Source organism: Furipterus horrens, unplaced genomic scaffold, assembly GCF_987537825.1.
Source record: "Furipterus horrens unplaced genomic scaffold, mFurHor1.1.pri manual_scaffold_5, whole genome shotgun sequence".
In the NCBI taxonomy this organism is placed as follows: Eukaryota; Metazoa; Chordata; class Mammalia; order Chiroptera; family Furipteridae; genus Furipterus; species Furipterus horrens.
Window position 1 is genome coordinate 141,430,457 of NW_028327175.1, and position 140,747 is coordinate 141,571,203.

Genomic DNA, 140,747 nt, shown 5'->3' on the forward strand with positions numbered 1-140,747 from the left:
AGCACAGCTATTATCAAGTTACCAACTTGCCACAGATATGCAAAGTACCTTAAAGGCTGTACTATCTCCTTCCACCAGCTCCAAAACCATGAGCTGTGGGGACTTTGGGGACCCCTCCCCTGCTCTGTTATAATCCCAGTACCCCCCTTCCCTCCAGCAATCCCCCCCTTAGTTCATGTCCATGGGTCATGCATAAAAGTTATTTGACTTATCCATTTCCTTTATTATTCTTAACATCTCCAAGTCTATTTTGTTCCTACCAATTATGCTTATTAATCCCTGTACCTTTCCCCAACCCTCCCCTTTCCCCCTCCCAGCTGATAACCCTCTAAATGATCTCCATGTCTATGATTCTGTTCTTGTTCTGTTTGTTTGATTAGTTTGTTGTTTTTAGATTCGGTTGTTGATAGTTATAAATATGTTGCCTTTTTTAAAAAAGATTTTATTTATTTATTTATTTGAGAAAAGAGAGGAGAGACAGAAAGAGAGGGAGAGAAACATCAATGTGTGGTTGCTTCTCGCACACCCCCAGTGGGGGACCTGGCCCACAACCCTAGCATGTGCCTTGACTGGGACTTGAACTGGTGACCCTTTGGTTCTCAGGCCAGCACTCAATCCAGAGAGCCATACCAGCCAAAGCTGTTGCCTCTTTTTTTTCTTTAAGTATATTTTATTATGTTGTTACAGTAGTTCCAATTTTTTCCCCTTTGCTCCTCTCTGTCCAGCAACCCTCTTCCCTCCAGCAATCCCACCCCCCTTAGTTCATGTCCATGGGTCATGTACATAAGTTCTTTGGCTTCACCCTTTCCTATATTACTCTTAACATTCCCCTATTTTGTACCAACCAATTATGCTTCTTAGTCCCTGTACCATTTCCCCATTTCTCTCCCAACCCCCTCCCAGCTGATAAGCCTTCAAATGATCCCCATACTTATGATTCTGTTTCTATTCTGGTTTGCTTAGTTGGATTTTGTTTTTATTTTTTAGATTCAGTTGTTGATGGTTGTGAGTTTGTTGTCATTTTAGTGTTCATAGTTTTGGTCTTCTTTTTCTTAAGTATGTCCCTTTGACATTTTATATAATAATGGCTTGGTGATGATCTCCTAATTTAGCTTCACCTTGTCTGGGAAGCACTTCATCTGCCATTTCATTCCAAATGATAGCCTGGCTGGATAAAGTAATCTTGGTTGTAGGTTACTTTTCATCACATTGAATACTGCTTGCCAGTCCCTTCTTGCCTGCAAAGTTTCTTCTGAGGAATCCGCTGATAGTCCAATAGGAACCCCTTTGTAGGTACCTCTTTCCTTTTTTCTAGCTGCTTTAAAGATTCTGTCTTTATCTTTAACTCTTAGCATTTTAATTATGATGTGTCTTGGTGTGTTCTTCTTTGTGTCCAACTTGTTTGGAATGCTCTGTGCTACCTGGTCTTGTATGTCTATTTGCTTTGCCAAATTAGGGAAGTTTTCTTTCATTATTTTTTTCAAATAAGTTTTCAATTTCTTGCTTTCCCTCTTCTGTTTCTGACATCCTTATGATTTGGATGTTGGTATGTTTGGAGATGTCTCAGAGGTTCCTAAGCCTATCCTTTTTTTGTTTTTTTTAAACTTTTGTTTCTTCTTTTTGTTTTGGTTGAATGTTTATTTCTTCCTTATGTTCCAAATCGGTTTGAATCCTGGCTTCCTTCCCTTCTCTTTTGGCTTCCTATGGATTATTCTTTATTTCACTTACTGTAACCTTCATTTCTTCCTTTATTTTTTGGCCGCACTCAAGGAGTTCTCTGAATATCCTGATAGCCAGTGTTTTGAACTCTGCATCTGATTGGTTGGCCATGTCCACTTTACTTAGTTTTTTTTTTCCTGGGGGGTTGTTCTGTTCTTCAGTTGGGCCATATTTCTCTTTCTCCTCAATTTAGCAGCTTCCCTGTGTTGTTTCTTTGTATTAGGTAGAGCTGCTTTTACTACCTGTCTTAGTAGCCTGGCCCATGTAGAAAAAGCACCTGTAAATTGTGTGGGGCGGAGCCTTAGGTAATTGCCAGGATGGGGCGAACCATTTTCACCACTTTGTGGCTGTGTGGTGAAAGCTCAGAGAGGAGACAGTACCACCATCTGGCTTCTGACAGTTCACCCAGCACTCACGCCATTTCTAGTCACTTTATCACTTCCTCGTGTGTGTTTGACACTTTTCCAGCTGCTGCGCCAGTGGTGAATCCTGGAGTGGTTGGGTTCGCAGACATTCTAAGACTGTGGTGGCCCTTAAAGCAGCAAAAATCCAGCAGTTTCTTATGCCGCCCCATTCCCCACTGGTTTTTACAGCCAGAGGTAATGGGGGTCTATCTTCCCAGTTTTGGAACCCTGAGCTGTGCAGTCTGGCCTGGGGCTGGGATTGCTCCCTCCCAAGGTACCCCTCCTATCCATTCCTCCACTGCCACTGCTACCACCTCCTTTCCATGCCACACCCCCTCTCTGCCCATCTCCATGACTCCACCCCTCCTACCCACCCGGATGAATGTGGCTTCTTTAAATACTTGGTTGTTGGATTTCCATACAGCTCAATTTTCTGATGGTTCTGGGTGTTATTAGTTCTGAGGTCTGGATGTAATTCTTTCTATACTGTGCAAGGAGGTGAAGCATGTCTACGTACACCTCCATCTTGACCAGAAGTCCAAATTAATCTTTTAAAAGTGGTATATGGCATTAAGATTTGTTTTAAAAATAAACTGCCCCTCCAACTCTGCTTAGTTTTTGGATGCCAAACAAATTCTAAATACACTGGCATACAAACATGAAGATGCAGAGATTTTTAAACTCATTATATAATATTAATTATTGATGAGTTAATAGTCATGTTTTAATGTCACCTGCAAAGAGACTTTGGTCACAATAAGAGTTTTACATGTCAACTCCAGAGCAGTTAATTTCGATCACTCAAGTGATAGGTTGCAAAATTATGCTAAAAGTTTTTCCCAAAGCAAGGTTACCAAGTATGAGCAGTGGAAAATACATGTTTTGCTATTATTCTAATTTTTAAATTCTTAAATAAATGCTGAACCATGTTTAGGGAATATCAGCTAGGAAGGTGCCAAATTATTAGCCTGCTTTGAACTCTCAGAGGTTCTGACCTGGCACTGAATGAAGAGAGGGCTTGGAATAGATATGGCCTTTGATATTCTTCCAAACCTGAGCCTCTGTGGTTCTAATAATTAAGCATTGAGCCTGCCTTTTACAAAGCGCCACATGGGAATAAAAGGTTTTTACACTAAAAATAATTCATAACAGTGACAGCCCTGATAGATTAAGACTTTCATGTGCTTGGCACTCTGTGTACATAAGTAACCTTTAATCCTCCAGACAAAGAATGAGGTGGGGATGCCTATCTTCATTTTACAGGAGAAAAGACTGAGGCTTGGGGAGGTAAAGGAACATGCTCATGATCACCTACCTGAAATCAAGACACCTGAAATGACCTGAGGAAAATCAAAGCTTCTTTGAGTCCATTTGATCCAGATGTTTGCTTCCATTCCCCAAAAGGGATTGGGTAGAGAGGCAACATCTGACTGAATAAGTATCATTCATTGAAATTTCTTCATGCCCAGGCTCAAATTTTCACACTGGCTGGTCTGAGCTCCTAGCTCAAGTGCCTTCCTTCTTTGTTATTTGGTTAATATTAATATTCCTCCATCTGGCCTTTTCTCTTTTTACCTTCATCATCCTCCACCGCACTCTTCACAAGCACTGATGCAAGACTTGTACATACCAGAGTACCCATAAAACAACAAACAAAAGTCTGATTGGCTAAACTATTTGGTTAAAATAACATATATTTCATCTTATCCAGGAAAAAATACTGGAGTCTACAAAACAGTGACTTATCACTGTGAAGACCCATGCTGAAATTATTTTTGAGAAATAGAACAATTATTGATTTCTATATCAATTTTCTTTATTAGGATTTGACATAAATATTTTCTTTCTACTCAATAACTTGTCTCAGTTGTGATGTTACTTTTAAATTTTTATATTTCTTATGAAATCAGTTCATCTTGATTATTTTTTACTAATTTTTCAATTATTAAATTTTGGGAGAAAAGTTTTTGAAAAATACCTTTGATCATTTTGCTTGATTATAATTTATATTACAATTTAGAAGAACTTGTCTTTCAAATCCATTGGTAAAAATAAATTTTTTATTGAGTTATTTTTATTCCTGTTCAATTTTTTTTGTCTTTAGAAGTGATGTAGGACAAAGACAGTTTAAAAAAAAATAGAATCCTATTTTCTCAATAACTTAGTCCAGCACAATTACTTAAGTAATCATAGCATTTCAGGTGTCAGATGGCCTTAATTGAAAAAATGTTCATAATATAGATATTGTTTTTAAACTTTTAAAAAATTATTTTTTATTATCATTGACATATAATATTATATTTGTTTCAAGTGTAAAACATGGTGATTAGACAAATATAGCCCTTATGAAATGTAATACAGAGTATCTTTTTTTAAATAGTTTATTTTTAATTGTATTCTTTTCAATAATACAGAATATGTTAAAGTGTGGTGTAGGCCAAGATTCCTCAGAATAAGTTTGCTTAAAATTACTATGTGGGGATCCAGACCTTCAGAATCAGAATTTCTGGGAGTAGGGTCCCAGAATGCATTTACAAATATATATACCCAGATGATCCTTAAACACATATTTGAGAGCCACTCTCTTAAAAGTTATATTACTACCAGCATTAAAAACCATACCCATTTCTCAAAAAATTAAGACTAGACCTACCATACTATTCAGCAATCCTTCTTCTGGGTACAGTATCTCCATACTGCCTTCCACAGTGTTTGCACCAGTCTGCATTCCCACTAACAGTGCACTAGGGTGCCCTTTTCTCCACATCCTCGCCAGCACTCGCTGTTTGTTGATTTGTTAATGATGGCCCTTCTGACCTGTGTGATATCTATTGGCCATCTGTATATTTTCTTTGAAGACGTGTCTAGTCATCTTCTTTGCCATGAAATTTTAAATTGGATTTTTTGGGACTTTTTTTTTATGTTAAATTTTATAAGTTCTTTATAAATTTGAGATATGAAACCCGTATTGGATGTATCGACAAATGTGTTCTCCCATTCTGTGGGTTTTCTTTTCATTTTGTTGATGGCTTCCTTTGCTGTGCAAAAGCCTTTTAGTTTGATGTAGTCCCATATGATTTTTTTTTTCTTTTGTTTCCTTTGCTTGAGGCAATATATCAGATAAAATAACATTACGAGTAATGTCGGAGATTTTACTACCTATGTTTTCTTCTAGGATGTTTATGGTTTTGCAGCTAACATTTAAGTCTTTAATCAACTTGAATTTATTCTTGTGTGTGGCATCAGAAGTTGGTCAAGTTTCATTTTTCTGCACGTATCTCTCCAATTTTTCCAACACCATTTATTGATAAACTATCAATAGTATAGTATTGCATTGTATGCATTTGTTTCCTCTGTCAAATATTGACTTTAGTTGCATGGGTTTATTTCTGGGCTCTCTATGTTGTTCCCTTGATCTATGTGTCTGTTTTTATGCCAGTACCATGATGTTTTGATTAGTATGGCCTTAGAGTTTGATACTAGGTAGTTGGTTCCTCCAACATTGTTCTTTTTTCTCAGCATCACTGTTGCCATGTGGGGCCTTTTGTGGTTCCATGCAAATTTTTGAAGTATTTCTTCTGGGTCTGGGAAATACACCATTGGAATCTCGATGGGAATTACATTGAATCTATAGATTGCTTTGTGTAGCATGCACATTTCAATGATGTTATTTCTTCCTATCCATAACCATGATATATACTTCCACTTATTTGTATTTCCTTCAATTTGTTTCTTCAGTGTCTTATAGTTTTTCAAGTACTAGTACTTTATATCTTTGGTTAACTATATTCCTAGGTGTTTTATTTTTATTTTCTCGATTCAATCTTAAATGGGATGGTTTTCTCAGTTTCCCTTCCTGACAGTTCATTATTGGTGTGTAAACATGGAACTGATGTTTGGATATTAATGTTGTATCCTGCTACTTTGCTGAATTCTTCGATCAGTTTTATTTGTGTGTGGGTGGAATCTTTAGGCTCTCTTTACAGTATCATGTCCTCTGCAATTAATGACAATTTTACTTCTTAATTTCCAACATGGATGCCTTTAATTTCCTCTTCTTGTCTGATTGCTGCAGCTGGGGCTTCCATTACTGTGCTGGATAAGAGTGGTGAAAGCAGCATCCCTGTCTTTTCCCCGATCTGAAGGGAAAACGCTTGTACATTCTGCCCGTTGAGTATGATGTTGGCCGTAGGTTTGTCATAGGCGATGTTTATGGTGTGTAAGTGTGTTCCCTCTGTTCCCACTTTGCTGAGAGTGTTTATCATAAATGGGTGCTAGATTTCATCAAATGCTCTTTCTACGTCTATTGATATGATCAAATAATTTTTATCCTTCATTTTGTTTATGTGGTGTATTACGTTAATTGATTTGCAGATATCGTACCAAACTTGCCTCTCAGGCATAAATCCCACTTGGTCACAGTGTATGATCATTCTGATGTATTGTCGGGTTTGGTTTACCAGTATTTTGTTAAGAATTTTTGCATCAATGTTCACCAGGGATTTGGTTTATAATTGTCTTTCTTTGAAGTATCTTTACCTGGTTTTAGTATTAGGATAATGCTGGCCTGGTAAAAGGAGCTTGGGAGTCTTACCCCATGTGGATTTTTTGGAATAGTCCTGACTGCCTTCTGGCCCGGGAGTCACACAGAGCACAGTGTCTCTACCCCAAGATTATCTACACACTCACTAAAAGGGCTTTTTTTTCTTTTAACCTATGATCACTAATTATCTGGAATTTCCCTTTGAGATAATCAAAATGCTATTTCATATAAAAACAAACAAAATATGTAAGTGGACACAAAGAGGTACCTATTGTAAGATTCCATCGATAGGAAACTTCCAGACCAGGTCAAGGAACAGAGACAGAGAGCAGATCAAGGGTTGCCAGGGGCAGGAGGAGTGGGGAGTGAGTAGTTCTGGTGCAGGGTTTCCCTTCGGGGTGATGGAGCTCCTGCCACCAGATAGTGGTGGCGGCGCTTGCACAGCATCGTGAATGGACGTCATACTCAGGAATGGCACAGATTTAAAATACAAACAATAACTTTTCTATTTATTATTAAAACTTATTACGCCACGGGAAAAGGAAGACTAAGACAAGAAAAAGGAAATAAGTATAAGAAAAAAACCTAAAAGGACCCCAAGTATTAAACATAACAAAATAGAAATCCGATCACTCCACTCAGAACAGAAAAACAAGAAAAAGAAAGCAAATAAGAGAAATAGATCAAAGAAGGAAGGTAAAATAGGTGGCTCTAGAGCTGGCCCTGAGGCATCTCCCAGAGCCCATGCTGACTCTGTGGCAGGAACCACGCAGGTTTGGGGGAGGGCTCCTCATGCAAGGGCAATGGGGCCTCAGCCAGGCCAGGAGATGCTGCCCAAGCCAGCCCCAGCTCACGAGCTGCACCTGGAGCAGCCGCTAGATGTGGCACAACCACTGGATGGGGAACCCCTTCCTCCAGGTCTGCAGTGGCCTCCTGGTCTGCCCCTGCATGGAACTGCTCAGGATGCATGGCAGGTGACTCAGGAGCTGGCTCTGCCTCCTGGGCTGGTGCTGGAGTTACAAGACAAGCAAAGATCATCCACGTGTCTGCATTTCCACATGCCCCCCAGAGACAGAACACAGCCAGAGCCCAGAACCCAGCCCAGGATGCCCTCCCAGTGGGCAGTCCAGCACACAGGTCGTCTGAGGCAGGCCTTTGATCCTGGCCAGCTTCTGCAGGTTCTCCTTGTGTGTCTGGCACCAACCCCTCCCCATGAATTCACATGCGCCTCCACCTCTATGCCACCCCCATGCCCTCCACCTTCTCACTCTTGGGCTCTGCCTCCTTGGGCCCCAGCTCACCTGCCCCTGTGTGTTTACTGTGCGCACCACGCTCCGGGCTGTGGTCAGAAATGGTGAGTTGGCTGTGGAACCCAGGTGGCTTCGGGGGTGGTGTCCTTCTCCAGCCGTCCACCGGCCCTGGTTCCCCAGACCACCAGGTGTCCACAGTCACCTTGGGCCTGCTCTGGCCTTCGGCGACATGGCACATCTGGCCCTCACTGGTGGACATGGGGTGGGGTTCTTTGTAAACCACACTCCAAGTCCACCCAGCCATCCTTGACCTGGGGTGTGAACACGACCAGCCTACCACATTTCTGAACCCACCGCACAGCCTATTCCCGTGTGGGCAGATCCTCCCTCTGAGAACCCCCTTCCACACACACACATAGGGGGAGGGGACATAGGGCTGCTCAGGTGGGTATCAGAGGGGTACCCTGGCCCAAACCAAACTACCCTGGGCCACCCTGTGTTACTTCTGAGTCCCGCCATGAAAAGGGCCACAGCCGTCTGGGATGAGTGCAGACCCAGCGGTGGCCATGGCAGAAAATATTATCAGTGCTGCCTCTTTTGGGGACACGGCCTTGGGACACAGGCAGGCACATGAAAACATCTTGTACGGCGTCCAATTCTGCAACGAATGATCTGGGTAGGGGCAGTTTAAAATGCGGCTGCCTGGTTACCAGGGTTCCAAGTTCTGCTGGGCTCTGTCTTCAGAAAATGAGGACACTGCTCAGTGTAGCTCAGTGTAGTGGGGTCACCGCCTGGGTCCCCTACCCCAAGCATCTCCTCAGACAAGAGCAATGATTTTTTTTTTCACAGTATTTTTCTATTGTAGTTTTCATGATTATCATTCATTTCCCTAAACAGATCCCACCCCCCCACAGTCACCACCTGTTGTCCATGCCCATGAGTCCTTGTTCCTTTTTGCTCAATTGCTCTATCCCCTAACCCCCACCCCTACAGCTGTCCTCCTGCTCTCTGTCTGTGAGTCTGTCTATATTTTGCTTCTTTGTTCATTTTTTTCATTAGATTCCACATATGAATGAAATCATATGGTATTTGTCTTTCTCTGACTGGCTGATTTCACTTAGCATAATGTTCTCCAGGTCCATCCATGCTATCGCAAAGGGTAAACTTTTCTTCTCTTTTAAAGTCAAGTTCTATTCCATTGTGCAAAAGTCCCATCGTTGTTTTACCGCTCATCTACTGATGAACAGTTGGGCTCCTTCCATATCTTGGCAATTGTAAAAACTGCTGCAATGAACATAGGGGTGCTTATGTTCTTCTGAATTGGTGTTTTGATTTCCTTTGAATATATTCCCAGATGTGGTAACACTGGGTCAAAAGGAAAATCCATTTTTAATTTTTTGAGGTACAGGTATCTCCTATATAACATGGTACTTCTATAACATGGTTTTGCTCTAATACGGTTAGAGAATTGGGGAAACCCCCAGTGTAACTTGGTACTTTTATAACACTGTTTCTCTCTAACATGATATGACTGTAGAAGATATCCAAGAATTGCTGGTAGAAGAAGAAACTGATGAAGCAGTTTTGGTGGAAATGACATCTGGAATGTGCCAAGATAACTTAGGGGATGACAGCACTGATGAAAATGAAGAAGTTAAACAGCGTACTTTAAAAAGCATAAAGAAAGGCCTAGACTTAGCAGAATGCTTAGAGTCATATTTCCTAAATGAAGGTCCTTGCACTGAAAGGAGCACAAAGTTTAATAGAGAACTTCAAAGTGCTTTGCACCATATACTGAAATTTATAAAGATCTCTCAGCTAAAAGCAAGCAATCTAAAATAACAGAATTTTTTTTTTTTTTGCAAAAAATTGAGCATAGAAATGAAGATAATGTTGAAGAAAGTTCAGAGGATGAGGATATCTTGTCAAAAAGAAAACACATTCGGGGACTTACGGCCAAGATGGAAGCTTAGACGGACACGCTAGGTCTCCCTCTACAACTATAGAGGAATACAACTACTTCAAAACAAAGGATAACTAGAAATTCCAGAAAATAAAACTACACGGAAGTCCAACATATGAAGTTATAAACCAGCGGTGCCATTTGGGCAGGTAAGAGTTAAAGTGGGCAGTGCTGTTTGCGGTCGCACCCGGAGCGGCGGGCGGCGAGGAGTCCCGGTGGCCAAGCCCCTGGCGGTGCGCGACTCCGGAGCTGGGGAGAGCGGCTACGCAAGCCCCTGGCGGTGCGCGACCCCGGCGAGGAGTCCCAGTGGCCAAGCCCCTGGCGGTGCGCGACTCCGGAGCTGGGGAGAGCGGCCGCCGCATCGCCTTGAACAGTGAGGCCCAGGGGGGCGGGAGGACGGATCCCGGTCTCCTAGCTGAATAACTGTGTGAATCCATCTTGGACCCCCGCCCCCAAAGAAAGCACCACAGGGCTGCGAAATAGGTCGCGGACAAGCAGGCGCCGGTCGCTAATTTGTGACGCGTACACAGGCGCTGCCCCCGACAGCCAGCCCAAGAAAACAAAAAGCATCTGTCAAAATGAGGCAGGCAACTTTAGAAATACCGGTAACACAACTCACCAGGCAGCAGATAGAGAACCTGACAGATGAACAGATAAGAAACCTGTCAGAGGCTCAGTTCTGGGCCTTTGTTATCAGGTGGCTTACAGAATTCACAAAAGAGCAGGAAAAAGATATGAAAGAAGCGAAAAACTTTCATAACGAAAGGAACAAAACAGTATATGAGACAGAAGGAAAGGAAATAAAATCCAGAGTTCATTTCAACAAACTGGAATATGGAGAAGGAACAAGCAGTCAACCAATGCAGCGAGAGGTAATGGGAAGCAACAACGAAAGGATCAGAAACCTCTGGGACAGTTATAAAAGGCCCAACATAAGAATCATTGGTTTGCCAGAGAATGAGGAAGATGAACTAGAACTTGAAAAATTGAGTGAAAATATAATAAAGGAGAACTTCCCAGACTTGGGAAAGGGAATAGACCTGCAGGTCCAGGAAGCAAGGAGAGTTCCCAAGAAACTGGACCCAGGGAGAACCACTCCAAGACACATTATAATCAAAATGTCAAAAATTAAAGATAAAGAGAGAATCTTAAAAGCAGCAAGAGAGAAGAAAAGAATTATGTACAAAGGGGTCCCAATTAGACTATCAGCTGACTTCTCAAGGGAAACCCTACAGGCAAGAAGAGACTGGCAAGAAATATTCAAAGTAATGAAAATCCAAAACCTACAACCACGAATACTCTATCCAGCGAAATTGTCATTCAGAATAGAAGGACAGAGAAAGTGTTTCCAGGACAAAATAAAACTGAAAGAGTTCATTAGATCCAAACCACTGTTATATGAGATGTTAAAGGGACTGGTTTAAAAAAAAACAGAAGCTAGGGAGATGAAACAAAGGCAAACTAAATAGGCAACGAGAGGGGAAGAGGAACTGTGGGTACGGGAAGCATATTGGGGGGAGGTCAACAGGGAGGGGGAATGGGGAAAGGGAGGGAGATGATATAGGAATTGGGGATCAAGGTAGGAGGGAATGGAATAGACGGAGAGAGGTTGGGAGGAACTGTATGCACAACTAATGGACATGATCTAAAAGGGGGGGACAACTGGAGGGAGGGGGGCCACCGGGTGGAGGGGAGCAGAGGGAAGGGAAATTGGCACAAATGTAATAATTTAATCAATAAAACACATTAAATCTGAAAAAAAAAAAAAAAAAGAAAACACATTCAGTTAATGGAGCTTAGTAGTAATGATGAAGAAAAGATTACTTAATTCATATTAATATGTAATACTTCTGATGAAAATTGCTTAAAAAGATATTTCTCTTAATTATAAAAATATAATAGTATTTAAAAAAAATTTTGGAACCTACCCCCCCCCCCCTTTTTGTACTAGTTCTTTGTTTCATGTAACACAGATTTGCATAACACAGCATTTGTTAGGAACCTAACAGCAATGTTATATGGGGGTTACCTGTATCTAGCTGAAAAATATGAAAGCATTTATTCATAAAGATATGTACCCCTATGTTCATTGCAGCATTATTCACAGTAGCCAAGCAAGACATGGATGATTGGTTAAAGAAGATGTGGCACTTATATACAATGGAATAATACTCAGTTATATAAGACAGGATGAAATACTGCCATTTGAGACAACATGGATGGATCCTGAGAGTATCATGTGGAAAAAAAAAAGGACAAAACTACGTAATTTCACTCTTATGAGGGATATATAACAGCAACAAATGAGCAAACAATAACAAACAAACTCATAGACAGAGAGATAACACTGTGGTGGCTACAAGAGGGGAAAGAGGAATGAAGTGGGTATAGGGGTTCAAATATATGCTGACGGAAGGAGACTAGACTTGGGTGGTGGGCACACATGCAATATACAGCCGATGTATCATAGAATTGTTTGCTTAAAAGAAACCATACCCACACTTTAAAAAAACCTTCCTGATTCTCTGGTAGTCATACCCATTTTCAGGAAAGTTGCATTGTTTTATGATCAACTACTCATTAGACAAACTCTGTCTCTATGTTCAAAACAATGGCACCCCATAGAAGGCAATAAACCACGGCCACTGCAGGATGACTGGAACTCCTTCAAACGATAGACAGATGTGTCCCCGTATGTTGACTCTGGTTTTGCCAGTCCAGTTTTATCATCTAGTTTTCAGTTCCCGTTCCATTCCATGTTTTTCTAATACCTTCTTTGACATAAGAAAGGAATGTTCTGAGATTAGTTTGCATGGGAGAAGGAATCTCTTATCTGGGCAGTTAGTTACTCCACCTGAGAGTGTCTGAAGGTCGTCTTGGGTGAACCACTACCTCTCTCCAAGTATGGAAATGGCAAAAAATATCTTCCTAAGGTCAGCCTGCATGTACTTTTGCTGTCATCTCTGATTACTCAATCACTTTGCATTTTTTTAAGTGCTCTGCAAACACACTAACAACTTTAAGGACAATTTTCATGGAAACTTAAAGATTCCATTTCTGCCAAAAAACCATTATACTGAATGGCAGAGGCAGTGTTGTGGTAGAATTATTTTGGGCTGTGGGAAACAGCAATTGTACCTTACAATCATATAGTCCTTCATTGAGGGGTCTTCCAAATTTTCACCAACAACGGCAACAAAAATATATGACCAAAAAACACAGGACATGTTTATGAAGGTCTCCACGACAGAAGTTAAGCTAAACTTTGTTTATTAATCTTCACTCAAAAGCCTACTAAAATCTATAAGTATTTATTAATCACCTCGCATGAGCCTAGCACATTGTCTAGTCCCAAATCGCACCTCTGGTTTGCCAGAGCCCTCCCATTATCTTGAAAAGTGTCTTTCTATTTCCCTCAAATTTCAACATAAAAGTAATTGAAAGTCATTACTTCTGCCTCTCCTCCTCCACCTCCTTCCCCTCTTCCTTCCCTTCCACCCCTCCTTCTTCAAATAAGTAGTGTTCCCATGAATTAAGGCAAGGGGTTGTTTTAAATTCTTCAATTCTCTGGAATGTCAAAATTTCCAAATGACTGTAAATCACTTATTCACTTAGGTACATAAGTATTTTACCAAGCTCTATTAATTTCCAATACATCCTGAAAACATGTTACTTTGAAAAATGCAAATTATATTAAAGATTATTAAAATAAATATTTTCTTTCACTCTTACTATACAAATTGCTAAAATATTTCTTTCCAAGATTATTAAATTTATCTAGAAATAGAGACTTGTTTTTTCCCACTTAATGAGGTGATAATAAAGTGAAAACATGAAGAATAAAGCCCTACTTTTTTTTTTTTGCTCTGTATACACTATATTATTTTGAAAATATAAGATCATTTTGAAAACTTAAGCTACATGAATCATTTCACTGTAAAGATATATCTACATTTATATCTATATAGCTGTTTCATAGACTTATAATGTGTGTTCATAGATTGCTGTATCTTATCATTAATGAACAGCCATAGTATATTAAAAATTCTACTCAAAGTAAATTTTTATTAATTGTTACATTTCATATAATTATGACCTTCTAGAACTTCCTTGTAGCACTTAAACAGAGAGTCCATAGAGGGTATACAAAATCCCCAAATGATTTTCACATTTGAAACAATCACATCATGAGAGCCAAGACTCATTGTTTTTTAATGCAGCTGGTTATTCTAACAGCTGCCTACCCACCTAGCTCACAGAGCAGGAGTGTTTGTTAGGACTTTTGAGGCACATATTCTGCGTCCAGAATCAACATTGCAAACTTTCTCTCTCTCTCTCTCTTTTATTTGTTTGCACCCCCCATTATTTCATTTTCAATAACCCTCACTTTTCTGAAGGTACTCATATGAGGAATGGGGTAGAAGACAGATCACTTCCTTCAGAAAAAGTTAAAGTTGGTATTTTAATCAACCAAAGGCAGAGACTCGAAAGAACATTCTAATCATATGACCACACCACATTTTTCTGTTTAAATTAAGTCAGGACTATAATTGTGATTAATAGCACACATTGACTAAGAAAGTCAGCTGGTGTGATTATGAAGGGCAAACTCTTCAGGTTTCAGTGGAAAAGCAAAATAAGCATATAATTGACCTTTACATTCCATTCTACTTGAGAAGGGCTCTCTAACCATGAAAAAACTCTTTATACTTCTGTTACAAATCAAAGTTGGAATTACATGCTTTAAAAATGTGCTATTAACAAAATTTCATCTTGGCAGCTGGCTCAAATTTATTTTAGAATATGAAGCAGTTGTGGCACTCATAATTTAAGACATGGCAGGACTACAGGACCACGCTGCATTAACAGCCAAGGAGTCCATTTGGGTTTTCTTTAAATGTTGCTGCTTCGAAGTTTGAGGGGATATAACTTAACCTCTTTGACTCTGTCCTTCAGGAAGCACAAGGAAGGTGTGGAATGCTAACTCGGAAATAATGATTCTGAAGATGTGTTCAGCTGTTCAGGAGAGTGAATGTGAGGGGCCAGTACCCGCAGGATTCTTGCCTCCCACCCACTTCCAGCTCACTTATTTTGTCCTCTTGTTAGTATGTTTACTTCATTTTCTGGTTCTTTGGAGTCTTAGTGCTGGAACTAAGGCAATTCATTTTCCTTATCAGAGAACATTAAGAGAAGAATAAAAGAGTGTGTGGAGGGAAAATGCACGTTGACAGCATTTCTCTCTCCACTTCAGCTGTTAAAGTTCTTAAAGTCCTTATCTTGGTAGAATCTTACTGGGTTTAGTATGGTCTGGCTCATAGTAGGTACTCAGAAAATCTTTAACAAATGAATGTTTCCTCAAGTTAGACTTCCCCTGGTTTATTTGGACTCATTGGTAATTTTTATTTATTCCCTTATTTAGTCACTCTTTCAATCCATAGTTATTTTTTAAGAGCCTACTAAGTGCCCACTACAATGCTAAGAATTTGGTGAACATTTTACCCAGACACTGGATTTCTATCTACAAGATTTCATTATAAAAATAAAGCACTTAATTTTTTAAACATTATTTGTATTTGGTATTCAGTAGTTTTATCACAGCACAGAATACTTGTTTTGCTAATGAGGTCAAGAAACATCTAGATGTCTTCAGTCAGGTTAAGTCTGCTTAAATGTATGGTCTGTGATACAGCCATGAATGAGCATAGAAATCACTTGAGGTGTAATACAAATTCCCCGGCCCTATTTTCAAAGCTTTCAATTAGTTTGTTGGGAAAGGGGTTAGGCTGTCAGTATTTTTAACTCTCCCTAAATGTTTCTAATCAGATTTGTGAACCATTGGATTATGGGCAGCAAAGACTACTGCAGGTAAGCACTCATTATATTTCAGCATCAATAAACATTTAATATGAGCGTCTGGCTGCAGGACACTATGTGAGATGAAGGAAACTAGTGGAAGCTTTTCTGTTTAGAAGGATGATGTGATCGATGTTTAATTTTTAAACATAATTTAAATTATTTATTATTAAAAAATAATAAAAGTTACACAACCTCCTTGTAATAATTCAATAACACATAAATGAGAATCCCATGTTAATCCTTATTCTATAAGATTTTTTTAATTTTAAATTTTTATTGTACTTTTTAAATTTTTTTGTTAAAAATTGAGACACAAACACACACATTAGCTTAGGCCTACACAGGGTCAGGATCATTAGTATCACTGTCTTCCACTTCCATGTCTTGTCCTACTAGAAGGTCTGCAAGGACAGTAGGTGAGTAACATCCAGGAATTTCATTTCAGGATAGCCGAAGGGAAAGGGCATTAGATTTGATAAGACTAGGCAACATTGGCCCTCCTTTTTCTCCCAGTCAGATTTAGGTGCCCCCTCTCCTGGCTCCACTGTACTTTGTATATATCATCACTAGAGCATTGTATGATAGTTGTTAACAGATCTGTTCTTCATAGACTATGGGCAGTTTGTGGTCAAGAACAGTGTCTTTATTTTTGTATTTCCAAGATCTAGACAGTTTCTGGTACTCAGTAAATATTTGCTGTCTGATGAATGAATTTGCTGTCTGATGAATAAATGAAATGACTGCCAGAAAGTATCAAGACAGAAAAACATACCAGGTGGGAACAAGGAATGAGCATTGTATGTCGACATCTGAATCTAGACTCTGCTCACTCACTTCTGATCTGATTCACCAAGTCAGCCTTCCTGGATCTGGGCTCTGATTCAGTCAGGTCGCAGTCTCCCAAACCGCCACTCTTCACCATCACCTTACCCCAACTCTGGGTGACCAGGACTCCATACAATGCCCCTAGCTCTCAGTGTTACTGGTGCGTGGTGGGAGTTCTAGCTATTTGTCCAGTGTGTGCTAGCTGAGATCTGCCTTTCAGAATATTAATGCCTGGACCTCAGTGCTAGAACAGGCATCAGAGCGATGCACACCACTGTTCGGCGGGCTTGATGGCTGTGTATTTAAATTTAAGCTTAGGTTCTCCACACAGTGTGTTGGCTCCATCAGGCTCTAGCTATAATCACCTTTCCTAGGTGTCTTTCTGGCAAGGCCATCCTACCTGGGCCCCTATTGTGAAGAATGGTCCTCTCTTATCCAGTGGAGGAGAGTAGTTAGTGATCTTTTATCTCCCTTGTGCCACTTATCACGTTCTACCTTTTAATATTATTTGAATGTAAGACTCTTCACCATTGAATTGTAATTTTTAAGGATAGAAACTGGATTACCTATCTTCATATACTCATAGCAGCTAGAACACTGCCTGAGTCAAAAAGTAACAGGAAAAATATTGTTTATCATATGTTTCATGTAGATGTAGATATTATAAATTAATATTTATTATTTATTATGTTAAAATTTGTCTTAATGAGGAGACATTCACATAACATAAAGTTAATATTTTTTTGTCTTTTAAATTATATTTTATTGATTATGCTATTACAGTTGTCCCAATTTTTTCCCCTTTGCCACCCTCCACCCATCACCCCCCACTCCCTCAGGCAATCCCCACACCATTGTTCATGTCCATGGGTTGTGTGTATACGTTCTTTGGCTACTCCATTTCCTATATTGTACCTTACATTCCCATGGCTATTCTGTAACTACCTATTTGTATTTCTTAAGTCCCCCACCTCTTCTCCCATTCTCCTACATCCCCCTCCCATCTGGCAACCATCAAAACACTCTCTGTATTCATGATTCTGTCTCTGTTCTTATTTGCTTAGTTTGTTTCTTTAAATTCGATTGTTGACAGGTATATATTTATTACCATTTTATTGTTCATAGTTTCGATCTTCTTTTCTTAAATAAGTCCCTTTAACATTGCATATAATAATGATTTGGTGATGATAAACTCTTTTAGTTTTTTCTTGTCTGGGAAGCTCTTTATCTGCCCTTCATTCTAAATGGTACCTTTGCTGGGTAAAGCAATTTTGGCTGTAGGTCCCTGCTTTTCATGACTTTAGCTATTTCTTGCTAATCTTTTCCAGCTTACAAAGTTTTTTTTTTTTTTTTGAGAAATCAGCTGACAGTATTGTGGGAACTCCCCTGTGGGTAACTAACTTTTTTCTCTTGCTGCTTTTAAGATTCTCTCTTTATCTTTGACCTTGGCATTTTAATTATGATGTGTCTTGGAGTGGGCCTCTTTGCATCCATTTTGTTGGGAACTCTGTGTTTCCTTGACTTGCATGTCTATTTCCTTCACCAAATTAGGAAAGTTTTCTTTCATTACTTTTTCCAAAGAGATTTCCAATTTCTTGCTTTTCCTCTTCTCCTTCTGGCATCCCTATGATGCAAATGTTGGGCCTCTTGAAATTGTGGCAGAGGCTGCTGATCCTATCCTCATTTTTTAAAAATTCTTTTTTCTTCTTTTAGTCTGATTGGTTGCTTTTGCTTCCTTATGTTCCAAGTCATTGATTTGACTCTTGTATTCAACCACTCTGTTGTTTCCTTGTAAAATGTTCTTTATTTCAATTAGTAAGTTCTTTGATTGGATCTTTTTTATGCTATTTAAGCTCTCACTAAGTTCTTTAAGCATCCTTATAACCAGTATTCTGAACTCTGCATCTGATATGTTGTTTATCTCCATTTTGTTTACAATAGTCCCTCCCTATATCGCAGTTCACTTATCACGGCCTCACTGTATTACAGGATTTTTAAAAATATTATATTTAATTATTTATCGCAGATTTTTTGCTATACTGCAGGATTTTGTGGTATGGTACTGTATATATATATTGTTAAAGTTGCATAGGTTTAAGAGTGTAGAATATGTTTAAGAACATAAGTAGTGTTTATAAACGTGTGGAAAAGGTTAATAAGGGAGTGGGAAAGGTTAATAAGGGACTGGGCATGGTTTATAAGTGTGTGGGAAGGGTTTATAAAGCCTTAAAATATAAATAAATACTAAAATAAATGTAAAGTTCCTACTTCGCGGATTTTCACCTATTGTGGGGTGGTCTAGAATGTAATACCCGCGATAAGTGAGGGAATACTGTAGTTCTTTTTTCTGGAGTTTTGATCTGTTCTTTCATTTGGGCCATATTTCTTTGTCTCCTCATTTTGGCAGCCTCCCTGTGTTTGTTTCTATGTTTTAGGTAGAGCTGCTATGATTCCCTGTCTTGGTAGTGTGGCCTTATGTATTAGGTGTCCCATAGGGTCCAATGGCATAGTCTCCTTTATTACCCAAGCCGGGTACTCGAAGTACACCTTTTGCGTGGGCTGAGTATACCTTCCTCTTGTAGTTGAGAACTGATTGTTGTTGGCAGGTCAATGGGAAGGATTTACCCAAGCCAGTCAGCTGCAAAGACTGGCTGTGACCACTGACCACCAACCTCCACCTTCTGTGGGAGATTAGCTGTGCAGGGGCAGAGTGGTAGTGCTCTGATGTGGTCTGTAGTTGTCTACTGGGTGCACATGTTCTGGGGTTTTCTGGATGGTACAGGTCAGCCCCACCTGTGTTTTCCCCAGGGTCACAGCCTGCCTGAGCTATAAAGCAATCTGATGGTTGAACTTGTGTTGGGCTTGGAGATTCCCAGGTGAAGCCGCATTGTGAATCTAGTCTGGCTGCTGCAAGTGCCTGGCCTGGGGCCTCCTAGAAAGAGGTACAGCGGCTAGGAGCTCACTAAGCCTGGCTGTTGCTTGTTTGGGAGGATTTAGGACGTCATAAACCATGAGCCAAGACCAGCCATTAATATGGAAAAGCAGCTTGTGTGGTTCCATAAGTTGGGTGGGACAGAGTCTCTGGGGATCTCCAGAGTGAGGCAAACAGTGTTAGCCAGGTTGATGGAGCCTGTGAATCTGTGGGGGAGGGTTCAGAAAAGGGACAATGGCCTCTGCCTGCCTTTCTGTCTGGGAGAAAGCTGTCCCCCAGCTCTCACCTTGATGCCAGACACTTCATTTCCTTCCTATTTGCCACTGGTGCCTTTCAAGCTGCTGCTACCCCAGTGCTGGAGCTCAGAGAGAGTGAGTCTGAGTAGGAGAGTCAGTGTGTGGGTTCTTTAAGAGGAACTGCTGGTGCTCCAGCAGTTTCTTCCACCAACTCAGTATCCAGTGGTTTTTGCAGCCAGAAGTAATGGAGGTTTATCTCCTGGCACTGGAACCCTTGGCTCAGGGACCTGTTGTAAGTCTGGGACACCTCACTCCTGAGATGTTTCTCCCGAATTTTTATACACCGCACATGGATGTTGGACCAGCTTATTTTGCATCTCTGTTCCTCCTACCAGCCTGGGTGGTTGTGGTTTCTTTAATTCTGTGATTGTCAGACTTCCATTTAACTCTGTTTCTGAATCTTCTGAGTGATTGTTGTTCTATAATTTACTTATAATTTTGACATGGATGTGCAAGGAGGTGAGCCATGTTTATCTATGCCACCATCTTGACCAGCAGTCCTAAAGTTAACCATTTTAAAGCAAGCAATTCAGTGGTATATTCCCAACCTTGTGCAACAGCTATCTAGTTCCAAAACATTTACATCACCCCCCAAAATATTCCCTGCCTATTAAGCAGTGTCTCTCTAGTTTCCTCTTATCCAGCCCCTGGCAAGCACTAATGTGCTTCCTTTCTCTGTGGATTTACCTATTCTGGATATTTCATATCAATGGAATCATACAATTTGTGACCTTTTGTGGTTGACTTCTTTCACTTAGCATGTTTTTAAGAGTCATCAGTGATATAGCTTGTACCAGTATTTTATTCCTTTTTATGGCTGAATAATTATTTTATATATCTTATTTGCAATTAATTGTGGGTACATTTCATTGGCCTGATTTTACCACTAGATGGCATTACTTTCTTAGAAATTTCCTGGTCATCGTCCATAGTAATTAGCAAAATTAACTAAAGTGTGAAATTCTATCAGTTTGAGGACTACCTTCACTGCAAAACCAATTGATACACAATAAATTAACCATTATGTGTGCTTTTACACTACAGTATGCAATGTATCATGGACCTAGCCATTGTTACAGGCAATAGTGGCTTCTGGGAAAGTTGATAATACTTTTCAGATTATTTCAAAATAACTGTCTCATACTTGAAAGAATTACCTTAACATGAAAAATTTTATTACGCTGTCAATTAATAATAATATCCATGTCAAGACTGAAATAACAAAATAGTATAGGGGATTTTATAATGTCATTGGGAAATGTAAATGAGACTTGGTTTAGTTTAGAGACTGAATTCCATGTATTAGCTGAAGGACCATGGGCAAATTTCACTGGGTTTGCTTAATCTTCTAGAAAGAGATGACAGTAAATAACACCTTTCTTCTGGGGTTTTATGAATATAAAATGAAATGTTTGTGGAAATGCATTTTAATCTGGAAGCACTATGCTAATTCTTCCTAATTTTGAGGATTTAAAAATGTACACTCATAGATATTTATTTCATGCATTAAAATATTATTCTGTTTAAGGTAGTCAGTGTAATTAAGCTCAGAGGTTATCAATAATTTTAATAATTTCAAAAGCAATTCCATTTTGAACATCTCTCTGAGACTGTTACTGAAGAGAACGGTTTGAGAAGAGTCTGTGAAGAAAATACAGCAATTTTAAGTAAGAGACCTCTGTCTGGATAGTCCTAGTTTATTTAATTTAGTTAGATGAAGTAACTTTGGCTTGACTAAATATATATATTAGTATGAGAAACATTTGTCCTGTATGGTGTTAATAGTTCAGCGCTTCTTTGAACCTTTAGTGTACAACACAGTTTGACATATAATAAGTCTTAAGTATATAATGATAAACAAATACATGAGTTCCATTTCCTATATTTCTCCCTTATTTGACTAGGAGTTTCTTTAGGGTACTAATAGTTTCAGTGTTTACCTAACTCTCATTGTTTAATAATGGCTGGCCCTAAAAAACAAACAAGCAAACAAACCCAAGAAGTAATTATTGAATATATAAATTAATAAATTAATAGATAAATATGTCACTACTAAAAATGCAGAAAATATAGGTTTAGACACTTTGAGTTATGTTTTTACATTATTAATAGCCTAGTTCAAAAATATGCATTCTCCTCTAGTTGGCCTTGTTGTTTAAAGCTGCCCAAGCAGTTAATATCTGTAACCATCTTTTAACAGATAAAACCAAAACAAGGAGTTGGTGTTCAAAGGTAGGTTTACACATGATTCATGTGACCTAAATTTCTCAAAAGCAAACAATACCTTACATGTGTAGGCAGCCATGGGAACTTGAAAACAGAATGGGCAGAGGTCGGGGGACACATGAATTAAATGAGATGACTCGCACAAAGCATTCAATATAGTACCTGGCTCTCAGCACTCTTGCGCTAATCAGGTAAAAGCCTCTGTGGAAAGATGCAGCCCTGTAGGTCCACAATTTGGCAAACTGAATGAGGACTGGATATCTGTCCCCTAGCTCCCAAGGGCAGCAACCTTGCTTAATGAACAACCTGCAAAATTATTTTTGGAGAGCTGGGGGCTCCAAGACAGAGTAACCAGACTACCTCCCAGCCTACTAGTAACAGATCAATCTCTCTGTGCCCTGGTCCCTCTCTCATAAAATCAGATAATATTAATATTGATCTCACTGGTTGATGTGCAGATTAAATGAGCGAATGCATGTACGGCCCCAATGAAAGAATATATTAAAACTCCAGAAAAAGAACTAAACAAAATTAAGACAAGCAATCTACTAGATGCAGAGTTCAAATCACTGGTTATAAGGATCCTCAACGAAGTTAGGGGAAGAGTAGATGAATTCAGAGAGAACTTCAACTGCATTAAAAAAAAAAAAAAAAAAACCCCAGTCAGAAATGAGGGATACACTAATTTAAATAAAGAACAATTTACAGGGAGTCAACAGTAGAGTGGATAAAACAGAATCAAATCAGTGATTTGGAATATAAGGAAGAAAAAACACCAAATAAGAACAGCAAGAAGAAAAAAATTTAAAAAATGAGGATATTGCAAGGAGCCTCTGGGACAACTTCAGGCATTCCAACATTCACATCATGGGGCTGCCGGAAGAAGAAGAGGAAGAACAAGAAATTGAAAACCTATTTGAAAAAATAATGATGGAAAAGTTCCCTAACTTGGTGAAGGAAATAGACATACACATCCAGGAAGTGCAGAGAGTTCCAAACAAGATGAACCCAAAGATACCCACACCAAGACACATCATAATTAAAATGCCAAAGGTTAAATACAAAAAAAGTCTTAAAAACTGCAAGAGAAAAGCAGTTAATTAACTACAGGGAAGCTCCCATAAGACTGTCAACTGATTTCTGGGGAGAAACTTTGCAAGCTAGAAGGGATTGGCAAGAAATATCAAAGTGATGAAAACCAAGGGCCTCCAACCAAGATTACTTTACCCAGCAAAGCTATAATTTATAATTGAAGGACAAATAAAGAGTTTCCCAAACAAGAAAAAGCTGAAGGAGTTCATCACCACCAAACCAGTATTATGTGAAATGTTAAAGGGTCTTCTTTAAGAAGATAAAAAATATGAACAATAGAATGGCAATAAATACATATCTATCAATAATTGAATCTAAAAATAAAATAAACAAACAAGCAGAACAGAAACCAAGTCATAGATACAGAGAATGTTTTGATGGTTGCCAGATGGGAGTGGTGTCAGGGGGATGGGTGAAAAAGATAAAGGGATTAAGAAATACAAATTGCTTGTTACAGAAAAGTCATGGGGAGGTAAAGTACAGCATAGAGAATACAGTAGCCAAAGAACATATATGCACAACCCATGGACATGTACAATGGTGTGGGGACTACCTGAGGGATTGCGGTGGGTAGTGAGTAGAGGGGGCAAGGGGAGAAAATTGGGACACCTGTAATAACATAAACAATAAAATTAATTTAAATTAAAAATATCTTAGTCCGACCACTTTCCAGCTTCATGACCTTGTGTGAATTATTTATCTATATATTACCTGCCTATAATTTTTTTTAGAAGATTAAATGAGATAACACATGAGAAATGCTTACTGCTTGGGCATAGAGGGTTCTCAATAAATTAATATGTTAGTGTAATTATCTTGGGAGGCAGAGAATCAAGCTGAGTCCTTCTCAAAGCACTGTATTCTTGCCTCCAAAGTTTGAAATTCCATATGCACTTGAATGATTATATCACTGATGAGTATTTCATGACATTTTAGGATCTATGTGTGGTTTGCTCAATGATGCCCCCTAGCGCCTAGCAATATGCCTGGAGCATTTATGGGTTAACTTTCAGGGCTGCCAGCTAAGACAGGTGCTGTGAGCTCCAACACTAAACACAAGGGGGTAGTGTTCTGTCACCTATCCTCTTACTGGCTCCATTTAGAAATTTGATTTTCAGAAAAGTACAGTTTCAAAGCCTAATCTCAAACAAAGAAGTAAACTTTATTTCTTTAAGACTCAGGCTTACTGTTTTTGTTTCATTACTTCCCAGAATTTATACCTACCTTTCAGTAAAAATACAAATAAAATATAATATAAAAAGCTAACTGATTTATACCCAGGACATGTTAAACAACAAATTATTTAAACCATAATATTTTAAGCTGGTTATCCCTCCATATTAGGTAACATAAAATATAATGATATTGTAAGCAAGGTGATTCTGTGCCCTTTTAAACACTCATTTACTCTGTTAATCATTATGGACCCTTTCCAAAGGTAATTGCTAAGCCTTGAATACTTCATTCCACAAATATTTATTGAATGCCTTTATCTAAAATCCCTAGATGCTAGGGATTTTTCTGTGTGCAGAGGATTTAATTGAAGACAGACAAGGTTTGTATCTTTGTGTTTAGATGGTGATATTTTGTCAAGAGAGGGAGGAAATATCTGCTTGTGGAGGCTGAGCACCATTGAAATGTTGAGATTTATTAAGATGGAAGGGGATTTAGAGATTTCTTGTGAAAACTCAGGTGACCAACAGGGCCAGACAGATGATATAAATAAACAAACAGGGCCAGGTGGGGGGCTGCCATTAAGTAAAGAGCAGGTGACCAGTTAAGACTACTTGCTCGCAAACGGCTCAGGTAGACTTTTCTTCTCTCTCTCTTTTATTATACTTTATTTTGTTTAAAATACATTTTATTGATATGCTATTACAGTAGTCCCAATTTTTCTCCCTTTACCCCCCTCTGCCCTGTACCCCCATTATCTCCAGCAATCCCCCTTTAGTTCATGTCCCTGGGCCATGCATGTAAGTTCTTTGGCTTCTCTATTTCCATTATTATTCTTTAAAAAAATATATTTTATTGATTATGCTGTTACAGTTTCCCAATTTCTTTTCCCTCTTCTCCCTTCCACCCAGTGACCCTTCTCCCTTCAGTTGTCCCCCTGCCTTAGTCCATGCCCATTGGTTGTGCATATAGTTCTTTTCAACATCTTCCTGTCTACTCCACTCCCTCCTACTATGCTTCTTAATTCCTGCATCATCTCCCTCCCTTTCTGCCCTTTCCCCTACCCACTGACCTCCCTGCAAAATGATCCCCATACCTATCATTCTTTTTCCCACTCTCGTTGCCTACTTAGTTTACCTTTGTTTCAATTCCCTACCTTCTGTTGTTGGTTTTTGTATTACAGTTTCATTTTAATGTTCATAGTTTTGATCCTCCTTCTCCTAAGCAAGTCTCTTTAACATCTCATTGGATCCAATGAACTACTTCAGTTTTACTTTGTCCTGGAAGCATTTTCAGAATAGAATGGCATTCTATTTGGAATGACAGCTTCGCTGGATAGAGTAATCGTGGTTGTAGGTTTTTGCTTTTCATTACTTTGAATATTTCTTGCTAGTCCCGTCTTGCCTGCACAGTCTCTTTTGAGAAATCAGCTGATAGTCTAATTGGGACCCCTTTGTATGTAATTCTCTTCTTCTCTCTTGCTGCTTTTAAGATTCTCTCTTTAGCTTTAATTTTTGACACTTTGATTATAATGTGTCTTGGTGTGGTTCTCAGAACTGAGCCTCAGAAAGGTTATCTATCTGTTCATCAGTTAATTCATGTATTTGCTTTCTGGTCAGCTGCGTGATTGGGATCTCTATCATTATCCCTGCCACCCTGACAGGTTTGTTTACCTTTCCTTCTTGGGCAGGGCTGTCACACCTCCTGTGCTATAGGGGGCGGAGCTACTGGGCGACCCCTCTCACCACACTGTGACTCTTTGTGTGGGGGCGGGGGTCCAAGATGGATTCCTGCTGTTCACTCTCCGCTGAGAGACCGGGAGCCTCCTCCTCCGTCCCCACCCCCTCTGGGCCTCACAGTCTGAGGCAATGGGGGTCTGCCTTCCCTGGCATTGGAATCGTGAGCTGTTGGGTCTGGTCTGCAGCCAGGGGTGTTCCCCTGGTGCTTCTCGCCTCCCTTTAAATAGGGGTGTCTGTGTTTACCACCGTCCTGCTGCAGTCATCGCAGCTACTGTCTCCAGGACAGCTTGACCTCTCCACCCCAGCTTCGCCTCTCCTACCCATCCAGACGAGCACCACTTGTTTATAACTTCATATGTTGGACTTCCATGTAGCTTTATTTTCTGGAACTTCTGGTTATTTCTGGTTTTGCGGTAGTTGTATTCCTTCTTAGTTGTGGAGGGAGGTGGAGCCTGACAGTCTAGGCCTCCATCTTGGCTGGAAGTCTTCTTTATTATTGTTAATATCCCCCTGTCTATTTTGTACCAACTGATTATGCTTCTTAACCCCTGCACTTTTCCTCCAATTTTCTCCCTTCCCCATCCCAGCTGATCACTCTCCAAATGATCTCCATACCTGTGATTCTGTTCCTGTTCTGGTTATCTTCTTACGTTTTTAGATTCCGTTGCTGATAGTTGTAAATTTGTTGCCATAGTTTTGATCTTCTTTTTCTTAAATAAATCCCTTTAACATTTAATATAATAATAGCTTGGTGATGATGAACTCCTTTAGCTTTACCTTGTCTGGGAAGCACTTTATCTGCCCTTCCATTCTAAATGATAGCTTTGCTGGATAGAGTAATCTAGGTTGTAGGTCCTTGCTTTTCATCACTTTGAATACTTCTTGCCAGTCCCTTCTTGCCTGCAAAGTTTCTTTTGAGAAATCAGCTGATAGTCTTATGGGAACCCCTTTGTAGGTAATTCTCTGCTTTTCTCTCAGCTGCTTTTAAGACTCTCTCTTTATCTTCAACTTTTGGTATTTTAATTATCATGTGTCTTGGTATGGGCCTCCTTGGGTTCATCTTGTTTGAGACTTTCTGTGCTTCCTGAACTTGTATGTCTATTTTCTTCACCAAATCAGGGAAGTTTTCTTTCATTATTTTTTCAAATAAGTTTTTGGTTTCTTGCTCTTCTTCTTATACTTCTAGCATCCCTATGATTCAGATGTTGGTACATTTGGTGATGTCCCAGAGGCTCCTTATGCTATCCTTGTTTTGTTTGTTTGTTTTAATTCTTTTCTCATCTTGCTGTTCTGATTGAATGCTATTTCTTCCTTATGTTCCAAATAGTTGATTTGAATCTTGGCTTCATCTCCACCACTGTTGATTCCCTGTATATTTTTCTTTATTTCACCTAATGTAAACTTTATTCCTGGGTCTTTTTTATGCTGTTGCCATACTCATTGAGTTCTCTGAGCATCCTAATAACCAGTGTTTTGAACTCTGTGTCTGATAGGCTGGTTATCTCAATTTTGTTAGTTCTTTTTCTGGGGTTTTGTTCTGTTCTTTCATTTGGGCCATATTTCTTCATCTCCTCAATTTGGCAGCCTCTCTGCTTTCGTTTCTCTGTGTTAGGTAGAGCTGCTTTGATTCCCTTAGTAGTGTGGCCTATTGTAGAAAAGGCACCTGTAAATTGTGTGGGGTGGAGCCTTAGGTAATCACCAGGACAGGGCATCTGCTTCACTACTTTGTGGCTCTGTATTGGGGGAGGGCTCAGAGAGGAGACAATGCTGCAGCCAGGCTTCTGGAGGTTTGTCTGGCACTTGCCCTTTCTCTAGTCATTCTACTTACTTCCCATGTGAGACTGGTGCCCTTCCAGCTGTTTCCCTGGTGCTGAATCTTGGAGGCTATGAGTCTGCATAAGTCCTAAGTCTGTGCAGGCCCTTTATATGGAGTCTTCTGAAAATCTTGAAGTTTCTTCTGCTGCCCCAACCCCTACTGGTTTTTACAATCAGAAGTTATTAATATTTCTCTTTCTGGCACTGGAACCCTGGGCTGTGCAGTCTTGCCTGGGGCTGGGACCCCTTGCTCCCAAGGTATACCTCCAAATTTTTATTCACCACATGTGAATGTGGGACTGCCTGTTTTGCTGCCTCTCTGTGTCTCTTCAGCCGTCTCCATGTCTCCAACCCTCCTACCCATCAAGATGAATGTGGCTTCTTTGAATCCTTGGTTGTCAGACTTCCATACAGCTCGATTTTCTGATGGTTCTGGGTGTTATTTGTTTTGAGGTCAGGTTGTGATTTTTTTCTGTAGTCTTGCAAGGAAGCGAAGCATTTTTCTCTACACCTCTATCTTGACTGGAAGTTCTTCTTCTTTCCTTTTTTACAATCCAAAATATGACCCCCTCTCCTCAATACAAACACTCCTTCTCCTAAGTCACAAAACAGAAGGAGCTGCTCTAGGTGGATTCATAGAACCATGAGGTGTGAAGCGTCAAGATAAACTACCTTGTTCTCTACCTCACCCCCCTTAATTATTTTAAAGAAATAATCCTGTTCAACCCAAACCATGATAAATATTGAAGAATGCCAGAACTGTGACCAAAGACTATGGTAGAAGTGAGGTTGCTATTTTCCTCTTTCCTCAAATAATTTTCTAGACCCTTTAGAGAGTTTCCTTTCCTAAATCTGGTTCTTCTAAGTCTCTTTTTGGATCTCACCAGGAAAAGGGCACAGGGAATAACCACACTCAGGTGCTATCAGAAGAGAAATGGGTTAGTCACTTCCCTCCATGGTCATTTGTGAATGTGAGAAGAATGACTGGGAGTCTCTGAGACCAGATTTTTCAAGGGAATTCAGATTTTTATTTTTACAGAAAAGCCACAAATCTGGAGTTTTATGGGGGAACCTCCTGATTTTAGAAGCTTGCCAATGAATGAGAAGTTTTAAAGTGCCATGAGGGTCAATCCAAGCTCACCTGAGAGCTAAATTTGCCTCATTGCTCAGTAGCTTCACCTCTAACCTCACTTTATCCTCTAATTTTATGGACTAAATGACAGACTCAGAGAAGTTAATTACTTTCCCCCATTACCACATAATCCATATTCTCTCCATTTAGTCATAAAATAGCGTTTAAAGTGTGGAGAAAATGTCTGCCAACTGGTGAGGCAACTATTGTCAACTTTACAGTTAGGCTTGAAATGAGTCATGCTATTTGGCAATGTCAGTGCTGAGACAGAGTGATTCCTACTAACAATGAATGTGGTACCTAATGTGAAGAGTGATGATGATTGCCACAGGACTAGTGAGAAAACAAAGATGCGCTACTCTGGCTGCCATCAGTGACAAACAGGCCCCATGATGGTGCTGTGAAATGTGAGTAACTACAGACACAACAGTGTTTTGGAAAACAGCTGCAGGATAACATCTCAAGAGATTCCAGGCAAGTCAGACATTCTATTATTCCATAAATCTAATAATAGAAGTACATATGGATTTTACTATTAAATTAAGAAAAAGCGACTCAATATCACACAGGAAAACATAATAGACATGTAGGCATGGTGAAGGAGCTTAAATGAATGAGGGGATGAAGGAACATTCAAGGCAAGCAGTTGGGCCTTCAAATTCTGGGGCCATTTCAAATACAGCCAGTGGTCATTTCATGGAACTAAGGAATAAAAATATTTTGGCACCATGCAGGAAAGTGCTAGTTCTTTGTTGACTACATGGGCTAATTCCTGTGTCCAAGTGACATTCTGAGAGGAGAGCCAAGTGCTGATGTCACCATCTGATTTTGTTGTCTTTTTCACCTCCCATTTCCTCGCTCCAGATTCTGTTAGAGCAGAGTGTCTTAATTCTTCACTGTTATGTTCCCAGCTCAGTTCCTGGCACTCAGAAGGCCCTGAATATGTGTTTGTTTAGTTGGGCTGGAACTGAAGAATCAGAAGCAGTTGGAAGGACCTTAGAGCTAGTTTTCATCATCTGCACCCACTCCCACCCCTCAGAGGATGACAGTGCTTCCCGCTCTCACACATCCATTAGCGATAGGAAATCCAACATTGTGCCGTAGTTGGCAAGCAGGCAACATTCAGTAATACTGCCCCAACCTTCTCCAGATGAGATTGTCGTAATGTTCTTGGCCTAAAGCCTACATTGTAAATATGAGATTATATGAAATTAATATAATTTTAATATAGTCATAATAAGTATTCATAATACATACTGTATAATCAACTGACAGTCCCCCACAAAGAACTCAAACTCTTATGTCTTACCATGGTATCTTTGTACCTATGATAAACATTAATAAATTTCTTTTCAAAAGGGGCAAAACAATCTGTTAGCTTTATAGAATGTTCCCCAAAACCATGTGATCTGGTTTCACTGGGTTGGAAGAAAATGGGCTTGGGAATTTTAGGTCACCAGTCAAGAAAATAACTCTGGAATAGAATTTAATTTCAGAATGCACTCACTCTCACCTCACTCAAAATGGAAGTTTCTAACTTGTCTATATCAGGGACTTCCAGACCTCAATAACTTTGAACCATTTCATCCATTCATCCAATAATGAAATTCCAAATATACACCAGGTCCCATGCTAGGTACCACAATGGACACGGTTCCTATGTTCATTGAGCTTTTAGTTGAGTCAAACCAATAAAAGCAACAAAAAATACACATTGCAGTAAGTGTTATGAAGGAAACAAAGATGTGCTAAGACAGATAAAAACAGAGAGAGGGAAATTTAGTTTTTATTTTAAAGAAAAGATATCTTCATTTATTTTTAGAAAGAGGGGAAGGAAGGGAGAGAAACATCAATTGGTTGCCTTCAGTACATGACTGGTTGCCTTCAGCACACCCTCTGACTGGGGACTGAACCCTCCACAAAGGCATGTGCCCTAACCAGGAATTGAACCAGCAACCTTTAGGTTTGTGGGATGCCGCTCAATCAACTAAGCCACGCCAACTAGGATGGAAACTGAGTTTAAGTAGAATGGTCTTGAAACAACTTTGGCAAGTGACATCTTTGCAAAAAGAAGAGCAAATGCAAAGTCTTCTGCCTTCTTGGCTTGATGTGGAGAAAAAAATACTGGGGTGGCTAGAATTATACTGAGACTTGGAGAATGAGACATAAGATGATACAGAGAAAGGCAGGGGTGTGACACACTTATGATCCATGGGTAGAGGAGCCCCGACTTAGTTTTAATGCTTTGGAAACCATAGGAAGGTTTTAGGTTGTGTGGCAATGTGATCTAATTTAAGTTTTGAAAAAAACATTCTTGGTGTTCCAATGAATGGACTGGAGGAGGCTAAGAGCAGAAACACAGAGACAATTTACAAGGATGTTGCAGGAGTAGGTAAGAGAAGATGGCAGGGTGTTGACACTGCAGCTGGAAGAAAAGGAGGCAGATTTTTTTTTTTTATTTCATTTATTTATTTTTAGAGAGAGGGGAAGGGAGGGAGAAAGAGGGGAAAAGACACACCATGTGTAAGAGAAACAGCTGTTGATTGCCTCTCTCATGCCCCCAGCTGGGGACCTGGCCCGCAATACAGGAATGTTCTCTGACTGGGAATCGAACCAGCAACCTTTCAGCCCTCAGGCTGGTGTTCAGTCCACTGAGCCACACTAGCCAGGGCAGGAGGAAGATTTTGAGATATATTTTGATAAGGTTGACAGAATTTACTGGTGGATTGATGAAGGAGTTGAGGGATGAATCCCAGATTTCTAGTTTGATTGATGAATGGAAAGGATGAAAGCCCAATATTATAAAACCATAAAGAGAGAAAAGACAAAGGGAAGGGCTGGATTCTGTTCACCAGGGTGCCCTCTCAAATTTTAGGGTGCGGAGCCACTTGAAAAGCTTGTTAAAATACCAGCTGCTATACATAGTGTTACTGGAGCACAGCACTCAGAGCAGATGCAGACTAGAATGGTTAATACGGACATATCTGGTGACTAAGGACTTATGCTTCTTTTATAAACCCTTTTTTAAAATAAAAAGCAAGATAGCTTTTTATAGAACTGTATGCCTTTCTATTCTTCACACTCTACTGAAATAAAATATAACCAATGACTATTACTTATATTGCTAGAAACTCTTTGGTTCTTCCAGTGGTTGGGATGAATTATACTTTCTTAATGATGTTATCATAACATCATCCGTAACCATGAGAACTAGTTAATGTGAGTGTGTAACATGTGTTTCTGCTGTAAGAAGCCAAGACAACAGTACCCTGTATGTGTATCTGTATAGCACTTAAGATGTGCTTACAGCATAGACAGTAAAATGGGATCTGGCCATTCTTCATGTACCTTGGTTCTTCACTTACTTGTGCTGCCTTTCTCCTCATCAAATATTTCCTTCCATTTGCACTTTCTGAATTTATCAAAATGAATAAAGGTGAAGTGGAAGTGCACTAATTAAGCCATTAATATGAATACAGAGAATCAAAAAGAGTAAACCAGCCCCAAACAAAGCTGGTTGAGTTTTCTTTTTGCAAATAAGGTTAACCTTCACTGTGTTTCTGTTGTTGACAGGTGAGCTGTCCAGCCAGAGCCACGCATCCCTTCCAATGACTTATAGAAGCCATCTGGTCCTGCTGTGAGCCGTCCTGCTCATTATCATTCATTTTCTCTTGAAAGGGAATATTTCTGTCCCTCTGGTGTACACCTCTCTCCCTTCTCTGAATGGTTATCACACTTAAGTGACTCATGCGGCACTTGCTACATCCAGCTTGGCAGTCAGCTGTGCATATTTCTCTCTCTTACTGGACATCGTAGGCATTCCCAGAGGGCCAGTCCGTCCTGCTTCTTATTTCAACTCAGCTCTCTTGCACTGAAGATTTTCAAGCCACATTTCTACCTTTGACCTTTCCCCTTTGGCCTCTGACTTGACTTTCTAACAGCCTGCTGGGTATGTCATTCCCACCTCTAGATGCACGTGTCTGATAGTGAAGAGTTCGCCAGCTGCTACCTCTTTTTTTTTGTCTGTTTATGATCACCAACCTCCTGGCTGGAGACACACATGCTTCTCATGTCCCTTCTACTCCATATCTTATCAGTCACTTTGTCCTGTTGATTTGCTCTGTTCTCATCAACATGACTTATTTACTCACTGCCAAACACACCTTGCACTTTCTCAATGCTAACCTGTGGTTTTACCTACAAGAGAGCCTTCTTATCTGCTTATTGAAATGCTCTAAGAAGGAGTTCCAGCCCCACCTATAAAGTTAACCTTCATCTAGGCAGTTTCTCTGCCAAGCATTTTATTTTTCCTTTGTATTCTCCTAGCAGATGTTAACTTAATTTCCTTTATAAAAATGGCCATGCATATTTTGTTTTTGAAACATAGGTTGTGGTGGAATCTATTGAGCAAACTGAACTAACAGGGAAAATGGGAACAGACTCATAGATGGAGAGCAGGATGACAGCTAATATGGGAGGGGTGGGGGATGGAGGGACTGAGCAAAAAGGAAAAAGGACTCATGGGCATGGACAACAGTGTGGTGATTGCTGGGGGGAGGGGGTATAAGGGGACTAAATGGTAATGGAAAAAATACAATAAAGATTAAATTTTAAAAAGAAACAGGCTGTGGTGAAGGTGTTCTTAAAATATTTTATTTTTATTCAACTTCTCCTATTTACATGCCTATTTATTTTTCAATTAGATTATAAATTCCTTGAAGATAGGAACTGTGTCTTAAAATAGCATGACACTGTAGCATCGTACCTATATAGACAAGACACTAAAAAATACTGGTTGATTTGTTTGCATTGGATTTGTCCGATGATAGAAATGAAGGAGAGACTTGCATTATAGTTTGGTTTGCAATTTATTTGCTCATTATTTTGGATCATTAAACACAAATAATTTCTTTTCTCTTCTAATATCTTGCTCACAACATATTCTTCTCCTCTTGAGTAACTGAAAAGAATTCAATAGCATGATAAAAATTGGGGAAAAAAAGACTTTTGAAAGATGTGTTTGCAACAACTTTTCTCTTTATACTTATCATAAGGGAAGATCTGCAGGCATTGTGAATGTATATTAATTAACTCTTGCTTAAATAATGTCACGTGACAAACCACCACAATACCTCAATGGCTACAACAACAAAGCTTTATTTTTGTGCATGAGTGTGTGGGCTGACTGGTGGGTTCTGCTGATCTGTGCTGGTCTCAGTGGCCTCACTTGAGCACTGCTATGAGGATAGCTTGGTTGATCTTGGCTTGGTTCTCATTGTATCTGGGACCTTAATGGTGTGACTGAGCTACATGAGCTCTGCCCCACATGCTCTCTCATCTTCCAGCAGGCTACCCCAGGCTTGTTCTCAGGTAAGGTAGGATTCTGACACAAAGCCCCTGGAGGTCTAGACTTAGAATTGGCCCACAATTATTTTTCTTTTCACTGGATAATCGTTAGACTAGCCCTGATTTAAGAAGTCGTGAAAAGCCCCCACTTCTTGATGGAAGAAGCTACAAATTCACATTGCAGAGGATACGGAAACAGAGGGGGACAGAATCCTAGCTGCTATTGTAATCTACCCCAGAGTTAGACAGACCTTGCTTCATATGCTAGCACTGTTTTATAGATGAGCAATATCGGGCAATTCATTTAACCACTTTGAGCCACTTTCCCTCAAATGGAAAATAAGTACTGTACTAAGAATCGAATAAATATAGACACAGGGCCTGAGACATCACAGGAATTTAATGAATATCAACAAATTCCTTACAACTTTCTCTCCATCTGTTTAGAGATAGGAAAGAGGTATACACTAGCTCTTAACATTGTGGAAATTAAATAATTTTATTTAAATTTAATTTGGAGAAACAAAGTGCTAAAACCAAACACATACTTTAGAAAATAAGACATAAATGTTTGAACAATAATTTGAAATTTTTTAAATAAATTACCTGGGAAATGAAGTCCAGTATTATTAAAATCAGTGGGGCCTATGCACCAATCTGATGGAATCAAGAAAGGGCAGATCACGGAGTCTGTGGATCACTTAATGGGGAATTTATCCCCTCCTTTTTTCTATATTCCACATCTGGTTGGGTGACATAATCAGTAACTTTTCTCTCTTTCCCATTCTCCAGTTAACATGTACATCGATCACAGGGGTTTTCTGAGAAAGTGTTGGCTTGACCAGAGAATTCGCAAGCTGCAGAGCAGCTCTGACCTGGGAGACTGCTGATTTCAGGGATCACATATTGCATTAGATGTAGGGTTATCATGGTCCTTCCCAGGGTTGCTGACTTTGTTCAGAGTAAATGAGTCATAAATACAAAATGAATGAATGAATCTGAAGAGGAAGAACAACAGTGGTGAACAACAAAAGTCATGCAGAACTAACATTCACTCATTCTGCAAAACTATATTGAAGTTTCTACTCTGTCAGTATTGAGGGAATAGTATATGAGACAGAGAACTTTCCTGCTATCAAATATGTTGTCAAGAGAGGAGTGTTTGTATTTGATTTATTTTCAGCTAACATTTATGTGTGTGTGTGTGTGTGTGTGTGTGTGTGTGTGTATATATATATATATATATATATATATATATATATATATGTATATATATAATTTCCCTGGCTGGTTTGGCTCAGTGGATTGAGCGTCGGCCTGCGAGCTAAGTGTCGCTGGTTCGATCTTCCAGTCAGGGTACATCAGAGAAGGAAAACTCTGACTCCAAAAAACCTCCGCTGCCTTGTGGCATACCTCTTCAGGGGAAAGGCTAAGGGAGTAAACCCCGACAGAAAATCCGGAGCCGGAGTCCCTAAGGCGGTTTGACGTTGTAGTCAACACCGGCAACTCCTGCAGCGCACCTGAAGCCAAGCTGTATTGACTCCGTCTTTCCCTTGGACCCTTCAGCTGCGAAGAGAGGGGGGGTCTGCTGCATGGGCAACAGCAGACCCTCCATATCACCCTGCCCAGGCTCTGTAGCTTCAGCTTCACTGGAGAGGACACTCCAGCGTCATCGCAAGATGTCGATTCAACACGGGAGGAGACAGATACCGTGTCACTCCCGAGTCGGACTGCACAGCCATTCTCGGCGGTGCAGATAGACTCTTAAGAAGCTACACCATCGTCTCTCGAGACGGACGGCTGCCGACGACGAATGATATATATGTACATATATATAAATATATTACATTTTATTTATCCATTCACCTGTCCATGGATACTTAGGTAGTTTCCATATATTGGCTATTGACTAATTCTGCTAATATTTATTAAGTACTTACTACAAGTCAGCTACTATGCTAGGCACTTCAGAAGCATATGTCTTAGTTCACCTTCACAATGGTCCTACAAGGAAGGTGTTGTTATTAAGCTCATTTCACAAGTTAAGAAACTTAAGTTTTGAGTTATGTAATTTGCCCAAGGTTACCCAGCTAGCAAGAGGTGAAGACATTTTGGTAATTTCTGAAGACAATTGTGATTGTCATGACTCGAGGGTACCACTGGCGTCTCATGGATAAAGACTAGGGTTGCTGCTAAGCATTCCACAATGCACAGGACAGCCCCACCACAAAGAATTATCAGGTCCTAAATGTCGTTAAGTGTGGATGGTGAGAGTTTAACCTAATTAGCACAGAAGCTGGGATGAATACTATTGATCTTATTTATAGACGAGAAATGCAAGGTTTAGGAGGGTTAAGAATTTTCATTAGTTCATACTGCTAAAAAGTGGCAAAAGTGGGATTTTTACTGAGGTCTTCTAATTTCAAATTTCAATGCCTTTCACTTATACCATGACTCCATGAAGAAGAAAAATGGATTAAAATAATTCTATGGCTTTAATTCATATTAAACAAGAGAATTTTAGCACCAGAGACCAAGGCAGTGATATCAGAGAGGAGAAATTAGACAGTTTAGGAGGAGCTCAGAGCAGATTGTAATTATAACTTTAGTTCCTGAAATGTTAGCATTTAAACTGATGGGGTGAGAATTTCAGTGATGATATCCAGTGGGGGTCTGGTGACAAGAATTGAGTTCAGAGAGAGGTCAGAGCTGGAAATGCACTGCCTTTGACAGGCAGGTGTTAGCTACACACAGTCATGACAAACTAGGATCAGGATATGGGTTATCCAAGGAGAGTGAAGAAATAGTGGCTGCATTCTGCAAAAATGCTCATTAAAAAAAGTGAGGTGATAAAGAAAAAAAAGGGAACAAGAAAAACAATAAAGAAAGTGGAATCTGGAAGGTGCATACAGAATATGATCTTATTTTAAAAGTCAGAAGAGCAGAAGTTTGAGATTATTCAGATATCTATGTTTCTTGGTCTGTGGGGAAGAATTTCACTATTTGTGTATTGACAGCATAAAATACTTATATCATTTTAATGCTGTTTGTACAATAGTTATCCTTAGAATTTTTACTAAACTTTAGGTTTGATTTAGGTTCTATTTAGGTAAAAGCCTTAAGTTCCTGTCCCCAACCCTCAACATTCCAGTAGTTCCCAGTCTGACGTGGACACCCCAAATAGCGCTTACCTGAAGCCAATGTTCTTGTTTCTCTCTGCTGAGTCTACACATCCAAGTTTGACCAAATAATAGGAGCAAACAATTCCTTCCATAATAAATGTACCTTAAGGTGTCATGCTTCTGAGAACTGCCTCTGAAAATTGATTCCCCTGTACCATGGTGCAATGTGATTTTAATGAACCTGCTTATTTTTTATTGGATAGAAATGGTAGGGGTTTGACCAAGTAAGCTCTACCTCCAGGCTAGTGGAGGTAGTGCCCAGCTCTGAATGAGGAGAAGAGCTCAGGGCAAGAGATCAGAGCACAGCTATAAGTGGTTGTGGAGGTACCAGAGCAGCTGACCACACCAGCAAAAGGTTATTTCACTAATAATGATATACTATAGTGATATGTCCCCTAATTTTTTTAAATGTAAAATGACTATTAATTCTAATAATGCTGAGTTTTTTTTTGTGCATTTACTATGTGCATGGCATTGTATCCAGCACTTTCTATGGATTATCTCAGTTTGCCTCTCATAAGGACTGAATGGTCTAGGTTTAAGTATCAATTCCTCTACCTGCCTTAGGACAGGTGAGGCTCTGATGAGGATTTAGAAAAGCTGGAATATCTGGGCTCACCTTCTCATCAAAATTGTCGCCTCTAAGCATGGCTGTCTGATAGAACTTTCTGTGATGAAGGAAATGTTTTAAATGCTGTCTAGTATGGCAGATGCCAGCCACGTATTGGCATGGAGCCCTGGAAATGTGGTTAATTCAACAGACTGGCATTGAAAAACAAACAGAAACTGAATTTTAATTAAAATTTAAATGTAAATAGCCAATTTCATAGCCCTTTTGGATGTTGTAAATAGTTATTCTAAGGATAACTACAAAGAGCATTGTGAAGACAACATTTCCGCCTTTGTAGGAAATCTATTGGATAGCACTATTGAGGAGAAATTCTGCATTATTTTCCTCCCTGTTGAATTTTAGGGCAAGCAAAAGGGTTTTCTCCCCCCGCCCCCTTTTCAGCTTCTGACTTCAGAGGAGAAACACAAAAGGGTAAGTAGGCAGAAGTGACCCTTCTATATCAGGCATAGCCTATGAGCATTAGCTTCCTCCTCCTCCTCAACAATTCACAATTACTCAACTCTCAAAAGATGAGAAACATTCTGCCAGAGATGGAATCAGGCAAACTAAATCTGAACACTCTAGGAATAAAAAACAAACATACACAAAACCCAAACCCAGCATTTAATGAGATAAACAAAATATTCGCTTTGGGGCTTTGATAGAGCTCCTGTAAGTGGTGACTTGGAAGGAAGCCTGTGAAGTTTCTTTCTATTCTCCAAAATGTTTTAAACAAACTGGTTGTCCTACATTATTTAAGTGGAAAATGGGGCTGTTTTGCCACCCAAAACAATGTTTAACTAAGAGAAGTATTTTTCTGAGTCACCAAAGTATTCCAGCCTTTAACCTAAAGACCTTCACAGATGAGAACTCAGGGCTCAGCCTTGCCTCTACATTTATAATTCCATTTTCAGTGCTAATGAATTCTTTTACAAGCTGCATGTGCTAATTCTTTTGCATGTTTTAGACATAGATTCACTAATCATTTCTTGTATATAACCCAGAGGGTTTTTTTGCAAGTGCAAAATAGGACTTATATCCAGATTTATAAAGAGCAGGAAACTGAGCAGAAGGAAAAAGACAGAATAGCCAGAGGATAAAATGAGGAAAGACTGTACAAATCTATTTTTAAAATATCCTAAGGTACTGTGTGACCACTGCACAGTAACTTTCAGACCCGTTGTCAAATTTTCTAGAAAGTTGAACCCATTTTGACACTTCGATGGAAAACCAAATAAATCACTTAGGGATCCTTGGTAAAATGCAAATTATGATTTAGAGGTTCTAAGACTGGGCCTGAGATTTTGCATTTCTAGCAAGCTCCCAGATAATGATAATGCTGTTAAGGAGAAAGGATGTAGAAATTTACTGGAAGGTGAGCCTGGAACCTGCCTTCCATGGGGGTACCAATTGGCAGACTCAGGCAGCTCCTTTTTCAGGCCAGTGAGACAGCCGACTTTAGGCAACGTTTGGGTAGCGGGACCAACCTTAGCAAGATCAACAGTAGTACATTTTACAGGGGCGCGTTAATACCTGGTGTCTGTACCTCATTCATTGTGTCTTTTCAGCAACCACAGGAAGTGGACACTATTATTTTCTTTTTACAGGGGAAGAAACTGAAGCTCAGATACTTACGGAACTTGTCCAAGGTCCTAAAATATTCTTTTCTTTCCTTCCTTCTTCCCTTCCTTCCTTCCTTCTTTCAGAGAGAAGGGAAGGGAGGGAGAAAGAGAGGAAGAGAAACAGGGAAGAGAGGGAGAGGGAGAGGATGAGAGAGAGAGAGAGAGAGAGAGAAACGATTGACTGCCTTCCCTACCGCCTAGGGGGGAACCTGCAGCCCTGGCCTGTGTCCTGACTGGGAATCCAACAGCAACCTTTAGGTTTCCGAGACCTGGCCCAACCCTCTGAGCCACACCCGTGGGGGCGCGAGCTTTTCAGGGGAGTTGAATCCAGGTCCATGTAACTCCAAGAGACAATGCTTTTAACGAACACTTTGGGGCTTCAATTTCTTTTCCTGTGAAATGGGAAGGGCTGGCTGGGAGAGTCCAGACCCACATACTTCTAAGGAAGTCCTTAAATTCTTTCTGGAGACCTTGTTTTTTGACTCTGCAGGGAAAAGTTCTGAGAACAACGGCCCTCCTGCTTGCCTAGGTCAGGGTCACGGATGGCTGTTCCTTAGGAAGGGTCGGACAGTGCTGGAACAAGCTGGCTCGGGACACTAAGGGCTCATGCATTGCATAATCCCGAGGCGTCCCCTCCTTACTCCCTCCCCTACCCCGAGCTCCTTACCCCGGACCCCTCGCCAAGCTGGAACACTTAGAGAGGATCCCAGGGATAAATCCCATTCTCCCGCTCCGCACACAGTTCGAGGCGGAGCTGGGGGGCTGAGCACTGAGATTTCTCCCACCGCGCTCTCCTCCCCCAGCGCTGCCGCGGGGCCCAGGCCCCAGCCCCGCCGGCGCCTCCGCCCCTTGCGCTCCCCGCCCCTCGGAAGAGCTGGTCGCGGCGCCTGGGGCCCGGCTAGGGGCCACCGCCCAGGGACGCGGCACGGTGGGTACTCCTGGAGGCATGTCTGCGTGCCACCGCCGGGGCTGCAGCGGTCGACGCGAGGTGAGGACGCAGCGGGGCTAGGCGAAAAGCCTCGGGTTGGGAGGAAGGGGGAGAGGGGTGTGCGCGTTTTGGGAGGGCTGTGGGGCGCTAGTGTCTGGCCCACAAGTTGCCTCGGGCCAGTCTCCCGCGGACGACTCCAGCGCAGGGATCCACAACGCGCGGGCCAGTGAGCCGCCTTGTTTTACCCTCTTCCCGCTCCCTGGCTCGCCCGAGCCGAGTGCGCGTTGGCTCAAGTCACCCAGGCATCCCTCGTGGCAGGGCGGCGAGGTTCTAGGGCTGGGCTTGGTGGAGCTGGCGGAGGGCGCTCCTTTCGCTGCCCGCTGCCCCAGCGCCCAGCAACGCGCCAGGAGCCCCCCACCCCTACCCGGGTCCCCCGGAGCTCCTGCTGGGTCAGGGAGAGGCACGTGCCCACTCCGCCCGTTGGTTTGGGGTTAGCGTGACTGCAGTTTCTGGGCAGGTGGCTGGCGAAGGAGCGGCTTTGATCCCCTCCCGTGGTTTTCAAGTGCAGATTTCTCAGTGCAGTAGAAACCGCCTTTCTTCAGGATTCTGTATTTAGTGTAATTTAAAAAATCTCCCTTCTGCATCAAGTAGCAATGTTTATTTCTCGTGTGTGGTGTACTAAAAGCAGAGCAGCCTTTAAAACGTTCAATTGGCTCAACTTAATTTTTCAGTTGCTTCTTGTCCTCAAAGAAAAGCAATGATACCTATATTGCCGACTCGGGTGTGGGGGGGGGGGGGGCAGAGTTTGCCGCAGAATTGTACAATAAGACACGATTCAAGTCCTGCGACTATTTCGTTAGCCTGCTGTTTTCACAACTCAGCATTTTGAACCTCATAACTTTTTTTTTTTAACGGTGAGTTAGATGGGACCTGCCAGCAACACTGGTTAAACCCTTCCATTCTAAAGGGACTCTAATTAGTTCATCCTACTTATTTCTTTGCTGAGAGCTGGACCCCCTGCTGGCAGAGCCAGCTTAACCCAGGAGGAAAGTCTTCAGGCCTGCCAAATTTAGAAACTCAGGTTCTCCACAGGTATGCAAACTCACTAGCTTTTATTTTTTATTTTCTTTTTATTTTTTTAAGTATATTTTATTGATTATATTGTTACAATAGTTCCAATTTTTTCCCCTTTGCTCCCCTCCGCCCAGCACCCCCCTTCCCCAACAATCCCCTCTCCAAGTCCATGCCCATGGGTCGTACATACAAGCTCTCCTGCCTCACCCTTTCATATATTCTTCTTCTTCTTTTTTTAAAAATAATTAATTAATTAAATATTTTAACAATAAAAAATAACAATCCCTCCCTCTCAGACTTAAGACCCTTTACAATCTTATAAAGGACAATGGACGAAGGTCTCGAGCTCCTCTAGCTGCTTCAAGCTGGACATGGTCGTCGTCCTACCTACCCGTGGGTCAAGAAATCCCTAATAAGAGTGGGGGTGTGGGGGGGAGGGTGGCCTTCCCACAAGGGGAAGGATCATGCAGACTCCAGGTTGGTTGGCTGTCTCTGGACAACGGCATGCTTGGTTTAACAGGCTGGCATCCTTGTTGTATTCTGGGGGCAACAGGGTTAAAGGACATCATTCAATCCGTAACCACTAGATGACAAAAGACAGGTATTAATTTTTCAATGTCCCACATTAGGGAAAAGAAGGGCTTCTTTGGAGGAAGGTATGCCAGGTACATCTCACCTGTCCAAAACCCTTTTGCCCATTATACTTAGTTTGGACTGAGGGAAATATTTTAGGTTTCCCCCCTCTCAGGCCTCTGGGTTCTTTCTGTCCAAGCCATTAGGATAGAAAAGAGAAACCAGTTTTAAAGTGAAGCCCACAGACCACCCCGTTCTTCACCAACCCAGCCACTTAGTTCAGCCAAACTATTGAGTCTCAGGAGGCAGCGATGCAGACAGGATTAAGTGAGGCCTATACGTACAGACAATCACTCAGGTAATGAGATTGTAGGCTTATGCCCTTTGAAAACAGAAAACACATGTTAATTTATGTAACATAACCCACATACAAGTCTCTAAATCTGTAGGACTGTCTTATCGGAAAGACATCCAGTTGCAAGGCATTTGACATTCTTCTTGCCTGTAAATTAAACATCTTTGATAATGCCACAGACATAGTTTAACTTTCAAATGAAAACAAATTTTAAATGAAAAGAAACTTTAAAGACGGTTAGTTGCACTACTTTATAGTCTACCACTGGGCATTGTGATCTTCTTTGAATCGTGATTTTTCTCCCTAAGATTACCCTCCTTGTCATTAAAGGGACTGCATTAAGTCCATTTTTAATTTATCCTGTTCATTTGCATAAACACAACAAGAGCAGCAAACAATCACTTATGATCTTTAGTTCTGCTTTGCTGGAACTTACGCAAGGAACATTTAGGGTGACCTTCAGTCTGCCCTTCAGGGCACAGAAGCTGAGCCACATACCTGGCATTCAGCCTTGCCTGTAAACACCTGTCTTTTCCAGGTCCTCCTGGTTGTCCATTGTGCCTTAAGGTCCCTTCTAGCCATCTTTCAGGAAAACAACCTTCATTCCTTCCCTGGAAAGATTGCTATGGACCGCTCATCCATCCAAGGTACCAGGCCTTTTATCTCGTGGACTTTTATTACCTTTGAAAGTCAGTCCCAGTTGCTCAGGGCTTTTTGGTAACAACCAAAGCCCAAGCATGTCTCCCTTAGGCATGACATTCCATTCAAAGTCTTAGTTAAAAAAAAAAAACAAAAAAAAAAACCTCTATTAACAACTGGTCTTATTAGTTTTATGCAAAGAAACTTAGGTCATTACTTACTTCTTTAGAATGCCAAATTCTGGAGGGATCAGATAGGGAGAAAAATATACAGTGTGAAGGAAAATCCTTGTCTTTCTAATATTCACTGAACTTGCATTTCTATTCTTTATATTTTTATTTTTTCCCCCCACTAAAAATTTTTCTGTTTGTTTGTTTTTCCATTACAGTTGTCTCACTTTTTTCCCCCTCTTGCTTCCCTGCACCCTGCCCCCCCTTCTTCCACATTCAGTCTCCACCCAGTTGTCCATGTCCATGGGTCACTTATACATGTTCTTTGACTAGACCCTTCCCCTTCTTATCCCTTCTCTCCCTCCCATCTCCCCCTTTGTTACTGTTAGTTTATTCCTTGTTTACATACCTCTGGTTCAATTTTGCTCATTTGTTTGTGTTGTTCATTAGTTTCCTGTAACAGGTGATAGCATAAGGTAATTTTCTTTTGTTGCCTGGCTTATTTGGCTAAGCATAATTCTCTCTAGTTCCAATCATGTTGTTACAAATGGTAGAAGTTCCTTCTTTCTTTCAGTACTTATTCATTGTCATTTTCCCCCTTTGTACTCGTGTTCTTCTCTGTCTCTCTCTGTTTCTTCATCTTCTTAAAGCACACCCTTTAGCATCTCTTGCAATGCTGGTTTGGTGGAGATGTATTCTTTTAGCCTTCTTTTGTCTTGGAAACTCCTTATTTCACCTTCCATTTTGAATGAGAGTCTTGCTGGGTAGAGTATTCTTGGTTGTAGGCCTTTGTTTTTCATTGCTTGGAATATTTTTTGCCATTCCCTTCTGGCTTGTAGTGTTTCTGCTGAGAAATCTGATGATAGCCTTATTGGAGCTCCCTTGTATGTTATTAGTTGTTTCTCTCTTGCTGCTTTTAGGATTCTCTCTTTGTCTTTGAATGTTGGCATTTTAATTATGATGTGTCTTGAAGTGGGCCTGTTGGGGTTCATCTTCATTGGGACCCTCTGTGCTTCCTGGACTTGCATGATTCTTTCTCTCCTCATGTGAGGGAAGTTTTCTGTCATTAGTTTTTCAAAGAGGTTTTCTATCCCTTGCTCTTCTTCTTCTCCTTCTGGAATTCCTATGATACGGATATTATTATGTTTCATGTTGTCCTGCAGCTGTCTTAGAGCCTCTTCAGTCTTGTTCAGTCTTTTTTCATTTTGTTGCACTGTCTGTGAGTTTTTGTGTAGGTTGTCCTCCAGCTCGCTGATCCGATCTTCTGCTTCCTCTAGCCTGTTTTTAATTCCTTCTACTGTGTTCTTCAATTCAGAGATCGTATTCTTCATTTCCTCCTGGCTCTTATTGATAGCTTCTATATCCTTTTTGATGCTGGTATAATTCTCAGTAAGTTCTTTATAGTTCTTCTGGAGTTCACTGTAGTTTTTCTGGAGTTCTTTGTAGTTTCCGCTGAGCTCATTGAGCTTCTCCATAATCCATGCTTTCAATTCCATATCTGATAGTTCGCTCCCCTCTATTTCATTTAGCACTCTTTCTGGGGATTCTACCTTTCCTTTTGATGGGGGGTTGTTTCTCTGTCTCCCCATTTTTGTGACTCCTATTGTTTGTTGGTGCTTCTTAGAATGATCTGCACTTCCTGGATCTGCCCCTGGTGGCGTCAGATCCTGTACCAGTCTGGGCCTAGGCAGCCTGTTGGAGACTTCCAGGGATCTACTGCCTTTGTGTGGCTTCTTTAGTTGTTAATCTATTCAATCTGTGATTAGCTGTCAGGCTTAAGGACCGTGGGTGTGGCATCTTAATTCCTGTAGGCAGGGCCTTTGCTTCCCCTCAGGCTGACGCCACTTGGCCGGGAATGGTCTGCCTGCAGTGTGGGGATGAGTCAGCACTCGGACCCGGCCGGCCGCTTCCCCAGCTCTCCCCTCAAAGCCACCACACCAAACTCTCCCCAAGCATTTCCTGTCCTCTCTGTCTTCCCTCTGCTTGTGCCCAGGGTAAGTGGGGGCAGAATATTTTCATATGTGATCCGCTTAAGAGCTCTTTTTCTCCAGCTGTTTCTCTCTGGCTAGCAAGAAACCCTGTGGCTTTTCGCTTTTCTCAGCTGGATACTATTTTACTTTCCACTCTGTTGCTGTAGGCTGGGAAGCCCAGCTGGGGGTTAGACCCTGCCCTTCTCAGGGGGAATCCCCGGCTGCTGAGCTGTTTCTCAGTCCCTTCAGCTGCCACCCGTGTGAGCCCAGCCAGCCCTTCCGCGTCTCCGCACTCCCTACCGGTCACGTTGTGATATAGCGGCCTTTTCTGTCTCTCCGTGGTTATAAGACTTCTCTCCAGCTGGTGTTCGGTTGGTTATTCCAGATGATTTCTCCAAAATTGAGTTGTAAATCCAGACTAGTTCTGGGAGGAAGTTAGTGTAGCTTCCACTTACTCCTCCACCATCTTGTTTTTTCCTCACTAGCTTTTAAAATCATGAAGTGCTACTGCATAGTTTGTACCACCCCCTAAAATGTTATGCCAAAGTAGGCCAATTGGACCTGACCCTCCCAAGGTGCCCGCCATATGTCTGTTAAAAAAATAAAGGATGAAATTATGAGTAGTAATTAAGTGACTGGATTTTGTCACTTATAATCACAGGATCTTGAAAACTGAAAAGAATTTTAGAGATCATCTATTCAAATCTTCACCTTACAGCCCAGAAAGTTCAGATTCCAGTTGGCAAAGATTGGCTAAGTTCATACTATTAATTGGTGATGGAACCAACACCAGAATCAAGGCCTTCTTCCCATTTAGTTCTGTTTTCAAAGGATATTGCTGACAGGCATTTTGAACAAAAAAATTACATGACTAGAATCACTTAATCGTATCATTTTTCTGTTCTCATTAATCTTTTTTAAACTGGTGGGCTTCTGGAATAGATGAGAGAGGTTGATTTAGTCCAATCACCTTTGTAGTACAGTTTTTAAAAATAGAAACCCTTAATTTTAAATAATATTTCCATTCTTCTTTTTTCTTTTTAAAGATTTTATTTATTTTTAGAGGGAATGGAAGGGAGGGAGAAAGAGAGGGAGAGAAACATCAATATGTGGTTGCCTCTAATGTGTCCCCAACTGGGTACCTGGCCTGCAACCCAGGCATGTGCCCTGACTAGGAATCAAACTGCCGACCCTTTGGTTCTCAGGCTGGCACTCAATTCACTGAGCCACACCAGCCCAGGTTACATTCTTCTTATGTTCACATTGCTGACACATCTCAGGTGAACTTTCCAGAAAAAGAGAAGTAACCAAAACAGATGGACTAAATTTACTCCATTCTCTCTGTGGTCTGATTCTTAGCTCCCTATGGTGATGATTGGGTAGCCAAAGGTAAGATTTGACTTTGGAGATGATTTTATGAAAGCGATTTGTTTGAAGACCATTTGTGTGTCGCGATTAACACCATGAGCTATAACACAGCTGAGAAAGAAATTTTAAACAAACTTACTTAGCATTTTAGCATGCTATTGTTTCTCAATTTAGTTCAACTGAACAGATACTTAGTGAATGCCTACTATGTGCCTAGTGCTGTTCTAGACATTTGGGATATGTCAATAATCAAAATAAAGAACTTTGACCTTGTGGAGTTCAAGTTACAGTTCATTCATTAGAATTTTTCTAGGACTTTGTTAGGTAGAGAGAAGAGAATTTTAGTTTTGCCTAAAGCAGGGAGATAAACATAAATGTTCCAAATTATCTTCTTTTCAATCCAATGATTCTGCTGATTTTATAATCACTGAAGGCAAAAAAAGAAGCAAATTCAGATGAAGTTACTTTGATGTCTATGAACTGACATTCTACTATACAAGAATACAAATTCCCACACTTGGTTATTTTACGTATGTTCATTCAGAGTCCCTGAAATTACATTTCCTTTAGTGCAGGGACATCACTGTGGTGACATTAAACTTAATGAAGCATGGGTGGATTTGTTTTTTCAATAGTGTTAAAGCCCCCATGTTAGTGTTGCAGGCCGTAATTGTATTAGTTTGTAAGATGTAGTTTCTTATTTATTTATGAGGATGGTGTTGTGCTTTTATTTTGTTTCACCTGACATTTTGTCCCCCATTCTCCTCCATAATAAGTTGTGACTTACTGATAAATCCATTACCATAGAAGTTTTTCTTCTTAATCAGACTTTGAAGTTTTAAGCATTTTCTAATTTTCTCAATTGCTTTTTCTTCAGAATAGCATGGTTTGCAAGCTCAGGCATGTTTATTGTTTTTAACAAAGGCTTATCAAAATGAACTCTGCTGTTTTTCAGTAGAATACAGCCAAAAAAAGTATTTAGTGCAGCTTTTGAGATTGTTTATGCATTCCTTACCTACCCAATTGCTTTGCTTTTTAAAATTGCCTATTTGGAGGCTATGTTCCTTTGAGTACCTTTTTAGTATATCTAAAACCTCACTCATTAAAGTGGTGCAATTTAATTGAGAAAAAAACAAATCCGTGTTTTGAGATGTAGGGAGATTTTGAGTACAATGATTGTTTCTCTGTTTCTAATTTGTTCTACATCAAAGGTCATCAGGAATTGTCATTATCTTATTTGAAAGCAACCTCTGTTAAACCCTTGGAGGAGAGTCATGATTTCTGACGGCTGACAGGCACCCACAATAATTGATTGTCTTCATTTGCCCACCACTTTGCACTTTCAGATCTTTATCCTCCCTTCTTTTACTGCACGTTGATGAATGGAATGTTACTGTAGCCAGATAGGAAGTTATGCACCATTAATTAATTACTTAACTAAGGTGTTCGCTCATTATATACATAATAAATATTTATTGAATGTCTCCTTAATAAAGATTTGTGTAAAGATTGTGCTGTGAGCACGTCTTTTCCTGTGCTGGCGGCCGTAGGGGATATTAGGAAACAGAGTCTCCCTGTCAATCAGCTAACACCCTGGTATGGAAGAAAAGACATTTTGTGACTAGCAATAATACCAGTTATAACCACCATGAGATAGAAAAGTATGTTGGAAAGTAAAAGTAAGGAGAGAGAGCATATAGCCACTGTGAGGAGTCAAAGCTTAGGGAAGACTTTCTAGAGGACAAGCCTGAGCTATTCCTTTAAAGATGGGTAGGATGGTAAAGCTTTTACAGAAGCAGAAGGTACACCTATTTTTATGGGAACACATTTTGCTTCTTTTTGAAGATATATAGAAGACTTTCTTGTGGGGACCAGCTGAAGCTGTGTTGGGTTGTGTAATAGAAACTTATCACCTCTATACCCTCTACCTGCATACCCTTCCATCCTGGGTAATGGAGTACTGACCGCACTAAAACAACTCATTGGGTTCACCAACCCTTTCCTTTCTCTCCGAAACATGTACTGGTTTTCGCTTAGAGCACAGACTACTGTGGCAAATAACTATCATCATAATGAAGTGATGTACTCTTTTATCAGTTCAGGTGCACACTGATAGTGATGATTGGTCATAGTCCTGTTTATTCTAGTAGTACTTGCTATTGTAATTTAATTCAATACTGCATAAGCTGATGTAAGTGAATGGCAAACAGAGAATGCTATTTCTATGAAAACTTAAGTTGATTGCCATATAGGCTCATAAAAGTAAACCATGTTAAAAAACAATATCAACATATTCTACAACATAGAGAAACCATGAAAACATTATACTAAATGAGGGAAGTAAGACACAGAAAACCACATATTGTGTGATTCCATTTATATGAAATGTCCACAAAAGGCAAATCCATAGAGATGAAAAGTAGATTAGTGGTAGTCAGGGTACAGACCCTGGGAAGAAATGAGCGTGACTGTTACTGGGTACAGGATTTCTTTTTGGAGTGATAGCTATGTTCTAGAATTAGATAGTGGTGATGATATTACAGCATTGTGAAGGTTCTGAAAATCACTGAATTGTACCCTTTAAAATAATTAAAATAATGAATTTTAGCTCAATCATTAAAAGACTAAAGCTTAAAAAATAGCAACATCAACAAACAAGCTATTACTACTTAGGTATGGAACAGACAGCTGTAAAAGAATGGAAAACTACAGTAAAAAAATCTAGAAGGCTTTTGCACTCAGGTTTTTTTACAAGTGACTTTAAGTTATAAGTGCTTTTAATAACTGGAAGCAGAAGGCATGCCTGATCATGGCACAGGGGCAGCGCAAGTTCCCGGCGCCCAGGCGGGCCAGGAGCAAGCTGGTGGCTGCCAAGAGCCAGAGGACAGTGGCAACCTCAGAGCAGAAGTGGAAACGCCCGAGGAAGGAAGCTCGTGTTGTTTATCACCCCCAAGAAGGCAGGCGTGTGCAGCGGGGAGAGCTAAAGAAGTTATCTCTCGCAACCTGGTGGTCGGGATCTGAAAGATTGAACAGACTGTGGTGGTGAAACCCCGCAGCCTGCCCAAGAAGGTGGCGCTGCTGAAGGCCCCCACTGAGAAGACTGAGGCAGCCTCTTCCTCCTGCACCAAGACACCTTCCTAAGGATGCAGCTCCTGCCTCCATGCTCCAACCTCTGCAGGTGTTTGTTGAATGAAGGAAAGAATTTTCTGCAAAGAACATGTTGTGTTTTAGTGACTCAGTTACCATCACTCAAAGCATCGTCTCTATATAACACACCCTTCCGGGCTGTCTGCTTCATAGCACTTGCATTTCCTTCTAAAGATTTTACAGCTCTGTAAATTGTAAGCAGGTGGTAGCAATACCAAACCACTCATACCTGTAGACTTGCAAATTCCTGCCCTTCCAGCAGAGGTTCCATTGATAACACTCCCTCCTCCCCCACGCCCCACCCCATGGTAAAGCCAATATGCCTCCATATAACACACATCTGCCTGGGTCTCATGTGAGTTCAATAAAAATTTTTAACACACGTTCATTCTAAAACAAACAAATGAAAAAAGAAGTGGAAACAGGAAATTCAGGAGTGGTTCACCCAAGAAAGCCAACACAGAACTCCAGTCATGAGGTAAAGGTAGTGAATAATTTTACTTTATGTGACTAAAATTAAAATAAAATATTTGAACTATATCAACTTCTGGACTCTCACCCTTTACTGACTTCTGATTGCTTCAATTAAGAAAGCTTTTAATATTTCAGTTTCTTAGGATAATAAGTAAATCTTGAAAATAGCTCACCCCTCTGTATCTGGAGAGAAATTCCATGTTTATGAGTCTGTCTTATGGATGTAATATTATCACTTAAGACTATAGAAGAGACCTAAACCTAGTTTTCAAGTTCCAAATCACAGTAAAAATCACAAACTTTTCCCTCCAATCTGTCTATGGCTCCCTGATTCATGCATGTAAACAAAATTGTAACATAAAGTCTTAATGACACCAATACTTAAGTATTTGTTGACTTTATAATTTTTCAAAATATTTCTGAGAACAAGTAAACATTTTCTGGTTTATTTAATATATTACAGATTAAGGTTGTAATTTGGTATTTGGGGGACCAGTTGAAATTGTTTTGTAATTCTGCTTTTTTTTAAGGAAATACCGTCCATGGAAGTGAGCTCATATTTATCTGCTGAAAGCAGTTGTATTTCGTTTCTCTTCTTTTTTAAAAATAATTTATTTATTTATTTGTTTATTTATTTATATTTAGAGACAGAGGAAAGGAGAAAGGGAGAGAAACATCACTATGTGGTTGCCTTGCACTCGCGCCCCCAACTGGGGACGTGACGTGCAACCTAGTCATGTGCCCCTACTGGGAATCAAACCAGTAACACTTTGCTCATAGGCCGATGCTCAATCCACTGAGGCACAGCAGCCAGAGCCCAGTTGTATTTCTTGAAATAGCAATTTCAGGTCACTGAACCTATAACTTTGAAATGCCCCACTCATAGTTCATGAAGGAACCACCAATAAACAAATAAATAAATAAAAACAGCCTGAAACCCACTCACAACAAGTCAGATCTGTTTGAAGGAAGAATGGAGTGCTGCTTCTTCAGTTAGGTATGGATCAATCAGACAACTAGCAAAAAGCAACCTTAAACATCATTATTAACTAATCATGGTTCTTTTTTTTGTTGTTGTTTTTTGCAGGGGTGCGGGGGGTTGTTGAGCCCAAACTCACAGGCATCACTGCTGTCAAAAAGAAGTTGTTTGTCCAGGTTGATGTGTGACAACTGAGTGATCTATCACTAAGTTGATCCAAGTCTATACCAATGGTTCTCAACCCTGGCTACATATTTGTATCACCTTGGGAAGGAAAAAATATTGGTGCCAAAATTCAGTAGGTCTGGGATACATCAGGGCCTCAGTAGTTTTTAAAGCTCCCCTAAGTGCATCTCATGTGCAGACAGGGTTGTGAGCCACTGACTGATATAATACTTTAATCTTTTTATCTTGTTTTTTGCAACTTCTTCATACATTGTCCACTCAGTATATGAGAAGCTTTCTCAATAGTTGAATGAGTTTTTTACTGTTTTTCCCCCTATGAGATTCACTGAACTTATGGCTATATAATGTCAAAATAACCAACTCAACAAAACTGGTATCTTTACAATCAACCGACCAATCAATTAAGCAACTTGTATCATGTTTTTCATAATTACGGTGTCATACATATCTCTCTTGAGGACAATAATTTGGGTTTTTACTCTACAATCTGTTTTCTTTACAATGCTTACAGGTGCATTGAAGATAAAATCCTAAGATAGAGCTATTTCAGGTCAGGTGCCCTCTTCTGTACTCACATTAACCTAATACACGTTGGTCAATGAAGTTTCCTTTTTCATATATTAACTTGCTGTTTTCCCACATGTGCTGTGCGTAAGTGCCAAGAGTGCTGGAGCTTGAGTCTGTATGTTGTGGTGGAGGTGGGGGATAGGGTCAGAGCACAGGCCTTTGAAAACCCTACATCCTGCACAAAACTATAGGGCTCCTTCTACATGGGTATTTAGGCACAGAATGAGAAGAGAAATTTGAGTTTTTAGCTAGTGGATTCAGCAGTACAGAAAGCCCTTGTAGTAGTTTCGGCATAAAACGATTTGTTAAGAAGTACTGTGGTTCCTTGATTTTAAAATCCAGACATTTCTCCCAGGTTTTTGTTCGTTCTTTTGGAATTAGAGCAGCGACTGCTAAATTCTAGGTGTGGTCCCAATGAGGCCCAGGGGTAAGTACCATTCCATATGGGCCTGAAGCTTCATTTCATTTCATTTCATTGAGACAGACCTTCAGTGCTGGCCAGCTGTTTGGCAAATCTAGTTATAAGGCTCACCAGGCAACAGTGTAGTGACTTGATTTAAAAGCACATCAGAATTCTTAGAAAAAGTCTAAGTACCAGGGTAATGAATAAATACATCCTATAAATAAGACACTGTCAAAAATATTTTATTTAATTGAGTGTTTCAATGGTCATTGTATCAAAAATTAAGCCCCACACATTTTTTCTCTTCTTTTTATTTCTTTAGGTTGACTTCTTTGATTCTCTTACACATTCAGAGAAGATAAAATATAGGCAACCATATACTAATTTTATTAGTGATGAAGGTCTACTTAAACATTGAGTAGCTTATGTGGGAAAATCGTCACTGCAGAATCATCCTGGCACATTCTGCTTTCTTTATAAATTTTCACATAATATGCCTAATTGGCTGCAAATATGAGCTATGTTAAGGTAAAGTTTCCGTTTAGTGTTTTACAGTTTTAATAGTTTTAAGCTGGAGAAGAGATATTCGAATTATGTGAAAAAGAATTAATTACCTCTGAAGTCTCTAATACAAAATATTGTGATGAAATAATGTTAAAATAACTCAGCGAGTTTACTCCTGCATCAGGCTGTGGACTCGGCATGTGCCGGACACTGCCTGGTGCTGGAGGCCCACAGAGGACAGACAGGGCTCTGACTACAAGGCTGCAGTCCCCTAGGAGATAACAGGTGTGTGGACAATCACAGCCTTGTGACGAGTGCCACAAGTGACTGCTTTCTATAGGGGTTTAGAGCCAGAGGGAATCCACACTCTACATTGGTCAAACTATTAAAGAATCAAAAATTCATGAGGTGAACAACTCAGGGAGGTCTTTCTAGGCAGCAGGAGCAATAGGTACGAAGGTGCTGACGGGAAAATGCACTGTGGGTTGAAAGACCTGCTTGGGTCTTCAGGATGATTTGATGTGGCTGGCATGCAGGAGCTGGATCATTTAGGGTCCTGTGTATCACACTGAGATACAAGAAATTTTGATTTTGTTTCGGCTGCTGAGGGTGGTCCTTGAAGGCTTTTAAACAGAGAAGTTGGGCAGGAGTAGGCTTTGGTGACAAAATTAGCTTGTGTTTCAAACTGATGACCCTGAATGGGGCTTCAAGACGGTCCAGAAGGGTGATACACTAGGGGTTCGTTGAAGTGATTCAGATGGGAAATAAGGTTAATGCCTTATGGTAAGACTTCTGCTTTATTTATATTTATTATCCTTGGTGCTTGCTGCCCTATACGGAATGTGGTAGAGATGTCTGGTCAGCAATTTGATATTCTGTGCAAGCAATACAAAATTTGGGCATCACTGGCTAAGAGGCTCGGTTGAACTCACAAGATTAGATGTAATTACCTGGGGAGTGTGTGTAAAGTGAAGTGAAATGGGTCAAAAACTTGTGGAGAGTAACTAATATGTGTTCACATTCTACTCAGAGCACCCCTTGGCCTTTGTGTTATTGGACAGGGACCTGGGCCTGAGTGTGTCTGCCTAAAGGCCAGCTGTAGTGTGTGGGTTCTTGACTTCATGTAGGAAAGATTTTATAACATGAGTCCAAGTGACTATGAGGGTACGTTTATTAAAGCTGGGGACAGTGAAACAAGGAAGGGCTTAGCATAGAGGAAGCAACAGGACAGCCTAGTCTGGGCTGCCTAGCTCACTGAGAAGTCAGAGAAAAGGGGGATTTGGGGACAGGTTCAGGAATTTGCTGACAAGCTGCCAGCTGCCCATTGTCTTAGAGTTTAGGAGATGTGTGCTTGTGAAGAAATGAGTTGGGGGTGGGGAGTGGAGGAAGAAAAAGAAATGGCGCTGGCTGCTCCCCACAGGGAGAGCATGAACGCTGGGTCCTTTGTCTTGAGGCTTTTAGCTCTTTCTCCTAGGCAGGCAGGAATCTTAGGGAGGTCTCAGGGGAGGGTTTCAGCAGAATATTCATCAGCTCTCCAGGTGTGCCCTTTCAGGGTCATGGTCTCCACTGATTGGTCCGTGGCAGGACAGGGTGTCTTTAGTTATTGCAGTTGGCTCTGGCCTTGCCCACCTGGTTTTGCTGCTTTTCTGGGCCTGGAGCTGAAATACAACCGAAGCCTAGATGTTATCTCCAGGGAGGAAAGGCCAGGGGAGAAGAGGTTACCCTGGGGGTGAGGTCCTTGGTTTTCCAGTTTTGCTCCCTGCCAGGCACTGGGGCCTTCCAGCCTGGTGACCACCTGCCCCTGGCTGTAAATTGCTCAGCCATGGTGCTCAACCATCTGTCTCAGTTTCCCTATTCCACTCGTCAAGGAATTTTCCTAGCTTCTCACTCTCCTGCCTCATTTCTTCCTTCCTTTTTCCACTCTCATTCTCTAGCATGTGTTGATCTTTTTCACTAGGCCAATTGTTAGGGCAGGGACTGACTTCTGTTTACAGTGTCACTGCCATTGCACAACTTCAGAGGGCATCGTTTATTGTCTGAGTAGCTGTGTCTCCCTGTGAGTAGCGCCCTCTGGAGCTGTGTTTCAGCTGTCCCTGCTTAACTGGTCCCAGCAGCTGTCATGGTACCTGACGTATGGTAAGGATTCGGTATATTTATTGAGTGAATGAATAAATGACCCAATAAATAATGAGTGGTCAAAAGAAGAAGGATCTAGCAAATGAAGCAAGAAGCACAGGTTTGTGGGGGAGAAGGATAAACAGGAGAGACTCCTGTCATGGAAATTCCAGGAAGAAAGAGTTCAATAATGAAAGAGAGGTCAACAGTGCCAAATGTTCCAGAGAGCCCAGTTAAGAGTGGCAGAGTTCGGACTCATTGTGCATTATCAACAACAGCTTGAGCGGTATGTAAGGGAGGCAGGGGGCAAATTCCATTCCATTGAGGTGGGAATGAGAAAAGGGATGAGGAGAGAGAGTCAGTGGGCACAGGTCCTTAAGAGGCTGGCTTTGCAAGGGGAAGAAAGTAGTGGGTGGTATCTAGAGAGGTTGAAGGGGGTTTTTCTTCCCTTGTCTTTCCTTTTCCCTTCTTTTCTACCTCACTTTCTTCCTTCCTGCTTTCAAAATGACAGACCCTTGAGTAAATTTGAGTTTAAAGAGGATCAATGAAAAGGTATAGGTTCAAATTTTAGAAAAAGAGGAGAGGGGATATTTATTGGAGACATTAAATGTAAAGGGACATGTCTTTCTTTGTGAAAGGCCATAAAGAGATGAGGATGCCTACAGATATGAATAAACGGGAGCAATCGCTGAAGTAAAGAAAATGGAGGAAAGTCCATGTAACAGCCCATTCTCTCCACAAAATATTAATTAACATGTTTCGGACACTTTCTGTGTTGTAAGCATTGTTCCAATTAATTTTTTAACTCATGAATTTCTTGGAACAACCCTGGGAAGATGAAATTATTCTAATTTTACAGATGAAACGATGGAGGCACTGAGGGGTTAAGCATCTTGCCTGAAGTTATATAGTGAGTAAGAGGCAAAACCAGGATGCAGGTCTGTTTACCATCATGCTCTAATGCTGGAAATGATGGTTTCATAGAGCACTTAAAATTTTGAATAAACCATTGTGTGCATGAAACAGGTACACCATACAGTGCTGAGTCCCTCCAAAAATTTAGTCTGTTTGGAAATGATAATTATGTTGCATCATTGATTTGCAACGTTCAGAGATTGCCTCTAACAAAAACTTGTTTTACCAGTTATAGGAGTGGAAATGTTTAAACGTTTGCATTGATGGGGAATTGGGGACTGGTGACTTGGAAGGAGTGGGTGTGCCAGAGAAAGAGCAATTGATGTGATGGATCATGAATTCTAGCCTCTAAGGAGAAGGAAACGAGAGCAGGACAAGCTGATGGAATGGGAGAAAATGCAAGAGCAAGGAGCCTAAGGACCCAAGGAGTTTGTAGACAGGACACATTATTAGTTGGGGAGTTGGAGACTTGTGGAGGATAGAAAGTTGGGTTTAGAGAGAGATACTTAATTCTCTCAACAGCCCTAGATCTCAGAAGTGAAATTTGGCATCAGTGATGATAGGTTGATGGTGTGGATTTCGGAGTACATGACAAATGGATTGGAGGGGAATCTTATGGGACATGACAAGGCCAAGGTTGAGGCTGAGATTGCAGAGATGTTGGGTTGATGCTGCCTAGACTTTGTCTCTCATTGGGGGGTGGTGCCCAGAAGCCCTAAGGACTGGTCTGGACTTCAGATAGCTGCAACTCAAATACGTGATGGTCTTAGGGAAAGATCTGAAAGATAGGCTGACATCTGGTATATAATAAAAACCACTCATTGTCATTGTCAAAGAACAGTTGAATAGCTTATATTTTGTACTGTAGTTTTTGAATAAAAGAACTTGAAGAGTCAATTGGCAAAACAACATATTTCACAAGTAACTTTGGATGCCAAATGGTCATTATTGCCCTGGAAAGAAAAGACTATGCATTCTGATAAAATCTCTTCCTCTTCCTTCTCCCTCCTCTTTCTTTTCTCTGCATAGTACTATACACAATACAGCACTGTCTGGACAGAGAGAGAGGCAGCTGAAGATCATTAGGCTTCCGGATTAGAGTTTGTTGTCATTTGTAGGGGTGGGGGTCATGGGAGAGGAGTTGGAAACTTCAGTGGGAATCAGTGTGGTGTCTTTGCTTCCATAGTTAGCCATGTGATGGGAACCAGCAATATGTCTTTCCTTTGTACAGCTGTGCATACCAGTGTCTCCTTTTCTCTCCTGACTATTTAGGATTTCAGGAAATCAAAATTAGATCTGATGTAAGCTTAGAAAGCTGCATATGTGAATACATGGACTACTGGATAGGGATAGGATATGTGTCGGGGTCTGATACATAAGTGGCTTGTGTAGATAATGTACCAGTGGGGTTTAAGAAACAGAAACTCCAACCTGGACTGGCTTCAGTAGTTAGAAGAATTCCTTCATGTAGTAGAAAGTTCAGGAGAAGAATGTTTGGGTTGTGACTTTGCTTCTCTGTGACTGATTTTTTTGACTGTGTCTCTGCCATGAGTTAGTTTCATTCTCAATCTGATTCCCATCATGGTCCCAAGATAGCTGCAGTCGTTTGTAGGGTCACATCAAGATAGGAAACACCCAGTGGAAGGGGAGGAGCCATGTCTTCATGTCTCCTCAGCAGTGAGGAAACGTTTCCAGAATTTCCCAAAGACTTTTCCTCAAGTCACTGGCAAGGATTGGGTCACCGCCTTTTCTTAGTTCAGTCCATGACTGGCAGAGGGAACAGGATTGCTGTAATTCTTGATTAACCATTGGAGATGAATTGGATGTTTATTTCCAAGAGAAAGCTGAGGCCATTATTATGAGATTTCAGCCTTGTCAAAGGAAAGAGCCTCAGTTAGTGGTCAAGTCCCTGACCTCAGCATTGGCAGGCAGTATAAGCTTGGACAAATTGCCAGTTTCTGTGAGTCTCTGTTTTCTGTTAAAGGATCATTGTGGGACTTGAAAACACTTTATATAAACTTTAAGTAGCTATACAAATGCTAATTATTAATTATAATTATAATTATTAATAATAATAATAACAACTATAACAGTAACTTCCATTCACTGAATACTTACATGTTCCAGACACTTGCTATAGGCTTAAGTGCATACTCTTTATAGCTCACTAAACACGCATCAAGCACCCGTCATACTGAAGGCACTCTACTAAATGCTTTGTTTTCGACCTCAGGTAAGCTGAGATCTGGAACAGTAAAGCTCAAGGGTAGGGACAGAAAAGAGACATGTGCTATTTGTTGGCGGTGAAAACGACACCAGGTTAGACTGATGGAGTCAGACCGGACCTTGGTTCAGCAGCCTTGGTACTTGATTGAGTTCTGGCTAAGAAAGAGTTCTGAGCCAAGACTCAAACTATAAAAGAAAGTTTATTTAGAAAGTCATGGAGGTTGAAGAAGTGAGCTGTAGAGGAAAGGGGCTTAGGAAACAAGTTACAGAGGCAAAAGGAGGGCCTTTGGAGCTTAGGGGAAAGAGAGGCAAGGGCAGCGTGCCCTGGGGGAGAGGGCGGAGAAAGACTGGGTGATCTAGAGAGAGCCGCACTGTGTCCTCTCGCTTGAGGGTATTTATCTGGATGTCTCAGGGAAAGGTCCCAATATACTATTCATCAGGTTTCTGGGTGTGTCCTTTCAGGGTGGGGGTCTCTACTGATTGGTTGGTGTCAGGGCAGAGGTCATTAGTCAGTGCAGCTGGTCCTGATGTCAGCCACAGAATCCCTTGTCTGGTTCTGCTGCTTTTCTGGGACTGGAGCTGAAACATGACTGAGTCCTAGATGCGTTTGATGTGGGTCAGAACCTCATTGTCCTGGGGGCTTACTGCCCCCTCTAAGGGGATTTAACCCACATGACTAGCAACAGATCAGGGTAGGAAAGGTCAGGGGAGGGTATGAATTGCATGACCAGTGATATGCTAGGGGAGGAAATGTCACCCCAGGGGCGAGGTCCTTGTTTGCCCAGTTTTGCCATTGCTAGGCAACTGGGGCTTTCCACCCTGGTGACCTCTTGTACCTGACCTATTGTCCTTGCTGTGCTCAAGTCTGTCTAACTGCCTACCACAGTTTCACCCAGGGGTTCCATATTTTTTTTGGCCTGTGTGACCAAGTAGTGCCCTATGACAATCACCCTGTTATTTGCCACAGATTGTCTTTAGCTAACTAGTTCAGGGCTCACTTCACAAGGGATTTGCAAAACTCAAGTGTCTATGTACTTTTAGAACACTTGATGCTTTTCTTTCCACTATTCCTTTATTTCCCCAAATATAAGTTTTTTGCATACAGTGATCCCTCGCTTATCACAGGTACAGTATTCGTGCTTTTGAAATACTAGATGGATTTACAAATGTTTATTAGGTTCTTGTATGCCCTGGCTGGTTTGGCTCAGTGGATTGAGCGTCGGCCTGCGAGCTAAGTGTCACTGGTTCGATCTTCCAGTCAGGGCACATCAGAGAAGGAAAACTCTGACTCCAAAAAACCTCCGCTGCCTTGCGGCATACCTCTTCAGGGGAAAGGCTAAGGGAGTAAACCCCGACAGAAAATCCGGAGCCGGAGTCCCTAAGGCGGTTTGACATTGTAGTCAACACCGGCAACTCCTGCGGCGCACCTGAAGCCAAGCTGTATTGACTCCGTCTTTCCCTTGGACCCTTCAGCTGCGAAGAGAGGGGGGGTCTGCTGCATGGGCAACAGCAGACCCTCCATATCACCCTGCCCAGGCTCTGTAGCTTCAGCTTCGCTGGAGAGGACACTCCAGCGTCATCGCAAGATGTCGATTCAACACGGGAGGAGACAGATACCGTGTCACTCCCGAGTCGGACTACACAGCCATTCTCGGCGGTGCAGATAGACTCTTAAGAAGCTACACCATCGTCTCTCGAGACGGACGGCTGCCAACGATTAGGTTCTTGTATATATTGTTTTGTCTGCACTTCATGAATCAGTAACACTTCTACATTTCTTTCCCCCAAAGTAGGTTTAACAGTGTAGAAGTACATAATAACTATTTTTAAATTAAATATTAATCATTATATTTGTTATCAATTATTAATATATTACATGTCTAAGGCTAGATTTGTATTGCATTGAAGTTCAGTGGTCAAGAGTCCTATCAAGCAATGAAGTCAGTAAGTGGTGGGTTTTTGTTTTTTTTTATGATGTTATAAATTGCCCTGCTTTGAACATTGTTGTGAAGTGAACTTCTTCCATATTTTGCTTTGTATCCTTATGATAGTTTCCCTGAAGGAGAATAGCTAGATCGAAGGGTTTGAACTTTTTACACTTATTGGCTGGTTGGTTGATGGAAGGTTTTTGAATGGTGAAAATGACACACTTGTGTAACTGGAATGGGGAATTTTAACTCACCCATCATTCTTTTGACATTGTTTTTATAAGTGCAGACTCTGACTAATATGTAGCTTGTAGATGAACAGCATACTTGTGTAAGAATCTTAGGGACTAACTTCAAAAGATACAGACTGCAACCTTTAGGCATCCCCGCTCTGGGAGATTTGCTGACCTTCAGCCATGGAGCCAGGATGACTAAAGCAGGATGACGCACACCAGATCATCCCTTGATTTACCAGAAGGCTCTGTGCTCGTCTGCAGGTAGAGAACTTTCCAACCCCTTCCCTGATCTCTTTGTTCTGGTCCCCTCTCCCTCCATATAAAAACGCCTGTCTCCACTGAGGTGTGGAGATGGGCTTTGAGACATGAGTCCCCCATTTTCCAGGAGATGGGCTTTGAGACATGAGTCCCCCATTTTCCAGGAGATGGGCTTTGAGACATGAGTCCCCCATTTTCCAGGTGGCCGGAACCTGAAAATAAACTTTTCTTTACATCAGCACCTGCCTCACAAGTACTGGCTTTCGTAGCAGAAGGCAGCTGGACCTGCGCTCGGTTACACTTGTAATGTTACTTTGAGATTATGCATTTTCTCATTCGTTTTTTTTTTAATTCTCTAGACTGGTGCTTCATTGATTTATTTTTCTTTACTTTTATTATCAATACTATTACAGATGTCCCCATTGCCCCTACTCCCCACCTGCCTCCACCCAGCCCCTACCGCCCTTCCCTCTGGCTATCACCACACTGTTGTCTGCATCTATGTGTATGTACATACGTTCTCTGGTGAATCCCTTCACTTTCTTTCATCCAGTTCCCCCTCTCCCTCCCCTCTGACAGCTGTCAGTCTGTTCCATGTGTCCATGCCTCTGTTTCTGTTTTGTTCATCAGTTTATGTTGTTCATTAGATTCCACATATAAGTGAGATCATACGGTATTTGTCTTTCTCTGGCTGGCTTATTTCACTTAGCGTAATTATCTCCAGGTCCATCCATGCTCTCTGTGTTTTTTCATCCTATGGTGTTTCATATGCCTGGGATCATAAAATATTTCCAGAATGTATGAACTGTTCTGTTACCATGTAACTTACTTTTCCCAGGCTCCCTTGCAATCATAATAAAATCAGTGTTTTTGTGGTTCAGCCTGTACTGGATTTTGAGGAAATCCAGCCCAGGTCAGTTATTCTCCATTAATTCCTAAAGTTCTGGGGAAACATGAAAATAGTGCATTTTTATTCATCTTTCTCTTATGGCGAAGGACTGCTCTTGAGGCTTCCTGATCTGCACGAAGATGGACTCCCTGACGACCTATCTTTCAGACACATCTGCTTTTGATTTGTAGTTCTGGCCCTCATGCTGGGACCTCTGCTATACTCTTAAGACAATCTTTGAGAAAATTGATGGGAAAAATGAAGTGGAAGATATTCTTTTCTTGCTGACAAAGGATAAATCTCAGGTATTTGTTTTGGCATTGTGGTGGAGGTAGGAAGACTTTCATTCATGAGACTCCACTTCCCATGTGAGTTTTTCAACAATTCTTAAAATAATTCTCCCCGTCTCTTTCTATCTCCCACATGATATATTGGTGAATGCAGCTATGTAGCAATGTAAACTCAGAGGAAGGAACTGCCACTATTTTTAAATAGATTTTTTAAAAAATCATAGTTGTGACCATAATGTATATGATATAAATCATATTTATGTTTTGTTCTCTGCTTGTACATTTCCCCAGATCATTTTTTTATTTTAAGTATATTTTATTGATTATGTTATTACAGTTGTCCCAATTTTCCCCTTTTGCTCTCCTCTGCCTAGTACCCCCTTCCCTCCAGCAATCCCTCCCTTAGTTTGTGTCCATGGGTCATGCATATAAGTTCTTTGGCTACTCCATTTCCTATACTATTCTTAATATCTCCCTGTCTATTTTGTATCTACCAATTATGTTTCTTAATCCCTGCACCTTTTCCCCCATTCTCCTCCTTCCCTCTCCCAGCTGATAATCCTCCAAATTACCTCCATACCTAAAATTCTCTTCCTATTCTGGTTGTTTACTTAGTTTTGTTTTGTTTTTTAGATTTAGTTGTTGATAGTTGTGAATTTGTGCCTTTTGATGTTCATAGTTTTGATCTTCTTTTTCCCAAATAAGTCCCTTTAACATTTCCTTTAGTAATGGCTTGGTGGTGATGAACTCCTTTAGCTTTACCTTGTCTGGGAAGCACTTTATCTGCCCTTCCATTCCAAATGATAGCTTCGCTGGATAGAGTAATCTAGGTTGTAGGTCCTTGCTTTTCATCACTTTGAATACTTCTTGCCAGTCCCTTCTTGCCTGCAAAGTTTCTTTTGAGAAATCAGCTACTAGTCTTATAGGAACTCCTTTGCAGGTAACTTTGCTTTTCTCTTACTGCTTTAAGATTCTCTCTTTATCTTTAACTTTGGAATTTTAATTATGATGTGTCTTGTTGTGGGCCTCTTTGGGTTCATCTTGTTTGGGACTCTCTGTGCTCCCTGGACTTGTATGTCTATTTCCTTCACCAAATTAGGGAAGTTTTCTTTCATTATTTTTTAAGAAAGTTTTTAATTTCTTGCTCTTCCTCTTCTCCTTCTGGCATCCCTATGATTCAGTGTTGGCATGTTTGTAGATTTCCCAGAGTCTTCTTATACTATCCTTGTTTTTTAAAATTCTTGTTTCTTCTTTCTGCTCTTGTTGAATATTTACTTCTTCTCTATGTTCCAAATCATTGATTGAATCCTGGCTTCACTTCACTGTTGGTTCCCTGTAGATTTTTCTTTATTTCACTTATGTGACCTTCATTTCTTCCTTTAAGTTGTTGCCATACTCAATGAGTTCTTTGAGATCTTGACATCCAGTGTTTTGAACTCTGCATCTGATAGGTTGGCCATCTCCATTTCATTTAGTTCTTTTTCTGGGGTTTTGTTCTGTACTTTCATTTGTGCCATATTTCTTTGTCTCCTCAAATTGGCAGCCTCCCTGTTTTTGTTTTTGTGTATTAGGTAGAGCTGCTTTTACAGGTGACTTGTAAAAGGCACCTATAAATTGTGTGGGGCAAGGTCTTAGGTAATTGCCAGAGTGAAGCAACACACTTTACCACTTTGTGGCTCTGTTGGAGGGAGGGCTTGGAGAGGAGACTGTGCCACTGCCTGGCTTCTGGAGGTTTGCCTGACACTTGCCCCATTTCCAGTCACTTCACCCACTCCCTGTATGTGACTGGTGCCCTTCCAGCTGTTGCCCTAGTATTGAATCCCAGAGGGGGTGGGTTTGTATAACTTTTAAGACCATGTGGGCCCTTTAAACAAAGTTCCCTGAAAATCTGGTAGTTTCTTCCACTGCCCCAACCCCCACTGGCTTTTACAGCCACAAGCTATGGAGATTTATCTCCCTGGTGCTGGAATCCTGGGCTGTGCAGTCTAGCCGGGGGCTGGGATTGCTCATTCTCGAGGTGTCTCTCCTGCTTTTTATCCACCACACATGAATGTGGGAATGCCCGTGCCCTTCTGCCACCGACTCTCCTTGTCTCTCTACCCTGTCTCCATGTCTCCACCCCTCCTACCCATCTGGATGATTGTGGCTTCTTTAAATCCTTTTTGTCAGACTTCTGTACAGTTCAATTTTTTGACATTTCTGGTGTTATTTGTTGTGAGATTTAGCTGTAATTCTTTTATTCTTTCTGTGACTGTGTGAGGAGGTGAAGCATGTCTACCTATGCCTCCATGTTGACCTGAAGTCTCCCCAGATCATTTTAAACACTAATGTGTCAGGTCTGATAATAGGCAAAAGCAAAAGACAGACTGACCACACAGTGTGATCAGGACTGTAAGGAAGGTGGAGAGAGTGTTGTGCCAGCAACAAGTAGTTTGCGAAGGACCTCAGAACAACTCTAGGAAGTAAGTAGAGAATGGAGGCCCGGGAGGCTACTCCTACCTGGTTACACAGCCAGTCAATGGGAAAGCCTGGATTTCAACCCAAATCTTTTTACATTCAAATTCTATATTCTTCATTTAGTTTCTTTTTCCAGATTTGAATTTTTAAACATTCTCTAAAATAATTCAGACTTTACAAAAGGGAATAAAGTGCATTTTGCTTTCCCTCCCTCCTCCCATAACTCAGGCTTACACTGCTAATAGCTTGGTGGATGTGCTCCTAGGCTACCTTCTCTGTGTGTACAAACTTCCTAAGGAAACCTCAGGTGTGACTGTCTCCATTCCAGACAGAACAGCTGTGAGGGTAGAGGCTGGGCTCAGGAATGTGCTGTCCTCTCCAGGACCTACCTGGGTGAGGTCCATGGCATGTTGGGCTCTGGGAACCAGGACACTCCCAGGTTTAGCTGCAACAGAGTGTTCCGGCAGCCAGCCCTTTGGGGAAGGGTGGGCTGTTTGTGCTGCTCTGGCTTTCCACCTGACAGTGACCGGCCAGCCCAAGCACAGAGCAGAGCCTGTTACCGTGCAGAGGTTGGGAGGAGGTTCCAGGGGCTGCCCCTTGCTCATTTTCATTTCCCTAGTGCCTGCACTTGTTGGTGCCCAGCTACTGTTGCGTGAAAGACATGAAAATACCATGACCCTAGCTCTACAGGTCCAGCTGTGGACTGACGTAGGGCAAGTTGCTTCAAAACTAGAAGAGTCTGCTCTCAATTTCTCCAAATCTAAGGTGCATTATTTTTCCTCCTCATTTTAATGTTTCTGAAATGAGATGTGTTGGCATTAGGTGTATGTAATTAATATACTAGTGTTTCTTAACTCTTTCTTTTTCGTTAAAAGTTGTTATTAAGTCAGTGGGGTAGCTTACAATTTATGATATTTTGGGATTGTGGGAATGTGGTAATTAGTCTTTTGGGGAGTTGTTTGGAGAATACAAAATGCCTGATAACCTACTTTGTGGGTGGTAAAGTGCTATCTAAATATAAAAGATCAGAATACTGCCCACCTGCCCCTGTGTGGTTATTTCCCAGAGATGTCTAGACAGAAACTTCTTGATTAAAAAAGTAGTTACAGTCTTCTGTTCAATTAAGTTGGTGTTCTACATTATAAAAATGTACATTTATGATCTCCTCTTTCCCCAGTAAGACTCAAGAAGCTATTTTCATTTTTTTAATTAAAAAAATAAAACATACCTCTTAAACATTTGAATTTTATTTCATTTTTTGAATCAAGCCTTGGCAAGAATGGTTTGCTTATCATGGATTTAGTGGATTCCTGGCGCTTATTGGAAATATCAGATTGGCCACACAACTGTTGTAACTTGAACAGATTGTTAATCCAAAAGAAGTGCTGTAGTTCTAATAAAAAATGACAATGTCACTTAGTTCCTAAAGCATGTCCGGTAATATGAGGGGATTAAAGCAATTACTTAAGACTCTACGCCTGTCCAGATAGAGTTTAATTTGGAGAGCCTTCAAATGGTGAAGGCTACGCAACAAACTAAAATTTCCCTTTCAGCTCAATTCAACCAATTTGCCCTAAGAATTAAGTCTGAAGGTGTTTGCAATGTAGTCGGAAAGAAGATGTTTATCTTGGCAGGGAAAAACAGGGTACTTGCTAAGCAAATACCCAGTGGACAAAAGATCACAGAGAGAATATTGATATTCATACAAAAAATCTTACCAGTTATTTTTATAAGTAAATAGTCTGTCATAGCATTTAAACCAGGGGTTGCAAAGTCAAACATCTTTGGGGGCTCAAGTGTGGAGCAACTGAGTTGTGACATAAGGGGGGGGGGGGTACTGGGCCATAGCCAAATCGAGAGGACTTGTAAAAGTTCATTCTCTTACCCTTCAACAGATACTTAAGTTCTGTCCTTGTTGCAGGAGACATTAGTGAACAGAAAACCCTGCTCTCCCGGAGTTCACATTTGTTGAAAAATCAAGTAACTAAGCCAGTTAGAATGTAAACGAGTCAGACACATTGATCTGTTCCTGTGAATCAGTTGCACAAATTTCAATCTTGTTAGCTAACATTTCTGGATAAGTGACCTCTGCGTAAGTGAGATTACTGTATTTATAAGGAGATGGAGCTTATTTTTGGTATTCTGCTTGGTCTCTTGCCTTAATTTGCCAGATAACCACAATTATGACATATTATTAGCTCTACAGGGAAACATCTGGTTTATTTCATTCGAATTTGGTATTTAATTGAAAATAAAACCTTGTGAAAAATCCTGTTTGTCTTTGTACTAATTGTGATGACTTTCTACAGTTAATTAATGATAACTTAGTGTGGCATATGACCACCTGGCCAGGGATTCCATAGCCAGATGAAGAGCCTACCCTTGAGCTGGGAGCTCCCCAGGTAGCCAGCCCTCCGCAGGGAGCAGTTCTCTTACAGGCCTGGCTTTCTGCAGTGTGACTCTGATGAGGTCACTAGAATAACAAGCCTGGGAGCTGGGACCTGGGAAACCATGTGGGAAAACGGGGACAAGAAGCATTTGTGGCTGCACTTATCTCCAGTTTCAACAAATGGAACTTTGCTTGGCCTGCAAAGTGAGGTAGAACAGATAATTTCGGAGAGAAAATGCAGGCCACTGGTAGGGAATAGAGCCTTCTAATTCTCACTGTTCTGTTCCATCTTCAGTGCCCTGGTGAGTGTTTTAGTAAATTAATGGGTATTAAGGATATGAATGTTCATGGCTCAGACTCCTGGAGCTTCTTTGCCTGTGCCCAGGAGCTCCTGCCTTCTGTGTGTGAGGGTGCCGCACTGAGCCAGGGGGCAGTGTGCCAGGCCAGGGTCTCAGCATTCTCAACCCGAGGGATGTTCCACTGGAAGGACCTGAAGTCCTCACAGGCCGTAAGTATTAAAGAAGAGCACTTGGATTTCATAATGAATCTGTGTTCAGCTGGCCTCTCCTCTGAGTGATGGGTGCCTCTATTAACCTCTTGTTAAATATTTTGAACATTGCCCATGGTGACATGTTCAATTAGTAACCCTTGTAAATTTCTTTCTTCCAAAGTAGGCTTAAGAGTGTAGAAGTACTTAATAAATACTTAATTTAAAATAATCATTATGTTTGCTATTAATTATTAATATATTACTGGTTTAAGAAGTTAGTCAATATTTTTCATGGTGAGGAAATAGAAGTTCTCTGACTGAAGTGCAAGATTTTCAGAATATTTGTGAATAACCATAGTAATTCCAAAAGAAGGATCATCAGGAATGTAGTCTGACCTGACATGTCACATGATTAAATCATACAGCATTTTTTGTGGGAGAAAAAAAATCGGAGGAAACCTAACTGTCCAACAATGGACGATTTCTAAGATCAAATACAGTATTTCACACAATCAAATATTTTGCAGCCATTAGAATGATCAAAGTACATTTATTAGCATTCATGGTACCAAATCAAGTAGAAAGTAAATTACAGATAGAATGATTACAGTTTTGTTTTTTAACTTGTGGTGAAATATATATAATGTAAAATTTTCCATTTTAACCCTTTTTAAGAGCACAGTTCTGTGACATTAATAAGTACATTCACATTGTTGTACAACCACCACCACCATCTATATCCAAAACTTTAAAAAATCTTCTCAAACTGAAATTCGATATCATACACAATGAGTCCCGTTTCTCCCTCCCCATGGCCCCTGGCAACCACCATTCTACTTCCGATTCTATGAATTTGATTACTCTAGTTACCTCACAGAAGTGGAATCATACAATGTTTGTCCCTTTGTACCTGGATTATTTCACTTAGCATGATGTCTTCAAGGTTGTAACGTGTCAGAATTTCCTTACCTCTTACAGGCTGAGTAGTATTCCATTATGCACATACTGCATTTTGTTGATTCATTTGTCCAGACACTTCAGCTGCTTCTACCTTTTGGCTCTTGTGAATAATGCTGCTCTTTGTAAGTGTCCATTCAAGTTCTGGTTTTCACTTCTTTTGGGTATAAACCCAGAAGTAGATTTGCTGGATCATATAGTAATTCTTTTTTTTTTTTTTTTGAGGAACTGCCAGACTGCTTTCCAAAGCGGCTGTGCCATTTTACATTCCCTCCAGCAATGTACGAGTGTCCCGGTTCCCTCTCATCCTTGCGAACACTTGTTATTTTCTGTTTTTGTTGTTTTTGCTTTTTAAAAAAAATAACAACCATTGTAATGGGTGTGAAGCCTTGGTTTTATTTTTAAAAAGATGCATTTCCATACATATATAATACAAAAGTAATTGTCCAAAGAACTTACTCCAAATAAAAATGGTGCTTATTGGGTGGCAGAATGTAGCTGATTTTTCTTATTGTTTTTTTGCTCTGTTCTCTTTGTTTTAAAACATGTATGATATATTTAATTAAAAAGGTTTGAAACTCAAAATCAAGCTATATCAATTCAGAGGCTGAGGGCACCTCCCATTTGCCCCCGGCAGCAGCCTTCACAGGGGAACTCCTACTTGCTGGTTTTGGACTTGATGCTGCCCCTGTCCTGTTACCGCTCTTCACACTGAGGCCGCCCATGGATGTTCCAGTGTTCGAGGCCCGGCTGCCTCATGTTCCTCTGTCCAGTGAAGCAGAACCAGAGCTCCTTGGCAGTGGCTTAGACTGCAGCTACTGTTATAATCAGCATGTGGCCTTTGGTGCCTTAGTCCACCCTCCTCTTCTATTTCAATTTTTAGTGCCAGGAAATCTCTTTTGGGGTCTGTTTTCTCAATAAGGTTATGGCTGCTCATCTTAGTTGATTACTAATGAAAGGGAAGGGTACTTTCTTCCTATTCTGTGAATAGGAAGAATATATAACTATATATTCTGTAATTTTCCATAGAGTTTTAAGGCTCATCACAAGTGCCTATGTCAGCCTAAAGAGCAGTCAAGATTGCATATGTACCAGTTCAGAAAGAAAAAAGGGCTGTCCATTTTACAATAATATAACTTACTCTTTTTTTTTTTTTTTTTTTTTTAGTTACTATATTTGATCATGTGTAAGGTGAAAGGAGGGGGTTACAAAATATGTTTGTTTTTTAAGGATAAAGAGAGTGATAAACCAGGGGACAGGCGATAAGGAAAGGCATTAGTTAAGGGCTTCTTACACATGACTGACTCTTAGTCAAAAATCAACGAGTGGCCTTTTGTGGGAGCCCTTTTTCTTGGTTTGCTTTGTTTTGACATGATTCTGGTTGCCTCGATTGAAGGCCAAGAATTTGAAGCAAAGTCAAAGAGACGGTTGGACCAGTCTGAGCTCGAGCTGTTAGGACTTGTGCTGATTTTATGCGAATATGAGAAAGAGCAGAGCGGTAAGATCTGCTGACGAAATCTGGGGCCTCCTAGAGATAGAAAGAGTTGAAGCTGAGGACAAATTGTTATGGGGGGGTGGCGCACAAGAGTAACTTCATTTCTTAATCATGCTACAACCAGATGAGACACTGCCATTCACTGCATCTCAGCATTTCTTCCTTGTGCTCGGTTTTCTGAAACGCAGACTTCTCACAAGAGAAGCAGCAGATAACTTGGGGTTTTGGCTTTCTGCCCCCTTCTTCCCTCGCTCCCAGCCTTGTGGCATGTTTCTCACCTCCTCCCTCCACAGCCTCTTCAGAGGCCTGCTATCATTTCCCTCACTGTAGCCCCAGTCAGGACAGCTTTTAGTAGCCCAAGTCATATGGGGACAATTGCAGACACCAGTGCAAACACCTCCCCTTCCAGTCTCTTCTCAATGTGATTGTGGGCTTGTCTTCTCCAGTCACTCTGAACACAGCGCCCCCTCCTGACCCACCTGGCCCTATGATCACTGTCTATGATTCACCTGGTCGTATCTTTTCTTTCTTCAGGCACATTAACAAATCCGCATGCTGCAGGCACTCGCTGGACCTTCTCTCTGTCCCCACAGTGCTCACTTCGTGTTGCATCCACTTCATCATTCTGAATCCAGGCACAAGCAGTGAGCCATTAAGAGAGGTCCTTCACAGGTTAATGGGATTTTATAGAGACCTTATAGAAGTCTAAGCGGGGTTGGGATAGCAAATATGGACTAGATAGCAGGACATTAGTTGTGAGTTATTGTGGTTTTTTGCCCAAGCAAGTTACCACCTTATTTTCAAAATCTTTTTCAAATCAAACAAGTCTATGTTTATATAATGAGATGAATCAAGAACCTACCACTCTAGTACGGCATCTTTCATGTCAAAAGAAAGTAGTATAGACAGAAGTAAAAGCCAGTTATGTGAGCAATGAGTCATTCGATATGTTTATAACTTAATAAGATTTGTTATATGAAGAGCATGTTGCCTTATCCTCTTTGATGCCTGTTGGTTTGAATGACACAGGGTTGCTTTGGAAAACACACACCGGAGAGAAATGAACCAAGTGCTTATCTGTTTGCTGAGGTACTTATTACCAAATAGGAACCCCTGCCCTTGACCTCAGATTATAGTTGTGATTGTGGGTAGAGCACACATTTCCTATCAATCTATGATAAAGAGATAGAGAAAGCTGACTGCTGGCTTCTTTGGATGGACGGAGACCTAGTTGATGGGAAGTTGGAAAATTCTTGATCCTCTGCCAAATTAATATTTCTGAGCATCAGGTTGGCCTCAGTCTTTGGTAACCAACATGATTTGGCAGCTGGAAACTTAACTGCATTCTCCTGATGGAAGGCATATTGACTTTATTGCTGCCTGGCAAATGTTCAGCCAAGATGACTGATGTTTATTTGCTTCTATAATCCCAAGGACTTGAGACACTTGACACACTTTTTAAAAAGATTTTATTTATTTATTTATTTATTTATTTATTTTTAGAAAGAGGAGAAGGGAGGGAGAAAGTGAGGGAGAGAAACGTCAATGTTTGGTTGCCTCTCGCACGCCCCCAACTGGAGACCTGGCCTACAACCCAGGCATATGCCCTGACTGGGAATCGAACAAGTGACCATTTGGTTCTCAGGCTGGCACTCAATCCACTGAGCCACCCAGCCAGAGCTTGACACATTTTTGATGGCCTTCCAGTGCACGGCTCTGAAATGCTGCAGACTCCTGGGCAAGTGGCTGAATTCTGCTCAGGAGCAGTGCCCGTCAGCCGGAGAATACATATGGGATCCAGTCCTCAGTGGTATGAGGACTATTTCAGTGGGCATCCCTCTTGGCTGAATTTTAGCATCCAGGGGTGGTTGTGCAGACTGTCTGCTCCCTAGGCTGCCTGGACAGAGGCAGGGCTTTCAAGCGGTTATGAGGCTGGGCCGTGTGAGCAGCTAATCTACATAACTCAAAAGCAACATGATGAGGATCAAATTGTCTTCATATTATGAGGCAATTTATTTTTCAGTTTCAATGAATATTTATTGGGGGCCTGCTATATGTGAGGCATGTTCTAGGTTCTGGGAAATCAGTAGTAGAGAGACTAGATTCCCTCTCCCATGGAGCTGACAGTTTTGTAGTGAAGACAGATGATAAACAAATAATAAATGAGACAAGTTTACATGGTGATCAATGTGCTATCAAGAAAATGAAAAACCCTAATTTAATACAGAGTTACTACAGGTTGGGGGGACAAGGGACATCATAAATTATTATGGTGAGGAAGGGATCTCTTGGAAAGAGACATTAGACCTGAGGTCTGAAAGACAAGAAGGAGGCAGCTGTGTGAAAATGTTGTTAGGAGATATTTCTAAGGACAAGTGCAAAGGCCCTGAGGCAGAAATGAGTTTGGCATGTTTAGGGAATGGAAAGAAGGCTTCAGAAACTGCTCTATCGTAGCTGAGGGAAGAGTGGTAAGAGGCAGATAGTTGAAGGGCGTCAGGTCATTCAAGGAGGTTAGGTGGTATTCTCAGGGCAATGAGGAAACCATTACAGAGTCGTAAGCAGTGGTGTGATGTGGTGTGGTCAGTAGCACTGCTGTGCACCTAACTTTACATTTATAGCCCCAGTCTATGAAACCCTCCAAGATGTGTCACTGTGCTGGCTGGAAGAATGCTACTGAGGATGTTAATCTGACACTGCAGTTTTCTCTCTCAGTAACTGAGGAGAGTATATAGCAATTATAAAGTTGCTCTGTCTGAATTAGGGCCTCAAATTGAATTTGTAGGGACCCTGGAGCCAGCCCTCCAGGCAGGGTTTAAACATCTGGGTGACCTTCCATGAGTCATTAACTTCTGCATGTCTCCATTTCCCCATCTGCAAACTGGTGCTCATAGTTTTTAGCACTCCCTCGGATCACTGTTGAGAAGATATAATGAATGGTGCCAGGCACTATGTAAGTGTTTACTATTATTACTGCTAGGAAAAATTGTTTGGCTTTAGGCCAATTGGTATGTCCTTACCTTAGACATTACAAATTATGTAATCAGCTGGGTCTCCCTTTATAATCCATGTACTAGAAATCTTAAAGCCAAGTTTTGTGGAGCCCCCTGCCCCAAAGGAAGTGGATCCATTTTGTGTGCATTAACATCCTTTGTAGTTCCATTTTACACCTTTGCCTTAGTCTTTCCTTTTTATATCTTAACTTTTTAAAATATAATGTTCCAGATGTTTTGAAGATATCTTACATATTATATACATTTGATAAAAGTCAGGTATATCACATATAGTTTTGCAACTTAACTTGTTCATGTAAGTATATATTTGGAACAACCTCTCTTGTCAGTAATTATACTTCAGCCAGTTGTACATAAATGAGAGACCATAGCTAATATAATCAATTCAACCAACTGACCTAGAAATGTTACTGTCTTTGTTTTTACTGGTTATAATGGTAATACTTATTTCTTATGAAATTTTCAAACAGTACAGAAGTAGATAAATGTTAGTTTATATCTTTTTACAAGGGTCTTCTTTAATTAAGAGTAACATGCTCTTGATAAGCTCACTTATCCTCCCTCCGCAGCTCTCGGAGGCTCAGGACCTCCTGGGCATGCAGTGCTGGGCCCCTGACCTCCAGCTGCTGCCATGAAAGGAGTTTCTTCCTATCCAGCAAGTAGAGGGGGTTTGTAAGCTTGGAACCACGAGGGACCCTTGGAGCTGTGGGTCCCCCCAAACCCCAGACAGATCCGAATGCCCGGGCGCCATGCAGGTGGGCCAGGCTCCATGTCAGAGTGTTGCTCTGTAGCTTGTATGACTAGACTGCCCTGAGCATTAGGGACAAAGGTGTTGGCAAGTTGCACCGCCTCTGGATAATGGCCAGACTTCGTATCTTCAGGATTGTGTAGCAAAGGGCCCACTGGTGTCTGTTCTCATCTCACTGCTGGTTCAACTGAACCGTGTCACCTCTGTGAGTCACTTCACTGAGGGTCTTGAACTATATCAGGGGCCAGTCAGGTAGTAAGTGTGGAGGCCAAGTATTGCCAGGCAGGATTGCATTTGTCAGACTCTCCAGATTTTTTAAGCAAAGCAAGAAATCTGAATTTTAATATGAAGCAATCTGGTTTTTAAATATTGGGAACTTTTTAAGTTCTAAAAATTCACCCTGGAGAGCCGAACAAAACATGTGGGTAAGCTGTATTTGGCCGGTGGGTGCCAGCTGGGCATACACTCATGACCTAGTTGATTTCCAGGGTCTCTTCTAGTGCTCTATAAATCTGTGGTTCTTATCTTCTACGTGTGTTTAATGCAGCTTTATGCTGATGGAATGGCTTCCCTCCCAGAATCCACACTCCAGAAGGAGTGGGGAAGAGGTGGGATCAGAGAATGGGCCTACCCAGTGGCATAAGAATGTGGATTGTTGGGCAAGGAGGCTTTATGTGGATTTCTCTGTGCAGCTGTGAACACAGCTTTCTGAGAGTGACGCACTCTCTTGTTGAGTTGGAGAGGAGAGAAATAAAACATGCTCCTCTAAATTTTCTTAACCCTGAGGACTGTGTGTTCACCATTAAAGAGGTAAGAATCAATCAGAAACATTCCTTTTAAAAAAACGTTTATTTTGGCAGCACTGAATGATCAGTTGTGATCAAGTTTTATTTTATCTAATGAAGTGAGATTAATTTCCTTGGGTGACTTTGTAATAGCATGTGTTAATAAAAGTTCTAGATATTCCTTCATTTAAATATTTTAATCTGACACAGTGAATGGAAATTTAATAAAAATCAATATTTTTATGCATAAAAATGAAATGTTTCTATTACAGTTGATATTCAATATTTTATATTAGTTTCAGGTGTACAGGATAGTGGTTAGACCATTATATAATTTACAAAGTGATCCCCCTGATATTTCAGGTACCCATCTGGCACCATACATTCCTACTGCAATATTATTGACTGTATTTCCTATGCTGTGCTTTACCTTCCGTGACTATTCTGTAACTGCCAATTTGTACTTCTCAATCTCTTCCCTTTTCACCCAGCCCCCTAACCCTCCTCCCCTCTGGCGACCACCAGTCTGTTCTCTGTATCTAGGAGTCTGTCAGAAACATTCTTCAATGCTGTGGGGTAGAGGGGGAATAGTTATATTTTATAATTTTTGTTTTAGAACACTATTTTTCCTTTGAGCTGCATTGATCATAACCCCTAGTTTCTGGTACATTATCAAAATGTACCTATGCACACATAGTCCCTCTTTTATTGTATTTTGTTATTTATTTACTTTATTATGTTACTCCTTTTGTCCATTTACCCATTCTCAGTACCACTCTTTTTCCTGTATGTATATATTTTTTCTTCAGATATCTTAATATCACCGATCAGGTTAAATACAGTTCCTAAACTCCTTGCTACTGGCATAATAAATACTTAAATCACTAAGAAAACTTCTGCTTAGAATTGATCAAACCCCTTTGCTTTTAACAGAGTTTGACAGTCTTGCTGGTGCCTTCCTATCATTGTGCCAATACCCTCACTTTACAAGGTTGGTTCAAACAGAGGGATCTCCTATGGACCTTCAGTGAAAGCTTGTGAGGGAGCTAGTCCCTTCTGTCCCCTGAACTTTGCTTATTGATGTTCTGACTTGGCTGCAGTGAGAACACCTGATCTGGAGAGTGAAGATGACCATTAGTTAAAAAACCAGAGGGGCTGATTACATTTTCAAAGTGTTCCCTCTTTTCTTTCTTTCTTTATGTAACTCCCACCCAGATGAAGAAATAGAACACTGCCACTATGATAGAAGGCACCCCCTTCCTGTGTGCCTCTCTCTGATCACATCCCCTGCCCCCCAACTATGTAACCGCTATCTTATGTTTTGTGGACTTCACTTCCTTGTTTTTCTTTATACATTTACCATTTATGTTACATACCTAAATCATACAGTTGAAACTATTTATGAAACTTATGACCATGGAGCACCACTGTTCATATAATTTTGGGATTTGTTTCTTTCCCTCATTATCATGCTTGTGAATTTCATCTATGTGGGTGCATGTAGCTATCATTCTTTCACTTTCATTGCTACATTCTATGGATATTCCTTTGTTAAATTACTGATATTGATAGATACTTAGGCTTTTCCTATTAAGGGTTTTTGCAAAAGATGCCTGCATAAGCACTTTCATACATGTGCTCTGCTGCATTGTGTATGTTTCTGTTGGTATATGCTCGGGAGAGGTCATGTGGAATGCCTATCTTTAACTCTATTATATAATGAATGCCAAGTGGTTTTCCAAAATAATGGTATCAATTTACGCTTCTCCCAACAGTGAATGAGTGGTCTCATTGCTCTGCATCCTTGCTAACACTCGTTATAGCTAATCCTATAAAATTTCATATCAATCTGGTGTGCATACAGTGTTATCTCATTGTGTGTATATTTGTATGACTTTATTTCTTAAAGCAGTTTTTAGGTTATAAAAACTTGAGTAGAAAGTCCAGAGTTTTCATGGACTCTTTCTCCAGCCCCCAGAGTTTCCTCTATTATTAACATCTTACATTGGTATGGTACCTTTTGTTACAATTGTTGAACCACTGTTGGTTTATTACTATTATTATTATTATTAACAACAACTAAAGTTCTTACATTAGGGCTCACACTTCTCTCATTGTGTTTGTTGTTGTACAAGATGTTGTTTATTTTTTTAGAGAGGAAAGGAGGGAGAAAGCGAGGGAGATAAACATCCATTTGTGAGAGGAACATCCATTGGTTGCCTCTTGCACGCACCCCAGTGGGAGACTTTGCAGATGAGGTTGAGCACCCTTTCATGTATTCATTGGCCATTGGATGTATGTTTGTGTGGCCGCTAGTTTAAGTCCTTCGTCTATAGGATTGTCCTCTTAATCATATTGATATCTCCAGAATTGTAATCTGAAGGTTAGGAATGGGGCTGTTAGTGTCTGGGAGTCAGATGGGGCCAGGATTTGGGGACAAAGTTTTGCCATCTGTGTGATTTTCTTTTAATATCCCCGTGTTCATACGGCGCCTCTCCTCTTTGCTTTTTCCCTAGCTGCATCCCCTGTCCTTAATAACGTAGTCTGTAGCATTTTCACAGAGTACATGCTTGTCTTTTTCAGAGAGAGAAAAGTTTTTAAGGACTTTCCATCAATTCTCCTATTTTTAACCCCATCGCACACTCGTTGTCTTTAGACATCCTCTGTTCTTCCCTCCCCAAGTCTTTCTTGGATTTTGCCCTTAACTTATCTCCTGTATTCCTTTCCTGTCGGATTGGGTTTCAGTGATCTCGGTTTTGCTAAGTCACAAACCATCTGCTCATTTACTTCCCAGCTTCTAGAATTTGGTTCACATCTTTTATCTGCTGTCATTCTCTCGGCCCTTCTTTTTATCTTTGTGGCTTATTTCTGTGTTGTTGTTGTTGGTTTTTTAATTCCCTTTCCATCAGTGGTGCTTTAAGAAAGAGCAAAGATAGACATGTATGTTCAATCTGCTATAGTAAACTAGAAGCTGAATGTACCATAATTTATCCAACTTATTCCCTGCTAATGGAAACTCATTCCAACGTTTGCAGTTCTAAATAATGCAAATGAACCCTCATACAAACATATCTGAGCATTTGGGGGAGTGCTACTAAGTGACAAATTTCTAAATGTAGAAGCATTGGGTCAGAAGCTAAGTTCATTTAAACTTCTGATAGAGACTGCCAAATATCACTCCAAAAAATGGAACAAATTGATATTCCCATCAACAATATGAAATAGAACACATTTTTATTAGTAAACTAGCTACATGTCCTATTGATCCTTGACTGATGGATTCCTTTGTTGGATTTAAAACAAATGCTCTACTTAGTAATCTTGGCAGGCTTTCACATCAGATAATGAAAAAACTCAACACTAAATATTCCTGTATTATAATTCTTAGAAAAAAATAGTCTGTGGGTGATCAATTTACCAATAAGAATGGAGCCAATATGATTACTTGGGTATTATTTCTACTGTGTTCACATAACTCACCATCCTTCAGTTTCGTGGGCTTCTGGAGCTTGTAGCACTAGAGGAACTGATGATTGATTTGGTACTAGTGTTCTTTGACTGAATTACTTTAGAGAGAATCCTTCATTTGTCTGCTTTATGGTATCAACACATTCTCCTGACACTTGTTTATGCCATGGCTGCTGCCCCATCTGATTATTTGAGTTTGCACACAAAGAGATAAAAATGCACTTAGTTAGATTTGTGAAACACCAACAGTATACCTACATGGAATGGAAAAGAGCCACTGATGGAAAGTTTGAGAGTCTGGAGTTTGCAGCCTGGCTCAGCCACTTGTTATTGCATGATCATGGAAAATCATACAAGCTCTAAGCCATGCTAGTAAGATAAGAATAATGATGCTTTAAAAATATTAGAATTTTTAGGTGCAGATGACAGAAACCAAACTCAATGTGACTAATAGCAAAAAATGAATTCATTTATTTACTTAACAGAGAACCCTAGGGGTGGAATTTAGATATAGTTGAATTGAAATCCTTACACAATTTCAGAAATATGTATTTCTCTACCTCTCACTCCTTTTCTTTCCTGAGTTGACATCATTTTAGGTAGTATCTATGCAAGTGGAGATAAAAATGTCCACCTGCAGCTCTATGCCACCTTTCTGTGACTTGGAACCGTCTTCCCAATTGGTCCAGAAAATGTCCCAGGGCTATTTTTAGTCTAGCTTGGTTCATAAGTCTCTGAATGAGTAATCGTGGCTCTTAATGGCCAGGCCTCTCCAGAATCATGTAGGTTTCCAAGGCATGTGAAGTGTGACTGGGTAAGATGCCCAAAGGAAAACTGAGATGTTCTTACCTAAAGGAAAAGTCATGGATGCTGGAGAGAAGACAAACAAACCTTTCTCTCTTTTCCTGTCCTAAATTGCCTTAGGCCATGTAAGATAAAAATAACTTTAAGGGAAGATCATATTGGCCACTCTGAGCTACTGAACACCATTGGCCAGGGAACCTTTGCCAGGGTGAGGTTGGCCTAGCCCATTCTGACCAGGACAGTGGTGGCTGTCAGAGTCATGGATCAGCAGGGCTCTTCCAGACAAGTTCTACAAGTCTGTTGGATGAATCCTTGAATCAGCCAAATGTCATCAAATTGTGTGTATGAGGTGATTGACACTGAGGAAACAGTATTCTTTGCTTTGGAGCATGTGACCAAAAGGAACAGGTTTGATTATCTGGAGAACCGTGGTCACATTACTGAGAATGAGGCTCTAGGCATTTTCTGGCAGCTGGTGTGCACTGTGCAGCACTGCCACCAGAACAGAATTGTCCACAGGGACCTGAAGCCATAGGATGCAATTTTTGATGGTGAGTTGAATGTCAAATTTGCAGACTTAGCCTCGTCACTAAGTTTATCACCCAAAAGATGAACATGGCAACCTCCCTTATGCCTCCTTAGAGCTCTCCTTGGGCCCCTAGGAGCCTGATCAGTGGATGTGTGGAACCTGGTAATGGTTCTCTCCAAGAAAGTCTCTGAGATACCAGCTTTTCATGGGGGAGGACCTTTTGAAACTATAACAGCAATATACAGAGTGGTTACTACTATTTCCTCTGTTTCATGTCTTTTGAGTGTGAAAAACTCTTAAAGAAATTATTGACCCTTGACCTCCTTGAAAGAGGAACTCTAGAAGAATTAATGAGGGACCCATGGCTAAATATAGGTGAAGAGGAGGATCTCTGACCTTACAGTGAGCCACCCTGTGGCACCACGGACAGCCAGGTGACCAAGGTAATGAAGATCCTGAGGTTTGAGCAGGACCAGATCCAGGACTCAATAATAGGCAGGAGGTACGACAGAGTGATGGCCACGTACCCGATTCTGAGAACTAAAAAACTGCAAGATGGAGGGCTGAACCATCACAGTCAGACCCTTCCCTTCTCTTCCCCAGACTTCAGTAGCCACAGCCCTTCCCTAATCCCAAAAGTTCAGCTAGTAGGCCAGAGAGCTTGCCAGTCCCCCAGTCACCCTGACATCAAGAACTGCCACTCCCAGCCCAGCCCCGCAGAGTAGCTCTGGGGGCTCTTCCTCCACACACTGCGCCAGCGGCAACAGCAGTAGTGAAGTCCCAGAGCGAACCAACAAGGAAAACTCCAGCCACACTGTGCAGCCTGAGGGTGGGATCCCAGCCTCTCCCTCTGACCCAACCAGGGCTGGCAAGGGTGCCGAGGAGCATCTTTGTTTCTCTTCAGATTCATATGCTGTAGGCTGTCCACCGAGAAGCAGCATGGCAAATGGACCCCAGGAAAGCTAGTGTAATGTTTTAACTTGTGGCTCGCCAAGGCAGGAGCATGGTCAAAAACTCTTGTATTTTGACCACACACACACCCCTTGTATTTTAAATGCTGAACTTGAAGATGCAGAGCTCCAGGAGGTCAGCCAGAAGCAGGACACAAAAAGAAGTACATGTTGTGTGTGGGAGAGAAGGCTCGGTCCAGTGGATGATGGAGGTGTGCAGATTGCCCCAGCATTTTCTGCACAGAATTCAAATCAGGAGGGTACCTGGCATCTTGGAGTATGGCCTACAGCCCCCTGGGGTACAAGAGGGGAGGCCACCCTTGCCGCTGGTCCAGTTCTCAGCCTCCATATGGGTGAAATTTCAGAGACTTTTCCCCTGAGGCTCTTCTCCCTGACCCTGCTCTTTTCTTCCATGTTTATGGGGGTAGGAGGACAGTTATTAACATACTGGGTTCTTCCAAATCTTGGAGTAAACTGGATACTCCAGAAAGATGTATCCGATACTCTGTTTTGCATCCCCCCTGCACAGAAATGGGGCTGTGCTCCCTCCAGTCTGAGAAGCATGTAATGATGTAGTACTTGGACTTCATCAGAATAACTAATGGAGAAATGACGAGAATTTTCACAGAAACTCCCAACAGCAATGAATGTGGTTCCCAAAAGAAAAGGCTGTGAGCCATTAAGTTCCCAGAGGAAGAGGCACGCCATACCATGCTGCCAGGCCACACAGGGAAGCGCCAGGATCCATCAGGAGGCAGAGGGAACTGTGAGAGACTTTGCTTCCTGGGTGTTGGACAAGCTCAGCAGGACTCATCTCTCCTTGGCTCTTGGCTGGTGTCGGTCTCAGCTGGGCTTTCTCTTTATGAAAGCAAGATGGCCACCAACAGCCACAGGCAGACGCCCTCAGGACCCCAACAGAAATAGAACTTCTCCTGCCCCAGGATTCTAACACTAAGGGCTGTGGCCTGGGACCCATATGTATTTACTGTAGTTGTACTCAGAGCACACACATTTTGTGTTCTGGTTATGAGTTAGCCTAATGAGTTAGATACTTTTTGGTACTGCTACAGTTCTCATACCGTCATTTGTAAAGGCTTTGTAATAATCCATTGACTGGATGTGCCATCTCTGTACAATTTAGGAAAAATCATTGAAGAGAGAAGAGAAAATGGACACAGATATTTGCTATATGGATAATTGCCCATAGAGAACTTTAGTGCCTAATTCAAAAGAAACAAACAGCTAAATACTACAAAAAAGTAAAAGTTTAAATGTTCAAGGAGCATGGTATTCTTGGATTATTTTCCCTGTCATTTTTTCCCTGCCATTCTTCCCATTATTTAACACTTTTGCATTGTCTTTATATCATAAGGGGTGATTGATATAGAAAGATGAAGTCACTGGGTCTCTCGCAGGCTTTTTTCTTTTGATACTCTTAGAAAATAAACATGGGTACTTTCAGCTATGATTAAGATACTTATTTACTAATAATTGCTGATATTTGAATGATCTGAACTAGTAACTGGTATAAGTTTAACTTAGTTAAGTATTTTTGGAGTGCCCACTGTGTAGCTAGCTATCAAAGTGTGTAATTGCTTTACTTTTTAATTTGGAAAATTATTGAAACAAACAAATGAAGATGAAAATGTATCTCCTGATATTTGAAGGAAGGAAATTAATATGTGTTAATATGATATTTTAATAGGTATCAGGAGCTTTGTGAACCCCACCATACATAGCAGGAGGTCGAGATGCAGCCAACTAAGTCATTGTCAATGTCACACAGCTCCTAATTGTCTGAGCTGGATTTCAAAGCCACATATGTCTGACTCCACGCCCAGCGCACTGCTCTATGTGCTTGAAAATGTAACGCAGCACCCATATTCATAGCACAGTTTTAGAGGCCTTAAAGAGCAGTGGTATATACTGAGGGGGTGGTGGGGCACTCTGCAAATTATTTAGAGAGTAGTGTCCTGTCAGAGAAATGTGGGTTTGTTTTTTATTTTTAACAGTTTTTTCCTGAGCTGTGTTATGTTACTGTTTAGAGCTGCGGTGTGGCCTGGGGACCTCCTGTCAGCCTCCTCCTTGGAGAAATGCTCTTCCAGAACACGGTTCACACCTGGCCTCAGAACACATGCAAATGCCTCTGTGCCAAGTCTTTGAAGGAGAAATGGTAATAGGCCTTGTTTTGCAGTTTCTGAAGTTCCACTTGATGTAACTGTTATTCGTCCTCACTATCTTGATATGAAATATTAAAAGAGTTATAAGATAGTGAAATTTTAAATGCCTTATCCCTTTCCTAAGGCTCATGGAGGCAGTCTATAACAACAACAGCAGTAATACTAGCTAACATTTCTTTTATTTGAATGTTTAATATGGGCAGATTTTATGCTTTGTGATATAAAATGGATTACTCCATTTTATTTTCTTAAGCCCATTAGTAATTGAGACTTGAGAAGATCAATAAAAACATTCATTTTCTCCCTGAGTTCAAAACCAGTTTAGAGGTAGAAAAAGGTATCAAGCAGATGGCGATCAGAATGCCACCTTAAGTGCTAATAATATTGATAATTGGGGAATGAGGCTTAGAACTACCAGCCAAGTAGGAATGCAGTACTTTCCCTATAAAAAAGACAGACTTAGCCAGTCGTAACCCCTGACAGCTCCCAAACAATCGCAGGCCCACTTGCAAGGATGCCTGTCCCTATTTGATATATGTCACGGAAGAGCTGAGAAGGATGAGCGCTCTCTAACAGGCAGATCCCAAATGAAAAAAAAAAAAAGAAAAAAAAAAAAGGAAGGAAAGAGCTAAGTTGAGCCTGTGCAGGTGTTACTCCCAAACCCATGACTCAGAAAACTAACTGCTTCCTATGGAGAAAAGTGAGGACGTAGAGAAAAGCCAGGGTTGCAAACACTATTGGACTTCCTGCCACATGGAATCAATGGGAAGGAGGTCTTTGTTTCCAACTGTAGGTATTATACATGGATGTATCCAGCAGGTAAGGAAACCACTGAGCCACTAAGTAAGAACTCACAATTAGTAAGTGATGGAGAAGTCTAACTAGGACCACTGTATATGTGGCAGAGTCAGTATTGAACTAGGGCAGCTAGGACAGGCTCTGACTTAGTTCGGATACAGGACAATGGGAAATTTAAAAGGTAGGGCAGATGTGAGAGGGATATAAGTGGAAATGATAAGAGTTGGACTCAGTTGTTAAGAAAGTTGGGGAGTTGTCCAAAGAACTCAGTGTCCTAGCATGCCTAGTGGCAAAATAGTGAAATCACTAAGAAAAAATTTATTTCCAGGAGAGAATAACCAGTGTGCTCTTTTGGGCATGTGAGTTTGAGGTACCTTAAAGACTATTGGAAATTTGAGTCTGCCACTTGGGAGGAAGATTGACAGCAGAGATGCGGCTCTTGGAGCTGTCTGTTTAAAGATGGGAGTGCAAAAAGAGGAGGTTGGTTTCACAGTTGAGTTTTGTATTGGAAATATGCCAACAGATTTCAGTTGGTAACCTTGAGCAGCTTGATCTAGTTTAAAGGCAAAGCCCAGCATTGGCTTAGAACTTAACCTCATCTTTAAACCATAGCCTTAGTGCAAAAGAGGGCAAGCTTACAGGTTACACTGGTGTGCAGGACAGTTTCTTTTGCCCCTACAAGTTCACACTGTCCATCCCATTTCCACCCTGTTCTCTTCCCTGGGTTGTTGACATGTACGGTGGGCTCTATCAGCTGGATTGCCTTGGGTTCAGACTTGGAAACAGGAAGAGTGTGAGGCTGATGTATTTATTGCTTTGCTTCTTTTACTGTCAGATCCTTGTGGATCTTTACTTTACCTAAGATTCTCTACAGTGACTGTATAGAAGGTTCCAGTAGCTGGTCTCTCCCTTTGCCCCCTCAGGCCTAAAAGTGGTAGTGACTTCCAACTGTTACTAGCTTTAGAAACTCTACTGATCTTGTTAGATTTTGTGAACACAGTTCATACCCTTATAAGTAATGTATTTGCTTAAGTCTCTCCGAGTTCCCAGCTCCTACTGGGACCTTGAATAATTAATATACCTAGTAGACCAGAAGGAATTTATGTTTGCCAAGGAACTAGCCCTACCCTTAATAAACAGAAAGGTCTTCTAATCTGGGAGTCTCAGACCTGGGAGGAGACAACAGAATTAATAGAGGGTGTGTAAATCCACAAATACATGCAGCATTGTCAGTGGCTAGAATAATATCTTACAGGTATGATTTTTCAAATATTTGTAAGTGCTTACTGATTCATAAGATAAAAAAATGTGTTTGAAAATAGTATGAAATTCATTTTAACTGTTGTCTATATATTAACAGTAACATATTAAAAATACAACTACTGTTGTGTTTGGCTAAGGAAATATTTAAGTATGTGTAAAGTGAGCTCACATGCAAAAGAAAGTTAGGAAGAGGTCTGGGTCAAGATAGCAGAGTAGGTAAATGCTGTATTTGCCTCCTCCCAGGACCACATAGAAATTACAATTAAATTATAGAACAGTCAGCCTGAAGAACCATCTGAGGACTAGTTGAACAGAAGTCCTCCAATTAAGGATGTAAGAAGAGGCCATGTAAAAACTGGTAGGAAGAACAGAGATGTGAAACAGGCTGGCCCGTGTGTGGCAGTTGAAAATCAGGAGGGCTATCTCAGCTGCAGAGGTCTCCCCTGAGAAGAGAGGGGTCCCAGCCCACACTGGGCTTCTCAGCCTGGCGCACCAGTGCCAGGATGAGGAACCCTCACAACATCTTTATCTGCCTCAGTGAGATGGAAGGCTTCTGGAAACGCAGGTGACCTCTTAAAGGGCCAAGCACAGACTCGCTGGCTTAAAGGCACTCACCCTAGGCTCTGGTGGAGGGACAGAGGCTTGGGAGGTACCAGAGACATTCAGGGAGGAACTGAATTATATGGCTTCAGGGTGAGGGCTGGAGGGACAATCACCATGGTCCCTGTGTTGAGCCTTCTTTCCCACACAGCCAATTCTGAATCTACATTTGCCAGGTGAACTTTACTTGCCCCAACCTGGTGACTTCCTGCGACCCTGCCCACTCAACTCACATGCTATCTGGAACTGTTTCTTCGTGAGGCACCTGGCTTTGGCAGTCTTTCAAAAACAAAAAACAAAAAACCAACTCTCAAAGGTCCGCAGACTGTAGGCATGCAGTGGCTGGCCTCTGTGTGCCTGGTATCACTTTTGCTTAGTGGCCCCTGACTCAACACTGGATCTAAATCTAAGTCCACATTAACCTGATGACTGCACTTGCACCACCCTCGTGACTTCCTGAGTGGCTGCCGCACCCAATGTGCACACTGCCTTAAGCTCTTTCAGAAGTTGGGCCTTAAGGCAGCAGGCAGGCAGTGGCAGGCCTCTCTGTGCTTGGTGCTATTAGTTGAGCTGCCCTAGGCCTGGTACTGGTGGCAGCTGACCTTGCTTTGTGGAGCGGCCTCTCCCACACAACTCCAGGTCCTGCACAGGCAGCAACCAACAGTAGATCACCTTGTAGCTCCTATCAAGTGGCCCTGGGTCGGTCACAGCCATCCAAATTGGAAAGGAAGTAAAACTGTCATTATTTGCAGATGACATGATACTATATACAGAGAACCATAAAGATTCCACAAGAAAACGATTAGAACTGATAAATGAATTCAGTAAAGCAGCAGGATACAAAAGTAATATTCAGAAATCAGTTGCATTTTTATACACCAGCAGTTAACTATCACAAAGAAAAATTAAGAAAACAACCCCATTTACAATTGCATCAAAAAAAATAAGTACCTAGGAATATATTTAACCAAGGAGGCTAAAGACCTGCACTTAGGAAATTATAAGACATTGAAGAAAGAAATTAAAGAAGATGCAAATAAATGGGAGCATGTATTGTGAAGAAAATGAAACTAGACCACCTGCTTACAACATATACAAGAATAAACTCCAATTGAATTAAAGACTCAAAACCATAAAAATTCCAGAAGAAAACATATGCAGTAAAAATATTCTTTTAGTAATATTTTTTTCTGATATATCTTCTTGGGCAAGGGAAACAAAGGAAAAAAGAAATGAATAGGATTACATCAAACTAAAACGTTCCAACAGCAAAGGAAATCATCAACAAAACAAAAGGCAACCTACTGCATGGAGAAGATATTTGCCAGTGATACATTCAATAAGGGGCTAATATCCAAAATTTATAAAGAACTCAGACAACTCACCACCCCCCAAATAAAACAACCAGACAATCCAATTAAAAATGGGCAGAGAGTATGAACAGACATTTCTCCAAAGAAGACATACAGATGGCCAATAGACACATGAAAAGATGCTCAACATCACTAATCATCAGAGCAATACAAATTAAAACCACAATGAGATATCACCTCACACCTATAAGAATGACTATCATCAGTGAATCAACAAATAGAAGTGTTGGTGAGGTTGTGGAGAAAAGGGAACCCTCGTGCACTGTTCATGGGAATGCAGACTGGTGCAGCCATTATGGAAGACAGTATGGAGGTTCCTCAAAAGTTGAAAATGAAACTCTGCCATATGACCCAGCAAGTCCATTTCTGAGTATATAGACAAAGAAATTCAAAACACTACTTATCATTTGCAACAACCTGGATGAACCTAGAAGGTATTATGCTCTGTAAAGTAAGTCAGACAGAGAAAGACAAATACCATATGATTTCACTTATATGTGGAATCTAAGTAACAAAGTAAATGAACAAACAAAACAGAAACAGACTCATAGAGAGTGGACAGACTGATGGTTGCCAGATGGTTGGGAGTTTGGGGTACTGGATGAAAAAGGTGAAGGGATTAAACATAAATTGGCAGTTACAAAATAGTGACGTGGATATAAAGTACAGCATAGGGGGTATAGTCAATAATAGTGTAGTAATTATGCATGGTGTCAGGTGGGTACTAGAATTATTTGGGGATCACTGTAAATTATATAGTTGTCTAACCACTATGCTGTACCCCTGAAACTAGTATAAAATAGCATTGAATGTCAACTGTAACTGAAACAAAAGTTGGGAACTATTTCCAAAGCCTTTGTTGTTAAATGTTCACCACCCTTTTTCTTGGTCCAAAACAAGAAGGATGCGGAATGAACTGGTTCAGGCCTTAACTACTTTAACTATCACGATACAGACAAAGATGACCACCCACATTTTGAAAGAATTTTTATAAAATTGTTTCTAATATTTTCATTTGCAGGAAGAAATTCAGGTCCTCGATCTTGCACAAAAGAATCCACCACATTTTCAGTCTTGGCAACACCTTGTCCTTTGTGTGACCTGCTGTGTGGCTCAAGCAGTGAGCAGTGTCTACAGAGCGCAAAAACAAACATCTCTCGGGGCCTGTGGAATTTGATGGCCTGTGCAGTGTGGGACAGACAGTGGGCCGAGTGCCAGGCTCTGTAGGTGAGCCCTCCAGCAGTCCACACTCATTTTTAGCCACTCTGCAAACACAGGGAGAGAGGCCCAACCTGGTGGGGAAGTTCTGTTTCCAGGTCTGGCCTGGTCTCGGGTCAGGGACTGACCATGCTGCAGTGTACTTAGTGAGATGTACTGACCTAGCGCACTCTTACTCAGATGCTGGGAATGCTGGTTAATCTGGACTGACAGTGGATAAAAGGAAGAAAGACGGGCTGGGTACTTTCCTGTCCCCATTCCTCAAGCTTCCTGTACCCCTTCCTGTGTGATCTGGGAAATGTCCGGAACTTGAGAATTGGAGGTGTTCGCTCACTAAATATTTATTGCATACATCTTGCCTTTCAGGCGCTCTCCTAGGCACTGGGGACAGAGCGGCGATTGGGAGCATCCGGGCTGCCCTGCTCCTAGGGAGCTCTCACTCTTCTGCCTGTACTTCCCTCCCAAACACCAGTCTCCACAGCACTCCGTGATGTGCGGCGTTAACTTGAAATACTTGAGTGAAATATTTGACTTGTTACCCCTCCCATCTCCCCAACATGGCGAGAGCAGTGATTACACAGTGGGGAAAATGTTGCGGTACAGACAGGCCGCAACATTCTTCGATGAAAGGCTCTCTGTTGACTAACAAAAAGACTCTGCGACATGCATCTGAAACCCCAAGTTTCTCCTCTGCAGCCCAGAAGGCTCGAATATAAATAGTCTGACCTAATAGTTCCATATGCTGTGAAAGTGCAAAATTAGAAATAGCGTTGTGCGAGGTCACTGAGTTAGACATAAAAATGTATTCCCTGAACCACACATCTGTTTGAGCACCAGTTTTATACTGGACGTTGGCTAGGTAGGCATTGAGATATTTGGCTACATGTCATGCTTTTTTCAAAGACGGCTACAGCTTAGGCATGTCACTAATTTTACATGTACTTCCAATGAGGAGAGAAAATAACTCTATTACTGTGGAGAATGGTGGCGGGTGGCAAGCTCCTGAAGCATTTTCCAGACGTTGCCTAGAGTCACTGGCTCTGTGGATGAGGAGCTGACAGGGTGGGAAAGAATTTTGCTTTCTATTCTCTCTGTCAAGCCTGTGAATCATGAGTGGTACCTTTTTCTCTCTTTCTGTAAACCAAATACCATATAAATCACTGCTGTTTATTCTAGGTCTTATGTAAAGTATTCCTGTCCCAGAGGTTCATACACAATGTAGAAACATTGGCAGCTTCATTAGCAAAGGTCAATGTTTCAGTTTAGTGCCCAAAGGTCTCTGAAAAACATTTAAAAATGTCTGGTTGAAGTCAGTAATTATTTACTCCCTGTTATCAGGATCAATTTGAGAACTAAACAGAGAGAAGCAGTGTTTACAAAAAAATAAGCAAACCACTAGTCTTTCTTCATTTCAGAATAATATTTTTTTTGTAGCACATGTGTAATGTCTTGGAACAACAAAATAAATAAATCCATAAGCATTAGAAGGCGTCCCCAAGACCCGGACTCCAAGTGGAAATAACAGTTGGGTCCCTGGGCCAGAGACTGCACAACTGAGCAGAGAGAAGGGGCCTCTAACTTCCCTCCCATGTTCGGTCCTTTTCAGAGTTTGTCCCCAGGAGAGAAGTGTAAGGCTACCTGCAGGAACACTTTGCTCCACTGCTATAAAGGCTGTTCAGTAAAGTGTTGGAATTCTCTCACAGCATACTTGTAAGATTGTTCTTCAATATACATGGTGTCCTCTGGGATTCCAAGCATAGGCCAGGATGTTAATTAGGGCCTTGGGTCCTAGGTTGGGGTAGAACCAGCAATAGATACAATAGGAGATATTTCAAAAATGTTATTTGTAGTACAGGAATATTTTAGAAATGCATAAAAAAAAAGGAGAGAGACTGACAAATTTCATGATTCTTAAGTAAAAACAAAGAGGAGTTGTCTCCTCCCTCAAAGAGGTATTTGGTAATGAAGAGTAAAGTCAGAGTATACTGAGCATGCCCAGTCCTACCAGGTAACTTACATATTGGGTAAGAGACAGTTAATGATCAGTCACCTGATTTAAAGGATAGATGTCAGTAATTCAATGACCTGGTTGTATAGATTAGGAAGCAGTGGCACAGAGAAAGTGACTTACACAGGGTCGTTCAACTGAATAGTGTCACTTGTACCAGTGGTCTTGATTCCCACTCTTGATATCTTCCTGCCACACACCTTTGCCTCTTTTGCGAATGCAAACCAATTTACAAAGTTAAAGGTACTGCTAAAGCTGATGGCACTGGATATAGACGGGATGGATGGAGGAAAGAAAAATGGGAAGAGTGTTGGGAGCCTACCAAAACAAGCGGTTCCAGGACCACTGTTGCCTTTTCTCTAGCTGCATATTGACCGTAAGAAATGTGTAGGTTTTCTCCTGATAGCAGGGATGGCTTCAGAAAACTTTACTCAGGGCAGTGTGAAAGATTTGCCCCACACATCCAACACTTTACTGGAAGGGTATCAACTGTTACAAGAACTCTTTGCAAATGATTAGATTTTTTAATCTTTCTTGGCTTTTATTAGCATTTATTAAAATAATACTATTCAAACACTACCAGAACAACATGTATTGTTCTGCATAAAGTGCTCAAGGAAAAAATGCAACTTATTAAATTGGACATTCTTTTCTAGTTCATACATTTTGGGTTGCCATCAGGGCACAAAGGAGAAACAGAATACAGTATTAGAAGGAGCAAGAAGCTTAGTTAAGAACTTGGGGCTACAGGGATATTGAGCCTATATCCCAACTTGTACTGTTATAAGGAGTAATCTTAGAGGAAGGAACATTGTAATATAGCAATTTTGTTTCAAAAGAATTTTTCTGAAACCAGAATGAGGTGCAGAATTCAATTATATATTTTAGTGGATGGATGTCAAAATCAAATAAATTGGAGACTGGTTACTAAAATGAAGAATTGCATGATAAGTAACATGCTTGTTTTACTTATAGTTTTAGGTATACTATCAACTCAGCAAAAGACTACCATATTTGTGTACTTTGAGGTGGGTTAATTATTCACGAGAACCCTCAGGCTATTATTCTAGGGGAAGTGCAAGCTGCTACAAGGTCTCTAGGAAATGAGGTTAGCCTGCCTGATCTGTGAGTTTCTGCTGAATGACCTGCTTTGAAAGAAAATCACAGGAGTTGTTCTGTGAGCAATTTACCCCTGTGCTAACGTTGGGGGCTTCTCTGCTTCCGTGTGTTGTGCTCACTCAGAGGAATAGGTGCTCAAGCCTTGGCATTGCTTGCATGGCTTGTTGAAGTGCCCCGTAACAATTCTGAAACCTGGAGGGCAGATAGGCAAGTGCACCATATAAATCGGCCAGAGCTGCTTGTCTCCATTTGGATTCAGATGCAGCAATGCCAGGCGGGTCCCTTCCCTTCTCTGAGCTTGAGCTTTGTCATGGTGAAAGGGGGACAATAGTCCCTGTCCCTGAGGCTTGTGAGGCTCTAGGAAACTATTCATGAGAAGTTATTAATAATATCATTGTATACTGATGCTTTCAGAAAAGTCACTGGAATCCTGTTAGAACGTTCCGTGTTCTGTGGTTTTACCCAGGTTGACTAACTGACAACAGACCTTTGTTTATTATGCTGTCACCACAGCTATGCTTGAGAGTGTTTTTTTGTTTGTTTGTTTATTTTGTTTTTGGACTTACACAATTGCATTTTTTTTTTGAGAGACCCTCACAAATTGGGTCTTAACTTATAAAACGTGGGAATGCCAAAGAGAGGTTGCTCAACTAAAACAAATGAAACTGGAATCATCTGAGGACAGCAGAGGCAAAGTAAAAATTAATGATCCATAATATTTTGGTAAAGAAAGAGAACATTTTATTTTGCCAGGGGCTCTACCCATAGTGTGGCCTCTGGTTCATCTGCCTTTTCTTGTGCAGTATTCACAAGTGATATGATGTGGTTATATGAAGAAGAGCTTTGTGCTTAGATTTACACTGCAGGAGTAGACCAGAAATATCTAATAAAAGTATATATAAAGTGGGACTGAATACAATTTTGAAAATGAATCATAAGTTAATTACACCAACCTAGAGATAGTCCTTTTCATATTCAGCATATCCTTTCTGATAGTGATAAGTATACAACTTTTACATGGTTTTATGTGACTTCTCTTACCAGATACACACAAATTTAGAGACTTCATTTTTGCTTTAACATTGAATCATTAATATTTTTTCATATTACAATATTATCTTCTTGTTTATAATTTTAAACAATTGTATACTATTCCATTTGTTTAATGTATCATAACTCTCTAAACACTTCCCAGTGGTTGAACACTGAGGTTGTTTCCGTTTTATATATTATTCATAATGCAGTTTTGTTGGGGTTTTTCTGCCTATAGCATTGAGCTTCTCTTAAATTGTTTCCTTAGGATAACTCCTCAGAAATGAGATCACTGTTCAAAGAATATGAATACCTTCCTAATTCTTGTTTCATTTCCACTGTATTGCTTTTCAAAGGGCTGTGCTTTGCACAGTGCTGTCTGTTTCAGCATTCTTTAATAGCACTAGGAAGCACTAAGTGAGGGTTGTCCCATACAGGACATTTATGGTTAGGTGGATTTAGAGTCTTAAATTGGTAAATAGCTTAACTTTAGGGGTTATTTTAATGGAAAAATCTGTGAAGAGGATAGGACTGTACCAAGGCAGAGGTTTCTGAACTTTGGCTTTTTTACTTACATAATCAATTCTGTCATTTCATGTCACTTGGCACCTAATTGTGTCCAACTCATGAGTTATTCCATTGTGTTTTGTATGCAGGTGTAGGCAGAAACTTGAATGCTAGTCCTGTTGAATTGTGAGAGTGCTGGGTATAAAGCATACCATAAACATAAATCACGTGATCTGTGCAAGAAACTTTGATTTATGGCAACGTGGTATAGGCAGAAGTTGGGAATCTTATGGCCTCCAGGGGCCGGCAGTTGTCCATGAGAGAAATAGCACATGTGGGGGCTGAACAATCCAGGGCGTCAGGGTCAGGATGGAGTGGGGAGTACGGGCCTCATCCTAAGGAAGGTGCTGTTCCTTTACTTGAGCCGATGGCTGCCACAAAAGAACACCAGCCCAGATTTTTAGTGCTTTCAATTTGTCAAGGGAACTTGGAATTCTGGATTTTTAGGTGCCTTAGTCCATTTGGGTCGCTATAACAAAACTACCACAAACTGGATGGCTTGGACAACAAACCTTTCTTTCTCACAGTTCTGGGAAGTTGAGAGCAAAGCACCAGTAGATTCACTGTCTGGCAAGAGTCCACCTTCTGGGTTCTAGACAGTCATCTTTTCACTGGGTCCTCATTTGACATAAGGGACAAGGGATCCCTTGCACTCTGCAGTCTCTTTATAAGGGCACTAATCACCTTCCAAAGGCCCTTCCTCAAAATAGCATCACATGGGGATTAGGTTTCAACATATAAATTTGGGGGAAGCAGCATTAACATTTAGTCTGTAGCATTAGGTAAATCTCATATTTACATGTGGCAACTAATAAAAAATGGAAAAAGAAAAACACCGTTGGCCTAACAAAAATATCCTAAAGTTATATTTGTTCATTGCTGCCAGTTTGTGACTACTCTGACCTGCCTCTAACGACAACCCAATGAAGTTAGCAGAAAGAGTGGTTTTTTTTTTGTACAAACAAGGAGGCTGAGGCTCAGAAATAATTGTTCAAGAGTTTATTGACTGCATGTCCCACAGGATGAGCTTTATCAAGGCAGGTCATTGTCTGTTTTCTTCACTGCTCTATGCCCTGCTCCTCATTCCCAATTCAGAGTGGACACACAATAAATATTTATTGTATTAATGAGTGATGAATAAATGAAAAGAGGTTAAATCACATGGCAAATAATATCTATGTTTTTGTACCAGATAATCCTCACATTTTTATCTCATTTTAATCCATACAACATTCTGTGAGAATAATATGATCCCCATTTTATAGATGAGTAACTGAGAGCCCGACAGGTAAAGTAAGTTTCCTGAGTTCATATAACTTGTGAAAGGGAGAGTCGGGACCAGGATCCAGATCTTTCTTTGATTGCAGTTCTTTTCACTATTTTGAACTGTTACTACACCACCAAAGTCATAAATGCTGATCGTCTCCCCCATCACCTCCCAAATAAATATTGGTACTTTATTCTGCAGACCAATGCATTAGATCTCGCGAGAACAGCAGCCTGTACACTTTCTGTAAATTAGAAGCCATCAACATGACATCACTGAACATGGCATGGGGGTGATGAGATGCAGTAGGAGCTGGCTCCAGCACACCGCTCCCTGAAGGCAGATGTGACAGAAATCTCAACTAGTTCCAACAATAGGTAAAATGCATTATGTTCCCTAATAGACTAGATAGGATGGCTCCAGAACTGGTTGACTCAATGGCTTAGTGGCATCATTAAAGTCCCAGGTTCTTTTCATCTTTTTGCTGTGTTGTCTTCAGCTTATTGATATTGTTCTCAGGCTTACTTCATGGTTAGGAGGTGGCTGCCATAGTTCCACATATCATATCCAGATTCAAAATGTCTTCAGGAAGAAGAGGGGCTTGTTTTCTTTTCTGTGTGTTTTCTTAAAAGCAAGGAAACCTTTCCCCCCAAATTTCCACTCATAGCTCATTGGCTAGAATGACTTCACATACCATTCCTAATCAGTCACTGACCTAGAAAAGGGAAACCAATCAAAACTCATTCCTTGAAACAATGGCTTGGGCCGGCCTTTCCCGAAGTAAATGGATGCTGGAAAGAGAACAGATAGAGTCAATGCCTAAACAAAACCAGGGTTATGGTAGATTGAAGCAAGGGTTCATGAACTATGGATTTGGTGTAGGCGACCAGCTGTCTGCTGTAGGAGGCTACATATATTAAGGCAAAACTACAAGTATGGTGGATCTTTTAAGTGATTTTTTTCTTTATTTTATAGTTTATTTTTCATTGGATTTTTCTATTACCATTTATCTCCCTTATACTCTCTCCCATTGCCACCCACTGCCTCTGCCCACCCCCCTCACCCCAGCCCTGCAATCACCACACAGTTGTCTGTGTCCATGGGGACTTTTTCCTTTTTGCTCAATCCCTCTACCCCCACACCTCCCACCCACCACTAGCTGTCAGCCTGCTCTCTGTCTATGAGTCTGTCTCTATTTTGCTTGTTAGTTCAGTTTGTTCATTAGATTCCATATATGAGTGAAATCATATGGTATTTGTCTTTCTCTGACTGGCTTACTTCACTTAGCATAATATTCTGCATGTCCATTCATACTGTCACAAAGGGTAAAAATTTCTTCTTTTTTTCAGCCGAGTATTCCATTGTGTAAATGTCCCATAGTTCTTTTATCCATTTATCTACTGGTGGACATAGGCTGATTTCAAATATTGGCTCTTGTAAATAATGCTGCAATGAATATAGGGGTGCACATATTCTTTTAAATTAGTGTTTCAGGTTTCTTTGAATAAATTTCCAGAAATGGAATTGTTGGGTCAAAAGAGACTAGTTTGAGGAGAGGTGTTATTTCTTCTCAGAATGTTTTGTAAAATTCACCTGTGAAGCAATTCAACCCAGGGCTTTTGTTTGTTGGCAGTTTTTTAATCACTGCTTCAGTTTCACTGGTTGTAATCTGTCTATTCAGATTCTCTGATTCTTTCTCATTTAGTTTGGAAAATTGTATGTTTCTAGGAATTTATGTATTTCGTTCAAGTTGTCCAATTTGTTGGCATATAGTTATTTATAAAATTTTCTTTCAATCCTTTGTATTTCTTTGATGTCAGTTGTTACTGCTCCTCTTTCATTTCTGATTTTATTTGGGTCCTCCTTTTTTTTTTGATGAGTCTGGTTAAAGATTGTCAATCTTGTTTATTTTTAAAAGAACAAACTTTTGAATTCATTGATTTTTTTTTTTTTTTGCCTCAGTTTCATTTATTTCTGCTCTGATCTTTATTATTTTCTTCCTCCTACTCAGTTTGGGCTTTGTTTGTTTTTCTTTTTAAGTTCATTTAAGTGTAGAGTTAGATTGTTTATTTGAGCTTTTTCCTGTTTCTTGAGATCAGCCTGTAATGCTATGAATTTGCCTCTCAGGATTGCTATTCCTGTGTCCCACAGATTTTGAATTTTTGTGTTCTCATTCTCATTTGTTTCAGGGAATCTTTTGATTTCTTCCTTGATCCCATTATTAACCCATTCATTTTTTAATATCATGTTATTTAGCTCCATGTCTTTGTGTATTTTTCAGTTTTTTTTTTATAATTGATTTCTAATTTCATAACATATGGTCAGAGAAGATGTGTGATATCATTTCAGTCTTCTTAAATTTATTAAAACTGTTTTTGTGCCCTAATATGTTGTCTATCCTAGAAAACATTGCATGTGCACTTGAAAAGAATATCCATTCTGCACTTTGGGATGGAATGTTCTGAAGATATCAATTAAATCCATTTGATTTCATGTGTCATTTAAGGTCACCATCTTGTTGTTGATTTTATGTCTGGAAGATCTACCCCTTGAAGTCAATTGGGTGTTAAAATCCTCTGTTATAACTGTATTTCTGTCAACTGTATCTTTATGTCACCCATCAAGATTTGCTTTACATATTTAGGTGCTCCTATGTTGGGTGCATAAATGTTTACTAGAGTTATATCCTCTTGTGGGACTGTTCCCTTTAACATTATGTAGTGTCCTTCTTTGTCTCTTACTAGGCCTTGGTTTTAAAGTCTGTTTTGTCAGATATAAGTATTGCTACTCCAGCTTTTTTCCCTTCCCATTTGCATAAAATACCTTTTTACTACTCTTTACTTTTAGTCTGTGTGTATCTTCTTTTCTGAGGTGGGTCTTGTTTCTTATCCATTCAGCTACACTATGTCTTTTGATTGGAGCATTTAAGCCATTTATATTTAAAGTGATTATTTATAGATATGTTTGTGTTTTTCTTGCCACTTATTTTTTTAACTCTTTTCTCTCTTTTTTCTTTTTCCTTTTCTTTTTCGTAAAGCAAGCCCATGAGCATTTGTTGCAATACTTGTTTTGTGGTAACAAACTCCTTCAACTTTTTATTGTCTAGGAAGCTCTTTATTTCTCCTTCAATTTTAAATGATAGTCTTGCTGGGTAAAGTAGTGTTGGTTGTAGGTCCTTGCTTTTCATCACTTTGAATATTTCATGCCAATCGCCTTTGACCTGAAATATGTCTGATGAGAAATCATATGACAGTCTTATGGGAGCTTCCTTGTAAGTAAGTAACTGCTTTTCTCTTGTCACTCTTAAGATTCCTTGTCTTTAAGCTTTGCCATTTTAATTATTATGTGTCTTGGTGTGGGCCTCTTTGGGTCCATTTTGTTTGGGACTCTCTGCACTTCCTCGACTTATGTGTCTTTTTTTCACCAGGTCAGGAAAGTTTTTGGTCATTATTGCTTCAAACAGGTTCTTGATCCCTTGATCTCTGTCTTCTTCTTCTGGTATCCCTATGATGCAGATGTTGTTATGTTTCATATTGTCTCTAAGGTCCCTTAACCTATCCTCACTTTTAAAATTCTTTTTCCTTTTTGCTGCTCTTATTGGGTGTTTTTTTCCTACTTCGTCTTCCAAATCGCTGAGTCAGTCCTCTGCTTCATCTACTGTATGTTTTATTCCTTCCAGTATATTATTTATTGCAGATATTTTTTTATTTCTGACTGGTTCTTTTTTATGAATTCTATGTCTTTTTTTCATGCTGTCGAGCATCCTTATAATCATTACTTTGGCTCTATATGTTATAAATTGCTTACATCCACTTCATTTATTTCTTCTTTTGGAGAATTCTCTTGTTCTTTCATTTGGGGCCTGTTTCTTTGTCTTCCTGTTTTGGCTGCCTCTTTGTGTTTGTTTCTATGTATTAGTTATATCTGTAAAGACTCTGGTGCAGACCCATGCCAGATGCTACTTGTGACTGGCCCTGGACAATCTGTTTGGAGCTCTCAACAATCCACCATTTGTGGCTTTTTCTTCTGGTCTGGGTACATGCATAAAGGACCAAGCTGTGCACCAGGTCAATTTTTACCAGCATCATGCCTGTGGTAGGACCAGCTAAAGTATCAAAGTACCCAGAGTTATGTCTCCACTTGCAGGCTCTCTATCAGGGTTAATCACTGAAAGAGCCTCCAGCCTTACTCCTCAGCAGGGCTTAAACTCCACAGAGTGAGGCGAGAAGGATTTCTGCAGATGGGGATATTGCTTCCTCCCAGGCTGATTCCACTTGGAGGGGAGTGCTCTACCCCAGAGGCAGATTTAACAGCGGGAGTCCTGGGCGCACACCCTGGGCCCTGACTTGTGAAGGGCCCTGCAAGTTTACAACTTGTACGTAATGAAAATTGCACATATGAAACCAAACTTGGTGTCATTAGAAAAAAAAGTAAAGTTGGGGTTTTGCAGGGCCCTTCAGAAGTCAGGGCCCAGGGCACATGCCTGGTGCGCCCGCCGTTAAATCCACCTCTGTTCTACCTGTGAAAGGTGGCTTCTGCAGTATGGGGAATGACTGAGCGCAGAGATCCTTGCCGCTGACCCTTCAGCTCTTTCCTCAGAGCCACCAGCCCCAGACTGACTTTATATAGCTCTAGTCCACTCTACCCTCCCTCTGCTGGAACCCAGAGTAAGTGGCTGCAAATGAAATTTTGTGCATTGGCCCTTTAATCTGGTGTCTGCATCTCTAGGTGTCTCTCCCTGGTGGATAGAAATCCCACTGCTTTTCACAGCTGGATGTTATGTAGGCTTGTTTCCCAGTTCTGGTGCTCTAGGCTGGGGAGATTGGCTTGAGGTTTAGACCTCACACTTCTTGGGGGAACACCTTCAAATGCTGAAATATTCCTCCAAAACATCAGCTGCCACCCCTGCAGCCCAGCCAGCCCTCTAGTGCTTTCGCACTTCCTACCAGTTTCAATGTGGTTATGTGTTTCTTCTGTAAGTTTTTGGTTGTAAGACTTCTCTGCAGCTAGTCTTTAGTTTATAATTCCAGTTTGGTCCTGGGAGGAGGTTAGTGTAGCTTCTACCTACTCTGCTGTCATCTTGGATCACATCCTAAATGAGTTTTTCTATGAACATTTAGTTTTGGGGAAGAAAGTGGTTAACTATTAAAAGTACTTCCCCATGACACAAAGTTAAGTGTTGCATGAAAGGGTAGGGAAAATGACTTCAGACTGGGTGCATGTGGATTTGGCTAACAATTGAGAGGATCTATTATGAAAAAGGAGAATGGGCACCAAGGACAACTCATAGTCTTTGCCGCAGTCCAGTGCTTTTAGTTACAAATAATCATATGTAAGAGGAAAGTATTAATCATTTTTGTCCTGTGAAAAATCAACCTTTAAACATGTCAATAAAATACAAACATGTCCTGATTTTTTGGTTTTAGATGACCTCCAGTAACCCACGTGCCAGGTAGCATTCTATGCCAATCTTGAATGCCAATAGCAAGTCACTGGACAGCAAACTCTTCCAAGATCATAACTGGGCTATTGGAGTAACGTGGAAAAGGAGAAAAAAAAGTTGAAACCATGACAAAAGTTAACAGAGCTCGGTCCACCTCCCCTCCAGATGGAGGGTGGGGCTGGATGATTGTGGCTGGCTGCTTCCTTGTCACCATCTGTACCCGAGCAGTAACCAGGTAGGTGGGATTTTCTTCTTGGTTTATTAAGATGATCTGGCTTGTCTTTTTTTCTAAGTCTGCTTCATTCTATTCCTGAACCTGTCATTGTAAAAACATGTATGTATTTGTGTGTGGTGTGTGTATGTGTATTTTCTTCGACTACTCAGATATCTTTTTCTTTGTAAGGAATATGATTTCTGACACTTAAAAGTCCTGGATTATGGTCTCTTCTATAGTATCTGATGTATAAACCCAAAGTGTTAGGACATTTTTAGACCAAATATTTTGGCTATTCCAGCCATTTGTTTTCATAAGCAGCTCATCCCAGAAAGGAAAAACATATAAGGTCAAAATAGTCCTTGTAAACCTCTGAGCTCACTAGATACTGAGCCCTTGGAAACTTAAAAGCTAGATCTTGAATTCTTTTGCTTCATTTCGCATTTAGCTGTGGTAGAGGAGGCTGAGTTCTAAGTCAAAAGAGAGAGCAACAGCATAAAGACAGGGATTCTCTTCATTTGCTTACATCTCTCTTTCTTTTTCATATGTTGATATTCTGAGAAAGTTTCTTTTTTCTTTTTTTAATCTCATTTTTCAATTACAGTTTACATTAAATATTATTTTGTATTAGTTTTGAGTGTACAGCATAAAAAATATGCAATGCTTCACACATTTGCATGTTATCCTTGCACGGGGGCCATGCCAATCTTCTCTGTGCAGTTCTGTTGTTAGTATGTGTGCTGCCAAAGTGAACACATCTCTTTCTCTCTCTCTGTTTTTTTATTTTCATTTTTTTATTGTTGTTCTATTACAGGTGTCCCATTTTTCCCCCATTGCTCTCCCCTGTCCCTCTCACTTCCCCCCTCTCCCACAGTCAATCCTCACTCTTTCCCTTTTATCCAAGGGCATAGTGTTGAAAGTGCTTAAGTTAAACGACTACACATTGAGACTCATTGGAACAAATACATACTTGAAATTCGCATGCACCAGCTCTTTCCTCTACAGGTGCTCCTGCTCCAGTTGGATTCTTTGTTCTTCTATGGCCCCTCACACTTGGCAGCAAAAGAAAGCAATTTGCATTAAGAGCTTTATTTAATGGTGTCATCAATAAAAGCATTAATGTTACCTTCATAACAAATACGTAATACAGGAAAGAAGCAGGATGTTTGTTTTTGCTACAGTAAAGTTTGGTTAATTATGTGTCATAATAAGCCGGAGATTTGTTTAAAATTATATGATTGGTGTTGAGTTTGATTTTGCTACCATCTGTATTATGGAGCTTGTGTTCTGGGTGTGAAGAGGTCATGGAGTTAAAAGGAAGCTCTTTTATTTTGGTGTTCACATGTGAAGCTTCCATCATTCCATGATGGGAAAGTTCTGGAAGTGAGCACAGTGCTTCATAAGGAAGGGCAGCTGGAAACCAGAAAAGAGGATTTTGGCTGGCAGTGAAAGCCTGTTATCAGAGGTTACTGGGAGAGGCTGAGAGGAGGACATCTGAGCAGAATAAGCTTAGAGGAAGAAAAGTGTGAAGATGTAGCCTGCATCAGAATTTAAATGTCGTAAACCAGGAAGCAGCCAAGAGAACCAGAGACAGACAAGGAATGTAGCCTGCAGGGTGATTTGTCACTTCAGAGAGCCAGTGCTGATTGGGCATTTCTTTCTTTTCCCCCCAGTTTTATTGAGAAATAATTGACATATTTCACTGTACAAGTTTAAGGCATACAGCATGATAGTTTGATGTACATATATTGTGAAATGTTTACAAAAGGTTCAGCTAACACCCACTTCTCATATGGATACAATAAAGAAAAGGAATAAGAAAAGAAGGAAAACCAGATTTTCTCCTTGTGATAAGAATTCTTTGGATTTGCTTTCTTAACAACTTCCCTATATATCGTACAGCAGTGTTAGCTAGAGTCATCATTTTGTACATTACATCTTTAGTACTTATTTATCGTGTAACTGGAAGTTGTACCTTTTAACCACCGAAAACACTTCATCCTTCCCTCTCCCTCCACCTCTGGTAACCACAAGGCTAATCTCTTTTTCTTTTAGTTTGTTTTTTCTTTGTTTGTTTGTTTGTTTGTTTGTTTTTAAGATTCCACATATAAGTGAGATCATACAGTATTTGCCTCTTTCTGACTTATTTCATTTAGCATAATACCTTCAGGGTCCATCTAGGTTGTCACAAATAATAGGATTTCTTCATTTTTATGGCTGAATAATACTCCATTATATAGACACCACACTTCATTTTCCATTCATCTGTGGATGGACACTTAGGTCAGTTCCATGTCTTGGCTATTGTAAATAATGCTGCTATGAGAACATGGGGCTGCAGATAACTCTTCAAGTTAGTGTTTTTATTTCCTTTGGATTTTTTCCCAGCAGTGGAATTGCTGGATCTTATGGTAGTTCTGTTTTTAATTTTTCAAGGATCCTCTATACTGTTTTCCATGGTGGCTGTACCAGTTTACAGTTCCAGCAGTGCACCAGGGTTCCCTTTTCTCCAGCATTTGTTATCTCTTGTATTTTGATGATGGCTGTTTTAAAAGGTGTAGGGTGATATTTCATTGTGGTTTTAATTTTCATTTCCCTAATGACTAGTGATGTTGAGCATCTTTCCTTGTACCTGTTCACCATATTTGTACATCTTTGGCAAAATGTCTACTTAGATCTTTTGCCCATTTTTTAAAAATTGGGTTATTTGGGTTTTTACCATTGAGTTGAGTGAGTAATGTATATATTTTGGATATTAACTTCTTATCAGATATATGGTTTCCAAATATTTCTCCCATCCCATGAGTTGTCTGTTTACTTTGTTGATGGTTTCCTTTGCTTTGCAGAAGATTTTTAGTCTGATGTAGTCTCACTTGTTTGTTTTTTATCTTGTTGCTTGTACTTTAGCTGTCATATCCAAAAAATGATTACTGAGACCAGTGTCAAGAAGATTTATCCCTATGTTTTCTTCTAGGAGTTTCATGGTTTCAGGTGCTACAATTAAGTCTCTAATCCATTTCAGGTTAATTTTTTGTGAGTGGTATAAGATATGGGTCCAGTTTTTCTTTCTTTCTTTTTTTTTTTTTTAAGATTTTATTTATTTATTTTTAGAGAGAGAAGAAGGGAGGGAGAGAAACATCAATGTGTGGTTGCCTCTCACATGCCCCCATCTGGGGACCTGGCCTGCAACCCAGGCATGTGCCCTGACTAGGAACCAAACCTGCGACCCTTTGGATAGCAGGCCAGCACTCAATCCACTGAGCCGCACCAGCCAGGGCAATTTCATTCTTAACATGTGTTTATCCAATTATCTCAGCACCATTTAGTGAAGAGACTGTCTTTTCTTCATTGAGTATTCTTGGCTCCCTTGTCAATTGTTGACAGTATATACTTAGGTTTATTTCTGGGCTCTCAATTCTGTTTCATTGATATATTTGTACATTTTTATGCCAGCAGCATGCTATTTTGATGACTATAGCTTTATAGTATAACTTGAAATCAGGAAGTGTGATACTTCCTCTTTTGTTTATCTTTCTCGGGATTCTTTGGCTATTTGGGATATTTTTGGTTCCATTTCAATTTTAGGGGTGTCTTTTCCATTTCTGTAAAAAAAATAAATGCCATTGGAATCTTAATAGGAATTGTGGTGAATGGATGACTCTTGATAATATTGACATTTTAACAATATTAATTCTTTCAATCTATGAACATGGGATACCTTTCCATTTATTTGTGTCTTCAGTTTCTTTCATCAACGTCTTGTAGTTATCTTGTAGAGATCTTTCACCTCCTTAGTTAAATTTATCCCTAAGTATTATATTATTTTTGATGCTATTGTAAATGGGGTTGATTTCATTATTTCTTTTTTAGAAATTTTGTTGTTAGTGTATAGAAATGCTACTGATTTTTATATGTAAATTTTGTATCCTGCAGCTTTACTGAATTTACATCTAACAGGTTTTTTTTGTTGTTGTTGTTGTTGCATATTTAGGATATTCTATATATAAAATAATGTCATCTCCAGAGATGATTTTACTTCTTCTTTTCCATCCTACCTTTTATTTCATTTTCTTGCCTGGTTGCTCTACCTTCCAGTGCTATGTTGAATAAGGAGTGGTGAGAGTGGGAACCCTTGTCTTTTTCCTGATCTTAAAGGAAAACCTTTCAACCTTCCACTGTTTAGTATGATATTAGTCGTGGGCTTGACATATCAATATATGGCTTTTATTATGTTGAGATATGTTCCATCTATGCCTACTTTGTTAAGATGCTTTTTTTAATCATGAATTGATGTTGAGTTTTGTCAAATGCTTTTTCTGCATCCATCAAAATGATATGACTCTTTTCTTTTATTATATTATTGTGATGAATCATATTGATTGATTTGCATATGTTCAATAATTCTTGTATCCCAGGGATAAATCCCACTTGATCATGGTGAATGATCTTTTTAATATGCTGTTGAATTCACATCGAGCAGCAACTGGATAGGGGAAAGAGAATGAAGTAACTTGTTACTATGCGCTACTGAAGCATAATGAGTTGGGATGTAGCTCTATCCAAAGAGACTGATAACCCCCTATCACATCCCCAAGTAACAAGGCTTTCTTTCTTCTCCTGAGCTCTAAAAGCTTCCTGTGCTGAATTACAACATTATGCTAATCTGTATCAGGTTCATTCCAAGTTGTATGGTGATATAAACTATTGCTTCTGGATTACATATGTCTTTTTTTTCCTAAGTGATTAACTATTTTTCAACATGAAAATGTCTCTGTATCTTTGTTTCTATCTCTGTCTCTGTATGCCTCCACTCCCCTCATATATATATGGTCTGTCTTGAAGGTGTCCAGCCATGTAATAAGAAAAACGGAGATATTTGTTGAAGATGCAAGATAAAAGAAACATTGTACATAGGACAATGACGCCTCAGTCCCCTTCAAAGCAGGCACCTTGGCACAGTTCTCCCAATTGCCATCAGCTGCCCATTGTATTTTCCTGAACCTCATCAATTGTCTGAGATCTCTTCCCTTTCAAAGGTGATTTTAGTTTTGGGAAAATCCAGAAGCTGCAGGGTACCAAATCTGGGCTCTTGGTGGGCTGAATCACCTGGGTGATTTGATGTTCAGCCAAAAAACTCTGCATGAGACGTGATGCATGAGTAGGCACCTTGTCTGATGAAGCTGCTGATCACCAGCTGCCCATAGCTGCGGCCTTCTGAATTATCAAAATAGTTTCTACGGAGGAATGTTCAAAGCTTAATGCAAAATTTGATGCAGATTCATTGTTCTACTCAGTCATTTTAATGCAACAGCCACACAGTACACATGCTCACTCAATGGCATCTACTGCCCTTTCTGACTAGTAGAGAGAAGTAACCATTGTTCACGCATGCACATTCCAGTTCACTCATCTCGACTGCCAGGTTACATCAATGTCGCACGAACCATTCTCATTGTATTAACAATAGCTGGACTTTTTCTGGACAGACCTCATATATCTATGTGTGTTTGTGATGTGTATATATGCATATATACACACATACATGTGTATAAGACGTGTGTATAAGAAATCATGTTCGTTGCAAAATAATTCAAATGCAGAATATAGACAAAAAATGAAATCATTAGTAATCTTACCATTCACATATAATGACTTTTTGGTTTATATGTTCTCAAGCTGTTTTTTATTTACTTGAATATGTTTTTATAAAAATAAGCCCTCACCATATGAACTATTTTGTAACTTGCTTTTTTACTTGACATTTTATTGTGAATTTATTTCCAAATCAATATAGATCAAATCATTATTTTTAATACCTAATGATATTTAATTTATATGACATGACAAAATTTATTTAACCAGCTCTTTATTGATGGACAAAAAAGTTCATTACAATTTGGCTATAATTCTCCAGAATTACCTTCTTTTATGTGTACCTAATATCATCATCATCATCATCATCATCATGCTTATTACCTTTGGTTAAAACCTAGAAATAAAATTGCTACATGATATATAACTCTTTATTGTCAAATTTTGACTTATATAAGAACCTTTTACATGTTACAAATGTTAGTTAAATATTGAAATGAATAGGAATCCATGTATTTGATCTGCCATCTTTTCATAAGACCTTCCCTACAGCAGTGATCTTCACATCCACTTGGCTTCAGTGGCCCCTCTAGTGGATGAACACCTGTTCTTATCCTTAAGAACTGCCCAATGGCCAGCTTCTGATTCCCACTTGCTATGGTCCAGCAAAGTTCCACTGAAAACCAATTTAAACCCATGGAGACTGGAACACTTGATTGAACAAAACTTTAAGCTCTGATTCAAATTCATGTGTTTTTTATTAACATGATTTCACTATATTTTACAGATGTATTTCAATTTTTTTTGTGGAGTTCCAGACATACTTCACTCAGGATTATGCACAAACAGCATGGATCCATTCCATTGTGGACTGTGTGACCATGCTCTGTGGTAGGTATCACTTACCAGATAGACAATTACTGGCTACTCTCAAACTGCACATGACAATGACCTTCTACTGCCTTTGATTACCAATTTTTCTTAGTAGAAAGACTATGGTAAAATTGGCTAAGACTAAAAGAAAAGGTTGATCATACCTTCAGCCAAACCCAATCAGACATGCTGTTGGAATTAATTATTTTGGCTGATATCAGATAGGACAGGTGGTTAATAACTCAGAAGGGCACATACCGTTTGTTTCTTCTATATAAAGACAGAATGCTTGTTGTCATAGGACTTGTCTTGGTTTTGGAAGCAGCTAACCATACGGTAGTATGTGCTTGGCTTCCTTGTTCTAAATGCTGTGATCCCCTCCTTCTACAGTCCTATAAACAGTTCTTGGATAGTGCCATGAGCTATTTCTATATGACCTACTTAAATGAGTGCAAACAATATGTGTATTGCATCTCAAGTCTTGTTTTCATTCTGTTGCCTTCCCAAGGGTTCCAAAGTGTCTCAGATTTCACCATTTTTCATGCATAAATCTTTATCCTTAGGGAAGTATTAGAGAAGAATAGGATGGTGCAATGCTGAGATGAATACACTCATCATGGCTGTAATTTCATTCAAGAAACCCCAAAGGTGCTATATATGTGGTAAATAGAGTATCCTCAAAATAAATGGAATCTCTCAGTCCATATCTATAGTAGAGGAAAACTAACCTTGAGATTTTTAACAATTTTCAAACAAGTGTTATTAAATTAGTGGCTTAGAGAGTTTCTGAGATTGAATCAAATTAATATGCTCTATTTGCAGGCTGGACTCATTTAATCCTTTCATTGAGATGAATCCTGAGTATTTTATATATCTGTATCTCCAGTAACACAATCACTGGGTCTTCCGGGTAACATGATCAATCATAACCTTTGTATGAACAAGTCAAGAGAGCCGTGTTTGTCTTTCTCAAAGGTTACACGTGACTCATTTCTCCCACTGTTATCTTTTGGAGAATATTTATAGTTTCCGAAAGAGGAATAAATGGCCTTCAGTGACCAATATGGTCACAATGACTGTGAGAGACATTGAGCCAAAGCAGAGTCATGTTAGCATACCCTTAAACATGTACAGCATATTTAAGTTCCATGCAAGGACTTGAGGCCTGTTATACCCAATCACCATATCCCCACTTGCTTGCTTGGCAACATCAGTTTAGTACAGAGTATGAACAAGAGGCTGTAGAATCACTTCTGCAACACTCTTTGGGAACATATCTGCCCTATGATGAACAGAGAAGTGAACATTTTCCATTGAATTAGATGAATATTTTGTCACTTTTCCAATAACCATAGCAGCAACAAGCCTGGAAATCAGACATTTTCAGGATATTTTCTCATTCCTATGTTAAGTGGTTATATATAGAGCCAGCCACTGTTTTAACTAGACAGCAGACATTAGGCTGATGACTGATTCTATCATGTACATATGAATCAGACCCAAGTTTCAACCTGATCAATACAAAAATTATACTCCATGGATACCCAGAAAACTGGCTTTTCTGATCTTGTTACTAGGATTACTGGTCTGTGCATGAATTGTTCCTTAAAAAGAAATTCACATGCTTTTCTTACCCTCCCTCCCTGCCGTCAGTTTGAGACACTGAAGGAGCCAGAGGAACAGGTTGAAATAACCCTGAACTTGGTATCAGGTGCCCTGAGCTATACTTCTTACTGATCTTGGGCATGTCATATTCCCTTGAACTTCAATTTCTCATTAGCCTCTTCCAGCTTTAATTAATATTCTATAAGCCTGGAAATTGGCACAGCTCTGATGCACTGTTAAACCACAAACAGAACACGGCCAACCACAATGTCATCGTGGGTGTGAGCGTTTTCTTAGATTTTTCTGAGTTCTGATTTCTCATCTGTAGGGTTTCCTAAAGCCTGAAAACAGCACCAGATTGTGACATGTCTATCATTTCTCTCTCTGTCCTTTTCCTGTATAATGCTGCTGGTCTCCTGGTATTGCCCACTTTCCTTCTCCACCATTGACTGTTGTAATTATTGCTAATGGTGTATGATCAATATAAGGAATATCCCTGTGCGAGTGACATGTAGGTTAAATAAGGAGTTGATTTACTAAAAATAAATAAATAAATAAAGAGAAACCTATTGATTTTGCAAACCAATGTCATAGCAATAAATTTAATTAAAAAATGAAAAAAAAAACAATTAAAGATAAAACACCCCACAGTTCTGAGATTATATCCCTGTGCGAGTGACATGTAGGTTAAATAAGGAGTTGATTTACTAAAAATAAATAAATAAATAAAGAGAAACCTATTGATTTTGCAAACCAATGTCATAGCAATAAATTTAATTAAAAAATGAAGAAAAAAAAAACAATTAAAGATAAAACACCCCACAGTTCTGAGATTATGACTATAACAGAACGGAGAAGTGGAATGAGCACTGAAATGGAAGTAGGGACACTTGATCCTAATTCCAGCTTTGCTACTTATTCTCCCTGTGACCATGGACAAGTCATGTCTTCTCTCTTCAGTTTCCAGGTCCGTAAGATGAACATGCGGGGTAGGGGGGCTTGATGCTCTAAAGGTCAGTCGTTCTCCACTCTGCCTTTTCACAGTGTCCTCAAGGCCTTCTGTTGAACCTATTTATTATTGTTTTTGAAGCTCCACTTGGGAGTGTTGTCAGTAACCACTTATCCTGCCAAGTGGGAATCATGCTGGGTGGCTTGCTTGCGTCTACTGGTCTGGTCCTAGGCTCCTTTGCCACCAGTCTGAAGCATCTCTACCTCACTCTGGGAGTTCTTACAGGTAAGCGCACATTGTACCACTCATCTCACCTTACCCCATTCAAGGGTTGTTATGCAAATAAACAGAGCAGTAATGAATAAATTATTCACTTTGTTAGATGCATAATTTAGCCAAACTAGCTTATTAAACAAAAGAGCTGGAATTGCAATTGATTGTATGACTATAATGAAAATGCATTACTACTTTAATTCAGCCACATGATAAAAGTAACTGTTGGCTTTCCCTTCAGCAGCAGTGTATGGCTGAAATTCTATACTAAGAAACCATGAGATATTAGCCGGGGCAACATAAATTTTCAACAATGATCATTCTCCCAATGTTTTTGACAAGACATTAAAATACTATCTGCAGTTGACTCGAGTAGCCTCTGGTTTATAGTGAATATGATTGTCCAATAAATGGGGGTTTCCAATTTAAAAAAGGAAGCCCCCTGTTATGAATATCCTCATATTACACACACACTCACAATGTTATGAAAGTATACTTTAGAGAATCATGCTGAACCCCATAGAGAAACAGCATACGTGTATTCCATAAGGGGACTGGGTAGGTTCAAGACGGGGTTGGTTGGTGGGACTGGAGTAGCAGTTTGCCCCCTTACTCAGAGGGATGTGGAGAGTAGCACTAACTCATGTCCAGACACTGCCCCAGGGGTGCATGATCAGGCTGATAAATGATATAACTCAGACAGAGGTTATACATCTAGCTCTGCCAGCACGAAAAGGTATCAGTCCCATGTAACCCATTGGGCCTGCCTGCTAGGGTGTTCAGTTATCCCAGTTTACCAGGGACTGTCCTGGTCTTAGCATTGAGTCTCACATCTGGGACACCTTTCAGGTCAGGCCAGTTGGGATCATGGTCACCCTGCACTGCAGATGGAAACAGGAGCTGGAAAGAGTTCTCCTTTTCCTTCTTTGACATTAGATGCCATGAGTTCCAGGTTGAAAGCCCTTCAGATTTTCTTGACTTAAAAATAATAGATGCTGAAAGTCTTTAAGAGGCTTTCTGCTGACTTTAAGGGATATTTTTAGGTTACTATGCCTATGTATGATATTCATGTGTAAAATTGGCATGATGTTTTCCCATGATGTGAAATTGCAATGGAACTTTCATGGGGTAATAGGTGCTATTTACATCCTAATTCCAGAATGGTACAAGTTATCAGACTTGTGTCTTCATAGGCAGTGAAGATTTGAGGCAATTCTCTGGATAATTTTAAGTTAAAAGGAGGTGTTATTAGGCAGAATAAGTTTCTTAGGTCAACATTATCCTGGTTGGTTTTTTGTTTGTTTTTGCTAATTCAAATTTAGTTTGTGTAATAGTGTTTAAGTGCTTTATATCATTTGTTTTAATAAGTCATGTTTCCTTATGGTTTTTCTTCCCAAGAAGAAAGTCATATATATGCTATACTTTCCAAATTGTGGGTGTCTGGTGAGGGGAGACTCCTGTTTAGCTTGGTGTAGAAACAGGCTAACAGATGCAGATTCTTTTGAAAACATATGACTTCATTCTGAGATATTTTCTTTCATTGGCTGTTCTTGGTATCCCAGCACTCACAGAGTTCTCTTTATCCCCAGGTCTTGGATTTGCACTTTGCTACTCTCCAGCCATTGCCATGGTTGGCAAGTATTTCAGCAGACGAAAAGCCCTTGCTTATGGGATCGCTATGTCGGGAAGCGGCATTGGCACCTTCATCCTGGCTCCTGTGGTTCAGCTCCTTATTGAACAGTTTTCCTGGCGGGGAGCACTACTGATTCTTGGGGGCTTTGTTTTGAATCTCTGTGTCTGCGGTGCCTTGATGCGGCCAATTACTCTTAAAGAAGACCCTAGGACTCCAGAGCAGAACCATGTCTGTAGAACTCAGCAACAAGACTTTCAGCGGGCGTCTCCCTGTTCAATTTTGACTAAAGAACAGGTGCAGACCTGCCTCTGTTGCTCTTTGCAGCAGGAATACAGTTTCTTACTGATGTCAGATTTTGCTGTATTAGCCGTCTCTGTTCTGTTTATGGCTTACGGCTGCAGCCCTCTCTTTGTGTACTTGGTGCCTTATGCTTTGAGCGTTGGAGTGAGTCCTCAGCAAGCTGCTTTCCTTATGTCCATACTTGGGGTGATTGACATCACTGGCAATATCACATTTGGATGGCTAACCGACAGAAGGTAAAATTTGTGAAACCACAATTGATTCCCAGTCAGGGGACTGTTCGGTTTTATGTTTTCTTCATCCCCTTTCCCTGTAAAATACCTAGGTTGGAATAATGTTAACAAGTTTTCAGTGTCTGAAGGCAGCTCCCCTGCTGGTTCTTCTAGTCAGAGATTGGCAAGCTTTTTCTGTAAAGGAACAGATAATAATTTTTTTTGGCTTTGAGGGTCATATAATCACAACTACCCAACTTCAGTGTTGTAGCCCAAAAGCGGCCATAGACAATATGTGAACAAATGGGAGTGGCTGTATTTCAATAAGGCTTTATATGAATTTTTCATATTTTGACAAGTTACAAAATATTATTCTTTTGATTTTTTTCCCTCCTACTATTCAAAATTGGAAAAGCCATTTTTGGTCCACTGATATTGCAAAAACAGGTGGTGGGCTGGATTTTGCCATAGTTTGCTGACCCCTGTTCTGTATGGTTTAGGATGGTGGAAATCTCTGAATTTTCAAACACTAGGGCAACTGTAAGTTCTGGTGATAGATATAATTTCATCCTAAGTCAAGTCTGTTCTCAGGTAAGACAATTTATGTCTGGGTGTCATGGTTTTAATTTCTTTTGAACCACTCCAGAGACTGGCTGACAGTGCAGAGGGGAGCTGAATCCAGTCTAGGAAGGAGCAGCAGGTGCAGTAATAACACCTTATCTGGGGCCACGTATCTATGTTTGACGGTGCAAATAGCAAATACTTACATTATAATTTTTTGGATTAGAAACCAAAGTTATAAGAAATCTACTGAGTAGTTTTTTTCAGCTAATGCTTATTGGTTTGAATTGAAGACAGCACACTACTCATATTCTACTAAACGATGGACTCTTCACGTTTAAGCTATGACCTACGAGAGCTATTATCCTGTGACTTCTCACACATTATGTCTTTGGTAATTAATCATAATCCAACTGCCATTCTGCAGTGTTATGAATATAATCCTTAGAATTAATGCCACATTTTTAATGGTTAAAGAAGCGGGGAGATCAAGGGGTATTTGTTTGTACAATCAAATAACTCAACAGGAAGCAGTCTGGTGTAGGTCTGATAGAGCGATCTCTTGTCTGATATATACAACACCCAAGTTCTTGTTCTGGCTCTGCCCCTTATTATCTCTGGGACCTGGGAAAACCACCTAACCCTTGGATCCTCAAGTCTTCATCTGTAAAATGGGCCAGGGCAGTATTTGTCTGTAAACCTCACAGCATTTTGTGAGGCTCACCTGAGACTGGGTACAAAAACATTTGTAAAGTATAAACTGCTGGTGCTGATATTATACAGAGTCTTTGAAATAATCTATATCATAAATGGGTTTGGAGCTACAAAGAAAAAATATTAATGGCCGTACCACTGTGGAGGTCTTGAAATAAGACTTAGTCCTAGTACAAGACCTTCAGAGTCTCTGGAAAATTATTTTAATGTCTTCATATTATGTCTTCCTCTTTGTGTAAATACTTGGGTTATTTATTAAGCAAATATGTTGTGCCAGATATGCATGGATAACATATCTGAAAGCATCTAATATGGTAGCCTACTAGAAAATATTAGTATCTTGAAACCCTACATGTTATTTTATGACTATCTTTGGAGTAATCCTATGAGATAGCTAAGATTCCCATTTTAATGCTAAAGTAATTGAGGTTAGAATTACGCAGTTAGTAGGTGATAGAACTGGATTCGAACTTCTTTCTAATTTTAGAATATGTATTATTTTCTACCACACAATCCTGGGGAGATAAATTCTTAAATTTGCATATGCCAGAAGAAAGACAGGACTATACCTGAAACTAATAGGAAATAATACTGAATGTCAACTGTAATTGAAAAATAAAATAAGGAAGACAGAAAGACAACACAGATAGCACATGATGGGGAAGCCATCTCTATAAATGACTGCGGTGCTTGCTGCTGTGTGGCCTGGTGCTAAAGCTCAGTGACAGAACCTGTGCATACTGTACTCATTCTTGTTCCTCACCTCCACAGGTGTCTGAAGAATTACCAGTATGTTTGCTACCTCTTTGCCGTGGGACTAGATGGGCTCTGCTATCTCTGCCTCCCACTGCTTCAAAGTCTGCCCCTGCTCGTGCCTTTCTCTTGTACCTTTGGCTACTTCGATGGTGCCTATGTGACTCTGATCCCAGTAGTGACTGCAGAAATAGTGGGGACCACCTCTCTGTCGTCAGCTCTCGGTGTGGTCTATTTTCTTCATGCAGTGCCATATTTGGTGAGCCCACCCATTGCAGGTAAGTTTCCAGAGAGAACCCTCAACTACCTCTTCTCTTGGTTGTATTGATGTGAAAATAGTGAACTCAGACACAGAAAATGAGGACTGGAAGTACGTTGGGGAAAAGTGAAAGTGAAAGGGATGCAGGAGCCACCAAAACATCATGATCTCACCTCAATCCTTGTTTTGTAATCTTCTATCCAAGTAGGACCCTTAGCCTCCTTGGAAAGGAAATGTCCCAAATTAGGGTCTTGGTTCTATCCCACAGTAATGAGAGAGCAATGGAATGGAGCAGCTCTTCAGATTTATGTATCAGGCTGGGCACAAGTCTGGCAGGAGTACAGCATTCTAATAGGAGACTGGTAGTAAAGCTGAAACGATGAGTCACAGTGAAGTGTCTTGTGTGCCAGCCAAAGGGTCTGGTGCCCTATATTCTTTAGAGACTATGAATAGTTTTACAGTTTTTGTGCAGAGGGGTAACATGGTAAATATTTTAGAAAATGTGATCTAGCAATTGTTCTGGTCATTTAAGGGAGAAGCAGTTAGGATTCCATCCTCATAGTTCAGGAGCAAACTGATAAAGGCCTAAACTAGGGCTGCTGCAGCAGAAATAAAAATGAGCTCTCGGAACAAGGAGGAAGTTTTGTAAACAACAACGAAATCAACAGAATTTAGCATATGAGGTTGAAGGACAGAAAGAAGTCCAAAATTTGTAGAAAATAATGGCATGGTTAAAAGAAATAAGGAAGTTGGAGGAAGTGGCCTTGCCAGAAAAAAATAACAAATTTAATGTTTAGACATATTGAGATATATGAAACACCCAATAAAATGACCAGGAGAGCTTTTTAAGGATGAAATCTGAGCGATTAGAGGGAGGCCACATTTGACATACAGATTAGGGAGTCATCAGATAAAGCATCTGTAATGTTTTGCAAACTGTAAAGTGCTATAAAAATTTAAAGCATGATGAAACAAGTGATTCAATAAATATTAATTATTTTTGGACACCACCACTGTGCTTGGTGCTGTTGCTACAGCAACAGACAAGTCAGAACCTGTTTCTCCTTCCTCGAGTATGTGGTCCAAACCAGGGTCTTTCACATTGAGGTGCTGGGCCCACCTGCATTAGAATCCCCTGGTGCTCTTGTGAAAAATGCAGATTCCTTGACCCTCCCTTGTGATCCGACTCTTTGGGGATAAGTTTCAGTAATCTAGATCCTCAACCAGCTTTCTTGTGATGCTCAGCCTTACTTGATTGAGACTAATTGGTCCAGATTATTACCTGCCTAAATTAAAGCCAAGAATATAAATGTCTCTGAAGATTGGCAGAAAGAAATGAGCCAGACATTTGCCTAGAAGGAAAGAAGGGAATTTTTAAAAGAAGGCATTTCTCCTTTTGCTGCTGTGAACAAGTAGTTTAGTGTTATTTCCAAACCCCAGCAATTGCTAAAGCAGCAAACAAGGGGACTCTGTGGCTGTTTGATGACTGCAGATGAAAATTCCTGGTCAGTTTAAACTCCATGATATAGAACTATACGTTTAGTGCTTCTTTTATGAAAACTGCCCCAAAATGTTCCTGCCTCCTCCCTTCACAGCCAATTTTTGTTGCTAACCCTTAGAAGCAGCATAATTCTGTTAACAAGTCATGGGACATGAAATGAAATTGGGATTCCTGGATCCTTTTTTCAATCTAGGGTATTCATTTAGCCAATCAGACATTGTATTCATTACCAGCTATTAGAGGATTGGGGTGTGAGTTCTTATTGTAATACTCTTATTTAATTACCTTTAAAATAATAACTTTCTACTCAGCCAGTCTCTTCTGTTTGATGCCACAGAAATACACAAGTAAATCACAAGATAACTAGAATATTTGAGAGTACTTTGGATTGCAGCAAAGTTTGTGAGGCTTATAATGATTTCTACATGCCATTTTTGACTAATAGATTTGAAGTGGGTGAGAGGAGACACCATATCTATATACTTCTCGGGTTGATTTTCTTGGTATACAAGTAAAGTTTAGAGAAATTTAACGTTTTTAATCACAAAATAATTGCCTGCCAAAGCCTAATTTTACCTCATCAATTCTCTGATCATTGTGGCCCATATTTTGCATAATATATGCCCTGGTTCTCCTCAAAATTTGCAGCTGGAATGGAAGTTGAGATTAATCTGTTGTAACAAGAGATTTTTTTTAAAGCTGTGATAGCAGAATTATGCTTTCTGAAATTTGTATTTGCAACTTCTAAAATGGCCCAAAGTTCTGGTTTTCAAATTGGATGGGGTACGATGATTGGGTCCAACTGAAAATTTGGATTCTGCTTTATCCAGAGCATGTATTGAAGACAGACATTGTATTGGTGCTGGGAATACTACTAACATTTTATATGATTACTTTCTCTTAATGCCTGAGATAATTGATCCCAACATCAATAATTTGAATGATGCTATTTTACCTTTCTACCATATTTTTGGGGATTAATAAGAATAAATGATGTTTAATTTGTGATTACTAAGAATCTGGCACTCTTCCAGATACTTTACATAATAACAATAATCCATTTTAGAAGTTGCCCTAGAAAATAGAATGCATTTTCCAGTTGCTGCACAATATTTGTAGGATATCTGCTCTTTGTGTCAAGATTATAATGGTGGCACTAGCAATCTATTGTTATTATCCTTACAAATAATTAGATTTCAGAGTGGGTAATTGAATTTTCAACTCAACAATGAGATTTTGCTGTTACTTTTACAGGGTGGCTGGTAGACACGACTGGCAGCTACACAGCAGCATTTCTCCTGTGTGGATTTTCAATGATATTTAGTTCTCTGTTGCTTGGATTTGCTAGACTTGGAAAGAAGATGAAAAAATCCCAGCTGTGTTTCCTTGCCAAAGAATCTGATCCCAAGCTGCAGCTGTGGACCAACGGATCGGTGGCTTATTCTGTAGCAAGTGAATTAGATCAGAAAGACGGGGAATCTGTGGCTATTGCCATGCCTGGTTACAACCCCACGTGACCAATGGCCTTGAGCCTGGGAATCTGCAGGGCCGAGAGAGGCAGGACCACTGGATTGTACATGTTGCTAAAGCATTTTATTTTGGCAGAAGCATTGTCTTCCAAAGAAATTATTATTGTTGTCTTGTTAACATATTTATAGTGGGAAATAGCAAATAACCAAGCAAGCTGGACTGGCTCAGAGATTCCTCATTTGGGATTTGTATTCACAGTGTAACTCATGTCTTTTGGGCTGTGAGCATTATTATTCCATGGAGAATTTTAGAACATCACTGATGTGTAAGTAGGTGTAATTAGGGGTAATTTCAAGCCATTACCAAAGCAGATGACTCTGGGCAGCAGCTTTTTCTCAAACTCATTGTCCCTCCAGCTTCCCTCTTTAGTTAGGAGGTAAAGGGAAACACTGACATGTAGGTTTGCTTATCTTCAGCTGTTTGGAGAAGGGTGTCAGCTTAGGTGTGTGGTAGTGGAAGGTGAAGATACCAAACATTTTTCATAGTGGAGCTTCTCATTAGGGTTTTAAGGGTTGTTGAAGAATACTTTAGATTCTTCAAAAGGCAGTGATTAATGCAGAAAAGAAGTGACTATCTCCCCTCCCCTCTCCTGCCCTTACTCCTTCAGGTAGCCCTTGCATTTAGCAATGGGTAGCACTTCGAGAATCCAAAGAATCATGGAATGCCATGGTTGAAAATTATCTTAAGGGTGGCTGGTGGGATCTTCTCTTTAAAATTGTGAACTGGAAATTGAAAACTTTGTGTCTGTTACTGTCACATACAAGACTTGAAATCTGGCATAACACACCAAAGTTGCAAAGGACAATTTCTACCTGAAATGTTAACACCAACACTTCCATTTTTTCCCAAGGGGGAAAAAAAAACGTGCAGACACATTTCTGTTAAGGAATGGAAAGATGTTGGCAGTATTCCAGCTGGCCAGGAATTGAATTCTTGAATCAGCAGGTCTCTGGTGAGACTTTTCTGTTCAGATCAGACATTTAAGTTCATCATTACCCAAAAGAGGACTTGGGAGTTTTGCTTGGAAAATATTATTCTAGAAATATTCTAAATGTGAGACTCCTTTCTCCCTGTTACTTCCTGCTCAGTTATCCACTATTCATCTCTTCATGGATAATGATTAGAAACTTGGTGGACCTTTTCAGCACAATGATAAGGCATCAGGGGTCAATCTCGGTATCATAGTACTCATAAATTACAGCTTTGGTCAGGGGAGAGGGAGGAGAAGATTAAGAAGACTAGTGGTGTGTTATTTTACTGGCCCTGGCCAGGTAGGTCAGTTTGAGTTATCCCGGTACACCAAGGTTGCAGGTTCGATCCCTGGTCATGGCACATAAGAATCAACCAATGAATGCATAAATAAGTGAAACAACAAATCAGTGTTTCTAAATCAGTGTTTTAGAGTTTATAGAACTCTTTCACATACCTTAACAGATTGGATTAGAACAGTTTACTAATTCCCCAAGTCCTCTACCTTCCAGTGGTCTGGGTTAATTTCTGAGTCTTCAGATTGAAAAGGGAAGGTGTGGGGGGAGGAGAGAGATGGTCATATCCCCCAGTCTATCTCTAACCCCTTTAAATACACAGAATGATAATCCTGAACCCCAAATTATGTCGTGCTTGTACACAGGGGCATGTTACACAGTTGACAGGGGATTTTAATTATTTGACACATTAAAATCTGAACTTCAAGGATATATTTTGACTCTGAAGGCCATTTAATCCACTGTCCCCCAAGAGGCCTCACAACTGCTCTGCCAGAGGTACTGAGAGAAAAAAAAAAACCAGCAACGAGGAAGATTCTAGGTTGACTAAGCATGTTCTGCAAGAGTCTGTCTATACTGGATTATTTCATAGAATTACATATTGATACATTGCTTTCAAAATGAAATACTGACTTGATCTGATGGGAGAAAACTAGTATTTCATAGTTGTTTTCCCAAAAAATTTGAATAGTTACATTTTATCTTTTTACTTAGTTTGAAATTTTAGTTTTGAACTTTGGTAATTTTAAAATATTTGGAGAATATCTTTAAACAGTCAAAGTTAAAAATGAAGTTATATATGTTTAGAATAGCACTTTACATTAAATGTCATTTCTTAAACCTTCAAGTCTAAAGATTTTTTGAAAGCTAAACTGTTATTATATATACATTTTCCTAGTAATGATAATAGTAAAATTTTATCTGGTCCTGAAATATAATTTCTCTAAAATATTATAAATATTTATGAAAAATGAGTATAGAGATCAGAGCTTTTAAAAATTTGTATAAAATATTTGGGATATTTTGACTTTATACATGCATAAATTTGTATTTTATTTTCCTTTTGGGGACAGCATTTTTAAAGAACTAGTAGGAAAATGGAGATCTTAAGAGACTGTCATTATAATCTACACAAAATTTTGCTGTTAAGGGTAAATGTGTCTATATTGTTTATTTTAAAATCAATGGATTCATGAGAATGATGTGTTCTTTGGGATCACGAACAAAATTGTGGTGGGGTGATAATAGACCTTAAATATTTCTTTATATCACTGCAAGCTCTACTCTGAAATCGACTGAGTAGAAAACAAAAGAAACTAAGGACTGTAGATACACTGTACCATTCAGTCACTTTCTCAGATTGTGATTTCTCTAATCAGAAATTTATACTAATATTTTATTTAAAAGCTTAATAAAATGAGTTTATAGTTATATTTGGAAAAACTTATTTCCCCTCCACATGGGGTTTGGATTGGATGGTAAGTGGGGCTGTCTGGATCACACTAAGATGTGGCTGGCATAAAAAGATGTGGTAACAATCAAATATTTTACAGAAACCAAACCACTTATTGAGCACTTCCAATGTGTTAGCTACTGTGCTGAGTACTTCCTATGCATTGTCTTATTCAATCCCCATGATAATCTACACCATCACTATTCTGTAGGTGTGGGAACTGAGGCACTAGGACCACAGCCAGTGACTCAGTAGCCACTACACTCCAGGACCTCTAGTAAAATCCTGTAAAACTAGGAAGCTGTCTGATGCTAGAGGCTGCTTTCTTCCCTCCTGCCACTCGGATTGTCTTCTGTGGGTTTAAGAAGCCATTTGGAAATCAAGCCCTCCTTCGGGCAGATAAAATCCTTTGGATTATGCCTCCATCTTCCAATTAGTAGATAGATGGGAAGATTTTACGTTGAAAATTTCCAAGAGTTTTCCCAAGAGTCTGGTTCTATCAAGACTATTACTTCCAGGCTAAGTGATTTAATTTACTATCTATTGATCCAGGTTTCTCTTTAGGAACATTTGTGTAGGGGGAGCAGGGAGACAGTTGGGAGGATCACTTTGTCACAAAAGGGAGTTCCATTTTCCACAGCCTTCTCAGTCAGGAGTTGAGTTCTTTCTCAACCACTGCCCAGTGATGATGAAGATGGTAATGTCAACTTGGCACTTACCTTCCTGGTCCCAATAGGTATAATTCTGAAATTGTTTCTTGAAATGAAATACAGTAGGGTGAATTCAATGCAGTTTCTCTTCTTGTACTTCAAAGTTTGAGTCTTTAAAAAAAACACAACACTCTACCAAACAATAGATTTTTATACCTGTTGCCAAAGCCGCTACCTGATTGAGACCTGATGTAAAAATGATACAACTGTGTTCAACCCAGACAAACAGGTTTAATTAAATACCTCTGTTGTGCTCAAACGGAATGCTGGGCCTGGGGGTGGGCACTGCTCACACAGGAGCCCTGAACATCGGGAAGAGACAGGCCACGTGTGCCTCATGTGACGCAGTTTTGGGTATAGGCAGGCACCACACAGGCTATTTTTACTGCACATGAAAACTTTATGCTAGGGTTTGACCAGTTCCGAGGAACCTAGACCAGGTATGGAAATCAGCATATACTCTTTTGGGAAGAAGCTGGGAGTAAGGATGTGGAGCAGCACTTGATGTGGCTCTCTGAAGTTCTAGCTGATACCTAAGGTCAACGCAGAACCAAATGCAAGTTGACACTAATAAATGTTCTAGTGAGAGGAGCCAAAAGGGTGTCTGGGACTTCGGGAATTACTGGGATTTGGGGGTTGCCCTTGATGTCTCTAAATTGAAAACAGGCATTTTCAGGACATGGTGTTATATTTCAATATTCACCTCTTACCTCTAAAAAGGGATCACTTGTAAGTTTTCTTTCTCTTTGTTGGTGTCTTGTTCTTTATTTATTTAAGCATATTTGGTATACAGCCTTACATTGCTTATATTAGTTTGAGGTGTACAATATAGTGATTTGACACTTTTCTACCTTACAGTGAATCACCCCATTAATTCTAGTAATCATCCATCACTGTGTGAACATATCACAATATTGCTACACTCCTCTTCCCCATTTCACCCATCCCCATGCTCCTCCATTCTGGTAACTACCTCTTTGGTCTTTGTTTCTATGAGTCTTTTTTGTGTTGTTTGGTTATTAAGATTCTACATACAAGTGAAACCACACTGTATTTGCTTTCCTCTGCCTTATTTCCCTTAGAATAATACCCTCTAAATCCATCCATGTTGTTGCAAATGGCAAGATTTCGTCATTTTTTGTATTGCTATTTAGTATCTCATTGATTTTATATTGTATGTGTTTGTGTATGTATCGCATCTTCTTTATCCATTTATCTATCAATGGACACCTACACCTAGGTTGCTTCCATATCTTGGCTATTGTAAATAATGTATTATATAATATACATGGATGCATATATTTTTTCAAATTATTTTATTTTCTATGAATACCCAGACGTGGAACTGCTGGGTCATATGGGATATCTATTTTTAGTGTTTTAAGGACTCTCCATACTGCTTTCCATAGTGGCTGCACCAGTCTGCATTCCCACCAACAGTGAACAAGGGTTCCCTTTTCTCCACATCCTCACCAACACTTGTTGGCTTTTTGATAATAGCCATTCTGACTGGTTTGAGGTGGTACCTCATTGTAGTTTTGATCTACATTTCTATGATGATTCATGATGTTGAGCAAGTTTTCCCTTCTTGAAGGGCCCAGAGCTTCTGGAAAGCGTTGGCCTTTTCTTTACTGACATGTTATGCAACACTGCCATCTGCTGGAATTGGCGAAACCACCTCCCAAAAGCTGGTGATGCCTCCAATTATAGTTCAACCGACAGGGCCAGTCTTAAAACAAACATTCAAGGTTGCTGTTTCCTTTTTTTCTGGTCCCCACTGCTGCTCATTACCCGTCTGACGTTTACCCTCCTCCTCTTGCAAGTGAAAATATGGGGATAAAGATGCTCTGTGGTGTTTCTTAGTAGATTGTACAGGTCGCTTCTCTACATGGAGTATCGAAGTATATAATGATGATTTTGGCTGACTTGTCTATGAATAACCATTGGTAAACTTTAATGGGAAAAATCTTTTGAGCCCTCTGCCTTTCTTGGGAACCCAGATGGCCATTTAGGGTCACCTTCTTGGCCTCCTACTGTGTTAATTTGATATGAGTTGCTGAAGGATTAAGTTAAAGTGTAACAGAATCTCAACACACATATCATTATTCCAACTTTGAGAAATATTGAAACAAATGCTATAGGGGAATGTATTGTGTCAATTTGGAAGCATAAAACATTCTTATACTGGACACAAATTGACATATTTAGTGACTGAATTATTTTAGAATGTGTAATTTCTGTGAAATTGTGAGGCGATACTATTTATAACAATTCCCCTCAAAGGAGAACATATCATGTTAAAATAAATGACCTTTTTGTTGAATTAAGGAATTTGGTGGTTTCAGTTATGCGTAGGTGGAATTGTGGCTGAGTATGAGTTAGAACGGAATTCTGTTTAAGGGAAATGAAGGACTTTTTATTTCAGAGGAAAAAATTTTAAAAAGTACAGATAGGAAAGGCAGTAAGGCCTGGAATCATGGGAAGAGGCAGGAACATCAAGAAAAGTTTAAGGGTCTTACCTCTCCTTCCCTCCCTCCCTCCCCGCTTCCTTCCCCTCTCCCTCTCTCCATGTGTGCATTCTCTCTTTCAAAGAAAAACAGGAATTATCTAATAAGTTTTAAGTTGTAGATTCTTCTCTCCTGAAATCTTCTCAATAAAGGGTTTTTATACACAAATAACCTGGGATTCTTATTTTGGGGTTTGTTTTTATGCTTTGCGGTTTTGGTGCAACTGAAGCATGAGGGTGCTGGAGTTAATGTGGTATGGAAGAGGGGAAGCACGTAGAGTTGAAGTTACTCTTAAACTAAATTAATATGCAGTGTAATTAGGGGCTCAGAGGCACTTTCCCAACTCCCTGACTCGGAAGCTTAAGGCAAACCCAAGGGATATGGAGAGGCAGGGAATCTCAGCCTAACTCTTTGTTTTTCACACGTAGCACGCCTTCCTCGCTTTCTCTTGCTCTCCAGCCTGGGTGAAGCTTCTGACTGGGTTGCTGTGTGCATGGGAGATGGATTCTTCCCAAAGAGAAACGACTGGATGTCCTGGCTTCTAATTGTTTACTGGTTCCCAGCATGAAGGATCAGCTGATGTGGACAAGGAGCTCCCTTTCATAATTCCTCCTAAGGAATTTTAGGGCTCTGTGTAAAACAGTGTTGGGTGACCTATGATTGTAGGGTGTCTGAGCTCAGTGTGATCCTTTGTAACATTCTAGTCTCTCTGAAGATCGATCCTATCTTCCCACATCCTACATTCAAAATTTTAAGACTATTTAGAAAATATTGTATAAAGGCCAAATGCAAGATTTTAGCACCAGACTACAGGGCTTAAATATTCCCCTACTTAATAGCTTTGTGTCTTAATCTAAATTCCAGTTCACTGATATGCAGAAGGAAGGAATAAAAGTGCTTATCTGAAAGAACTTTGTGAGAATTTTATGTTTAATACATGTAATGCAGTTAGTACATCTGGTACATATAATATTGTATACTTTGTAAGAATTAGCTATGCTTCATACATGTGTCACTAGGATCTATAGATGAGGTTGAACTAGCATTTCCTCTAAAGGTTTTGCTTCAATCTGGTGGTGAGTTAAAGGCATTCATATATAGAGGGAACTGGTCTGCAAAGCTCACTTCTGAACTTTTAGGTGTTCATCTTTTTTACCCTCTCCCTCTTACCCTCTCATATAGGAATGGCTTTTTCTGGAGGACAGGTAAGGCCAGTGTGTTCAGTGTTCAATCCAAGTGACATCAATCCATGCTTGTCCTTCAGTTTATCCGTGAGGCACCTGTGTGTTCCCACGAGCACACATCTCACCTTCATTATATTTTGCTTACTCTACCTATATGCCACCATGAAAGATGTGGGGAGTTCTAGTTCATCATTTAGAGGAACCCTAGGATCAGACATGAGAATACTTGCATTTCTGTGTGTCCTCCAAGTAATCAGATGCTGTTTTTAAAATTCACTTCAGTGAAGCACAATAAAATGCTTAAGTGAACAAAATTTCCTCTCAAACTGCCAGAGAAGGTAGGTAGGAGTTTTGTTTGGGGAAGGAGAAGGTGCATGTGGATAGCTTGTTCTCAGGAAAAAAAGAAGCTAAGGAAAAGAAATCACATCTCAATAATCCAGAGAACCTTTGCTAAAGGAGAATGGGACAGGAACAAGACTGTGGTTCTGGGAGAGAAGGGTTAACATTACAGCAGAAAGTTAAGTGATAAAATGTTGTGGCTATTAAAATAAACTAGCTGTTGTTCTGTGCAGGAGAGGAAAAAAGGTGAAGTCTTTGGGAGGAGGCTATCCCAACATGCAATGGGTGCCTATGGTGTGCTTACAATGCTATTTCTTCATCTATTTAACGTAGACTTGATGGATTTCCTGCTGAGAATTATTGAATTTTTTAAGTTGTATTTTATTGTGTTCAATTAGTTGTCCCAATTTTTCCCCCAGTGCTCTCCCCGGCCCCGCCCATCCATTGAATTTCAAGAAATCATATTCCAATTCCTTCCAATTTTTTACTGTCATGGTTCAACTTTTACTTTATTAATTTTATTACTTATAACACATAAAACTTTATTTCGTCAAATTTTAACTATATTCCTTGACTCCCTTTTTTGTAAGATGAGGTATTTTTTGGTCTCTACCCTTCCCTTAACCTCTTTCCCCCTTTACTTTTCCCAACTCAAATATTATCAAAGTTGGAGAGATTTGTTCTGTTCTTTAACCATAATTACTGACCCAAAAAGCTGAAAAACAATAATGACTTTTATAATATGAAAAATTATTTAACCTACATCCAATGAGTCATCTAATTACATTTCTTTCACTAGGTGAGTTAATTTGACCTTCAAAAGCAGACACCGAAATACTATTTAATATAAAAAAATTTATTAGGGCAACACCTGTGAGAGAAAAGGGAAGGGGGAAGGGAGAGGCTGGGGGAGCCATCAGACTGTGATGCAGGAGAGAGAGAAGGAAGAAAAGTTGGTGGAAGCATCTTAAACCACAATATAGTTGTAAGGAAAACACGGCAAGGCTGGTGGGGAATCCTTGAGCCCAAGTCACCTGTTGAGGGGTTCTGCCTCTCCCAGGGCAGGGCCTGAATTCATACCTCTGCCATGCTGGGAAGCCTGGCCTCAACGATGGATGTCGGTGTGTAGCAGAAGGGACCCTCAGTCAATCACAGCCTTGTTGCTGGAGATCTGAGAGGTGCTTCTCACGGCCACCACATTAGGGTTATAAATTATTACCCTTGAACTACTCAAAGGAGACTATTCTAATTTTCCAAGCCAATGGATTCTCATTTCTTACAACCTACCAATTAAAAAGAACATGCCACATTTTAATGTTTTATTTGTCATGTTCTTTAATCTCAGTAAGCACATTCTATAAAAGAACCATCCTTGGGCCTGCTTATGTCATGGTTGATGTCATGTAGGCATAATCACATCATGGCCCGATGAACTGATATAACAGATATTACTGATTATAGGTAGAAACTGTCAAATAGAGAAGCGTGATGCTAAACCAGAAGAAAGTTCGTTGTGAAATCTTAAGTCACATCACCAACCTGAATCCCAACTTTTTAATCAAAGTTGGCTAGAGCAGAGATTTTCTCCTGGTTCTGAAGTTCTGTGGGTCTATGCAGTTTTTCTTAAGCTGAGATAATTTTCATGGACTCAACCTGGAAAGTAATAATGACTGCTTATATTGCCTTTGAAACTCTGGCAGACAGCACGTGATCCACTGCTAAGACTAGTTCTGCACCCAGAGAGGACAGAAAATATGTTTAAGAGCTCCATTAATCTCAAGTCAGTGTTCCTGCCAGCTGATTCACTTGTTGAAAGGATTTTTTCTTAGTTTTTGTGAGGTTGGTAACAGCTTTACTGTTCACCTTGGAGATTTGGGAAAGAGCATTCCTCTTTAACTGAAGGGTGAAATTACCCCAAAGGGCAACTACAACCACTTCCCTGGGCATATTTTTGGTTTGTCTTAAAACATTAGATCTCTGAGGTCCCTAAATACAGACTAAAATGTATACACTTCAGGCCATAGTCTTCAGTTAAATGGAGGAAATACATTTCTAAGAATCAGGACTATCTAAAGATGAAATTATCATTTATGAAGATAATTCAAGAGATCAAAACTTGAAGTTCTGATGGTTAATTGATAAAGGTGAACTCTGAGGTCTTTTTTAAACCCAGGAGTCTATGAAATTATTTCTAAATAGTTACAAATTTTAGGAAGTAGAATTATTGACAAAATTCAAAGTTATAAACATTAATTTTAGTTCAATATAGTTGTGTCATGATTTTATACTTTCTTAGCATGTTATGACTTCTTATATATTTCAATATTTTAGTATCTAGTGAATTTTAAAATCATTTCATAGATCTCAAAGTCTAATATTTGGATATAGAGATTTATAGTTATATCTTTTAACGTTTTGCTACCATAACTGTATTTTATTGCATGTCAAATGCCTGCTTACAACATGACCTTGCTTACAACATTATACCCAATAAGGGAAAATGACTTCTGCAAAATAAAATATTCCAGTCCTGAATTTCTAAAATACTTGAGTAAAGATCATTGCCTTCCCTGTTCTTCCTTCTTGAATAAACAAATAAAATGAGCAAAGTAAACAAAACAGGGACTTAAGTAAAACAAACGTTAAAAAAATTTTAATTCATGAGCTACACTGCAGTACATATGTATATCTGAATGTGCATAGAAAAGAACTATCTGCAAAGGTACATATCAAATTGTTAACAGTTTCCCTTGGGGGTGTAAAATTGGGGTAGGGTAAGGAGAGTGCTCTTTAGTTTTAAATTTTACAAGGATAATTCACTACTTTTATAATAATCAAAACTATAATAGAAATTAAAAAAATAAAAATAGCAACAATAACTGAAACCCACACACACATTAGTTTTAAGAGCTACACTGGAGGTATATAGAGTATTAAATAACATGGCACACTTTTCCACTAATACTGGCGGTAAATATAATCAAAGAAACAACATCGGAGAAGCCATTTTTAGCAACATCCCAATTTTAAAAGTTCCTTGGGATAAAAGCCCTTAAACAGTGACCTTTCATGGTGGATATTAAAACTGAAAGCTGGGCTTACCTATTCCCGGAGGATCTGTAGGAAAACATGTCAATCTGAACATTTCAGACAAAAGAAAGTGCTTCACAGAAGTAACTTCGAATTCTAAAACAGTTAACCAAAGGCAGAAGTTAGGGGTATGAGAACTCTACCCAGCCCAGACCCAAAACTAAATCACTAGACTAGGGACTTTTACTTTATGCATTTGCTTATCTTTCTTTCAAATTCTCAATTGCTCTGCTTTCTATCTCAATGATTATAATCTAAGAATACTGCAATTCTAATCGGAAAAAATAAAATTACATCTTAATTTAGTTTGTTTATTCTTCCAGTTGAAGAACTCGAGAAACTTGAGACTAATGATTTTCCATTATTCATTTTTTTCCTCATAACTGTTTCTAGCTACTTAATGAACATTTTGGGAGATAATACTTATGAATTTTCATGAGTAGTACCTAAAGTTCTGTATTTGAGGAAATCTTTTTTTCTCATTCTACTTTTCTCTTTTATTGCAGTCATCAGAAATGACAAACTTTTTATTATGAACGTTTTTCTTCCAGCAAAGAGGATTCTTTAGGTTAATATTTAGGTTAAATATCCTCATCAAAGTCAGAACATCTGTAGCTGGAAGATTCCATGCTTTGTAAGCTACATAATTAAGAACTTAACCAATAAAAGTTTGCACCCCTGACACAGTGTTCCTGACCTAGATGTCAAAGATTTATGTACTGTTATTATTCTCACTGCATGAGTAATATGGGAAATTTGACAAAACTTAATCAGAACATTATTACAAATAGCAGAGATAAAGGGTATTACAATCATAATGGCCATGCCATTTTTACAACAGCTGGAATGTTGCTGTCTCTTAATGAATTATAGTATTTTAATGAAAAAGTAGAACAGCAAATGATTCATAATGTATATAAAGTATTTAACAAGATACCTGGTACACAATGAAGATTCACTCAAAACTGACCCTGTAATGAATGGATTAAAACAAAAATATAAGGACCCAACATTAAGAGAAGAGCTTTAAAACTGATCTCCTAGAGAATGTAGTTAAATGGAAAGTCGCAGCTCACAGAGAGCAGAAAGGAATTCTGCATTTTCTGGATCTATCTTTTGGGCCCTCTCATAATACTCAGCAGCTTGCCTCTTTTCTCCCTCCAGCTTGTAAACAAACCCTAGGGCACTTAAACTCTGCACGTCTGAAGCATTGTGACTAAGTCTCTTGGTGGCCAATTTCTTCAGAGCACTTGTCAGTTTGGTGCGTAGGGACGACCTGTCTTTGACCTTCAAGGCTTCTAAGTAATGGTGGATGGCAGTATTTTCTGATTTACGGTGAAACTCCTGAAAGCGGCCATAATGGTAGTGGATCTGATGTTTGTGGTCATCGGTTATGTTCTCCAGACGGAGGGCTTTCTGGAAAATGTCCTCAGCATTGCTATACTGGCCTCCCTCAGCATACATGTTAGCCAGGTCTGTGTAGGCAAATGCAAACATAGAGTCTCGTTCCACAGCTGCCTTGAAGTGAAATATAGCAGACGCGATCAGCCCGTCGACTTTCAGCTTATCTTTTCCTTTAGGCCTGTTGCGCGTGGCCTTCTTGATTTGGATCATTTGTGCCCTATGGCACAGTCCCATCTGGTGATGCAGGAAAGACGAGGTTGGCGTCACCTCCAGAGCCTTTGTCAGAAGTTCCAGAGCTTTGTCCCAGGAATTTTTCCTCCTGTAGAATTTGGCTGCGTAACGTAGGACATAAGGTTCAGAAGATATCTGGTCCAGGATTTCTTCAATATACTTTTCACCTTCAGCTTCTGCATGTACATCTTGAAGTTTCAGTGCCAGAAAAACCTTAATGTAGGTGTTATCTGGGTTCAGGGTAACAGCCTTCCTCAGAGGGCCCAGAGAAAAGCTCTTTACGGACCCTTCTCTGTCAGAATCATCCAGTCGATACACTGTAATGGCATAGCCAATGTTAAACTCTGGATTGTCCGGTTCCGCTTCCAGAGCCTTCTCAAAAGCTACTTTGGCCTTTTGGTAATACTTCCCCCCGAATTTCAGAAGTGCCCACCCTTTCTCACAGTCAATCTCAGGACACTCCATTTTGTGGTTAAAAGGACTGGACATTTTCTTGCAGACCTCGCCTACCTTGTCTGTATACTTCTGAGCTTCGTTAAGCTGGTCCATGTGGTAATACACCCAGGCGTAATTTCCCCACGTGACCAGACTCCGTACTTCTTCTTTGTCTGAGTGTTCCCGCTGGATTATTTCTTCTGCTTGTCCCAAGCACTCTAGGGCGTCTTTATTTTGCCCTTTTAGGTGTTTCACATAGGCCAATAAGTTATAAAGAGTGAGTCTGGATTTTGTGGTAAGAAATTCAAGCTGCTGCCCTATTGTATCTTCCACTTCAAACAGATCAATGTCTTCCTTAAGTAAATTCCATGTAAAGTGACATTCTAGCTCCAGCAGAATGGCCTTCAAGGAGTCCTTAGGAATCTCACTGTCAAAGATAAAATCCTTTTTAATTTTTGAATAAAGGAAACAATTTTAAAATGTTAAATACTGTTCTTTGCTTAATAACCAATTTTATCTTTTAGCTGATCTTATAGTTAAAGCATAGGCTCCTATAACTTCACACTAATTTCCTGTGTACAGTTATGTCCTAATACATTTCATTAAATTCCCATTATTTATTGCAAACTTCTAGGGATGACAGCATTTTCTATGTTACATGGTGTCTACTTCCTTTTGGCAGTCCCTATCCCACAAGGACCACCTATTTTAGAGAGGGGAATTTAGATGTTTTATTTACTACCCTCAAAAATTAAGAACAATAAATATATATATAACCAATAATTATAAAAGTATTATTTCTGTATTATGAGTAGTGAAGGGAGACAAAAAGAGGATGAGAAATAAGAAAAAGAAGTACATGGAAGGAGACAGAGAAACCACACAAATATATCATTTATGAAGAAAAAGGGAGAGAGGGAGAGAAGGAGGGAGGGAGGAAGGAAGGAAAGGAATGAAGGGAGGGGAGCCTACAGAGAGAAAAGGCACAGAAAAGAACAGGCATACCAAGAGATGGGGAAAAGCATAAGTTTGAGAGAGATTAAAAGAGTATAATGGATTTAGAAAAAGTTGGGGAAAACACAAAACTTAAGTTTTCATGTAAGTACCACATCCTTCTGACCTCTTAGGGTTGCAGACAACAATAAAGGCTGACAGCTATTATTAACTTATCGTTTCCTTTAACATTCAAATACTTCTTGTGCAAGGCACACTGTAATCTCTGCAAGGCCCACTAGAAACACTGCCTCTGAGCTAGGAAGACAAAGGGGGAAGGAAGAGATTGGAAATATTTATTACCGAGAGCCTTTTCTGTGCAAGATCTTCTGAACAACCTGGGGATGTAACTGTGAACAAGACACAGCCCCTGCTTATAGAGTTTATATTATAAGTAACAGTCAATTGCAACTCAGCATTTCGATTAAGTTCCATGGACGTGATCCAGAAAGGGTACATAGTCTAGTGATGTGGCCACCTGTGGTTTTTACTTGGGGAGGACCCTTCTTTTGGTTTTCCTCTGTGGAACCACCTCTCACCCTACTCTCAGTCCATGTGATTTGAGAGAGGTGTCCACCCTTCACTTCAGTCTGTGGGAAGGCACATACTCTAGCCATTTCTTGGTCACAGTGATTTATTTAAAGAATGGTCAATTAAAATATAACTTTGCTAAAATGGGACTTCACTGAAACGATCTCTCTTCCTTCTAAATATTTTTAACTGGTAAAATATAAGTTTGGAGTGGCCATCTTTCCAAACTCTTGGGAAGAGACTGCCTGGGAAAGAATCTAACAAGAGGACAGCAGAGCTTAGACAGGAAAAAAGACAGACAGCTAATGATACTGACTAAATAACCAGATTCAGTCTTGCCAGGATCGCCTTATCTACCCATGAATTTCTACTTACTTAGGCAAATAATCTCTCTCTCTCTTCTTGCTTAAGCCAGTTTGAACTGGGTTTCTACTGTGCGCAACTGACAAAGTCCTCATTAATACATCTAGTTTTATTTGTTTGGCTGATAGTGATGATGAGGCAATAAGAAAAGTTTTTCTAAATCTACTAGTGGTGAAAATTAAAGGTCATAAGAAACGTATAAAACATTACTTAGGGTTTGTTTCAACAAGGGAAATGCTCTAATTATGGGATGAACCGCGTATAGTGTGTATGTGTATTTCCTTTTGTGCTGCACACAGGGCCTCCCTTTGTATGTACAACGTAAATGTATTTATACAAATGTTTAGGGGAACTCTAGTAATATTTCCATGAACGAACATTTACTGATCACCTCGTGCATGTGAGGCAGTATTCTAGTTGTAGTGGATATAGTAATGAACAAGATAGAAAAGGTCCTTTCTTCATGGTAATTCCATTCTGGGGGAATAAAAGGTATTTACAGAAAATAAACATGTATACAAATCAATGAACAACATAATTCCAGATAGTAATAAGTGAGAAATGAGATTACATGCTGGGGGCGCGGTACTTTAGTTATAATTGTCAAGGAACAGCCCTTCTAAAAAAGGGCAACTAAAGTAAGATCTCAACAATGCAAAGGAGGCTGTCATAAAAGATCTGAGGGCAGAACAGTCTAAGCCAGTTCTTCTCAACTAGGGTGATCTTGCCTCCCAGAGGACTTTTGGTCATGTGTGGAGACTATTTTGATTGTCACCACAGAAGGAATGGTTACTAGCATCTACAGGATCAAGGCCAGGAATACTGCTAAATAACCCTATAATACACAGGTCAACCCCAGCAACCAAGAAAAATCCAGTCCAAAATGTCAACAATACTGAGGCTAGAAACCCTGGTTTGGGCTGAGGTACCAACGAGTGCAAAGGCCCTGATGTGGAAGCAAATTTGAAGTGTTCGGGGGGCAGAAAAAAGTGTGGCTGAAGCATAAACAAAAAGGAGAGTTTCAGGAGATAAGGAGGAAGTAGTAGGCAGGGACAGACTATTTAAATTTCATTCTAATTGCAATGGGAAACCATTGGAGAAAAATTTTTAAGTAGGGAAATGAAATTTGATTTAGGCTTTAAAAGATCGCTCTGGATGCTCTGTGGAAAATGGACAATAAAGGGTTGAGAGAGGAAGTTGGGAAACTAGTGGGAAAGCTATTTATTCAACATTTATTGAGAACCTACTATATGCAGGGCACTGTTCTAAGTGTTGGCAAAAGAGCAGTGAACAAAACGGAAGAAAATGTCCTCACTTGGACAGTTTACATCTTCTAACAAGGGGTGGTGGGGTGTGCCATAAAAAGACCAAAAAACAAACAAAAATATAGAGTACATGAGATAGTAGTAAATGTAAAGGCGAAAAATGAAGCAGGAGAGGGAAATGGCAGGCAGTTAAAACTGACGCAGCATGGCCAGAGCATATCTCCCTGAGAGACATGAAAGCAGCTGTTGAAGGAATCTGGGGAGAGATGATGTAAGCTTACACCTGGGTTGTAGCAGTGGGTTAGTGTGGACTGGATGGTTCTATTTGGGGGGCAGAGCTGACAGGTCTTTCTGATGGACTGGGTGTGGGGAGGGCCGTGGCGGGAAGAGGGAAGCAAGGACGATTCCTATGCTTTTGACGTCAGGAGCTGCATGGCTAAGTCAAAGACGACTATTGGACATGTTGATTCTGGGATGTCTATTAAACAGTCAAGTGAAAACGACAAGAATGAAGCTGGATGTTGATGAAGAAAATTCTGGAGATGAGGAGGAGGGAAGCTGGAACTCGGGACATAAAACTTAAAAGTCATGGGCATGCAGATGAACTTTAAAACCACGAGATCTAGAATGAAATTACCTTAGGAGTGAGCACAGACAGAGAAGAAGGTCAAACACTAAGCTGTCAAGCAGAGTAGAAGGACCGGGAAAGAATCATCAGTGAGGGAGCAGGAAGTTCAAGAAACTTGGTGTCATGAAAGCCTAAGAAGAAAGATTTACTTCAAGACGGAAAGATGCATATTCAATGGGTAAAATGACTCAAGAGGTTAGAACAGAAGAGATCACTTTTTCTGGCAGGAGTAAAGTTGTGGGGAACCTAGGGAAGGGTTTTAATAGAAGGGTCAGGATGAAAGCATTACTGGTGTGGGGTGAGGGAATAATGAGAGGTGACAAAGCGGATATGGGGAATACAGGCCACTCTTAACAAGGAATTTTACTGTGAAGGGAGTAGAGCAATAGAGTTCCAGCCAGAGGGAGGCTGGGGGAATTGTCCTAAAAACGTTATCGTGATATTTTTAATGACTTAATGATATACCAACGGGAACGATCTAGTATTAAGGGAGAATATAATGCTCCTGGGAGAGAGGGGGGATAATTGCAAGAAAGGTGGAATATAAAGTAGAAGCAAAGCTTCTTACTGTTAATACTCGAATCTTTATCTCCAGACCCAACTCCTAACCATGGCTGCTATGCTCTCCATCGTCCGGCCCATGTCTACTTCTCTGGCCTCATGCATGCACTCCAGCCATACTGGCCTTTAAAAAATCTTTATTGTTTATTATTTCTTATGCCAACTATGTACCTACCTCAGGGCAGCTGTACCTTCTTTTTATTCCCTTCTTCTGTGAACTTTTCCTAAGAGAATTCTAGGGCTTATTTATTCTCATAATTCTGGCCTTTGGCTCAAATCTCAGCTCTCTGAAGACCCCCTGCCGCCCACCACAGATAAAGCTTCACCCCACCATGCCAGTCATCCTAAAGTCTGGTCTATCACATTTCCCTGTTCTTCAAAGCACTGATATCAATATTCACTGGGGGTTGAAAAGGAGGGAAGAGTACTTTAATCACATATCAGATTAAACTGAATTGGGCTGAGCCTTTAGGAACTGGAAAGAGGCTATCCTAGTAGCCAAGTGACAAAAAAATTATAGAGAACTGGATTTATTGCACAATTAGTAGTACTCATTAGAAAAATAAAGCTATTTCATATTTATAATCTAATGTACTATTCAGCAAAATGTCTTCCAGTTTTTATAAATACTAAATGTAAACATTAATAGTTGCCTTTACATTATATTTAGTAGACATTTAAACTAGCTTATTGTTAATTTCAGTTATATAATTTTTTCATATTTATTCTCTTTCTCTGTTTGTGTATATAAATACACACATACCATATAGATAGATCCCACATATTAGTGACTGCAGGTTCTAGACTAGAGGTTTCCAATAGAACTTCCTGCCATGATGAAAATGTTCTACAACATGGTAGACACTAGTAACACATGGTCACTGATCTCTTGAAATGCAGTTAGTATAATGAAGAAACTCAATTTTTAGTTCTATTTCTTGAATTAACTTTCATAGTCACATAAGACTGGTGGCTACTATATGAGACAGAGACACTGGGCCTTAATGGTTAAAAAGGCCTCAAGCCCAACAGGTCAGAGCTCTCATTTAATTTGAAATTTCTCTTGTTTTATTCAAGGCGAAGAGGTAAATTAAATGGCAAACAAGGATATATTTGAAAAACAACTTTATGCTTATAACCCGGGATCACTACAAATTTAAGAGTATAAAAATACACTATTTATAATATACTGTCTAGAATCATGAGTACTCAAAAAAATAAAAAAATGTAAATAACTAAAGCCACCTTTCATTGATGGTTTGCTACATGCCAGGCAGTGTGCCAACCACTTTTTATAAATTAATTTTATTTTTATAAAAATCTTTTATTACTTTCAGTATTTTATGGACGAGGACTAGCAAGTAGAGTTTAAATAATGTGTCTAAGGTTACACAGTTATAAAATGGATGATTCAAAAGCTATGCCTTTCAACCATTATAGTGTACTACCTAATATACAAATTGGAGGGTTGGGGGTTTTTTTTCAGAATGGTTTGCTTCAAAACATAGAATATATCTAATGTATGTAAAATTCACTTTGCCTCAGGAAGGCCCAAAGAGAAAACAGGAAGGGATTTTAGAGTGGCTTAAAGAGCAGGTAAGAGGTTTGTGTGACTGACCATTAGAAAAAACATACCAGACATTTAAAGGCCTCATGTTAAGAGAACAATTTCATATAAGAGCCCTGAAAGTCACAGCATTCTACTTTGTTGGAAGTGTTTTGAGATGGAGCTACTTCTCGGCAGGATGTGCTTCACAGTGTTTCAAATAGGGAGTGGCAGAGGGAGATATTTATTTAGGGATAATAAGTGAGTCAAACAAGAGCTGGGAAAAGAGTATGTTAAAAGTAATCCAAAGGAAGTGCAAAAAATCTTAGCTAACAAAGATATAGTTATCATTATTATTAAGATAAGTGAACTAAAATACTTTTCCCCACAATCCAATTAGACTTTCTGTTGCATATGCTGATGCTCTTCCAAATTATTCTATCTCTAATCTCTCCCCTGAATTCCAGGCTTATCTAATTCTTTAGTTCACATATACAATTAATTAGAAGTCCAAATGGCATCTCAAATAAACATAGCCAATACAGAAATTTGGATCCCTTGAGTCTGTTCCCCTCTCAGTCTTCCCCACCTTGTTGGGCACCTTTTAGTTCCACAGGTCAAATAACTTGAATAATCTTTGATTCCTCGTCTCTCAACCCTACATCCAAATCCGCCCACTCTTCTCCATTTCCAGTGCTGTTTACCTAGTCTAAACCACAATTAACTCCCCTCTGAGCTGGGGCAAAAATCTGGTCTCTCTGCTTGGTCTCCATATAGTACTAGTAAACTTTTGAAAATATAAACTAGATGACGTCAGTCTTAAAATCTCCAATGGCTTCCAGACACCCTTAGAGATTCTCATCCAGGCACGTACTGCAAGGCCCTATCTACCCATCCAACCTTCTCTCCTACTACTCTCCCTCCTCATGCGCTGTTTTAGACATACTGACCTTCCTATTGTGAACATATCAAGTTCCAGGGCTTTTACAAAATCTGTTTGGAATGTTCTGGTCCTATGTCTTTGAGTGACTCTCTCTTTCCCATAGCTCAGCTCAAATATTCCCCATTTGAGAGGCTGCCCGAAGCAGAGCTATCTACAATAGCCTTCTCCATTCTAGATCCCTCCTTGGTCATTACACTATTTATTTTCCTTATAGCTCTTGCTACTTTCTGAGTTATGCTGATTATTTACTCACTTACCTATTTGTCTACTTCCCCCATGCAAATGTAAGCCCCATGAGAATAGACATTATTCTGACTTTTTCAACTGTGTCCCTAGCATTATTATTCCAGGCGTATAATAGAAGCTCAAGAAATAAATATTTGTTGAATGAATGAATGAAGTTACATACTGGCAGAGATGTAGGCTTAGCACGAAAGCACCTGAATTTCAGATGAAGGAATTCTTGATAGTTTTTCCCTTCCTGCTAATGGCCCCACTTCTCCCCACTTCAGTCTTCCCTCTCCTACCTTTTAATCTTGGCATGCTCTCTGTCTGGTTCCATGTTTGGATTTTGAAAATAGGTTTTAAACTGTTTCCTATGGTTCTCACCGGGAAACCTGGTATGATTCCCCCTTGGTACTTGGTCCTCTTCTTGCTGTAACTGCACCAAAATCATAGGCTAGACTTGCCATGCCCTTACCAGCCTGCCTAGATCCACCACAGAGTAAAATGAACACTGCACTGCCTCTGCTCTGTGGGTTTCTACCAGCCCAGCCCAGAGACCGTGAGGAGGGCTGCCTGGGGTATTATGATAGTGGATGTGAGGGCATTCATTCAGCCACTTAAGTGTTCTGCCCACTGGCTGGTCATGAGAAGTTTTACTTTTTAAGCTGTCTACTTAATTTTTTAACTTGTTCTCTGGAAAGCTGGCAGAGACAGGCTATTACACCTAAAGAAGCAAAATTTATCTATCCGTAATTTTCCCCCCAGGAAGATGCAGTCTTTCATTGTCCGTGGGAGAGTTTCCAATGGGGTCCACCCCTCTCACCACACCCTACATATATACGTATATGGTGCACTTCGCTTTCCCTCCTTGTTTCTTCAGGCCCTTCTTAATTCCTCCCTCCCTTCTTACAAACGTTACAGGTTAGGGGCTTGTTATTATTAGTCAAATACGGTTTGCTAAGCAATTAACCCTAAGAGATGGATGCCATTAATTTTTTACAGCTAAGAAAGATATTCACCGAGTTTCAAAAACTCTTGCCTTGGATCACCCAACTAGTAGAACAAAGGGTTATCTGTTTCAAGAGCTCAAGATCTTAACCTCTCATTCCTCAACTTAATAAATGCAAACGGTTCAGTAACCACGCCCTGGGATACCAAAGAGGGTGAGAAAAAGTCACCATCGCCATAAATTAGTAAAGGAGACGGATAAAGAAATCCTCACAAAATAGCGGATTGGGTGGAACAGTAAAAACCTGTACGTGGATCAAAGGTGGCTCACAGAAAGGGAAGAACTCAGACCCAAAAATCAGAAAGGCAAAATGGCAGTAGGGGACAAACGTGCAGCCTGGAGCTGCGGCCAAACTGCATCTGCCCAAATGAGGGAATGGCAGCTGCAGTCCTGGGGAGCGCAGGAAGGCGACGGGCCTACCGAGACCCGTGCCACGTAGACACTCCGCGGAACGGCCCTCGGCCCTCAGTCACCGAGCTCGGTCACCGCTGCAGCCGCAGGAAGAGGACAAGCCTCCGGGGCGTGTCGCCCACACACATTGCCCGACCGGGCCACTTGGACACCCTCCTCGATAGGCCTGATTTCACACGCCCAGGACCTGGGCAGAGCACCTGGGGAGCGTCCCAAGCCAGCTGCCTGGCTGCTCGGAGCGTGGGGCTCGGCCTCTACACGGGGGCGCAGCGCTGCGTTGGAATCGGAATAAAAGAAACACACTGGTTTGAAACAAAGGCCTACGCCGAGTTTGGGTGGAGAAGCGGGAAAAGCCTTTACCTCATGGTGGCTGGGCTGCGCGACTCGTCCTGGCAGGCGGCAGTCCCCTCGGGTTTGTCCCCAGGACCGGGCTGCTGCGCTGCAGAGCCTGTGCGCGTACGACGGGCCGCTGATGGGCGGTGGTGCTTCCCACGAGGACAGCGAGGCGCGCGTCTGCGGCGGCGGGTCGTGCCAGGGCGTTGGTCTTTGTTAAAGGCAGGACTGGAGAGGGGAAGGAAACTAGAAAGGGAATGTGATACCGACTAGGCGGAGTCCAGCTCCAGGAAACGGAAACTTGCTGGAAGGGCGGAGCGCGGACCCCCCGCCCCCCGCCCACTCTGGTCCGGGAGCTGGACGTACAGGCCGCAGGGAGATCTCTGCAGACCATTGGGTCGTTTGGGTTGGATTTGCAGCTGGGCCTCTGGACCTTGGTTTCTTCAGGTCCCTGTGCCACTCGATTAACCTTTTTCTAAAAAAACTTAAAACGACAGGAGATTGTTCATTGTTATTTTTGTTGTAAGAGTGGCAGTGATACTTTCTCCAGCTTTGTGCATCCTAAGCTGAAACTGAAGTATGTGCCTGCAACATTGCAATGGTGTGCAACTGTGCCATTATTTTCATTGAGTAAATAAAATTTTGGGTCAAAATGTGTATATATTTAAAATTTTTGTAGGTACTGCCAAATAGCTTTGTAGAAAGGTTTATATACCCTCACTCACAATTGTATGGGGTTCGCCTTCCCTGTCCTTGCCTCAAGTGCTTCCTGTAATAGGTCCAGTAAAGATGCAGGTGATATTAACAATCTAAGCAGAAAATGCTGAAAATCCATACCCTAAAACTTTTGTCCCCTTCGACTTCAATCATTCATTTAATAAATGCTATTGAAAAAACTGCTAAGAGCCACACATTGTTCAGGCACTGCTGATAACAGCAATGCATTAAAAAGTGTAGGGATCTACCTTCGTGTAGTTAGTTTCCACTGTGCGAAATGAAGATAAAGACCAAATAGCATTGTATGTCAGCTGGATCTATGGCAAATAAAGCATAAAGAGGGTAGGCGTTCCAAGTATTTTGCTGCTCTTCCCATGTGGGTGACGGAAGGTTTCACGGCCAGTTGAGCAAATGAGTGGTAAATGAGTGGATGTGGGGCTGGGAAAGTGTGCACCAGGCAGGAAAAGCAGTAAGCACAAAAGCCTGGAGGTAGGAGCACGGCTGGCCCACACACATAGTGTGCTTGGAGTGGAGAGAGCAGGGGAAAGTTGTAAGACATGAGGCCAGAGAGGCAATGTGTGTGTAGTGGCTTGTAGGCTATTGTAATATTTGTCATTCAGTAGGAAACCACATTTAGAAAAGCTACTGAATGGTTTCAGTAGAAAAATAAAGCCAGAATATTCTTAACAAGGATGTGGAAAAATTTGATAGAGCTCCAATTTTTGAAAAAATTTCCAGTGTCTTTATCATGTTTTTTCTTCCTTGTTCCCACTTCTTCCCTTTCCTTTCTCTCAGCTATATGTGGGACAAGAGATCGTCTCTACTTATTAAGGTTCAAATGGATAACAAGTAATCAATGGTAAAAATCAAAGGAAAAAAAACCTCCTAGTTATCTACTTATATGTTTTAGAAAACCAAATTCATTAAGACAAAAGCCATCTATAAAAAATTTAAAGAAATATACATTTTCAGGATTGAAAAGAAACAAGAGATCTGACTGTTGAATGGGTGCTGAACATGCTGGAACTATTAGCTTGAATTTGACTATCAAGTCTTTTTTCTTCCCAGACTTTTAGATTGGGTGGATTCTTAAGCAAATCAATAGTATATTGTCCTTTGAATTTCTTCTTATGAACGTGTGAAAACCAGCAACTGAGGAAAAGGGGAAATAAAAAGTGCAACACAGAAACTGATCAAAACTCTGCTGGGAAACTGAAACTTGAGTAACAGGTAGGTACTCTTCAACTTACAGAATAAACCTGTTTCAATAACTCTTCCAGGAGATGGATGTAAATCAGAGTTTCTTAGCCTTGGTACTGACATTTGGGCTGGATGATTCTGTTGTGGTAAACTGTCCTGTGCATTGAAGATGTTTACGCACTATCCTTGCGTATACCCACTAGATGTCAGTAGAACCCTGCAATGTGACAACCAAAATTTTCTCCACATCTTGCCAAATGCAACTTCTTTTTGCCCTGAGAGGCAGAATCCTACTCTTGCCCTCTTACAAGGTAAGTTGAAAATCACTGCTATGAATACCCTCATGTATATGCCTAATTAAAAAAATTAGTCCTCACAGAACAGCCTGCAAGAAATTGGAGGTGGACTTAGGTAGGAGGGGAAATGTTGAACAGAGGTGAAGAGGTTGGAAATGGTACTGGAATTCAGAGAGACCTGGATTAAAGGATGGACACCAAGGAAAGTGTTAAAGAAGACATACTCCCTTCAGCATGGGACTCCAGAGTGGAGATGTGTGTATCACATTTGGTCTGTCTAGGGACAAGATACAGAGCTGTGGACACACACTGAGGGTGGGTAATCCAAGCTGCAGTATATAGGGTAGAGGTCCCGAGTCCCCATGCAGTTTCACCTCCAGCAGCATCATGAGAATAGAGACATTGGTGGCTAGGGTGATCCCCAAGGAGCTGGAGCCTGCGAGTGTGTAGATAGCAATTATAGCAAAGACCTGGCTGGGATACCTATCACAGTAGTGATTGGCAGGAACTGTGGCGTGGCCTGATTCCTGGACACTTGTGAGAAATTCTTGTATGGCGGGAACTCTAAATAAGGATAACTGAGGTAGTCAGTCATTTACATGGGAGTGATAAACTCCTAAAATTCAGCTATCCATTTAAAGAGACCTCTTGGTAATAATGCCTGGATCTCCTCATGTGTAAGTTTGGCAGTAGTATCTTCAATATGAAAGAGCATCTATTTTTCTGGATTTGCTCCTTGTTTCTCTGCAAGCATCAAGGCTATCCCACACTTTAATTTTACTGAGCTCTGGGAAGTGTAGTGATCTCTTCCAGAGCTGGGAAGGATAGGACAAAGAGATGGTATTAGGTGATAAAACATACTAAGTAACCCTGATCTCTGGAGATACTCAAACTACTATCACATGAACTCATTACATAATCCAGACATTTACTTTGCATTAACAAGCTCTGCTTTCTGGGTGCAAATGATGCACAGCAAGACCTGGGAAGAGTTGCCTAATATAAAATCAGCCAATTCAACAATTACTTACTTTTAATATTTCTGACTCTGGGAGAGTTGATAGTGGTTAGACTTATCTTAGCACCACACAGCCTCCTTTCTCAAGCACAAGCACTCTAAGGTGTTTTTTGTGAAATCTAATAGATCTCATTTTAATGATAAGAAAGTTGGGAAGATTGTTGGAGTAATTGATATCTCCCCTCAATAATATACATTTTGCTCACTCCTATTCCTATAAAATTTTAGTAGCAATCCAAACAAAACGCAGC

General features: G+C 40.3%; 2 protein-coding genes, 1 non-coding gene and 1 pseudogene across 3 annotated transcripts; 2 read left to right on the forward strand and 2 right to left on the reverse strand.

The window, feature by feature from the left end:
• Positions 1–40,614: 40,614 nt before the first annotated feature.
• On the forward strand, positions 40,615–118,535 carry SLC16A12 (solute carrier family 16 member 12). The gene is made up of 7 exons (XM_090279255.1): positions 40,615–40,713; positions 98,854–99,105; positions 105,464–105,567; positions 108,245–108,388; positions 109,966–110,545; positions 112,568–112,827; positions 115,564–118,535. Exons 2-7 carry the CDS (start codon positions 98,996–98,998, stop codon positions 115,824–115,826), a joined length of 1,461 nt encoding a protein of 486 aa, XP_090135381.1. The 5' UTR covers positions 40,615–40,713; positions 98,854–98,995; the 3' UTR covers positions 115,827–118,535.
• Positions 49,612–49,943, forward strand: LOC150010006 (leydig cell tumor 10 kDa protein homolog pseudogene; annotated as a pseudogene).
• Positions 99,734–99,840, reverse strand: LOC150010007 (U6 spliceosomal RNA). The gene has a single exon (XR_016511487.1). It is a non-coding gene; the product is annotated as a U6 spliceosomal RNA (small nuclear RNA).
• An 8,846-nt stretch (positions 118,536–127,381) lies between the features above and the next one.
• IFIT5 (interferon induced protein with tetratricopeptide repeats 5) lies at positions 127,382–137,535 on the reverse strand. The gene is made up of 2 exons (XM_090277992.1): positions 137,293–137,535; positions 127,382–128,884 (listed from the first exon to the last, which is right to left on the reverse strand). The coding sequence occupies exons 1-2, from the start codon at positions 137,295–137,297 to the stop codon at positions 127,441–127,443; spliced, it is 1,449 nt and encodes a 482-aa protein (XP_090134118.1). The 5' UTR covers positions 137,298–137,535; the 3' UTR covers positions 127,382–127,440.
• Positions 137,536–140,747: the final 3,212 nt, after the last annotated feature.

Coding starts and splice junctions, on each gene's coding strand:
- SLC16A12 (XM_090279255.1), top strand. CDS start 98,996: ATGACAAAAGTTAACAGAGCTCGGTCCACCTCCCCTCCAGATGGAGGG. Junction 105,568..108,244: donor CTGTGTGACCATGCTCTGTG/GTAGGTATCACT, acceptor TTGTTTTTGAAG/CTCCACTTGGGAGTGTTGTC. Junction 108,389..109,965: donor CACTCTGGGAGTTCTTACAG/GTAAGCGCACAT, acceptor CTTTATCCCCAG/GTCTTGGATTTGCACTTTGC.